We start from the raw sequence: 139,915 nt of genomic DNA, 5'->3' as shown, positions 1-139,915 counted from the left end.
GACGGACACATGATCACGTGATCACGGGGGGGACAACATGCAGTTTCGGGGGAGGGGGGGGCAGGACATACAACCACAGGGGGCGGACACGCAGTTTCAGGGGGGGCAGACACGCAGCCACTCACTTCTGCCTCTTGGCCATCTGTGCCCTGACATGGGCCTCCACCTTGGTGGGGTCTTGCACCGCCTCCGTGCCCAAAACCCGCATCAGATTGGAGATGCGCACTGCGGGAAGATGTGCCCAGTGTTACAACAGCCCGCTCAACCCACAAACCACCCTGCATTTTTTACGCTTTCCCTTTTTTGCAAAGTATTGCATACGTACGCACGCACAGACACATTTAACTATATCATACATCTGCATGGACTACTCATTCAAATATTCAATCTGTCACAAATAATTAAAGTTACAACCCATACTTTGTACCTTCTCATAGTTAAGATTTCAGTGCTTTGGAGTGGTTTATCCAAACTTGCATTAACGAGCAGGAACATGGGAGTAAACTCAGAAGACTGCAGGGCACGGTCCTGGCACCTGTAACGGCCCGCGAGGACAGGGTGAGGCCTACCTTTGGGCTCGGGGGGAGGCATGAGGCCCAGGCGCACTTTCTCCTGCAGCTCCTTCTGCCTCTCCCTGCGCGTCTGCCGCCGCAGTTTCTTCTGCTCCTTCTTGGTGAGGTACACGCCCAACGTCACCGGCTTGTCCGTGTCCACTGAGGGGGACAGCAGGCAGGTTCACGAACTGACTCGGCCGAGTATAGTCATCACACACTGATGCCATGACTCAGACTGCTAAAAGACGGAGCCTGAGCCTCAATGCACAGGACACGAGTGCAGAGAGACTCCCCATCCTTACTGGATGGAGTGTAGCAAGGGGTAAGGAACTGGGCTTGTAACCGAAAGGTCGCAGGTTCGATTCCCGGGTAAGGACCCTGCCGTTGTACCCTTGAGCAAGGTACTTAACCTGCATTGCTTCAGTATATATCCAGCTGTATAAATGGATACAATGTAAAATGCTATGTAAAAAGTTGTGTAAGTCGCTCCGGATAAGAGCGTCTGCTAAATGCCTGTAATGTAATGTACTGGTTCTCCTGCCCCTGTTCCAGCACCATGCGACGATGTCAACTCATTCTCTATAACTCAGCCGCCCTCTCACACACACACACAGACTGACACGTGCTTTAAAACCCTCTCCCTGGCGTACTAGGCCTCTTCAGATTCACTCCCCATTATTCCATCTCTCATTGTTCCCTCATCTTTGATCCACATCCCGAGGTCCTTAATCAGTGCTCATCCTAGCGAAGGCCTGCGTATTCGCAGCCAATCAGAACAGAGTCGCCAAGGTTACTTGCATCTAATTGAATACCAGCTGTAAACACTAATGGTGGTCACTGACATCCCAAATTGATTGACATGTTACTCAGCAGACAGTTACCTGGAGGGCTTATCTGGGCAGGGTGTTCCACCAGGTTTGTGACCCCGTGCAACTCAAACTGCTCAAATGTGGTTGCAGGAGTTCTGAGAGAGAAACAAAGATATTAGTTACAGGAACAGAGATATCAAAGTCAACCACATCCTGCGAGGACCCAATGACCTCACACATTCTGAGTGAGTACCTTTGAGTGGTCATAACTGCTTAATTCACAACGTAATGTTGGACTATCTCACGCTAACAGGAACAGTGCAGTGGAGCTTTCTTATGCTAACAGGAAGAGCGTAGAGGGGCTCTCGTACGCTAACAGGAAGAGTGCAGTGGGGCTCTCTTATGCTAACAGGAAGAGTGCAGTGGGGCTCTCTTATGCTAACAGGAAGAGTGCAGTGGGGCTCTCTTATGCTAACAGGAAGAGTGCAGTGGGGCTCTCTTATGCTAACAGGAAGAGCGTAGAGGGGCTCTCGTATGCTAACAGGAAGAGTGCAGTGGGGCTCTCTTACGCTAACAGGAACAGTGCAGTGGGGCTCTCTTATGCTAACAGGAAGAGCGTAGAGGGGCTCTCATATGCTAACAGGAAGAGCGTAGAGGGGCTCTCGTATGCTAACAGGAAGAGTGCAGTGGGGCTCTCGTATGCTAACAGAAGGAGTGTAGTGGGGCTCTCTTACACTTCGACGTTAGAGGGCAGGATGTAGGAGTCCCACCACTCGATGGAAGGCACATCTCTCTCGCCCAGTTCCTTTGTTGGGGCGATCAGGGCCAACTTTGTGGAGGCTTGGATACCAGTCTTCTTCGCCGCCTGGGCAATCTCCATCTGCAGCTTCTCCAGCTGAGCCTGGGGGGAGAGACCAAATCCAGAAAAGGGTGGGGGGTGGCCAGTTAATCATTTTATGCCTTAGAACCATAGTATCAACAGCTCCTCAAGGCTAATGCACCGGTGCGCTCGTTTGAGACGGGTTGTGTAACGTGTGTTTGCACAGACGAAGGCTTCTGAAGGCACGCGCAGCGGACCTTGGTGCGGATGCGCTGGGCGATCTTCTCGAAGCGGCCCTGCTCGTGGAACTTGAAGCCCTTGCGGGGCCGCTGGGCGGGCGCTATGTTGACGCGCTGGTCGAAGTAGGAGGTGGACTCCAGGTCCTCCCCCGGCCGCTCCTTCAGCTGCTGGCGGAACTGCTCGCGCTTCACCGCCCGGATGTTGGCTGAGATGGGAGGAGCCAAATGAGACAAGTCACAAAGGGGGCGGAGAGAAAGAATCCACAGTAAACATTCCACATTGAGGCAGGGTCTAGAAAAGGTCAAACATATTCAAATTATTCCAATAAAGGAGTGTGTGAAGGAGGAAGGTGGAGACAAGAAGCACTGAGAGGAAGTGTGTGAGAGGAACAGTGCAGCGGAACGCGCACCTTTCAGAGTGGGCATGCGGTGTGTGAGCTCCACCTCCTTGCCGCTGGCGTCTACAGTGCGCCCAAGTTCATCCAAGATCAGGGGGGTCGGCTTTGACACCTCCCGAGCTTCTGCTTTCCTGGGGGGGGGACAAGAACATGCACTCAGATTAAACGACTGCTCCTGAAGTGGTGAACAGAAGTCAGAAAGGCGGGTGATGACTCACAGGGGAGCGATGCCCATGGCGTGCAGGTTGGCGAGGGCGACCAGGTTGTGCGACCCCGCGCCCAGCGCTCCCAGGATCCCCGGCTTCAGGGCCAGCTCGGATTGGATGCGGACCTGCAGCTCGGCGGCCTTGCGGGCCTTCTCGATGGCGTCGTTCATGAAGGAGGCCGCCTGGTTGGGGGCGATGGACTGGGACCCGAGGGGCGGGACCGCCGCGGAGAGGGAGTCGGACAGAGAGGCGGAGAGGAGCCGAGAGGCGGGGGACTCCGGCTGGGGCTGGTGTGAGAGAGAGGGAGAGAGACAGAGAGAGAGAGAGAGAGACAGACAGAGACAGAGAGAGGGAGAGAGACAGAGAGAGAGAGAGAGAGAGACAGAGAGAGAGAGAGAGAGAGAGACAGAGAGAGAGAGAGAGAGAAGGAGAAGAGAGAGAGAGAGAGAGAGAAGAGAGAGACAGAGAGAGAGAGAGAGAGGACAGAGAGAAGAGAGAGAGAGAGGAGACAGAGAGGGAGACAGAGAGGAGACAGAGAGGGAGACAGAGAGGGAGACAGAGAGGGGAGACAGAGAGAGGAGCAGAGAGAGGAGACAGAGAGAAGGGAAACAGAGGAGACAGAGGAGACAGGGAGACAGAGGGAGACAGAGGGGACAGAGGAGACAGAGGGAGACAGAGGAGACAGAGGGAGACAGACAGAGAGAGAGAGACAGACAGACAGACAGACAGACAGAGAGGCCAGGCCAGAGGAGAGAGTTAATCAAGCAAATGGTGATTACAGCACGGGTGTCACACTCACACTGTGCTGTCAAAACAGGCGTAAAACCTTGTCAATCTGACAATGGGGCTGATTAAATTATGCTCGACAGGTAGCAGAGGACAGCAGACATCCAAGCCTTCGAAACACAGATACCCAAGTCACGTCTCATACAATCACATCATACACACACACGGCAGAAATCTGTGAAGAAAGAGGGCTCAGTTTGAGTGAGCGCACAGCAAAGACTGCACAATGCCTTAAGGTAGACAGTGAGGAGTGCTGATCTCACCGGAGGGGCTGGAGCCACAAAGCTCAGCTGCTTCTTCCTCTCTGCGATTTGTTTGGCCGCCGTCTCCATCATCTGTTTAATCTGAAGACAGAAAACACAGTGAGCTACTGTACAGGTTACAGCACAAAGAAATGTGTACACTTTCAAAACAATCAAAGTAAAATGAAATGCTCCTGACAGAAGATTTTTTGAAAAAGGTGAAAATACCCCCACCCATCAAAACCGGACATTCCTTAAAATAACTGCCCCAGCTGGTCGTTCACACTGCTCTGCAGTCATACCCCTGTGGAGGATGGATACTTATTACCACCCCAGAGAAAAAAATGACCCAGTACCCTCTGTGCCACATTCCCTCATGACTGAGGCTGTTTAAGGGACTGATTGGGCGTGCGCTGCTGTACAGGACACGATCAGCAGGACTTACCTGCATCTTAGTGAGCATGCCCGGGCTCTCTGCCGGGGGCCCCGGCAGCACCTCGGGCTCCTCCACCTCCTCGAAGCGGGGCACTCGCTTCCTCTTCACTTCCCCCCCCACGCCAGCAGGAGGCTCTCGACCGGCCTCGGTGTCATCTCCAAACACATCCTGATGGGGACCATTACACACAGGAGGGGGGTTTATATCTGAACTCAGCGGCAATGACTGACAACAGAGCAAAGAAGACAAATTCAAGCAGAGTGGTTTCGAGTGTCACCCAATTCATACATATTAAAACACAATAGCTAGAATAAGCACTTATACCAAAAGTACCAAGCCCAAACTCATACTGCATTTTGTCTTACTGTGCAGTGTCTATAACTACTGAGATATTGAACAGTAATTAATCTAGTGATGCAAAATAGCAACTTTCAACATCTCAACGAACGTCCAGTTGGAAAGAACAAATTTTAGATATTAATAATAAAAGGATCTTGGGGAATATCAACTAAGTTTGAAATGAGTTAGGTCACTATGATACTTATTGAATTCTGTCAACTCAAGCAGAAACAATTCTATAGCAGACCAAAAGCACTTGCTAAAAAAGCCAGTAACAGGCGTTTACAGCCGATGAGCAGATGTGAAAGTAAAAGCGTTTCATCGATTTTGGAAGACGAGCACCAAGTTTCTCTGAGCAAAAGTGATATTTCAAGGCCTACATCCCTACAGGGCCTGGGGCGGGGCTGATGTGGCTGCCGCTAGGAGGCAGAACTCACGTGAATGCATCATTAACCTGAGCTCAGGCAAATTTAGAGCTTTCCCCAGGCCAGAGGACAAAGGGCATAATCGTCAAATGCTGTGAATAACTTTTTAAACCAGTGTGGCTGCAAAATGCACCTTCGTGATTTCCCACAAAATGTTTAAAAGATCATTTATGATAGAGTTAGCATGGAATGACTCCATCTCGCAAACTTAGCAACATTCAACCTTATATAACTGAGTCTGAATCTGAACTACATAACTTCTGTGAGCTTGTTAGATAGTCTTCCATTGATCATATATAGCAAACAACATCATGCACAGTAAATAACCCTGCCCACAGGTCCTACCTTCAGGTCTCGCTTGCGCTGTCTCTCTCCCCCAGCCTTGCTTCCTCGAGAACTACGGCCCTCCTCCAGCGCCTCAAACAGCCTCTCCACAAAGCCCCCGGCTGAATCGTCCAGGAAAGGGCGGAGCTGGTCTGAGGTTCGAGTCACAAACACAACTGAGCCACTTTCACCGCAATGCCATTTTCCCACAAACCATTCATTTCCTGCCCACCATGAGGACACAATCCCCTCACAGCATGATGTAAGGCTGGCATTCTCTCTGCCGCTGCACCTGGATTAGACAGTCTTATCTAACCCAAGCACAGGCTGAGACGGTGTCTATCAGATTGAGAAAAATCAGGTGCGGCAGGCAGCCTATGCTCAGCATCATTCACTATTCTTTATCCAGACTGACACAATCATATGAATTAGTACCATGCGAAACCCATGCGATACACACCTGTGGTCTTCCTCTTGTCGAGGCCCTTGCCTACGCAGTGCAGAGCGGCCTTGACGACGGTGGGCTCCGGGAAGCCCAGCACCTTGTTGACCGCGCGCTCCACGCACGGCCGAAGCTCCTCCACCTCCCGCCTGGGCAGAGACATGCTGAGGGCTCTGCAGACATACACAGCGCGGAAAGGCTAAGCTCACATTCAGAATGCAAAGAACACATATTAACGATGCGTACTCACTGGGGGCGCCACGTCTGTGAGACGTAAATACACCGCGCTCACTTAATGAAGGCAGTGCATTAGCATACGTCCCCCCACTGCATAGGTATAAACACAAGCGCACTTGCAGGAAATGAGATGTAGGGCAGTGGTAACCAACCCTGTTCCTGAAGATCGACCATCCTGTAGGTTTTCATTTCAACCCCAATTTGGCACACTTGACTAATTAGCTAATTTAAAAGATCTCTAGCTGTTCAATGAGGTGTGCTTTGTTACGGTTGGAATAAAAACCTACAGGACAGTAGCTCCCCAGGAACAGTGTTGGTTACCACTGATTTAGAGGATTCTCGGGGAAATATTAAGCATTTTTTATGGCTGCCAAAGAGCGATTTAAGAACATTTGCATGGGAAGCTTCAGAAGAATAATGGCGTTTAGGAAAGACCACGATGGGAAATGAGAAAAAATTCAAAAATTTGGGGAGAAAAATTCAAGCGTCGGGCAACATTTCCCAAGTGATGGTTGATTTCTCAAAAGAAAGTATAGGGATGGCCACCATAAATAACAATACATGTAGCTACCTAAACATAATCGCGTAGCACAAGATCATCAACCAATTAGCCAACCCGGACATTTCCTGCGCAGTCGATACGTTTTTGTTCAAGTGAAATTACTTTAGCTGCACCCGACTAAAGATGGCCACATCAAATGTGAGTTTACCAGCACGAGTGATATCGAGCTGCTATTTAAAATGTTAGTTAACAAACTTTGTTATCGATACCTAGTAGGCTTTTCGATTGAAGTCAAAACATAGCAAGTAACTGCCAACGGCACTAGGTAGCTGGTTACCAACAAACTAGATGTGGCTGAAAGTGACATCATGTCCCCGACTAAAGAACGTTAGCCAAAATAAAAACAATTTCATTTACACGATGCATTGTGTTCTACGAATACAAACCGTAGCACAACCAGCTAACATTTCCAACTAGCAAGAGCTCCTCTTTCCACATTTACTTTAGCCGCCTTGTTTTCCCTTCTCTCAGTTAGCTAGCTAACGTGCATTCCTCATGTTCGCCTTACATTAGTTTGTTTGTAAAACTTACCAAAACCGACTAAACCTGAGCGGTCGCTTGGGAACGATGGTCGAACTTGAGAACTGTACTTTAAAAATAAAAGCAATCAAAATAGTAAATTTTTCCAACTAGGCAATTTGTTCGATGAGCCACGAACTTTCCGATCACCTCGCAACTGGAACGTTCAACCGGGTGCAACCGGAAGCGGAAACCGTCTCATGACGTCGCTCGACCAATCAGGGCTTTCTTAAAACGAACATTTTTCGACAACTTAAACTAAAAAATGAATGTGTTTTGACCTACTACTAATAGTACACCTATATTGTGCTGCTACGGATTTATGTCTAGTTACCACGTATTGCTATTACTAGGGGATGATTTTAATGTTTCACTATTTTATTTTATGAGTAGGGTCACCAGTTTGTCTCCACCATGTGACCTGCAGGGATTTAAACTTGTAATTCAATGGTTATCCTCCAGGGGTCCCCATAGGCACTCTAACTGTCCAGTCAAGCGACTAGTCGTACAATTGAGTTTCTAATTGAGACGTTTATAAAAAATTTAAATAAACTAAAAAAAACTATTAGTTCAGCTACTACGGGAAAGAATCAGGAAGGGACGTGAACACAGATGAGGGCAACATAGCTCAGGAGGTAAGAGCGCTTGTCTGGCAATCGGAGGGTTGCTGGTTCGATCCCCCGCCCTGGGCATGTCGAAGTGTCCCTGAGCAAGACACCTGACCCCTAATTGCTCTGGTGAATGCGAGGCATCAATTGTAAAGCGCTTTGGATAAAAGCGCTATATAAATGCAGTCCATTTACCATTTGGATGGAAAATTTAATTCTACGAAAAGCATGTCTTAGAGCCAGTGGTCCTCACTCCAGGTTCTGTAGAGCCACATGGCCTGCTGGGTTTTGGTATTCTGTGTTTGAGAAGCATAGCAATGGATCAGGTAAGCAGTTGATTACAGTTTACTCAGCGTCACCTGTTTTCTTGGGACTGAATCAGTCACTGGTCTTAAGGAGAAAATAAAAACCAGCAGACTATGTGACTCTCAAGGACCAGAGCTGAGTATTTCAGCAGTGAAAAGAAAAATGTGACCAAGCAGGGTTATCTAATCTCATCTGAAAAGGGCTGGTGTGGGTGCAGGTTTTTGTTTTAGCCCTGCGCTAAGACACCTGAACTTGAAGTATTGATTGAAGACCATGATTAGTTAATTAGTTAATTGATTGAATCATGAATGTGGGCATTTTCCACTGCTTCTAACAAAACCCATCATATCCCTGTACAACATTTAAAAATTAAAAAAAATACTGCAGCATGTCCACGGTAGTAAATTATCAAGCTGACTTTCTCACCTTCTGTCCATCATTACATTGTTTTTCATTATGTGGAATACAACATGTATTTGAGTCTTTGTTTGCACTATAAACCCCAATAGTCATACATGCCATAAAGTATCATTTTCTCTTCTGGCTCTTTTTGGTAGTATTCAGTCTGATTTGTTAGTATGCAAACAGCCCGATAGTTATTTTGTTAAATTGAATTTTGGAATGGGAAACCCTGAAGAGTTTTTAACCAATGTTCAGATTTAATTTATATAATTCTATATTTATAAAACAGGGTGTCTTTGATAGTTTACATTTTTACTATTTTATAACCAGATATTAACTATGGTCTATGGTTAATCAAGCTAGAAGCATTATGATTGACCTTTGCACCTAAAACCCCTAAGCCAGGGGTTCCCAAATTTTTTTCTGATGTGACTCCAAATGAATGTTCACAATTTTACATGAACCCACCCACACACGCGCCTCCTGCCTAGTAACACCATTCAGCCTTGACTATATTGGTGATATAACTCTCATGCCTCATTGCTTTATTATAGTTGTATTATAGCTGGGTTGTTGTGATATTTGACATGTAGTAGCTGACATCCACATATTTTAAAGTGACAAACAATTACAATATGTTATTTTAAAAAACAGTTTTCCCCAAAATTTTCAAGTGACCCCATCCTAAAATCAGGTGCCCCATAATCACCTCTCAAAATGTGCACTGAAATGAAAAATCAAGATTAAAACAAGGTTTTTTTTTCAATTTTTAGTGAGTGAAAAATGACATGTTGGTATTTTTATAGTGAATATGTCATAATGAGTATACTAGTCTATTTCTCATATCCAAGTAACAAACATTGTTTATAAAAGGCTATTACATTGAAATATTTTATATTGTTCAGAAAAAAAGACCTAATTTAAAATAATGGCAGGGTATCTACGAAATTACCATAGATACATCATCATGTGTTGGTAGTAGTTCCATGGTTTTGCCACTAGTCGGGAGCAAAGTGCCAAAAGGACATAAAAACGTGCTGTAACACGGTATGTTTTCCAATTTGTTTTGTAAATTTGGTTGGGTGGGGAGCTTCTGCATAGATATATCAAATACAAAAATATAGTGAGGAAAACTGGGGATTAGCCATTAATCTGAAGAATCCATGTGCTTTCCACTCTCCCATCCATGTCTCTCTCTTCCTCTCCCTCTCTCTCCCTTTCCTGGTGATGTGGGTCACCCGGGTGCAGTAATGGCAGTGTGAGCAGCACTCTGCCAGAGGCAACCCAATCTGCCTCCAACCGCCTCCCCCACCAACCCCCCACCAAACCCCTGCTCCCCCTCCAACCCCGCCTCCCCCCACCTCCCCCCCCCCCCCCCAAACCCCCTGCTCCCCCCTACCAACCGCCCCGCCTCCCCCACCAATCCCCCGCCCCCCCCCTCCCCAAACCCCCTGCTCCCCTCTACCAACCACCCCTCCCCCCCCACCCTGACTGCACGCTGTACCCTTCCCCACTGCGGCACGTTTTTTTTTTTAATAACACTACTCCTTTCCGCTGGGCAATACTGTACCCTCTCCACACTGCTACACCTAACGACATACGCTCTTCCCCAAAGCGGGCTGAATTAATTTGGTGTGCTGATTAATTCCACTCCATCCTTATCGGAGGTTAAGGGCTGTGAAATGCAGGCTGCTCAGACCTGGAGCCCATTCCCTGGCCCAAATACTATCTCGCATGCCACGCGGGACTTTGCCCTATCGCACATGCGTACACTCCTTCTTTATTATGTAACGGCGGCAGCCCACAATGTGACGGGACATCCAAAAACACCTCTGCCTCTCTGTGGATACCTGCAGCCTGCTCGCACCACAGCAGTCTGCACCACTTCTGGTTTTTATGACAAGTGTGGCATGTTTGCTAATTGGATAAAACAGTCTGTAGTTCTGAGACTGAACTGGGAGTTATTGACTTAATTGCTGACTAACTAACTGCTGTATTTGGCACGTTCAACCGACTGCAATTTAGCCTGATGCTATTTATCATCTTGCACAGTAATATATTTCTCAGTGCTGTGTTGCTCTGGGCTTTGCTGTTTTTCACTGTGCTGATAAACGGAAAACCAAACTGTGCCCCGGCGGTTCAGGCGTTCTGGCGCTGTGCTGCATTCCGCACAGGGTAGAGTTCTCCGGTGCTCTAATGCACCACGCTTTGCTCATTATGAGCTGCTGAAGTCCTTTGGGTAGAGAGAAGTTCCTGTTTTGCATTTCCCTATCTTTCTCTCTCTCTCTCGTACATGTTCACGGTCTTTTTTTCTCTCTGTGATTGAAGACCCGGCAGGGTGTGTGGGACGGTCAGCAGCCTCACTCTGTGCGGTGAAGTGAGCGGAAGAGTGTACAAGCGCGTGTGGATTTGAGTCTCAGCGTGAGAATTTGTGATGGTAAATTTAGGGCCAGTGGGCAATTTATTTTGCTGTGATTAGACTCAGAGCTCATTTTCCGGTCTGAAAATGCTGGTGGATACTATACATTTACAGTGTATATAAGATACAGGTGTATAACGTGTGTGCGTGTGTGTGTGTGTGTGTGTGCAAGACAGTGTACAGTGTATGTTTTACAGGTGTATAATGTATGTATTCATACAGGATTAAGGTATATATAATCTCAGCACAAATTCACAAGAGGTTTATACAGTGTGTATGCATACATCATATCATTGTATGCAGTGTTTGTCCACACATGATATAACTGTACGCTGCATGTGTCTACGTGTGTACAACAGGTGTAAACGGTATTTGTGAATATGACACAGTTGTGTACGGCTTGTGCACCTGCGGTGTGGGCATGAAAGTGTGTGTGCTCACACACCACGAGCTTGTAAGTGTGTGTGCGCCGTAGTGCAGCTCAGGGCAGCTGGCGTGAGCTCTAATGGAACACAGTGAATGAGCACGGCGGGGGGTGGGAGAGGGGGATGGGGGGTGGGAGAGGGAGAGGGGGATGGGGGGTGGGGGTCGAATGAGTGAGTAAGCAGGGCCTGCCCCTCCCCCACTCTCTTTGCCAGTCTGTCTCCTCTATATTCTCCTGCAATGTCTCTCCGTCCCACACAAACAGAAATGGCCCAGAAACATTCCATCACCCAGTTTTCTGAGCACTTATAAAAATGCATGCATGGGAAGCAAGCGTCATTACATGCCCCATGAGCAAATGAACACAAAACACATTGCCTCAAACACAGGTGCGTTCTGTAGTCAAATAAACACTGACAGATGAATTCACCCATAATTAATATTTACATACATATATATTTGTGTGTGGGTGTTTTGTACATAGACACAGGCTTAGTTTACTGTCCTTCAAGAGATTTGCCTAACCCTCAGCAAAAAATGTTTTTTGTCAACACGAGATGAAATTACCCCAAAAATGTAGTTCAGTCACCTCAGATCCCCCATTTCCCCTCCCTAAGTCCCCTCCCCCTCCTCCTCCTCCTCCTCCTCCTCCCTCTCCTTCCCTTTCATCCTGCCTCCAGTTACGCTGTGGCTGTCGAGGGGAGAAGGGGGAGGGCTCAGCCACTTTGAACCGAGAGCTTGGGCCTTCCGCTCCGAAAAACTGCATGGAGACAGGGGGAGAGGGGGAGGGGCTGCGGGGCGGCTGCCGGGGAGGCCGTCTTTGTTGAGTTCAACACTAATGCAGTCAGTGTGTCAGGAAACACCCGTCGGTCGGAGAATTTGTTTGTCAGCGTCACCACACACACACACACAATCGTCTGCTGGAAGACGTGTGTGTATGTGTATCCGATAAACACATTCATCATTTTTTTCCAAGATGACAAATCTATCGTTAAACGCACAGGCCAAATCCGCCTCGTGTCTTTTACTGCTTCTGTGGATTGGTTCCCCAGGCTCAGGTAAAAACATGAAACATGAAAACACACAAACGCGCACCACACACACTGTACACACACCCAGCCAACCGCTGACACAGAGAAGGGGGTGGCAGGCTAAATCCCGCACAATCCCAAACGGATTAAAGGGGTTGAGTCTCCAGATTACGTGTCCGTCCTTTCCCTCCCCAGCTCTGTCAGTCCCCTTTCCCCAAATTTCAAGTCACCCTAATTGCCCCCTCTCCCCCCCCCCCCCGCCATGACACCCCCTATGGAGTTGCAGCTGTTTACGCAGACATGCAGCCAGCCAACTGTCAACAATTTTTTTTTTCATGTGGGATCAAGGGAGAGGATAACAGACAAAATGCAGACAGAACAACAACACAAATAACAGGCAGCAACAAATTTCAAAATGCGTGTCATTTATTAAAACGTTTTTCTTTTGCACCATTGCTGAAAAAGTAGTCACACGAATAAAACTGCTGGAGAAAGGGAGTGTGCAGAAGAGAAACAGGAAAGGAGGGATTGCTATAGTCAGTAAAAGAGTTGAAGAGGGAGGGGTAGAAGTACAGAGGGAGATAGACAGGCAGCGAGAGAAGTCGAAAGAGGCAGAGAGAGAGGAAGAACTGTACAGTCATGTAAAAAAAAAAGGCAGTTGAAATAATACACATCATTTTCGACCGATTCGTTTGGCCTTTGTCTTATAAAACAAGCACGGAAAAGAAAAGTAAAACAAGTGCAAATGGATTCCACCCTCCCCCACAACCCCTCATACAAGATAAATCACAGACATTAGATAATACTGGCATTATTCTGCTTCATGTTGACGCTGTGGTGCTGTTGTCAGCGGCTGCGCTGTGCTTCGAGATGGTTAACACAGTGAGAGCATACGCGAGCTGAATCATTGCGAATCTCCATCACGCTAAACGGTCGACTGCAACCGACACCGGTGCCAATATTTCGCCTCTCTCCTTTTTTCCAATTCTACAAATCCAATCAGATCAAATCTTTCAAGTTTCCAGGTTTTCTCTGGAGCGAATCTATATTCAGACAGAGAGCATGTAATTAATCGGCAAGTGCAACTGAATCGAATTCATTTATCTGAACAAAATCGCAAAACAACTCATGAAAACCTGAAATCCAACCGCTTAAGATTCAGGGGTACAGTGTATGAGAGGGGGGGAAAGAAAAACAGATGACAAATAAATCCTACACAAGTTGGGTTGCTGTGTAAACATTTCTAGGAAAAAGCACAAAAAAACCAATCAAAAATGTAGTATAAAAATCACTGTTCACATCCCATTTGGTAAAGGCACAGTTGTCCAATCAACAATTTTCCTTTTTTTACGGTAGCAATAATACCTTATGTACACACAGCTACAGTGGCTCCAGCAGTTCTCAAAGCAATCAGAGGAACTGACTACACAAATCAGTCATAAAATAAATAAATTAACGAATAAATTAATGCAAATCTCAATAAACTCAATAAACACTGGAACTCAGGGTCGTCTTTTTAATAGAGTAAGGCCTCCTCCAGTCTTGACCCTTTAAGTCCACAATTCATTCTGTCAGGTGCAGCTTAGGGTTTTGTTGTTTTTTTTTGGTGTGGCCTATTCTTGTCCTGATGCTGCTGCTGCTGTTGTTTCCCTCGTCATGTATATACAGTGCCGCGGGCTACACTGGTGATGGGCTGCTTTCTATCTCGTCGGCATCCCTCCCGCTGTAACTGTAGCCCGCTTCCGGGCGGTGCTTCAGATTCACACAAAATCCACAAGTCTAGAATTGCTTTAATGCACTGGCCTAAAATGGATCCTTAGCCCTCTGCGCTCAGGGACTGTCTGTACTCAGTCGGTTAAGATTCGAGGAATTCTCTGCGATTTATTTTAAGCCATGGAAAACTAGACGTGGAAGAAGACCTTCTGCCTGATATTTGCGGTTTGATAATGCTACATTTGTGGATTCACTTCAAGCTGCTACCGGTGCTGCTTTTGCCTAACTAACTGTGCTGTTATTGGTTACTGTCAATTTCTCTCTCCTGATATAAAATAAATGTACAATCCTTGTGCACATAACACAAGCAAAGTGGTGAACTGCAATGCAATTGGCTGTTCATCAGCCGCTCTTTATGACAGCTGTGATTTAATTTAATTTTCATACAGCTGATCTTGCATTGCAGTCGTGTCTAATTCTGCACTGATGTTATGTTCCTTTAATTGTGGTCACTGCTGATGTTTAAGCCTCGAGTGGGGATTCCACTCACCAAAAACATACTGTTTAAAAAAGGGGGGGAGAAGTAGACCTGCTCTATTCAGGTTCTGATTTCATCAGAAATTAACCACTTACTGAAATTCACATGCAAAATGGCAGTTCATTTTTTTGCATATAAAAGTATTCATTAAACAGAAGCTCCAAAAGTTAAAAAATGGAAGAGTACGTAAAAAGACTTCTTCGCCTGGCCAAGAGGGACAGTCACCCTCAAACCCACCCCCACCTCCTCCTCAACCCCTCCCCCCCGCCCCCAATTTCATTTCTTTATTTCATATGCTGCTGTGAAATATTAGTCGTAATATTGCTTTTTGTTTTGATGATGTCGTGGTGACGAATCTAAATCATTTTTGTCACAGTTGATGTTCCTATTGTGGTCCTTTGAATTTCGAAACTGGAACATCCCACAGAAGACAAGCACACTCATAAAAATGAAAAATGAAAGGAAAAATGTGCACCAGAAATGCTTCATCATCACAACCCCCCCCTCACCCCACCCCATTCCCTATAAATGAGTGCATTTGTAATGATCCAACTCGCCACATGTAAACTCACAGCATCTAGGAACAATAACTCATAAGAACACTGTGTTTCGAACGTCAAGTCTGTGTGGGACTGTGCATTCTCACTCTCCCCCCGCCATTCAAAGGCTTCAGCAAGGGTGGGAGAGACTGGCTCCGCCCCTGCCGGGCCTCGGGGGCCCCGCCCTCACAGTCCTCTGTCTCTGTGGCAACAGGCTGGCTCCGGCAGGCGACTGGCTGGCACTGCGGGGGGAGGAGACGGTGCGGATCGGAGGAAGGCGTGGTGGAGGACACGGAGCTGTCTTGCGTGGCCGGGCTGCCGCTGGCAGAGGGAGGCGAGAGGGCCCGGGCGGGGAGGCCTCCCTTGGCGCCCCCCCCTCTGCTGTCGTGGGAAGAGCAGGACGTCGGGGGGCTGAGGATGGCGGTGACGTGGACCCAGGTGGTGCTCAGCTCGGACCAGCTGATGACTCCGTGCTCCCGCTCTCTCTCCCGCTCGCGCTCTCTCTTCTCTCCAGCGTCGCCCGGGCGCTCCGCCGCGCGTCTGGCGTGTCCGCCGGCCCCTCGCTCTCCCTCTGCCCCCGAGGCCGCCGGCGGGGCGGGGCCGCACCCCTCCGGCCCCCCCGCGCGTCCTCCCTCCTGCCCCCCTCGGTCAAAGCGTTTACAGCGGAGGGGCGGGGGGGCTGGGGAGTCTGTGTCTGACCAACTGAGCCTCCGTTTCTGCCAGACAGCAAAAAGGAGAAGTCTTAAAACAAAAAACAGTAAAGGTCAAAAAACAGACTAGGGGCCTGATTCACTAAGACCTTTTACCCCACGCAAAACCAATGACATGATCAATGATTGGTCATGGTTTTTTTTTTTGTCATTGGTTGTGTTATCAGTTTTGCGTACCCTAAAAGGTTTTGCACATGCTAAGGGGTTCAAGTAAATCAGGCCCAATGTTGTCTGTATGGCTCTTCTGCGATGTAGAAATAACTGCAACAGCACTACGCCAGTGGTCTGTAAGCTTGATTCTGTCTAGCCTGCGTTTCATGCAAATATCCGATTGCATAACTGCATAAAGTATTTCCCTCCCTTTGCCTGCTGATATGTTCACACACAGGAGCTTTAGGGGGACGGGGGGGGGGATCTGCTCTGGAGCTGCGGCTCACCTTGACGGGGATGTGCAGCTGGTCTCTGTGCTTGTGTGGGGGGGTGCCGTGGGGGGGCGCAGAGCGCTCGCTGGCGGAGGGGGCGCAGGGGGTAATCTGGGGGAACCACAGTTTGAGCATCATTTCCACTTGGAGCAGGGTGTGGAGGTACTTCCCACTGAGGGAGAAAGAGGTTATCAGTTATTACAACTTAATATTGCACAGGCCCTTGCCAATTTAAATACAAATATAACTGAATACTGAGAGCTATGCAAGTGTAATTAATTCATGATTAATTTCTCAACAAACTGTAAATAATGCACTGCGAGAACGCTGCGTCGCAGTGCCAGTGTTAGAGGTGCAGCCAGATAAGCGCCCTGATCCAGTGGGTCTTATAGCGGTAAGCTTACAATAAATACAAGCGCAGGGACTTGTAGCAGTTGGCTCTTACCCAATGGTAGGCTTCCGCAGCACTCCCACAATCCTTTGGATTCTGTCCATGGCAACACTCTGCTGGAAACTGCTCAGACCTGTCAATCAGAAATAAGCCCCGTCAGAAACTTGCCCGTGTCCTTTCTGCCCATTCCACCGGACTGGTTAGGGGGAGAAGAGAAGGACGTAACCTTTCTCACGCAGAGAAGCTGTACTGCGCTCGTGGTAAAGAGGACATTGTTTTAAACATGCGCACGCGCAGAAAGAACTCCAAGGGAAGGGGAGCGCATACCTCTGTCGAATCTCCCCTTCTTAAGGCCGCTGAGAAGCTCCAGCAGAGGCCTTATGAATCCCTGCAGCTCCACACACTGACAGGACACAAGATGGAGGAAAGCAAAAAACAGCAATGAAATTATGCAACGCGTTTGATTTCACACGCCACCACCGAGAGAGCAGCCACGCTGCTACAGACGACAGGCTGCAGAGGCCGCAGAACAGACCGGCTCACGGACGAGCGAGCGGAACGGCGGCAGGACTGACCTTCCGAGCGAAGAGGTGGTCCCCCTCCGTCTGAGCCCCGCCGGACGACGAGGACGAGGACGACACCAGGGCGGAGTAGGAGGAGGGGGCGTCGCCGGAGCGGCGCTCCGCCGGGCCGCTCCCGGGCGGGGAGCAGCGCTCGCGGTCGCTGAAGCCGTCGCAGGCCCACTGCGAGGCGGGGCTGCCGGCGCTGCCCCGCACCGCCGAGCACGCCGCTCCCCCGGGCCGCCGCGCCGCCAGGAACACGCCGCCGTCGTCCTCGCCGAACAGGAAGCTGTCGCTCGAGCTCAGCGAATCGCGGGACGCCTGGGAGGAAGTACTGCCTGATGACTGCATCACTGCGGAGACGGAAGGAGAAAAAAAGCACGTTAACATTACAGCAAACATACTGTATTTGTAGGGGATAGACAAAATGAGAAAAACAGGGGTAAGGAAGGAAAATCTGATATTTTATAATCGTCTACACTTTCCTATTTCTTTCTCTCTTTAATATATCCTTTCTGAACCTTTTTTCCGCAACAGTCTATCTGTCTACGTCACTAAGTGGATCTCAAACCAATCTCTAGGGTGGGGTTACATCAAAAGTCCGAGTTTGAGTATGTCCTCATTTGATTAGAAAAATGGGGTCCCCATAAATATGGCAGGTCCTGACAAAAACAGGGATGATGATGAGTTTCGCTCCACATTTCTGTGGATCATGAGAAAGCAGAGGAAATGGAGCAGGAGTGAATGTGGAGCCGGAGTCGTCATTAAGATTGCAGCAGAAACGTGAGTGCACAGGGCTGCTGGTGTAAGATGGGGGGGATGGTGCTGGTAATGGTGGCAGTAGCAGTCGTAGTAATACTACTGTCAGGGCCTGTCACTTGCTCTCACCCCTCCATCCAGCACTCGCTCTCTGCCTCCACCTCCCCCTCTTTCTCCCCCTCGATTCACACACCAACCCCCCCATCTCCCGTTCTCTCCACAATTCTCCCCTGCTACACATCTCACCACATAGATGGGTCTCTCTGCCCTCCACCACCACCCCCATTCCCACCACTCGCTCAATCCCCCTGGTTCTCTCGGTCTTTCGCTAATCTAGGAGTCCCCACTGGCCTAAAATTCGACAGACAGTACAATTAGACATAGGGGTCATGCAAGCTCACTGATTATACTGCACAGATATCCTGGAACAGTGCAAGCACAACCTTCATTAAAGAGAGCCTAAGAAGAACCCCTTCTAGGCATGAGCAACAAAAATCTCACTGCAGACAGTTAGGGACCAGTCACATCACTGCATAACCACACACCACCACGCATGGATGTTTGCTACGTACATTCAAATAACAGCACATTATTTGAGAAAAAAAACATACACAGTAACACAGACAAGTAGGCATGTGCATGCACACTCTCATACCCACATACAGGGTATGCCATCTCCCCTGACAATCCAACAAATGATAAGCTTACAAGAGTGAGCATACTGACACAAAAATACCTATGCTAGTCTACCTACCCCTGTCCCTGATCTCCTTTCCCTCAGCTCTCTCCCTCCCTCTCTCTGTCTGGGTTCACAGCTGACTTCCAGTCTGTCTGAGCGTGCCTGTCTCGCAATGTGACCATACCCCTGGACATGTCTCCTGTGCTGATAGCACTGCTATGTACAAGGTTTTGGTACGTTTTAATCAGGGCGTAGTAGGCATTTGAAACGTCGAAATAAAACACATCCTTGCATACAAACTTTCAAGAGCAAGAAGGACACAGCTAAATGCAAAACTGAAAATAAGTAGTACAAAATTCTGTCGGTATTTTAAATATGACTTGTTTGGTTTTACGAACTACCCTGCTTTGCATCAACACTAGAAAAACATTCCCGCACTCCGGAGCGCGCAACCACATTAATGACGTACAATTTGGCATGTTAAAATTTTATAGCCTCATTCTATAAGATTGGTGTATAATACAGCCTAACAATTTGTAAACAAAATTGCATATCAGAATCAATAAAAAAAATACGCTATCTGTGCTGTAACCGTTATATTAAAGCTAGCGAACGTTACAAAAATGAAGCAACACAACATAGCAACAAAACACGTCTGAGCGTAATAAAGTGACAGAAGTCCTAAATCCTGCAATTAAGCACAACAATAAATCAGCTAGAAGGTTGGACCATTTTATACACTGGTAAACTGTACAAACGTTAGCTATATGTCATTAGCTATCCTTCTAAGTTACAATTTGAAAGACATATTCTCACCTTGAACAGAAGACACCAAAACAACAAGGACCTGCCTCCAATGGCGGAAACGATACTTTTCAACGACAGGTAATCTTATACAATCAATCGCAAATACTTTCTTGAAAAAAAAAAACTCCTTCAATGAGTAGTGTCCCGGTGCCCGCTTCGCCAGTCAGGATTCACAACTCGCCTTCTTTCGCAGCCCCTTTCTTTCTCTCCCCTTCATCTGCCCATTGCAAGCGTCAACATGTGCAAGGCTACACGTGCCGAACTGTGTGCAGGCCACACACGACCAATCATTGGCTGGCTGCCTGACAGCCCCTGTTCCCATTGGTCAAATCTCTAGCCAGTGAGCGATTCACTGGTAAAGGATTGGACAGTGTCTGTTGTACTCGTGGCCCCGCCTACACATGTGGCATCCGTGTGTAGGGCTGGGTACTACAGATACACACGCGTCTACGCAGCGTGCGCACGACCGCCCGTGCACTCAGCACTGACAGTGCTTAATAAATCAATTTTAAGTGTGTTTTATGGGAAGTATTACCGAAGATAAGTATAGACAAAAGTTTTTCGCAAAAAAACCTGTTTGTTCAACGCATTATTATTTCAGTAACATGCACGCCCACCGGCACCCCCCTGCACACACACACAGCTCCTTACATACCATCAGACTGCAGACTTTGAAGCAGCACAGATACCCATTGGCTGTAGCAGCTCATGCTCTATGTTTTAGTAAATTCCGCACAATTGCAGTATTCCAGTCAAACGCAGTTACATCGACAATAATAAGACAGGGGCATCACTGACTAAACAGCATATCCTACTTAAACACTGGGAAAGAAAATTCAGTTGGATTAAACATTTATCTATCAAATATGACTACATAACTCATCCTTGCATGTATATAAATAAAATGGAATGACTAGTTTCTTGCTGTATAATATAATTTGTGCAATTATAACGCAACCAGTCTTCATGTGATTTACTTTTAAAAAGTGTGTTGTGTAACAAACCTCTCAACACAGCATTAAATTATATTCTGCAAAATATATAATGCAGGCATAGAATACATTATTTCTCACATTCATCTCATGACCAAATACTGAACCCTTTCATGACTTGAAGGGTTCATAATCACTGTTCTCATGGTTAGTTCTGCCAATAAGCAAATACACCCATGCCTGTTATACTAACCATTGTCAGCTGCGAGAAAATAAACTAGACTTTGGGATAAAGGACTGAGTTTAGTTCAGCTCTCTTTCCCTGCCGAATGTTTGGGAGGGCGATGCATCTTTCACAGGTGGGGCAGCGCCTTTGTAATCTTGAGCAAGGTACTTAACCTAAATTGCTCCAGTAAACATCCAGCTGTATAAATGGATTGCACGTAAGGACGGTAAGCTGTGTAAGTCTCTCTGGATAAGCCCGCCAGCCAAATTTTATGTAATATTTACTTGCCTTTATATATATCTAAACATATTTTCTACAATGTTGTCGATTAATAGAAATCATTATAATTCTGCCAGTATGCAAATGAGGTAGGATTACTAATTTCAATCAAGAAAAACTATGCTAGAAGCACACCACATTCCACATGAAGCCAGCTGTTTGTTGGCATTAGTTCTGAGAAGCCCTGAAAGTGCCTCATACTCCCTCTGGTGCCCCATGTCAGTACTGCCCTGTAAAAAAAGGATATCAATCAGAATAATTTTACTTCAAAGAACACTGTGCATGTCAGGCGGGCATTATTACAGGTTCATGCACAGAATGAAAAAGCTTCGCACCACCCTTTCTTCAACAGCACACATGCTCATTCTGGTTACGTAATGATAAGAGCCATCCAGCAAACGAGTAGTCGTTTGGATACTGCATAGCAGCACCATCCACTGAATTCCAGCTCATTGTGGAGAGGAGGAACCTGCTGCCTCAGCCTCTCTCCCTCACAGTGAGTCATTAACTTATTGCCTCGTGGAGAACTGAGGGGGAGGCAGCAGCATATGCTTCAACAAATGTGCCTCCCTTTCCTACAGTGATGAAGCAGGAGAAAATATGGATAATGAGACAGATAGCGAGTGACAGAGAGGGGGGAGGAGCATTCTCAGTGACACCTTAAAACAGGCAAAATCATAATGACAAATAAATGAGAGACTTTCTCTTGGTGTCAGCGATGACAATGCCATTTGTTTGTGTGAGTTGCCTCCATCAACAAAGCCTGTTTAAATAGGCCAGTATATTTGTCACAGATAGAGGACATAGTCCCAGTGGCACATAATAAAATCTTCAGTGTTAACTGAACTTAAATAGATTTACAGTGCTCGAATTTACTGGGATAGAATAGACTTATGATGCATAAGGTTGTGACACCCCGCCTTCTCTGTCTGCCTGCGCTGCTTGTTCCGGTGTGTTTCTTTGCAGGTGCCTGGTGAGCGGAGCAGAGGGTCACTGGCACAATTGGGAGCACCTGTGGCTACGGCTGCAGAGATGTTAAGAGGCACCTGTTTCTGATTTGAAGAGGGCTCTTTCCCCACAGATATCTTTTGGCTTCCGTTTTGGCATTGACTGCTTTTGTTAGCTGTTTTTGGGTTTAAGCCATGCAACATTGGTTCACCATAGTTTTCACACATCTACCCGCCTACACTCCTGATGGTACTGACTTATACACCCCACACTTGTCTGTCTTTTTTGTTTTTGTAAATTTAGGTTAGCTAAAATAAATTTGACCTTTCTTGTAAAGTAGGTCAGTGTATATCTCCTTTTTTGTCATAGTTGAGGGTTAGGCTTAGGGGGTGCCTACAGGGATTTTAGGCCCTGTGAAATGATCTCATATTGGGCCCCACCTCCTATGCTCTATAAGAGTAATATGTACTCTTGAACCCTGAATGTATAACTGTGTAACACTCAACAGCACCCAAGTGTAGATACACACCTATAGGTAACAATGTAGGATTTATGATGAAATATGCAAAATCATACTGCAGATATCAGTGAGAATGTGGCATGGAACTGAAATTACACTCCTCTGTTCATTCTGTCACCATCTCCTTATTTCGCTTGAGGCAAAGTCAAATCCCCGACCATCTCTCTACAGAAAACTGCATGACATGACATCCCCTCACGTGGTTTGGGGTAACTGAAGCACACTAACTTGTGTGTGTGTGTCTATATATATATATATATATATATTTAACAATCAATGACTAACATGTTTATCAATGACAACAGGGTATGGTTTCAGTTGCTGTTAATATACAATTGATGCGGGCTAAAGCGCGTTTTACTAATGCGCTTACAGTCTGACAAAGAAAAGGCTGACTCATTCAGTGCTATTAGCACAACACCGCGAGACATGCAGCAGGGCAGGCACATTCCATACAGCTCTGAATTATATTTTGTAGATCTGACGACGCGAGCCCTATATTAGTAATTAAGGTTGCAAGCCAGATGCCCAGCTCCTCACTTAAGGCTCTCACATTCGCGCTGACATGTGTCTCTCGCACAGAAAGGGAATGCGTTTGCCCCTTTAACCAGCGAGCACATGTTCACGAGTTGCGGCGGTGGAGATTTGTGAATGAAATCCAATAACTCCGCCTACCGACCACAACTGAACCAATACTTGTTGACAGAGACCGTTTCACCAACCCCCCAAATATTCCAATGACCAATGAAAATCGACAGTGTGTTAGGTCCGTTGCGTAATGAAATTCAACGAGAGAGACCGTTGCACGTTTGCACCACCAGAGTAAATCGTGCTAACAGAAAAAGAAGGGGAGCAAGACGAGGTTTAATGAGTAAATGAAAACATCATTCGACACCAAATAACTCAGCACATAAATATCAAACTGTAATAAAGGTTTAACACACATAGCAGTGTAATGTATTTAACCGACCTTCTACAGTGTCAAATGTAAATAAAAATACGACAGATCTTTTGTGACATTTCCTTTAACTTCATTCCTTTTGGTCAACTTATTTCACAGGGCTAAATGCGTTTGAATAAGGGTTTCATGAACAACTAATGAGTGTTCAGTTAAGCAATTTTAAGGTAAACTTTAAAAATGACACATGAAATTGCAACTTTTTCGGAGAATCCGAGAATTCCCTTCTGCTTTCCCCCCCTTTCTACTGAAAATGCTGTCGGCTCCTTAAACAAAACCATGCATTCTGCATAACACTTACAACTGACCAGTAATATCTGTTTCCCCATTCCATGGCTGAAGCGGCCTATTTCAGTATGGGGGAACCAGATTTGAATGTGTCCACACGTTCTAGCAGCCATCTCTTAATTTCACTATAGCCAACCAGCTGTGAACGGCTGTGAATTGTGTTTGGTGGCTTGCACTTCACAGGCAGATTGTGCAGGCAGCATTGAACTTCATATCATATAAGGGTGTGGAAGAAAATTATTGTAAAAACTGAAGAAAAAATACAACCCCAACATAAGATATTCTTTGTTCAAAAGTAAGCCAAAGCTTCAACAAGCCCATTAACAACAGTGCAAGCAGGATGTGTACTGGTAGGACAACAATATCTGTGTCAATATCTAAAGCCAGACTCCAGACATGAGAACATGCTTTTCTTGTAACAGAAAATCGTCTGTGCAAGACAGTTACAAATAGGACATTATAGCACCAGCCTTTGAAAATAGATGTAAAAGTTGGTACAATTTTTAACCGAAGGACTGGTCTTTGGTGCATATACATCTGGTGCATGTTACGCATAAAATGGCATAAAAAGGCTAAAGAAAATGGCTATCATCTTAACAAACGCAGATCAGGAACGTGCACGTACCACATGCACACGTTTAGTAAGATCTTGCCATACACAGACTCAATATCAATTTCTCGTGTGAAGTACAGGCTCCCCCTTGTGTACATTTTGTGAAACAACATAAAAAGTAAATTCTCGCTGTGCCAGTTTCGGAGGCGAATATTACAACATACAAATGTGCTGAAAACGTGTATGTTTAGGAATTATTTCGGTTTTAAAGCGCCTTTTTCGACAATTTAAAACATGCTGAGGTAAATATGCTAAGTTATTAAAATGAATAAGATAACTGGAATCAACACATTTAAAAACGTTTTTAAATCTATGATGGTTTACTCACTGTCTCACGTTATTTACACACCCTGGACAGTTCGCCAGTCCGTCACAGGGCACACACAACATTCACTCACACACTTATACCTATGGGCAATTTAGACTCTCCAATTAACCTAATTTGCATGCCTTTGGAGGAAAGGAAACCCACGCGGGCACGGGGAGAACATGCGAACTCCACACAGTAGGGCCGCAGATTTGAATCAAAGACCTTCTTGTTCTGAGGCGACGATGCTACCCACTGCAACATCGTGCCGCCCTTCTAGATATTTACCAGATATATCTACATGTACATTCATATTGTCGTGCAGCAAACGTCCAATAGCACAGCCAGCTTGAAATTAGCCAATAGTTCAGCCGATTCACCGGCTGTGCAAATATATATTCAAACGCTAGAGGACGCTTATACTATTTTAATTCAACTTGACTAAAAACCTGTCGTTAATGATTAAACTTTGTTTCCTTTTGGGGTGGAGTATCATTAGAAAGTTCAAATGAATCCCTATCCTATTCAACACACGCTACCTCCCTTTCTTTAGTTCTCTTCAATTCCACCCCCTCCCTCTTACTCAGAAACACAGCCCAGTTCATTATGGGGAGATTAGAGAGATCTCGCTGTCAGCTGAATGAATTGGCAACAGATAAATACAAAATTACACAGTGAGACACGAGCACACACACACACACACACACACACACACACGGCTCAATCCAGTCCTGCCATTATCCAATATACTGTACAAAAATGTACCTATTATTATAAATTTACATTCACAATTCTCGTCTACTCCTACCCCCCACTGTCACCCTGTCCCTCATTCCATATTCCTCTTCCACCCCTCACATTCTTACCTCTCCCCCCCGCACTCACACTCTCCCCCCTCCACTCATGCTTTCTATGCCCCCTACTCCCCCCACCTCCCTCTCTCCCAGTCACCCCTCAGTGTTGAATCAGACGGGTGTTTCAGTGAACGGGACTGGACTGTGATTCTCGCTGTTCATTTTGCCATTCTCTCTCTGTACCTCTCTCTCTCTGTCTCTGTACCTCTCTCTTTCTCTCTGTTCTATTTCTCTCCCTTGCTTTTTCTGTGGTTCCAAGTTAAACTTGCTGTCATTAATGCCAGGAACGTCATCGTCATCATCATCATCGTCACCAACATTCTTCTAACAATAAGTTCAGAAAACAAAGGTGCTTTGAGCGTGTAATCGGTTGAGTTTGTGCATCCATCTATCTGTCAGCCCACAGTCTGCTTCCACCGCTCTGTGCATGGGCAAAGACCACATTATGGACTCTTTTGGGATAGAGATAATTTTTCTGATACTTTTTGGCCAATGGACAAATTGTGCATGTGCTGGTAAGGGAATTATTATTATTATTATTATTATTATTATTATTATTATTATTAGTAGTAGTAGTAGTAGTAGTAGTAATAGCCATTGCTATTATGAAAATATAATTATAATTATAAAAAGACTGTTTTATATACAATGCTATATGTAAGTCCATTGAAAAACATAGCTTGGAGGCATTACTATGTCAGTGTTTTTGGAAGCTTGATTTAACTGATTTCTCTCTCTTAATTTCAGTTACACACTGGACATATACTGGTAAGACTTTAGAAAATGCAGAAACTCTGATGCTGTCAAAATTATTCTAGAACAGGTAGTTTGAGTTGATATCACGTCGATCTGAGTTTATTATTCAGAATGGAAAACTTTACCCAGTTTAACTCAAGGAGCTTTTAAAATAATAATTTACAGGTTATCTCCTTTAATTTAAATTAAAGCTATGCTGTTTTACGTGAATGTTCTCCCGTACATGTCTATGTTACCACTCTCTTATCTGACCATGGCAATCAGTATCTGGCTGAGTGGCTATCCATCACTGTTGCAATGTGTACCAAGGAAGACAATCCCCTCTCTACAGCACTCCAATTGTTTCACCATCGCCTCTCTCTCTCTCTCTCTCTCTCTCTCTCTTTCTCTCTCTCTCTCTATCTTGACAACAACCACCCAGTCTTCTCCTCAATGGTGCATCCATTTGACATTCACCATTCAATGTCCGTAGCCACCAAAACACTGTTCTGTATTCCTCATGCATATCATCTTTTACATGTATACACGCAGCCTCTCTTTTTCTGCCCTCCTCTCTTCTCCCCTCCTCTCCCCTCTTCTCCCCTCCTCTCTCTTCCTCTCCTCTCCGTGCTGGCGTTCTTTCCCTCTCTGTCTGTTGTCTGTTGCTTCCAGTTGGCCAGTCTGTTATCCTGGCATCAGAGAAACAGTCAAACAGAGAGAGGTGGGGAGGGCGGGGGGATGAAGTAATGATCAAGGATGGAGGAGAAAGGAGGACAGAGAGAGAAGGAGGGAGGGAGGGAGAGGTAGAGTAATGATCAAGGATGAGGGAGAGAGGAGGAGAGGGAGAAGGACAGCAGCTGATGCATGATGGGAGCACTAGGTAGAGAGTCTGATCTGTACCTGTATTGTAAAGCTGCACAGACCTTAACAGTGCGTGTACAGCAAAGTCACTCTGCACATTGTGATATATGAATATTGCAATATGTAATATTGGGTACTTATACTCCCCTTTGCATTGTTGCTGTATTGTATTGTATTGTACAAGTCGTTGTACAATTCACGCTGTTGAAATGAATTGCTTACCGATTTTAGCCACGCACATACTCTCTAACGCGAGTGCTGCTAGCGCGGCTTAGCACGCATCATAATTAGTGTGCGTGTGTATACTACTGCTTGCGTGTATTTGGGACAGCATGTGAAAGTGTGAAAGGTAGGGTGGCAGTGTGAGTATGTGTGACTCGCTGTTGTCATGGTGATTTCCATGACAACGGCACAGCTATGGGACAAAGTCCCCCCTTTTTGATGTGGGGGGGGGGGCAAAATTGGGGGAGGGCACCGCAGATCTTGCTGTGGATGGAGATTGAGTAGGCCCCTTTTAATCCCAACAGATTGGGAGTGAACAGAGACCTGCTTAGAGGGAACTTGGATCAACAAGTGGGAATGTGCTTTTCTTTCCTTCAAAATGCAAACCTTTTAAAACTGAACAGCAACCGGCACAGAACATTTTGTTCTGAGCGAAACGTTGGTGCTTGCTGAATTTAAATATTTGCACCAAGGATAACTAGCGTAAATAGAAAAAAAGAGAGATACTTTGTAGGACAGTGTAAGGCTATTGTCTATTCAGTATCGATAGTTTAAAATGAAATGATTTACAAATATTGTAGAACTTGTAAGAAGAGAGCTTCTGGGTTTAGTCTTGGGAGGACTCATAGCTGTAGCCCGCGAAGGCGGCTTATGAACTGGAGCTAGCGATGGATGTCCAAGACAGGTATAACGATGCAACTAAGCCGTGCCTTGTATGTGACCTGTACAGACCTGTCAATCAATCAACGAATGGACTCCAAATGTCTCATTCATACTTCCCTCTGTATCCCTGCTTTCTGTGTGCTCTCTCTCTCTCTCACTCTGTACCGTTTCTCTCTCAGACATTCCCACTTTCCCCCGTCCCTTTATTTTTCCCTAACCCCCGAACTTCTCTCTCTTTTTTGCCCTCTTTCCTCTCCAATTAGGCAGGGGAGTGTTTGTGTTCCTGTCACAACAGCAATGTGCAGCCGCATCATCCATGCGTGACTGGGCTCTGATGCCCTCAGTTATTCTTTACGGCGTATCCGTTTCTGATGGCAGCGGCATGCGCTGATCAGTCAGTCTCTTCTCCCCTTCAGTATGCGTTTGTACTCCTCTGTGTAGTCTTTACATTACATTAGATTACAGGCATTTAACAGGCGCTTTTATCCAGAGCAACTTACACAACTTTTTACATAGCATTTACGTTGCAACCATTTATACAGCTGGATATATACTGAACCAATGCAGTTAGGTACCTTGTTCAAGGGTTCAAAATATGTTCAAGTTCTAACATGTTTTTTGTTTTAAATAAATAATTACCTAAAGAATTTAAATATATTAACTTATCTTTTTTCTACTTAACAATTTTTTTAAACGACCATTCAATCAAGAGCTTTTTAAGGAATTTCTCTCTCTCTTTCACTCTCTCTCTACGTCTTTCCCTCTCTCTCTCTCTCTCTCTCTGTCAGGTTCTGTAGGCCAGTCCCAGTGGTCAGAATACTTCCCTGATTGTGGGGGGACCAGGCAATCTCCCATCGACGTGAAGACCAGCCACGCCCGGCACGACCCGTCCCTGCCCCCCGCGAGGCCCCTAGGCTACAGGCAGCTGGGGGAGGAGCCCTTCACCCTCACTAACAACGGGCACACAGGTGACACCCTCTGACTCCGCCCCTCTCTTTCTTCCGTTATCCTTTCGCACTCAGCTGAGCACCTGGCCCTAGCAGGGTATCCTCATGACGAACATCCTTACAGTCCATACAATACATTACCGAGGCTAAGAAGCCCTACTCTACTGTGCACCACGCAGACTGACCGGTCCTTTCCCTTTCTCTCGCAGTGGAGGTGTCATTGCCCGGGTGGATGGGGCTGGGGGGGCTGCCCTGGCAGTACACCGCAGTGCAGCTCCACCTTCACTGGGGCAGCCGCGGCGGTATAGGAGGGGGCAGCGAGCACACCATCGACGGACACAGCGCCGCAGCTGAGGTGAGAGAGGTGCACAGGATCTCACACAGGTATGATCACTCACAGAACCTCACCTGCACGGAGACACAGGTATGATCACTCACAGAACCTCACCTGCACGGAGACACAGGTATGATCACTCACAGAACCTCACCTGCACGGAGACACAGGTATGATCACTCACAGAACCTCACCTGCATGGAGACACAGGTATGATCACTCACAGAACCTCACCTGCACGGAGACACAGGTATGATCACTCACAGAACCTCACCTGCACGGAGACACAGGTATGATCACTCACAGAACCTCACCTGCATGGAGACACAGGTATGATCACTCACAGAACCTCACCTGCACAGAGACACAGGTATGATCACTCACAGAACCACACCTACATGGAGACACAGGTATGATCACACACAGAACCTAACCTGCACAGAGACACAAGTATGATCATACACAGAACCTCACCTGCATAGAGACACATGTATGATCACACACAGAAGCACATCTGCAGGGAAACATGGGTATAATTACACAAAAATACATTAACTTTCTAAACATTGTTACTTCTAACAGCACATTTTCTGCAAGTGAACAGAAAGACAGACGGGCACACATACGTGCATACAAATATGCACACATCCCTGACCACACAAACACATGCATGGAACCTGCAACACATGCACACACACTCACACCCTCACACACAAGCACCTACACACAGACAGACACACACACACCTACATATACACACACATGCAGACACACTCACACACACACACACACACATACACACACACACACACCCACACCTACATGTATACACACACACACACACACACACACACACACACAGACACCTACATATATATACACACACACACACACACACACAGACACCTACATATACACACACATGCACACATACACCTACATATGCACACACATGCACACACACACACACACACACACACACACACACACACGTGAACCAGGTGATAAAAGGCCTGTGCTCGTGCTGCATTGCAGGTTTAGATGTTCCAGCTCTTCTTGGTGCTTGCCCCCATCCTGGCTAAGCCACACTGGGTCTCTATGGGGGAGGCTGAGCCATTCCACTGAGCCCACTGCCCATCTGTGCCCCTACCCAGAATTAAAGAAGGACTTTGAAAAAAGAGGAGAGGAGGGAGAGGGTGAAAGGAGGAGAGGAATGGCTGTTTATGTCATTTTAAGGAGAAACATCGGTTACGGTGAGAGTAGGCATGATCTGGCCCTAGGGCTTTGGTGGCCTTAAACAAGAATGCCGTTGCGGCCCCAAAGTGCTCCTACATAAAAAATAAAAAAATCTTTTAAATCTTGAATTTTGTGGCCCAGGGGTGGTTGTGGCCCTAAGTGATCACACGCAGAGAGGCCGTTTATGCCCACGGCTGGTTCTGAGAGGAGGGCAAAGTGGGGGTAAAGGACGCTTTAGCAGAGAACGGGAGGATGAAAAGCGGCAGACGGAGGGGAAGAAAGCGCAGGGGAGAGATCGAGGAAAAGCTGAAAAGGCGCATCGTACGGCAGGCGTGCCATTAAGCGGCGCAGGACTGCGAGGCTGAGACGGGAGAACAGCAGGACAGCAGAAAAAGTTGCAAGGTTGGTTATAGAACAAAAAAAAAACTGGCCTCCCGCTCGAAATCCTGTCCATCTGTTCAGTAACGGGAATGCCAAATGACGCCTCACCTGGGACAGATAGAGGGATGGAAGTGCACTTAGTGACGGAGGGAGAAAGAGACAGAAGGGAAACATGAAGACAAAAAGGATATATTGAAGAGAAGAAAGGAGGGAGATATAAACGACCTCAACCAATGACTGCCTTTCTTTCCCTTTTTGCCGCCTCACTCTCTACTAGTTTATCTGACTCTCTTTTCCTCGCTCTCTCTCTCTCTCTCTCTCTCAGTGTGAGAATTTCATGAGTCAGCATATTTTTCAGCTCTCTCTCTCTCTCTCTCTCCCTTGTAAGTTGCCAATATAAACTGTATGAACTAGCAGATTTCATTCAAACTCAGTGAGAGGGATTTTCAGGAGATTAGATGCCGCACACACATGCGCACACACACACACACACTTAAATACATACAGACACAATAACATGCACATATCCACTCATACCCATTCTCACTTGCTCTGTGACACACATGCCCACACACACACACACCAATAACACACAAAAACATACTCATGCCCCTCCAAGTACACCTTCTCCACCTTCATTTTGCGTTCCCACACATTCTCTTCTGTCTCTGTCTCTCTCTTACTCTCTGTCTCCCTCACACACACAGAAAAAAACTACACATGGGCCAAAACTCTCACCCCACACGTACTTTAAGGACACAGACTAAGACACACTTTTTTTTTGCTTTCCAGCTCCATGTGGTCCACTATAACTCCGAGCTCTACAGCAACGTGTCCGCAGCCATGAGGCAGAGGGATGGACTGGCTGTACTAGGAGTGCTCATTGAGGTGCCTTCCTGTTATTTCAGACTTCATGCGCTTGAATCGCTATGCAGCGTAAACTTTGCAATTTCCTGACTTGGCTGTTGTCATCCAGACAGGTGAAGATACAAACCCTGCCTTCGAGAACATCATCAATTACCTGGAGAACATCAAGCATGCAGGTAAAGTGAGCTTGTCCCAGTCTCAGACTGAGCCATAACTCAACGAGTGTGTCAGTCAGTCAGTGTTTCTATCTGTAGGTTTATATGTACACTTAAGAGTAAATTATCATCCAGTCAACAGCATCATTGATTATCATTATTAGGGCCTTCCTGTAGCACGAAAACATGCAGACTTTCGCCGCAATTATGTTTCTTATGCGTTCTGAGGGCTTTCTTGCAGCTGTATTGTTGTTGAAAGTTCATTGCAAGTTCAGTTCAGCAGCAGAGACCACACTCAAAGAAACGGTCATCTGCAGCCCGTCACATCACAGCACAGCGCAGAACCGTCCTCATCTGCGGAATCCCCCCCCCCCCCCCCCGCAGGACAGAGAGCGTCCATCCCGGCCTTTGATGTCCAGTCGCTGCTCCCGCTCAATCTGGGACGTTACTTTCGGTACAACGGCTCCCTGACAACGCCGCCGTGCTACCAGAGCGTGCTGTGGACCGTCTTCGCCGACAGAGTCGCGGTGTCTCACGTGCAGGCGAGTGGCCGGGTTAAAAATTCAAACACGTTGATGAGTAAAACTTATTTCTTTAATAAACATTAATCACCATTTAAAATGCCCGAGGTCTCCCCAAAAGGACACTGCAGGTTGATATTCAACACCATCTATTGTCCCTTATCTCCAAATCTGAAGCCCTCCATGACCTCCCTGGGTACCAACCCTCTCGTTTTGTCTTCAGATGGCATTCTGAAAACATACTGGCAAAAATGCACATTGTTTGTTATAGGAACTAGGAGGCATAACTGTAACAGCTGTTACCTTTATACAGACGGGGACATCATGCTTCTTGTCACCTGGCATCCAATTCCCACTAGATTACACTTCGAAAACTATACTAACCTTTCAAGGACAGGAAACTTTTTTTGTATTTTGTATACCTGAAAATGACTTCAGTGACAGATTTTAACTTAGCTTGCTCAAAAACAGTTTTTTTGGAAATACTTCCCTCAAAGGTTATCATATTGCTCCATTCTTTTGGGGGGAGGTAGAGGACCGAAATATGAAATGGCTACGGTAGCCACACTGTACATTAAGTTACTGACCTTGTTACATTTATCAAGTGTTACATTTACAGGAACTCTTCCCCACACCCAATGTGGGGCTACAAAGGCAGGCTTGGTTTACTGGTGTCATTGAAATATCACTTGAATTGATATTCTGCCGTTGTGCAATGTAACGGCTCCCGTTCTTGGCCTTGGGGAGGGGGCCCTTTGCACGCTGCGCTCATTTAGTTTGACTGGACTGATCTTTGATTGATCTGAATATTTATCTGCATGTGACATAATCTGACAGTAATATGTTTTAAATCATTTGTGTGATAAATGGTGTCTTCTAATACTGTATGGGCAAACTGCTGTGTGATAAGAGGGCACTTGCCAGTTGCTGCAGAGGAAAGGATGGACTGGTCTGCGCTCTGGCCAATCAATAGAAGAGGTTACGGATGCTGATGTGTACACGATCAGGCATTCCAAAGCTGGAGAGAGAAAGGATAAGGAGCAAAAAATCAAAATAGAAAAACAGTTCAAAGTGAACATATTTTTTTAATTTCTTGACTTGACTGTTTTCACATATTGGTTGTTGTCATGACAATAAACATAAATCCATTGTTCAGTTCAGTTACTGTATTAGTTATTAACTACTTAAACAAGTGAGAAAACACTCAAATGTCAAATGTCATTGGGGCTGATATTGGTGAAGGCATGGAATCTACCCCCTGCGGATACACAGCCTTGACAAATATCCAACATCGCTACCCCAACATTCCTGTGCGTTAACCCTCCAGTACCCCCATGTCCCCTCATACCCCTCTCTCACAGATTTTTGAGGAATTTCTCTCTCCCTCTCCTTCTTTTGCTCTCTCTCTCTCTCTCTCTCTCTCTCTCTCTCTCTCTCTCTCTCTCTCTCTCTCTCTCTCTCTCTCTCTCTCTCTCTCTCTCTCTCCTCAGCTGAGGAAGCTGGAGACAGCACTGTTCTCTGGTCCCGCTGAAGAGTCAGATTCTCTCCCACTTCAGGACAACTACCGCCATCCACAGCCCCTGAACCGCAGGCTGGTCCTGGCCTCTTTCCCCCCAGGTCAGTGCCCAACATCCCCTTAGCAGCCCAATTTCCGGTCACCTCTACATCACCACCCTCCCAGATCACAGGTGCATTGGCCCACTTCACTGGTTACTAAGTCCACTCCCCTTTCCACTGCAGCAGTGCTGCTTCTTCATCATTGTTTATTAAATTAGCATTAAAAATGTTATGAAGCAGGTGCTGAAATGCACAGATTTGGAATGCCCTAGTGCTGGAGAGCTGTGTTTGAGCTTTGCGCTCCCTCCCAGACTGAAAGGTTGCGGTGTTATAATACTAATAACGGCGGCATTGTTGTACGGAGCGGAGAACTGTGCACACAGGGGTCTGCTGGGTCAGGAGGGAGGGGAATGGAGTGAAAAGACCAAGCAGGACAAGGGTTACAGAGAGAGAGAGGGACGGTGAGAGAGAGAGGAGAGAGGGAACAAGGGGGGGGAGGGGAGAGAGAGACCTATTTGTTTGCTAGTTCACTGATTAGTGTTTGCAAAATCCTTCCACAAACACTGTTCCCATTGTTGCCACACAAGCCTGAGAGAGAGAATGAGAGAATTAGCGCAAAAATATTTATTACTGAATGTTGTTGCAGGACTGCTTTAAGATAACTGGATTGTTGTATGAGAAAGCAAAGCCTTGAGAAAGCGTGTGATTGGACATGCCAAGCATTTATAATCCAGTCTTATGTGCCACTTTGGGGTTATACGTGCCTGTCACACCAAGCCGAACATTTGGGAACTCAGGCTGAATTTCAGTATGCCCAATTTGTTCAGGTTTCATGTTATAATTTACATTTCAGTCACATATATTTGTTTTATGCTGAACATATTCATGCTGGTGCATATTCAAAATCACAAATACTGCTGCATATGTGCACTTACTGAAAAAAATCCACAGAAGGTGTTAATACAGTCTTCAGCATTTCATTTCTCACCTCTACAGCATCAAGCATAATTATAGCTAATACACCAAAATATTAAATGTTGAGATAATGGACCTGTTGCTCACTAAATCATTTTTCTTTCTTAACAAATACAGATACAGTCACAACTTACTCTGTCGGTAAGTAGTTGATTAATTAAATGAATCGACGAATAGCGAGAATGTTTATTATCATTACATGTGCCTCTTGCTGTTTGTCTCTAGGTGAAACAATAATTTTGCTAATCATTGTCTTTCTCTCTTTCTGTGCTTTTGTGTGTGTGTGTGTGTATTTGTGCATGTGTGTTTATGTGTGTGTGTGTCACAGGAGAGGTGTGTGCCATTGTGATCGGAACACTGTGCGGATGCGTAGGTCTCGCAGCAATCATACACTTTGTTATAAAGACCATACGGTGAGTCACTGTTTTTGTTGATTATTACCATTATTTCTGTTATCTGTTGTAATAATCCTATTATTATGTGCATTTTTCCTGTTATAGTGGTCCTGAATAACTTTAGCTACACAGAATAATAACTGATGAAATATCCCTGGCTATTTAATGAGAATTATTCATCAAATAGAATTATTCATCAAAGTTTCAAATTTACATTTTTATTTTATGGATATAAGCCATGTTTGTCTATCTTCCAAATTGTTCCCTTTTCAATACTTTATTTATATCCCTCCTGCTTCTCATGCCCTGTTTTCCACAATTTCCTGCTCTCCTTATTTCTCCTTTCTTCCATTCTATTCGCTCTAAATTCAGATCAATTTATGCCGATGATAAGGAAACCTAATGTATAACTGAATCATACGGTCACCCAATCAGTGTCTCTGTGTTGTGTTATTTTGATCACATGATTTTGTCGGCGACTGGCTCCCGATCACATGACTCTGTGTCTTGATTGAACGACAGCTCCACCTCTAGTTGGGACGTCCTGCCCAGCGTGAGACCGCCATCTTTGCCCAGGTCACCCTCAAATTATTAACCCACATCCCTCTAACCCACCTCCTGGCTTAAATAATAGAGACCCCACGCAATTCCAGTTGAAATAGCAATATCACATGTGCTTCTACAGAATCTTAATCCAAAACTGTAATCTCATTATCCCGAATAATTGTTTAATCGTTTAATCTTTATTTCCTCACCAGTAGTTTACTATAAAGAGTTCCTTTAACAATCTCTTCAATTTTGCACACAGAATGCTTATTTTGTTACCCTGTTTCTTCCTTGTCCATATTCATTAGTTTATGTACAATTTCATTTATTTCATTCATGTAATTATTCATTTCATTCATTTAATTTATTTTCCGTCATCTATTCCAAAGTAGTTTATATGTTGTTCTTAACGGTAGTCTTAGGGTCTTCATGTAGTGATAAATTTCAGTCACAGTGTATTTTAGGTGTAGTTTATTTACAGTTTTTTAGAGTAGACCAAGCATAACCCACTTATTGCCAGTTCTGGCATCCATCTATATAATTGTGCAATAAAATTGAACCAGAAAATCTAACACTAGATTACATTAATTATTTGAATTAACAAATGGCCTTGCACAGTGTTAGTATCATTTGCTGTAGGGCCTTCAAGACAAACATACATCGTTTTTCTAAAGCTGTCTGTTAAGACACCCCCATAAATGGCATCATAATGTGTGTCACTATGCTACATTAAATAATAGTTAGCAATTATATTTAACAAAATTTCATTATTGCTCTTAATTATTGTGATATTTGTAACAAACTTCTTCAGATAAGATTTTGCATCATTTATTTGGATAGTATGCCAGAATAAAAAGGGACATCATATTTTAGGAAAATGACATGGATCTGAGTTATAATAGCTACTATAAATTACAGATCTAAAGAAACTGCAAAGGAGCCAAAACAGGATGTGGTTTTCAAAACGACCTCTGACCCCGAAAAGGAAGAGGCCGCCCCTCAGCCTGACCCCTGACCCCGCACTGATCCCCATGGGCCGCAGTATCTGCTGTCTGATTGCGTGCATGGACTCTCTGCATCTCTGCATGATCAGATCTCTATTCATTTATCTCTGTCATTGAATCACTGCTGTATTACCTTTTCAAAGTCGAACCCATTCTCCCGCTCCCCTTCGCCTGTTTACTCATTTGACTCTGTTTGCCCTGTCAGGCATGCACTGCTTGTAAGTACAAAGGGTAGGAGTAGTGTGCGTGTGTGTGTGTGCGCGCATGCGCGTGTGTGTGCATGTGTCTCTGTCTGAGCTCAATTGTATATATTATATATTTACATCACAATAAACAAGTTCTTTGACTTCAGTCTTTCTCTCAGTGATTTATTTTCACCAGGGCCATATCTCCTTTAGACCAGTATTAATGTGAAGTCTTTTGTGGTATCTGGCAGGTGAACACATCCCAGACTTTGGTTGGTTCGCTGCAGGAGTTTTCTGAAGGCTTGAGTAACACTGCCACCGTGTGGCTTGTTTTTGTCATTTCTGACACACAGAAACATCAAGAGTAATGTGAAAGGTTTTAAACACATGGTCCAGGACATTTGTCTGACATGAGTAATAATCAGAACTATTAATACAATCCCAAAACTACACATCAATCAGCACAAACCTCAAACATCCATGCCAAACTTAAATTATCTACTCAAAAGCATATACTCTTCCATTAAAAACTTTGCCTTCAAATGGCACACACAAGCCATCGAAAACACAGACAATGTAGATTACCCATAACACACCAGTGAGATAAATTCAAAGCACTACTGCAAAAACCTTTTATAGCAGTGTGTAAGGAGTTATTTTCTCCTGGTTATTCTACTTATTTTATGGTTTTCAGATTTTGATCTTTGCAATGTTACACTATTAACAAATGAGGGAGTGTGCAAATTTCCAAATATTTTATCTGTAGTACTGAAAAGTGATGCTGAGTGGAAAGTACTGTACAGTAACCACAACACAGTTGAAGGAACAAAAAAATGTAGTATTTTCAAAGGAGAGTAGCATTCATAAAAGGAACTCAGTATATACAGCACTATAAACAAAAACAGCAATAAAATCTAAAGAACATATAGTCTGTAAATACACTTCAACATTACATAGACAGCATATCCTCTCACAGTAGTACAGCAGATACAATATGTAACATTACAGTAAATTATAGTACCTGTTTTCTTGTCTGAAAGTATGGACAATGGATGCCACTGTGAAACGATTCAAGTTTGGCTGAACTCTCTGTCCAGCTTCCCTCATCATCATACCATGCACCAGCACATGGTCAATCAAGGTGGCACGTATTTCGTCTGGGACAAATTGCCTCCTGCCTCTTCGTCTCCTTTGTCTTCCTGATCTTTGGACAGCTTGTCCATTTTGTGTCATGGTTCTGTGTTTTCCTGTCTGTGTTTCCCTTGTTGGGCCGCCAGATGGACAGCGCTGGACCCAGCAGAGTTTTTTTTTTTTTTTTTTTTGTTTATCATGCCACCGGGGTGGTGGAGTGACCCGGAGGACTCGCCACCCAGCGACTGGGAGTCCCTCGCCCTTGAGCTTCCCAGCGCCTGGGGCGGACGGTCACGGAGGCGCCGTGGTCGGGCTGCCTCCCGGTCGGCCAGACCTCCAGCTGCCCAGCCAGTGGTTCCCGGCCCTGTGTCATTCGAAGGGTCTCGACTGCCGATCTTTCCAGGGCCCGGCCCGTGGGGGTCCCGCCGGTCCCGTCCGGCTGCCCAGCCGGGTTCCCTACGGCTGGGGTCCGCGTTCCTGTCTCCTGCCCAGCCGGGTTCCCTACAGCTGGGGTCTGTGTTCCTGTCCCCTGCCCAGCCCAGACGGCAGGGGCCTCGGCCTGCTCCGCCCCAAGTCCCGGAGGGGCCTTCACGGCCTGCTTCGCCCCGAGTCCCGGAGGGGCCTTCGTCGGAAAATCTGTTCTCCCGCCTGTCTGCCTGTCTGTCGGGGTGTCAGTCTGTGTGTTTCTTGTCATGTCTGCCCATTTGTCAGTCCGTGTGTCATAGTTCACCCCTCTCCTTCCCTCTCTGTCTGTCCCTTAGTGTGTCTATAGGTCTTGCCGTGTGTCTCCCTGCCTGCTTGTCCCTTTGTCTATCCTTATAGGTTCATCTACAACCTCCCCAAATTCTCCCACGTCACTCCTCTGCTGCGATCACTTCACTGGCTACCGGTCGCTGCCAGGATCCGATTCAAAGCCCTGACCCTTGCCTACACTGCCGCCAACAGGACAGCCCCCATCTACTTGCAGGACATGACTCAATTCTATGTGCCTGCTCGACCACTCTGCTCTGCAGCAGCAGGGCGTCTTGTAACCCCTCCCACCCGCCCAAAGGGATCACAGAGCTTCTCCACCCTAGCTCCCCAGTGGTGGAACGAACTCCCCGTCCCTCTCCGAACCTCCCCCTCACTATCCATCTTCCGCCGTGGCCTGAAGACTCATCTCTTCAGACTATACCTAGAATAACCACCACCATGCTGTGTATATATATATATTAAAAAAAAAAAAAAAAAAAAAAACCCTTTTTCCTTGTCACTTGTTACATGTTGCCCCATCCCTGCACTTCTTGGTAAATTGTATTTGTCCTAATACTCTAGCTTAATCTTCTGCCTAGTTTGGCTTTGCAGATGTTAGACCAGGATAGTGTTCATTGTTCTCAGCTAGAAATAGCTGTACAAAATAAGTAATTGTACCTTACTGAACCCGTGTTCAGCAGTTGTCTACGATCATGAAAATGCACTTCTTGTACGTCGCTTTGGATAAAAGCGTCTGCCAAATGAATGTAATGTAATGTAATGTTATAGGTCTCCCGGTGTTCCTGTCTGAGTCCTGTTCCCCCGTCCGAGTCCAGTCCCGAGTCCTGTTCCCCCGTCCAAGTCCAGTCCCGAGTCCTGTTCCCCCCGTCCGAGTCCAGTCCCGAGTCCTGTTCCCCCGTCCAAGTCCAGTCCCGAGTCCTGTTCCCCCGTCCGAGTCCAGTCCCGAGTCCTGAGTTCCCCCTCTGTCTCGTCCCAGTCCCGAGTCCTGTCTCCAGCTCCCACCCTCTGTTCACTCCCTCCCCGGGTCGGCTTCCTGGGACATCAGGAGCCGTCCCTTGGGGGGGGGGGTACTGTCATGGTTCTGTGTTTTCCTGTCTGTGTTTCCCTTGTTGGGCCGCCAGATGGCGGCACTTCTGTTTTGTGTCCTGCTCCCCCCTGTTAATTGTATGATTGTTTCCAATTGTCTCGTGATTCTATCATTGTTCCCACCTGTGTCTTGTTATCCCCTCCTTTTTTGGTTTGATTGTTTTTTGAGTTCACCTGTGTCTTGTTACCCCCTGTCTATTTAAGTTCTTTGTTCCCTTGACTCGGGTGCTGGTTCCTTGTGTTTGTTCCTACGTATGTTTGCTCAAACCGTATGTACCTACCTGCGTTTTTGACCTGTTTGTGTTTGTTTGCCCTTGTACTCTGCCTGCCTGTGTTCTGCCCTACCTGCGTTTTTGAGTTCCTGTTGTTTTCTGTTTTCTTAGATATTTTTTGAGTTTGTGTTTTTGCCCATCGTGGCCTTTTCTGTTCCCTGCTTGTTTGCCTGTCCTGTAAGTAAAGTCTTTTTCCCTCTGCGCCTGGGTCCTAGCCCCGTACCGTGACATATTGAGGATCCATTGTTCAAAAGCACACAGACGCAAACTGTGGCCCTATTTACTGATCCAGAGATTGTGACCGGTGTGTAAACAATTTTGCTGCCAAGTGTTTCCACCTTGAGAAAGGTGTGTTACCTGAGTTTAGGTTGTGATGACTTGAGTTAACTGTTTTGACTACCAGTGTTTGAGCAGTGTGTAACCAGTGATTCATGAGAGCATTTGTTTGTAGAGATTTGCAGAAAAAGTTTAACAATTTGCAGCACGTGTTAAAACAAGTGAAAAGTGTTTATAGTTTTGAGAGATGTGTTGGTCCTCTGAGAACTGAAGTAATAATTTGGGAGTTTTTGCTAAAAGAACCAGTTTTAGTGTGTTAGCAATCGAGAAAAACTGTAACAGAGATTGTATTTTGTGCACATTGTCTATTCAAACATTTGTATAGTTTCATGATAAATTATGAATTCATGGTAAATATGCCACAGAAGTTTTGCCTCAGTTGGGATTCAAACCTACCTGTCAATGGCTCTAGCCCATGCTGCCATGGAACTGTTTTCATACATTTAAACATACAAATTGCACAGAAGAGAACATAAATTGTCTGCTTATACAACAGGAAGTGAAACAATATTCTGTGGTTCCAGTGAAAAATTTGACTCAATCCTGCACTAAACTTTTTAAGCCCCTTTAATGATCTAAAACCCTCTCATAAAATCTTGTATTTGCGATCACCTACTTGTGGAACTTTACATTAGTCTATTTAAAAAATGTCAAATGTATACATGCCCAATTATGGATTGATTCTGTCAGTTATTTTGATGCATCCAATGGTTTGCCCAATGCTTTGTGTCCCCTGCAAATGTAACTATTTTGCAGCTAATGTCTATTGTGGGCAGGAAAAACGGGCCCCGGCCTGGGCCAGGAATGCCGAGGTCGCTCTCCTCCTCACTGTTGAATGCGTCTTCAAAAGATGCACACTTCTCAGAGTCTGATGCAACTGGGTTTATTGTAAGTGAATCAAAGATTACATACAATAACCCGGGCTGATCTGCGCAGTTCAGTACAATTAACAGTCACTCATAAGTAAAGACAATACATCCGATCACTCTCCAAGCATTCGCAAAACACACTCTCTCCTCCCCTGGGGCCAACTGCTTCTTTTATCCATTTTTCTAACTCCTCCTGTTGCGTAGCTTAAATCTAGTTCTTCCTACTTAATTTTTGTTAATTACGTAATGTTTTTGACACCATTATTATTATTTGACACCCAATTCTCGGACACCATTATTTATCAGCCCCTTCCTTCCTTAAAAACGACAGTGCTCGTCTCCCACTTGAATCTCCCTCCCCCTTCTATCATAAATCACATTCTGACAACACATTTTCTGGAAAAGGCAGAAGCTTCCGTTAGTTCCACAGATGTGCTTGTATACAGCTTAATTAGCAGGGCAGAAATTATGTGTGTTTTACGTGTTTGTTCTAATCGCACCTATTTTAGTATGAAGCGCTTCCCTGCTGCCGGTTGTTAATCTTATGGCTAAGGTCGACCTTGGTCCACCTGTATCCTTCCTCCTTTGCTAGCCGGATGATACGTCAGGGAGGAGACAGCTGGTGCTCATTAATACATTCCTTTCCCATATACACTGGGCCTGTGCTCTCTAACTACATATCTTTCCCAATACAATGGGCTTGTGTTTTTTGAGTACATCTATATTTATTTCCCACACTATATCAAGACCATTCATATAAATAACGAACAGAGGTCCCAATACTGTGCAATGTTCTGTTAGTGCATGAAAATAATTAATAGCAGATATTTTTTTAATTATATTTAAATCTTTCTACATTACATTTACATTACAATCAGTTTGCAGACGCTCTTATTCAGTGCAATGATCAGTACTGCATTTTGAAGGAAGAATTAAACATAATTTCTTTAATAGAATTATCCATAGAAACCCACGCACATGGTCAGCCACATGCAGACACACCCACATGCACACACACCCAGACCCACCCTGTACACACAGACCACACAACCCATGCACACACAAACACACATACGAGCACACACACAACGGGTAATCCTTGAACTGAAACTTACATTTCTGCTCATATAGCTGTGAGCATTGGCACCTCCCTGAACGGTATGCTTCTTTTTATATTTTCAAGGCTACTTTGTTGAATGGCTTCAATTTCAATCAAATAATAGCACCGTTTTTCAGTCCTATGGTTTTTTTTTTTTTTGTGGTAACGGTATCATTTGAAGCTTGGGTCCCTCATTTGATGACCTTTGACAGCTTTTAAATTATTTATTTAGAGTATACTGTATACTGTGTCATTGTGTTTTAACTAGCCGCTTATACTGGGCTCTAAAACATTAACGTTAGCCAGATAGCTGTAATTTTATCATGTGTTCGATAATTTAATATTTTCAATTGTTATCCACGGTTCTCCTCGGTGTGGGTGCAGTACTGGTGCGCTGTATTTCTCCCCGGCAGGTAGTCAGGATGAAGTTCGCCGTTTTCCCCGCGCTCTGCCTCCACCTCGCTCTGGTCAGCGCTATAGATCACAACCTGCAGCCCTGCATGCCTGCACCCTACCAGGAAGCCCATAACACCTTCATCAATCGGCACGTCAATGCAGGAGCCCCAGAGGGCGGCGATAAAAAAGACTGGGGAGCTTTTTTAAGAAACAACAGCTTCTGCAAAAGACCGGTCCAGTCATTCTTCCCTTATCGCGACATGCAGAGAATCAACGACGTCTGCTCGCCCGCAGGGGGAAAGATTTACCGGCAAAATCTGTGTATCAGCAAAGCGAACTTCTCTTTCATTACTCTGACAGTCAATAATGAGACTTGTCACGTGGAGCGTATTATACGTGAGTCGAAGCACATCATTCTCGCCTGTGAAGAAATCGAAAAGATGTGCCAACCTGTCCACTACCAGAAAAATCCCGAAGACGTGGTTCCCAAGGAAAACGATCCAGACTGCTCGGGTGCTCCCTCTGCCATACACCCAGGCATAAGGGCAACAAAGACTTCCGCGCTTTTCTTAATTTTTCTATGGTCTGCGTTGCTGTAGCTGTAAGCTCACATTCAGAATCCATTTTCGCAAAGATCGCTTCACAGCACTGAAAAATAAAGATATTTAATCCAATGCCTTTTTGTAATGCTACACCTATATTCACTGATGGACTTTGTGCGGAGTTTGGGACCAAAGAGCCAAACCCCACAGAGTGATTGATTTGATTCAGGCTTTTCAGCAAAAAAATAAAAAGGAAGGAGTGATGGCTAAGTCTCATGGATAGTGGGAATTTACTGATGTTATTGCTGAAGTTGTGTCTACATTCATACTATGATATATAAATACATGTGTACGTACTTGCTCACTCAATAGGTGAAGTTAGGTGTGTAGCCTATATTACTCTCTTCCTCTTTTTAAGCGCCTTGCTGACATCTGTGGACACAGAGGAAGTGTAAGCTGAGGTGCTAATTCGAGCACGTGACATTCTAATCAAATGGTTTCGAAAATCAAACACGCTTGGTGTGAGATTTCTGTTTCCAGCCGTTTCGCTGCAGGTTGTTCAGTTGTCAATGCCTGTTGTGTACAGCTACTGTGCGTAATCTAGTACATTTGCTTCCCGCCTCACTTTTACCGTTTCTTATGTGCGGTTTTGCTTGTGAACAGTACATGTTTTGAGTGTGGTTATAAATCAGTCTTTTTTTTATCAAGTAGTTATTTTCCTGTGACTGAGCTATGTTGTGTCACCACTCACCAGCCAACGATGGCACCCTGCCACAGTGCACATTAATAAAAGCAAAGTTCGGCTGAACACGTTCTGGGTTTTCTAAAAAACCTAAATTGTCACCTAAATTGAAACTGGTATTCAAAATACCACAATGAAATGTGGTAGATGCTGCACTTGGTCATGGGTTATTTTCATAAAGGGTCATGTATTAGAGGCAGAGACCCACGGAATATTCAAGTTCAGGCTCAATACAATGGTGAAAACTCTCTAGTCTGTTGGTAAATGGTGAGCATAAGTGGGCTGAATGGCCTTCTCATCATCATTTTCTGATCTTCTTATAACAGTCTGGTGACCAAGCAGATTCGGCGGACTGTCTCTGCTCAGATATGCCTACATTGCAATGATACCCATACAGCACAGGAGACATACTGTACAGCACAGGAGGCATACAGCACAGGGGACATACAGCACAGGAGACATACAGCACAGGGGACATACAGCACAGGAAACATACAGCACAGGAGATATGTAGTACAGGAGACATACAGCACAGGAAACATACAGCACAGGAGACATACAGCACAGGAGACATGCTGCACAGGAAACACTCAGCACAGGAGACATACAGCAGAGGAAACACTCAGCTCAGGAGACATACTGTACAGCACAGGAGGCATGCAGCACAGGAGACATACTGTACAGCACAGGAAACATGCAGCATAGGAGACATACTGTACAGCACAGAAGACATGCAGCACAGGAGATATACTGTACCACAGAACATAAGCAGCACTGGAGTACATACTGTATAGCAAGCCAGGACATGTCAGCCACAGGAGAATACTGTCAGCACAGGAGACATGTAGTACAGGTATATCATGCAGCACAGGAGACATACAGACCACGGGGAATACTGTACAGCAAGGAGACATGCAGCACAGGGACATGCTGTACAGCACAGAAGACATGCAGTACAGGATATATGCAGCACAGGAGACATACTGTACAGCACAGGAGACATGCAGCACAGGAGACATGCTGTACAGCACAGAAGACATGCAGTACAGGATATATGCAGCACAGGAGACATACTGTACAGCACAGGAGACATGCAGCACAGGAGACATGCTGTACAGCACAGAAGACATGCAGTACAGGAGACATACAGCACAGGGGACATGCAGCACAGGAGACACACAGCACAGGAGACACACAGCACAGACTCCTCCACAGCCACCTGGCTGGCTGTCGTGAAAGGTGTCTTTCCGGAGAGGAAGTTTGGTCAAAAAAGAGAGTGTGTGAGGAACTGAAGAGTACCAGTTTGGTCATTTCCTCTTTGTATCAAAACTGTGTATAAACCCCAGTAGAAGCTGCTGGTGCTCTACTGTATAGGGAATTGCAGACAGTAGCAAGAAGACAAGAGAAAATGTATAAAAATACATTTACATAATACATATACACATGCACATGTACATGCACACACACACACACACACAATTCACAAACGTATAGCAAAGAAACTTTAAAAAAAGGGTTAGCACGGATTGCACACGCCACATTCACACATCATTGTCACAGTTAATGAGAAGATGGTTTCCCCACTTTATTCAGACACTGCAAAGGCAGAGAGAGTTACAGATTGAGATGAAGAAAGTGTCACAGCAGGAAATTCCGCTTCTGTCCGCACGGGGAGAGGGGGCAGAGTTGTTCCATTCACATTAAGCAATGCCTATTATGTGAAAATTATTTGGCTTGTTGTGGTTCATCTGAATGAATAAATGTGGGGACATGTATCGAGATTTGTGTGCGAATGGCCATTGACAACGAGCCATATGTGAATAAAACCCATTACATACTTGTCATCTTCTAGCACAATCAAGCATCTTTACTACATTACTGCAAGTCTCCTCCTACCCAGTGATCTGTAATAGGGCTGAAGAAGTCAAAGAAGAAGAACAGGCAGTAGAAGAAGAATAAGAAGATGAAGAAGAAGCCGAAGAAAGAGAAGAAGAAAAAGACAAAGAATGATCCAGTAAGAAAGGGAGAAAAGAAGTTTAAAACAATGAGCTGTATTGATTAAAAATAACCTGAACGACTGGTTTCAGTCTGTTGAAACCAAACCCATTGAACATGCAGGGACACAGACTACTGCACCTGTCCCTCAAGGTGAGCAAGAACCACTGAATTAAATAATGATCCCAGCATGAAGCGCAAATCATTTAGTACCTCCTCATCACCACCAGGTGGTGCACATTAGCAACCTGTTGTCGCTACCTCCTAGCCGCTGGTCCAGAGAAACTCAAGTCCAAATAAGCTTGTCATTGTACAAAATTATTAGACAGTGGTGCCGACATGAACAAATTCATCTTTTTTTCTCCACCTGCACTCGTCTGGACCTTTCCACCCACTGTCACTCAAATTCTAATTCAAATTCAAAATGCTTTATTGGCATAAAAAAAGATATGCATTTGCATTGCCAAAGCATGGCACGGAACATGTGAAACACCAGAGGACAAACAGAATTTCACTCTCATTTGCACAGTCTTACTCTCCCGCCCCCTCCTCTTACTCCCTCTCCATGTGTGACCATTGTATTACAAGCTACAAGAATGTGTACCCCTTCTTTCTTAAAAATGTATTTTCATTTCAAAGCTTCTCTCATTCTCTTTCTCTGAGATTCAACTCATTTGTTTAAAAATTTCTTACTCACTTAAAATACATTTCTGAAATTAATATTCACAGAGCATACTGACACATAACAAAATTGAGCATACATTCAAACAGAATGGATCGGCAGCCTGACTAAGGGTGTATTCCTGCCTCTCGCCCAATGCATGCTGGGAACAACCCCCCTCCCCTGAAGCTGATCAGGAATAAGCGGCTTAGATAATAGACGGATGGATGGATCATTGGATCCCATTAAGTTAGCAGATACTCTTATCTTGAGTGACTTACTTAGGCTCATTCACCTGATTAAATATGAGCAGTGGTACCAGCCCTGGCTAACAACATTCCCAGACCAGAGAGTAAAGATGCAGCATCACTGAAGCACGAGTGCCAGTTAATGATGTTCACCAAGAAATCAAGAACTAATTCACAATACATAAAAACTAAAATTTATAACAAGCCCAAACGACAAACATAAAAACCATAAAATGTACAATAACATGAATTAGTACAGAAGTTGGGAGCAATACACGGTGGGGAGGGGAGGGAATACAAGGTGCAGTCTGAAGACGTGGGCCTTTAGTCTGCTTTGTAATGCAGCCAATGATTCTGCTGTTCTGACCATTTTGGGAAGTTCATTCCACCACTGTCGAGCTGGTATAGGCAGGGTTCGTGACTGGGAGAAGCAACCATGCAAGGAGGGGAGAGCCAGTCACCCCAAGGTTGTGGAACAGTGAGATCTGGCTGTGTGGTGTTGAAATTGATTAGAGGTTTGACTAGCCTACAGCATGCTGTCACATTCACTGTGCTGTAGGCTAGTAGATCAAAAGTTTCAAACTTGATATGAGCTGCAGCAGGCACTCGGTGAAGAGAGATGACTGTGAGACTGCGTGTTTATGGCCTGGCCACAGTGAAATGTCCAGTGTTAACTCAACTCTAACAGAGTATTGCATATTGAGTCAAAGTGGGATTTAACACAACATTTTACTGTGTTCCAGTCTTCCTTTGAATGCCATAGCTGCTGGAAAGAGTCCAGACTGCAAGTCAAAGGGCTTAACATACTAAGCATGCAAATCTATCAGTCTGTCAATCACTTCCTAGTCAAGCATGCCAGTCTTCCGTGCGCGCTAGGATCAGCCAGCTGAAGAGGCCGCCGCGCTGATCGCACTTTCTCTGGTCGTCTCGCGTGTCAGGGAGTAACCTTCCTTCATCCAGCTGTCAGAGGAGCCCGGGTTCGGAACAGACGGAGATGCAGCGGGTCGGGATGGCAGTCAGCGCGGACATCAGTCAACGCGTTTATGCCCAAGAAAGAATTGAATTTATCAGCAGCAAACACGCACGGCACGCAACAAAAAAACGCTACGAAGGCCAGAAATGAGAAAACAATCGTTTGTACGCAGGGAAAGGAGGGAAAAGGGAGCAGGCAGAATGAATGAGCGAAGAGTGAAAAGCAATGGAGGGGAGGAGAGGGACAAAGGGAGGGGGAGGGGGATAAAGAGCCGGGGCTACACTTTTATTGAACTCCTCTGGCAAAAATACAATGGAAACGAAAAAATAACATAGCATACATGAAACCAGGTGAAATCATGGGAACCAGGGCTTATTTTCCTTCTCACCCTCTCTCTCCACATCTCCAACCCTCTCCCTCTGAATTTCTCTCATCCTCTTTTTCCAGCCCAGCGATTTCTCTTCATAGATTTCTCTTTCACTCCATCTACATTTTTCCTTCTCTTCCTGTCTATTTTCCCCTCTGCATTCTTTTCTTTTTCTCTATCCTAAACTTTCTTTGTGGCCTTCCTCCAAACTCCTTAAGTGCACCTACCCCTTCCTTTTGTCTCTCCCTCTCTCCCACCCTCGCTCCTTCCCTCTTTCGCTCTCTCCCCAGCGCACCTCATTACGAAGGGGCACGATAATTGGAAACACGAAAAGGTCGAAGGGAAGAATAATGAAGGAATAAAAAGGAACAAAACGTGGTTTATAAAGTCTGGCCAACATTCCCTTAACATCTGCAGGCCAGAAACGAGCTGCGCACACCGACACAGCAACGTGCGCAGGTACAGACAAACATACAGCCATGACAGATAGATGCACACATATAATATGGCAATGACACAAATGTTACATACCTCTACTGCTAATAACAACAACAGAACCAATAGCAATCGTGACTATGATGTTTGTATCATTGCATTCTGTAGAGCCAGGCCCCAGGATGAAGAGTCATGGTAATTATGCGATGACTAATTCCTGTAAACCGAGATTCCATCCAGGAGGGAAACCAAACAAGAAACAAATGTGTTGGCAGTCTGAGATTTAAAACAACAGGAGTGGTTACAGAAAGAATAACAGGCTGCCCTCTGCTTAACCTTTTGTGCACTTCATTTTCAAAGTTCTAACATTTCTAACCTTCTCCTTCCATTTTTCAGTGATTCCTTATATCACACTGTATTGAGATTGACAATGTAAAAAACCAACATGAAGGTATACACATGCACACATATGGCCAACCCCATGCATACACACACACACACACACACACACACCTACACACACACAGAGACACACAAACCTGCACACACATACACACACCCACACACACACACACACATACAGACACACAAACCTGAACACGCACAATCACACACACACACACACACACACACACACGCACATACACAGGAATATGAGTGTGACTCCGTATGAAACTGTGATTATCAGTAGCGCATTCAAGCTGCCCTCTCCCAGTCGTCTGCCCCTGGTCCTTCTTGTTCTCCCGCCTTCATTCCCTTTCCCAAATGGCTGAATCCTGCCGTACTGGTCCCTAATCAAACCCACATGGACCAGGGGAGTGCCAAGAAAACAATCTACAGAGAAGTGGCTGTTTGCTTCATGTTTATGAGGGCGAATGTGTAATCTGGGCAATCCTGCCTATCAATAGATGGACGCATTGTCTGAGGACGCTGCTCTGTGTGCTTCACAAAAATGCAGACAGAAAATGGATCAGAGCATTTCTGAAGCATTTCCTCTGGGGTTAAGGAACGCCGGCAGGGTCAAGGTCACGGTTAGGTATAGGGTTACAGTGTCAGGTTTTCATAAGGGTTATTCGGGCGATAAACCTCATAGCACCAGGGCTGTGTGTTTTAGCCGTAGCACGTACGGTGATTCGCTTATTGGGGATCAGTAGAATCCCTTCATGCTCCTTCTGTGCTTATTACTCACTGTGCATGCAGGTCATTTTACGGAGCAGGAAGTAGGAAATGTAATGGAGATCAACGGGAAGTCACTGCAAAGATGGTGACACAATGTGCCCTTTGAGTGTTAAGTGGTGCATGAATACAAACTTGAGTTTGTGTTGGAGAAGCAGTGAACAGAACGCCGGTACTGTAGAGAGAATCAAGGGGAACAGTGGGAGTAGAAGAGGGAATAAAATGCTAATTGGGAGAAGAAAAAATCTGAGGTAAAACTGAGAACCAGGGACAGTTCATCACATAGAAACTTAAATCATGGGAGTTATTCTTTCTCTCCTCCACTTCTATTCTTTCACATTCTTTTTCTCACTTTTTTAGTTCCACTGAGCACAGGGGAAGAGAGGGACAGGGAGGTCAATCAAGGGAGATAGAGACTTCACCAAATTCAAATAGTTTTATTGGCAAAGTGAATTCAAATAAGAAAAAAGGCAATACCATCAGAAATTTTTTGCAATGTGGTGTGTGCGTGTGTGTGTGAGAAAAAGAGGGAGAGAGAGAGACAGTTTCCACTGTCAGGATTCAGTTACAATCTACCGAGCTGAGTTGGCTTTGGCAGGAGAGAGTGGTGGAGCGGGAGTGTGAAAAGAGGGAGAGAGAGATGGAGGGAGGGAGAAGAACGGAGCTTCTTGGCAGTGGGGCAGTAAATATTTCTGTACACTCAGAAAGAAAGATTATAGTCTCATTTTACATCTCCCTGGCACTCACTCCACCCCTCTCTCTCTCCCTGTCTATCTTTGTCATTCTCTTTTTTACCTTTGATCTCTGCCTCTCTTTGTTTCTGTCAGCCTCGCACTCCCTCACTTTGACCAAAAGAACAATGGTGTTTAAAAATGACCCAGACTGTGGTCACTGACTTATTCACTTTTCCCTTGTTCAGACCCTTCTTCCCCCCCCCTCTCTCTCTCCTATCTCTCTCTCTCTCTCTCTCCTATCTCTCTCTCTCTCAACAATGTTTTCAAAGAATGTGTCACACCAGCACAAAAGAACAAAAGAGATAGGGAGGGAGGGAGGGAGTGAGAGAGTGAGAGAGTGTTGCGGGGGGCGGGTGGGTGACAGATAGGTCCACTTGCATGTCTGGTTGTCACTCCCTCTGTGGATTAATGACACACTCTCTCATTTGCATATTTATCCAGCATGTTCCAAACCAAAGTCTTGCAACAACAAACAGCGGCACAATACAATCAACATCAGTTCATATCCAGAGTGAACAGCTGTTTTTAAATTGCCCTGTACTTTACTGTGAAGGGTACAATAGCAATTTTCCACAATTCATAATTTTTCAATGCACACTATTGTTGATCTGAACTACACTTTACACACTCTACAACAAGTATACAAATCTGCAGATGTTCTAAACGTGTAAAAAGTTGTGTAAGTCGCTCTGGATAAGGGTGTATGCTAAATGTCTATAATGTAATGTTCTGCTGTTTAGCTAAACCACTGCTAAGACACTTGGTCTTAAAGTACAATTGATCTAATAAGTCTCCTGGGTAAGGTGGCCTATGCTTTCATAAGTACTTAAATTGTGCAATCTGTCCAGCACAGAAGTTCATTATTAGAACAGTAAACAAAATAATGTAACACATTTTTTTCAATAATAGATATTGTTGTCTTTTAATTAAATAGTGATGTGATAACACCACTTCCATATGCAGGGAACATATTTTGTACAATTGCAAAAGGCCCTCCAGGCAAATATAATTAAGTTGCATTGCTTATATAATTTCTGCTAAATAAGCTTTAAGAAAAAACAAAACATGTGCAGGTACCTGCGCAAAAAAAACCAGCAAACTTGACTCTCAAACATGGCACACTTAACCTCCAGTGTTTATTCACCAGTAGTATTCACCCTATAGGCGCGCACAGTTCAACCTGATCGCAACTGAAATTAATATGTGAGGGATGTCAATGTTATGCAATAAGAGCCAACAGACGCGGGCCAAAATGCATGTGAGTGACGGCGGAGCAAAAAAAAGCGAGATCGTGGTGGTGATGTGGGAAGCTTATAATTGCGGTCTGTCGTTCCCTTAAAAGGAACCTGTGAAGACATGAATCTATTGTGCAAAGCGGGGTGAATAGAGTGCAGGGGGTATCTTTTAACCTCATCGGGATTCCACGTACTTGAAAACACAAGTTGCGTACTTTGATAACATCAAACGTATCCGTGAATTGGCGGAGCAGTCTTTAAATATATCATGTTAACACGTTGTGCTAATAATGTAACAATGATACATGCGTATCACTTCGCACCGTCCATTTGATACGCGGCATTGTTCTATGTTATTGTAACAGTGCGTTAAGTAGTGTGGGATTGCACTGAACGCATGCCACTGCCAACTACAGTAGTCCATTGTGTCCTGTCAAATAGCTACGAATGATGGGACATTATAGTATCCAGTGCCACTATGTATTTGTGCCTGTGTGGCCATGAAGGGTAGGTGTTTGCTCGTGGTTGTCTCGGTAACGGGCTAATAATCTGGAGGGGGTGTGCGTTGCGCGAAGAAGATCATCCATCAATAGTCAATGGTAAAGGCTCCCATTGTCCCTGCTGCCATCCATCATCTACGGTCTCCATGACCCTTTGCTATATTAGTGCCCTTCCCCACTCATGCCTGCTTCCTTGCCTTTCCAGCCTGTCGTTCGCAGCCAAATCTTGTCCTCTCTCTCTCTCCTTTCTTACGCCCGAACAGCAGGACGCCCCGGCTGCTCCCCCTCCAGCCACTGACATCCCATATTTATTTCCTGCTCCTATTCCCTTTCATTTGTCGCCTCAAGGCTTTTTCTTTCAATTGATCTTTATCGATCTGATTTTGCCAGGGTTCCGGTTTGACCCGTCGCGAGCGACTTTATTCCTACAACGCATTTAGACCGGGAGGGCACCGACACTAGCTTTTCATTGGTTTCGTTTTTTTAAATGTCTGTTTACATTGATCATAATAAACACGGACACTCCCGTCGCGATTTGTTGCGAGTCACTGTCCTGCATTTCACCTTTTCTTCCTTCTTGCATAAACAGCACCAGTGTTTTGCCTATCCTCGTAAGTGAAAATGATAATCCTGTAATAATACCTTACAAATCTACATCATTTGCCAGCGTGTACGGGCGCGGCCCTTTACTTTACTCTTTTGAAAGCGGCGAGATTAAAAACGAAGTTGTTGGGAGGTTTTTAGGCGCCTCTTGAACGCACATGTTCACCGGGGGGTGGGGCGCAGTATTAAATATTGGGTCTCTATTGGGACGTCTGCGCGAAAGGGGAGGAGTCATAATTATGTGAAGGCGTGGTTAGAATCAAAATGGGGTGTGTCTTAGGCAGTAAAATTAGCGGCTATTTTTCCATTCCATCCCATTCATACCGCTGCCATTTGAAACATGCAGTGACAGACCGCCGTGATAAGGATCTGTGTAGATAGAGAGGGTTAGAGAGGGAGAGGTCGTTAGAAAAGGTTGAATAGCCACGAAGAAAGAGAAGAATTTCTGAGAGACTAAAAGACAACACTCAGGACGGGGAAAGTAACGGAACTCGAGCAAATCGGAAATAAAAGTGCAAAGACAGGGTCAGACCTTTTCTAAATCAAGATAACAAATTACCTGAGCACCCCAGCATTAAATTGTACTTACAAATATTGCGGTTTTAATATTTTAATAATAATTCCCGTGCAAACTAGCCTGAAACATGGATCGCAAAATTCCTGATTTCGCTGGAACTTGGAAAATGAAAAGTTCTGAGAACTTCGATGAACTTCTGAAAGCATTGGGTAAGCGACGATGATGCTGCTACTGATGGCGGTGATTTGCTGATGGTAGTTATAGTATGGATGATAGTCTTTGCAAATTAACCTTGCAATTTATATTAAAGCGTGTACTTGAATCATTGTTCATTCATCTCACATGCGGGCGAACAGGCGCACACACACTCACAGCTGTGCAGTCTCAGCATCGGAGGGGTAGGGGGTCTTTGTCATTCAGTCAAACACGAAAATTCAGTAACTGCCCCCACTCCACTCCGAACACAATGGAACAAACGGTAGCACATCTGTCTGTGTCACTGTGCGAGGAGCGTTAGAATCGCCGCGTGTGTATGGATGTGTGATGTGAAGAGATTGATGCAGCATGCAGCATCAAGAGAAATTAGAACAGACAACATTTACAAAGCTCTTTGTATATAGATTTCAGAGCTTTTTTAAGCTTTACGCTTTGTAGCTTTTGTATAGCTGGAAGATATCTATTTTTATAACATCCTCAAGTATAGAAACGTGTGTCTCTACTATCTCCATTCTCCACTAAAACCTGTTTTGCATGAACATTTAGAGGAACAGACAATGCCCGTTCAGACAGTCATGCAGGGTGCGCGTGTATGCGTGGTGCATGGCTGTCAGTGTTTCCTTATGGATAAATGTGTGTTCTGTTTCTTGTCTTTTTCTGCATTTGCGCATTGACGCATTGGTATGTATGTGTTTGTTGCGGGACATTGTGTGTTTTGTGTGTGCGTGCATGTTATTCAATACTACTGCTGTGTGCCAGTGTGCGTGCCTTTCGGTCTATGTATTTTAAATACCTCTTAAATGCCACTATTGTTCAGCCAGAGTCAGCGTCTCATCATTGCATTTCAATTTCCTGGTTTGACTGACGCGCCAATTACCATAAATATGTCGCTCCACTCATCCCTCATTAAACTCATGTAGGGTAGTGGACACCATGCTGAGAGAGAGAGAGAGAGAGAGAGAGAGAGAGAGAGAGAGGTGGTTAGATAGGATAGATCAGGGCTGCCCAACCGTGTTCCTGAGAGCCATCCTGTAGGTTTTCATTTCAACCCTTATCTGGTACTCCTGATTCTACTGATTAGCAGCTCAAGGAGAGCTCTAGCTGTTGAATGCGGTGTGCTTTGTCAGCGTTGGAGTGAAAATCCACAGGACGGGAGACAAATCTCCAGGAGCAGGGTTTGGCAGCCCTGGGCTGGACTGAAGATGAAGCAGAATGAAACAGACTGATGGAGAGATGGAAAAGGTTGGTAAGGACTGAAATGGGAAGGGTGGAGCATCTAAGGGGCAGTGAGTGCATGCAGTGGAGGGTGGGAGGGAATGTGCGTGTGTGGCAGAGAGGCTGAGGGTGGGGGGGGGGGAGGGGGGGTGGGCGTGAGACTGAAGGGAGAAACGGCAGAGAGGGAAATTGAATTCACCCAGAAAGAGAAAGGAGAGGAGGAGTTGGAATGCGGGTTAGAGGACAAACGTGGTGGAGAAGACTAACCGGCCTGTATGTTTCGTTATGCTCCATCTTGTATGACTTGCGCTTGTGCCAGGTCGCAGGTAAACGCCATGTACCGCACTTGGTCTGTGTCCTCATGAACACGGACATAGACATTTTAACGCACGTGCTTATTCTCTCTGACGGAGCCAGGAGACCCACACGGACACACGCACATGCGTGCACGCACAAACACTTAACAAAACGCACACAGTCGCACAAACTGACTGACTGACAACTGTTTTAGCCCACACACAAGCAGGGGAGGCTGCCCCTCCTCGCTCTGATTCACATGCATGTGCTTTCACTGCTGTGACTGGCAGAGGCTAATGGCGCAGTTCCTCTGGGTTTCATTAAGAGGGCAGAGCACAGCTGGATGCAACCTGTCACCGCCCCCTCCCCCTCCACACCCCCCCCCCCCCCCCCCCCCCCCCGTCCCAAATGCTTCCTCTGACCTCTGTCCTTTGACCCTGACCCTGACCGTCTGTGTGTGTGCGAGTGTGTGTGTGTGTGGCCGTTTCTTTGCTATTGACATACAGGCCAAAATGGACGGACCTTGATTTGAAAAAGATGATAAATGGCAATCGTTGGCTCGCTGCTTGTGCATGTTTCTGTGCGTGTGGCCTATGTGAGTGTTTGTCAGTGTGTGAACTGGGGCATCTTGGTGTGTATATATTTACACACTGTGACAGGTGGGAATGTGAGAGAGGTGAGAAGTGTGAAACTCAATTCGACAAATGGACTCACACTGGGACACTCACAGTCTCTCTCTCTCTCTTTCTCTCTCTCTCTCTCTCTCTCTCTCTCTCTCTCTCTCTCTCTCTTTCTCTTTCTTTTTCTCACTCTCTCTCTCCCTAGCTAATTTTTTCCTACCCTTTGCCCACTCAATCCTTTCCATTCCCTCTCTTTTTCCCCATTTTCCCTGGCTTGCTCCATCTCTGCTTCCTGACAGGAAGGTGTAACAGATTACCAAGTCCCCTGGGGCAACTCCAATAACTTCCCCCTCTTTCTGCACTCGAACCTCACAGAACCACACACAGGCTCTGTCTCCTCCGTCTCTCTCTCACTCTTACACACGCACACACACGCACACACACACACACACACTCACACACACACACACACACACACACACACACGCACACCATGATCAAAGTCTCACTACAGCAGTCAGACAACTGTTGTACTGGTGGAAATAGGATGTAGTTCAACACTTACTTTTATGTGGAGCTGGGGTTTATTTGGTCAGTGTGTTGAATTTGATGTGGCACGATTGATTTCTGGTGATTAAATGGTGAAGTCATACTTCTTGCTAAATGGCTAGCGCCAGTGCAGCTGTTTTTCGGGAACACCTTGTTGGCGGCTGTGCTTGTCTCTGCAGAGGATCGTGTTTGCTGGATAGCCTGTCCATTTGATGTCATAGAGGAGATTCCATCCTGGTGAATTGGCTCCCTGAATCCCAAATGAGATCACTGCTTATACTTGTTTCCCAGCATCCTCTTCCTCTAGCTTGCCCTTCTTAATTTTAAATCCTGAACTTGCAGCTATCAGCAACCACGCTGTCTGTCAGCGGTGTATAAATAATACTGGTGCTGTTGCTTTTTTTCCATTGCAAAAAACAGTTCGAGAACCATCCATACCCCGGGACTATCAGGAACCTCGGTTCTTGGTGTCCACTGAACTTTGAGAACTGCGACAATGAGAATTTACAAGAAAGTGACAAAAAAGAAAATATTTGACATAATTTACATTTGTTTTCCCTTAATAAATGGTAGTTTGAGAAATTCTCTCGTGACCGTGAAGCACTTCATAAAATACACTGTGTGTAGGGTCATTTGGATGACAATACCAGATTCCATTAACACGGAGATGTGGTTACAGTGTTGACTCTACAGAGCTGCAGCTTTACTCTGCAATAACCTTCCAAAATAATAAAATAATGCCATATTTGGCAGGCAGATTTATATAAGACACAAACTTTAATAATTTCTCAATGGCATGTACAAAGTTTGTAATAATAACCCAGTGATGTGTGGTATAAAGTGATGAAAAGTGTAAAACTGAAAAAGAAAGCTCGCACATTCTTTTCTTCAATGCAGTATTTAATAGCCAACATTTCGGCAGAGAGCTTTGGCTCAAAGCCCTGACAAAGGCAAAAGCTTGCAGAAAAAGCGTTTATAGCTATTAAATACTGCATCAGAGGAGAGAGTGTGAGACCTTTCTTTTTCAGTTTTGCTTGCAAGTTCCTCGGTCCGCACCTTGCCAGACACGGCGTGCGTTGTCTTGTTCCACTGTGTATAAAGCGATGCTGACGTGCGGTACATGTGAATGCGTTTCCGCTCCTTAGGGGTGAACATGATGCTGAGGAAGATCGCGGTGGCCGCTGCGTCCAAACCCTCGGTGGAGATCACCCAGGACGGGGAGACCATGTCCATACGCACCTCCACCTCCATCCGCACCACCAACGTCTCCTTCACCGTGGGGGAGCCCTTCAGCGAGAGCACCGTGGACGGCCGCCCCTGCACGGTACCGGCCGCCGCCGTCGTCCGCCGCGCCCAGCCGCTCCTCCGTCTCCGCCCTTCTCTTCATCCCCTGCGCTCCCTCTCCATCTCTGCCCTGACCGTCCTTCCTCCACCTGCCCCTCTCCTCCTTGTCCAAGCCATCCCTTTCTCCGTGCTCGCTCTTGTTCATCGTTCTCATGTCTCAGTCTATCTTTCATTTGCTCGCCTTTCTCCCTCCATTTTTTTTTTCTTCCCTCGGCTCATTCTTCTCTCCACCCTTCCATTGCTCAGTTGTTCTCTCCTTCATTGGCCATGCCTGTTTTTTTTTTTTCCGGAAAGGGCCTGCATTCATTTTTGTAATCATATAATCACTCCCTCCCTTCATCTCCTGGGAAGGATCTTGTTTGGTCTCTCTCTTTTCTCACACACACGCAAGCACGCACACACAGATGGACTTCTGGCTCTACAGCAGAAATAGCCTCCAAAGCAAATACTCTGCTGCAGTGTTCACTTTAACAGTAACAATGGAGACAGTGTTAGCATGTCCGTGCAGTTTAAATGCGTCTGAACATCCCCCTGCAACAGTTCATCTTATGCCAGAATTTTCCTGTCCTCAATCATGGTCACTGTGAAGCTGCAGGTGATGGTATTAACATCTGCCCATGCTGTTTTTGCCAATGACTCTTCCAGTCGGTTTCCTCATTGTGACTGGGTCGGGGTGAATGTGCAGTGTCAGCGTTTCTAGCTGCATGTCTCTCCCTCTGTATTTTCCAGAGTTATCCCCGCTGGGAGACTGAAAACAAGATCAGCTGTGAGCAGGTCCTGCAGAAGGGGGAAGGCCCCAAGACTTCATGGACCCGCGAGATAACCAATGACGGCGAGCTCATCCTGGTAAATCGAAACTTCCTTTTGGCTTGTGATCATAGCAGTTATACCATACTGCCTTTTATGTTTTCAGACTGAATACTTTGTGTTAGGAGTCGAACCCACTGTTTCTCAGGCCAATATCTTGGTCTTAGGCCTACATTTGAGTGTATTGCACAGCATACATATGCGAACAAAACCATGACCAAACAAAGTTTACAAGCCAAGACAAAAAACTCAACCTCAAATTAGCATCCTTGAGTGAAACACTAAAAATAGGTTATTTCTGGTTATGTGTAGTATGTGTGGGGTTTAAAACACGTGTGTGAAAATCCATGTAATTATGTGCAGAATGTCCTTGGGTGTCTTTTGTCTGATGACTTCCTGTATCAGTTGTCGCTGTGAAATGTTTTGAGTACGCGTGTGTTTGTGTGTGCATTAAGCTCACGCGGATTTAGTGTTATTTTGTGGTTGCCCCTCCTCTCAGACTGTGCCTTAATGTGTTTCAGACAATGAGTGCCAACGAGGTGGTGTGCACCCGGGTCTACTTACGGGAGTGACGGACAGAATCCCCGCCCCTAGCGTCCTCCTTTCTCCTTCTCTTCGAGTCACTTCGCCTGTCGGGGGCTGAGTACAACTGCCTGCTATTGGCTATTCTTAGCTTTTAACTTGAGCGCGTCGTCCAGTCGGGGAGATGGTGTTTCAGAGTGTCAGTCAGTTTGTATTGTGTATCAGAGTGGTTAGTCTTTATGTGTAAGAGTTAGGCCTTCAGCATGTCAGTCAGTCAGTCAGTCAGTGTCAGGCATTGTGTAAGTGCTGCGATGCTGGTGTTGTTAGATCTGTTCTGTGCCCGTCAGCCAGTCAGTGTAAGAGCTCTTCCTCAGTGTGCCAGTCGGCTAGGCTTTTTGTGTCAGTGTCTCTGTGTTCTGCTCTTTTGAAAATTGTATATTTATACCATGCTAGAGTACGGTTTCTACTTTGCATTTCTTTTATATAAAATGTGGTCTTAGAATACAAGTTCCATGAGAAAACAATAAAGTGCGATGCAGATCCGATTGTGATGGAGTGTTTAATACTGACTTCGGCTTAATGACTTACTGCCACAGAATTTCTGCAGGAAGACTTATTGCATGATAGAAAAAACTGCATGCAAGTAAGTCTGTTTTCAAGTTTTGATATACAAAGATTGATATATAAATGTTACAACTGTATAAATTATAGATAGCAGATAATTCTCTTTTAAATCAGTTTCAAAAGGTATTCATTTAGCTGACCAGCCCTGATACAGTCAGTCTGTCAAATATACTGAACAATTACAGCTTTAGTTTCAGTACAAGTTGAGAAGTCTAGAAGAAGCCTGGGAGACTCTGTCATTTTGGCCTGTGACGCCATCGGTCTACAAAGGCTGTTTCACCCTACTCCATTTTAGCCATGATTTTGAACTTTGTGTGCACTCTCTTCGCAAAATCAGTCTGGTCAGAAAGGTTGCAGGTTCTCACAAGGTCACATCAGGTAAAATCCTCCATGGTGCTCTGATATTCACTTTTCAGATGCCAGCAACCACAGACAAAAAAAAAAAATCTCAATGGTCTTTTCCCGGACAAACAAAACTGCGTGCCACGAAACAAAGATTCTGTGACCACAGCGTTTGGGGAAAAATGTTTTCCGACAGCCAAGCAGCTCCCGGAAAGATGGACCGCGTTGACTGGGACGCCGTGCGCATCGACAGGCAGACCAGCCACCGAAATCACAAGGAATGTCACGCGCAATTTCAAGTTCGAATGGCGCGTGGCGTCCAAGGTTGCGGTGTGGTCTCATGAATGCGGGAGGCTGGCTGTTGCTGTCTAAATGCCTTCGCTCTCAGACAGAAAGACGCATCTCGTGGACAGAGCGAGGAGAGGGAACGAGAGGGGTGTTTATTTAAAATGATATTTGTGCTCATCCCGACGGTCTCTCATGCGCACAACGCCAGCCAAAGTTTTCTCAAAGCATACTGTAAGTGCATTTGCACATTGACACATATCTTATTTTAGGCTTTCTGTCAGCTGCCTGCATCTAGAATAGCTCATCTGTCTCCTGGCCATCTCACGTCTAGCTCCCTCTTTATAGTTCTCACTCCCAGCCTTCTTGTCCTTCTTGTTCTTGTCTCCTCCATCTACACCATGCTATAAATCCCTTTTTTTCCTCCAACTTTTTCCTCCCCCCTTTGCTGACTCTCTCTCTCACTTATTTGTCTTTCAAATTCATCTCTCCTTAGTCATTATTTTATTTCGCTCTCTCTCAATGACACTAGATTTCGTTAAAAAGTTCATATTTTGCTGTTTTATTTAAACCTGATTTACAGGCCCCACAGGAGGTATCTTGCTTTCAGTCCAGGTTCCTACCATGTGATTCCAGTGCAATTAAATTAAAATTAAATGCATATCTTTGTTTGGGAAAAGGAGTATTTCCTGCTGTTCTTTGTTAGGATCTTATGCGACAAGTCCCCTGCTTTACATCCCTACAAGATTAGTTTTGCAAACTGGAGAGACGTTCACATAAACATCTGACGGCATGGCAACAAAGGTAGAAATAATGAGGTTATTGGTTGAAATGTGGGTCTACTTGACAAACGCCTCCTTTGGCCAGTCTGGGAGCTAGGACCTGTACTTAGGGTGAGACCAAATTATGAAGTGACCAGTGAGGCTTTAGAATGGTGGGGCAGGTGGGCGGGTCCTCGAGGACAGGAAATGCCAATGGGATTACAGGGTGGCGATGATTGACAGCAGATGTGCTTAACAAGGTAACAAAGGGCAGGATGGTTTTGAACTAGAAAATGAGGAGGTCTAGACACTGCAAAGAAACTACAGCACACACTCAATATCAGAGGGGTGCATGCTCAAACGCTACCTCATCATAAAAAGCAAGTGCCACCCAAAAAAAGGTAGAGACATAGAGAAAGAACAATACATGTACAGAGAGGGAGAGGGGTAAAGGAGAAGAAAGGACAGGGCAAGAGAGGGACCATAAGGAAGGAATTTCAGAAAATTTTAACAGCTACATTCTCTCTGCTTTCAGCCCCGCAGCTGCACTTGGTTACAGTGTGACCCCAATAAAATAACCCCTCCTTTTCCTCCTGCCCCAATAAAAAAGGGTAAATAACTGCCCCTCCCTCCATGTTTATAGCCCCCCCGGGGCAGTTAAATGCAGCTGTCTCTCTCTTCTCAAAAACGGTTGCACAGTACCTGGGTACCATAAAGCGCGCACTCAAATACCATGCCAAACACACACATTCTACACAATCCTCACAAATACCTTCAAACACTAGCACTGTACGCAGAGATCATAAAACGGACATTCTCGATTCCTACTCGGGCTCCACGTGTACTTTCCAAAAATGCACTGGCACTCAGATTGAAAACACAAAGCACACTCACACACACACACACACACACACATTCCTCTCCATCCTCTTCCATTCTTGTTCCCCTTCCTATCGTAGCACTATAAAAGCATGCACACACACAATCACACACAGAAGACCGAGACAACACACATGTTTCATGTACACTTCTCACTTACACTGCATAATAATTAACATTTTCAAGCTAATATCAGAAATAGAATATAACTGAAATGTAATATTTGTCATTATCACCAAGTTATTAGGTTGCTTTAAAATTTGCTAGTCTTTCTCATCATCACCTGGGATGAGTCGGAACCTCAGCTCACTGAGGCAATCACTGTTAAAAACCAGACAGGCCGAGCCAGGCTGATTTCTTAAATGTGTGGTGCTGCTGACACTGGGGGGGGGGGGGGGGGGGGGCGGTCAACAGTGCACTTAATGTGAGACAGTAAACCTCCAGAGACAATGACTAAAATATGCCCCAGAAGCCAAACAGATCGAAGCATTGGATTGTGGGTAGCGACTGTGTGCTTAAAAAAGACACCCTGAAAATGTTCCTCTGTTGCTTGTTTGCTAATTTTTGAATTCACTCACACAATCCCTTTATTGTATTGGTGCAGAGTATCAGACACATAACGATGACACACACACACACCGTAGCCTACTCATACAAAGGCAGCCTGACAAAATAATAGCCATACAGACGGTGACTCAAATTGTCAAACTGATTCAAAGCGAAACGTACAGGCCAAACATAAAAGGAATTTTTTTGTATGAAGTGCTAATTCATCCAGACCGAGCAATAAATACCAGACTGAGTGGGTGGCGGTGAGAAGGTTATAGGATAATAATGCTCCTCAGGAATCAGTGTGTTTCCCAAACCAGATCCACTTGCTCAGTGATACTGCATTCAGTGTGGAATGTGAACTCACAGCTCCAAGTGCATATATTCAGACTTAACAACGTTTTTGGAGCGGTCAACGCTTTCAATCGCCTCCCAGCTCCGATTTCATTTTCCGCGCAACAATGATGTCAACTCATTCCAGAGGCGATGATGTCATGAGGCTACATGTCGCTTGATTGGCTATGGAATGCTGTGGTTTGAGGACTGGGAGGCATGCACCTCATATACTGGCAACCCACGGAACTGGCAGTGCTGATCCTTGAATCACACTTATGCACACACAGACACACACACACACACACACACATGCGCACATACACACGCATACACACGCACACACCCGTGAATCACTGAAATGAAAACACAGCGCAGAAACAACTGAAACACAAATAATATCTCCTTTGGGAGCACGCGTGTCAGTTTTATGCTTAATTTGTGGGCAGTTTCATATTAACTGTGACAATGTTGACTTTTTCGATGGAGAACCCCACCCTGGCGAAGCTCAGAAAGGGCAGAAAAACAAGCGGAGAGGTTAGCAAACACGGCGACTCAAATGTCTCTGTGTAAAATAAACCTTGAGGGTACTTCACTGTTTCCTTTTGGAAAAAAAGATAACTGAATCTGGCCACGGTCCCTTTAGGGACACTTCCATTTCCGAGTTATCATCGGGTTCACAGCTTGCTGTGTGACTGTAAGGAAACTCTCTCACACTCTCTGTGACTGAGAGTACACGCCAGCACCCTCATTAGTATTTGGGTGTTTGCTTCATAAGTATGTGACTCAGTGCTACTGGTTGAGTTAAAATGAAATCATGCATGCCCGCTGTCGTTTATTGTCATCACTGGGTGGCAGTGTAGTATAATGGGTAAGGAACTGGTCTTGTAACCACAGGTTTGATTTCCGCATAGGACTCTGCCGTTGTACCCTTGAGCAAGGTACTTAACATGCATTGCTTCAATAAATATCCAGCTGTATAAATGGATGCAATGTAAATGCTATGTAAAAGTTGTGTAAGTCACTCTGGATAAGAGCGCCTGATAAATGCCTGTAATGTAATGCAATGTAATTATGAATATATGTATATATGAATATATGTGTCCCTGTGTGTGAGTGTACATGGGTATGTGAGTGTGTATATTGCACATGGGTAGGTGTATGCTCATCTTTGTGTGTGTGTGTGCGTGTATGCCTGTGTGGGCAGCTGGCATATGGTACATTTGTTTGATTGTTTGTGCGTGCGTGTGTGTATTTGCGTATGTGAATGTGGTAGAGGTTCATGGTTATGCTCATGGTTATGCACACTCCCTCCCTGTCTGTGTGAGTTTAAGAGTGCAAAGTGCATATGTGAAATAAGCATTTTTACAGTGCTTTTTTCCCCACATGCATCAGTCTGTGTGTTTTGAGCATTATATGTCTACTCACTAGAGCGAGTTTATGTCTGCTCGGAGATTTTCCAAATCTGTCATCTGATTATACTATCACATGACTGCCCTCCTGTCACCCATGTGACCCCATATGACTGCCGGGGCAACAGGCCACACCGTGGGAGAGATATGAGAGAACATGAGGAAAAAGCAGGAAAATGTTTGGTGCTGGGGGCAGGGGCGAAATCAGAAATATAAAGTATAAAAGCAAAAAGGGAGAAAGGCAGATCAGCATTCTGACTTCAAATAACCTCACGTTCAGTGATTTATCTCTCTTAATTAAGGTGTCCTGCAGTATCATACTTACACATGAATTTTAATAATTGTTTGTTAACTGTAAAAATTAAAAATGGTGCACTGTGGATATCATCACTACTGTTTTAATCAATGAAAAGTACTTAAAACAGAAAAATCATGCGCACGTGATTCAGAAAATTGTTTTTTTTTCTTAACCAGTTCAAATATTTGATGAAAAAGAAAGACACAAAATACCCACAGCCAAATACAACGGCACACAAAGTAACAGCGTCACACTGTGGTTATGTGGAGAACATAATTTGAGTCCTATGAATTGAGATACACAAGGTAATAGCGACACCCTGTGGTAAAAAAAAAAAAACTCAACTTGAAATTCGGAAATAAAAGCGTTAAAAACAAATATAAACATTTCATTTACACGAGAAAAGTGCGAGTGTGCACGCCAAAACATGACATAAGTGTCATAGCAGGCAGGAGAGTGTGTCTGAAGGAACAGAGCTTTAAGTTGCAGAACGGTGCTTAATATGGAAAAGAATCTCCAGGCCAGAGGTATTTAACCCTGGGTGAATGTTCAGTTAAGGACAGGAAAAAGGCAGAATTTGCTGAGCCAAGATACAATTTGAACATGTGGGTTTTCAGTCTCTGACTCCGGTGGAGGAAACACAGTGTTTCGGCTGTCATGACATGTGGAGAGTTCATTCCACCACCAGGGGGCGATGAAAGACTAAAGAAGCGACAGCACTGTCATGAAGCGCCTGTATGTTGAAGGGTCGAAAGACAACCAGAGTGGCTTTGTCCTCTAACCTGCCGATTCATTTCTGTCCCCTGTAGGAGACATGCGTCTTTGGCCTTAATCTCAAGAACCACATATTCTACTATACTGAAACCTAAACTAGACATTCAGTAAAAATAATATTTTGGAAAATATTCTCTCTGCAACATGTTTTTGTAATCCAAGATACTTGTATTATGTCAAAAAATTGAAACACTTAAACTTTGTTTTCTTCCCAGTCTCAGGAGGATAGATGGAAAAGCATATGTGAAATGGGACATAACAGATGACAAATGATTTATGCTGTGTCAGAATTTATAATTGGACTACATTTTTAGCATTAAAAAAAATATATATGTGTGATTGTTTAACTGTGGCTGATAAATATATCTATAAAATACAATCCCAGCGATTATCCCTAATTTGCACCAAATGTTATTGTGTCATCTTTTGAACATACATAGTTCATACATTATTCATACATTGTCAATCACTACAAAACACAAGCTTGCTGCTTTGAAGAGACTGTGTGTAGTCTAAATGAAACATGACTTGAATTATGTAGAGATTTATACTAATGTGATTATCCATTTGTAGTGCGATCCAGGATTTCCCATGTAAACAGGGTCATACACTTTGAGGATTTTCCAGTGGGAATAAAGTGACAAAATGACAAGGTAAGCCTTACCACACTGAAATACATTTATAATGTTATGACTTTGGATGGCTAGATAATGAAGGGTTCTGGGCAAATAAATATAAATCATGAATTACCGGCAGGAAAAGGGCAAAACAGGCTGAGTCCGTTCCGATGTCTTATATTAAAATCATATAAACAGTGGAGGAAGTCTATTTTACGTACTAATCGATTCGGTTTTTTTTCAAGATTTCTCAATTGGGTGAGAGGAGGCAGGAATACTCCTTGGAGAGGTTGCCAATCCATCAGAGAGCACACAAACAATTCTCGCACACACTCATAATCCCAAATTAGCCATCCTGCGTGTTTTTCGACTGTGGGAGAAAACCGGACTGCCTGGAGGAAACCCAGGCAAAAACAAGAACGTGCCACGTCCACACAGAAAGGCACTTGTGTAATAATAATAATAATAATAATAATAATAATAATAATAATTGTAGTAGTAGCACAGCTGTAGCAGCAGCAGTAGTAGTAAATATATTGCCTCTGATGAAATATAATAATGATGGGAATTTCTTCTGGTGCACAGAATCTGTGCCACTTCTGTCTCATCAAAAATGAGTTCTTGGTGGCTGTTGGGTGGCTTGACTTGTAATGCAAGTTTTAAATATAAGCCACAACATTACTTCACAAAACAAATACAAATTATGTCATAAACACCATTATAATTATGTATTGTTATCCTATAATTATTTATAATAATGTTATAACCACTTATCTAGTTCACAGTGCAAAACGAAAACACTCTATTAACCTGTCAAGATCCATGTCATCATCTACTTCAGGCAGGCAGGGGAGAAATTGGAATCTGCACTGAAACACAGCACTGCTGCTCTTTAAACTGTTAGTACTGTGTCTGTTACGTGACACTGTATCTCTAAAAAGCGTTACAAAAAACTAAATTGAACAAATAAAAAATGAGTAGCCTTGGTGGTGTACCCAGTGCATGCAGTATTACCATTTACCATTTCAGTGGCTGTGATTGAGAATGCTAAACCAATGGTGTTGGCAGGTGTCATCAGTGTGTTTGCTTACCGCTTTTCACACCGGTAAACACCGTAATCATTTTTGTCTCATTCATTCCAATACTTTTTCTTAGCTCTTACTCTCCGTTTGATCTAGGGTAGTATTTCTGACTGTTTTTTTTTTTTTGGCAGGCCTGTGCTTAATTCCCCACAAGGTTGCACTCAGACCATTCATTGCTGTGCTCGTTCATCTTTGTGAGGTCTTGGGATAAAATAATCTTTAGGCCATTGGCCACGGTGCTGCAGAGGGATAGTTCATTTTCTCTGTTATTTGTTCAATTTCAGCATGTTTTCAGTTGGCCCATGCAGCTTTTATGTGCAGATTAAGTTTATTTAATGTATATAAAAGAATAAGAAAAGACATTACATGTTTTGTTTTTTTTGGGGGGTTTTTTTGTTTTTGTTTTGGAGAGTCGGGTAATGCACACACGTGCAACATCTGAAGGTGTATTGCCTTGCTTTAGACCACCGGTCCTGACAACCCTGGTTCTAGACTGCTTTGCTTGGGGAAGCAGTCACAGATTTTGGGGACAGTGTGTGCCATGCACTTTTTACGGGCTTTTGTCATCCTTTATGTGCTACAGTGTGTAACATATACAGGGTGGTCCGTAAGTATTTTGGCAGTAAGACAGTTTCAGTTGTTTTGGCTCTGTACTTCAGCACATATGGATTTGAAAAGGAAACGATGAACATATGGTTACAGTGCACACTGTTAGCTCTGATTTGAGCGTATTTGCAGTACATCCGTATTGGGTGACCTGTGTACAGTCTTTTTATACGTAGACCCCCCCACACCCCACCCAAACCCCCACACCATGTTAAGGGAGATTTGTAGTTGAACAAAAGAATAACATCTTAAATAAAGTCATATTTAGTACTTGGTTCAAAATGCATTGCATCCCATGACTACCTGAATTCTGTGAACCATAGACAGATGCTGGATATCTTCCCTGGAGACGCTCTGGCAGGTAAGTACTTCAGCCATCTTCAGTTCCTGTTTGTTTCAGGGGCTTTTAGCCTTCAGCAAGTGAAATGCATGTTCTGTTGGATTTAGTTTGGGTGATTGATTTGGCCAGCCAAGAACATTCCAGTTTTTGGCCCTGAAAAAGCCCAGGATCTTTTACCAGGACTACAGTTTTTTTTACACATCCATGCCTACATTCTGCAGAATGTTCTTGAACAGTTGAAAATGGGCTGGAAGAAGCAACCCAAATGAGCAGGACTCTCTATAAATCTAGTAAAGTAACAGCATTTCTGTCTTATTACAGATAAATAATAACAACAGTGTGTATTTCTAGGTATTTCTCCACATGTTCAAAGCCTCTAAAGCATGGCTGAATGTATGCAAGATGGTGGCACAGTGGAATGGCTGTTCATTAAAGGGAATGGACTACATCACTGTCAATCACTGAAAGCTACTACACTGAACTGCAGGACAGTTTTCAGCAATTAAGCAGCAAGCACTTTTTTGGAAGCTTTTCCTTGTTCCATGAAGTGGTTTATTTTCTAGGTTTTAAAAAATATATTTCAGTTTTATTGGATTTTTTTGATTGGCCCAGACAATTTTGTGAGGAAAGATATTTTCAGAAGTTTCAGACATCCTGCCAGTTTTACAAATGCAAGTATAGGGAATTGAAAGACCGGGGCAGGATCTGTTCAGGAGGCTTAGCCAATCATAAAAATGCTCTGTTCAAAATAATAAATAAAATAATTTAACTAGATACAAAAACAAACCAAAAAACACTTGCAATAATGCATATTCAATAACGTTCTCAAAATGTTGTTTGTGTTTCAGCATACCCAAGACATAATAAATGGAAAATAATAGCATATCTAATCAAAACGGAAAGTGATATCTATAAATACCCAAATCTATATAAACTCTGAAAAACACTGAATAAAGAATCAAAGTGGCTTACTTTTAATATTTAGTATATATATAATTCTATTGAATTGATCGGTACCTTTGAACTTTTCTGTAAAATTTCATTATGCCAATTTTTGAAACTATGTTCTATGTTCTGTCTCAATTTCTCAGCTAAGAACAGCGGTGGTCTCCACCCATGCGAGGTGGAGGGAAGAGGAGGAGTGTGTGTGGAGAAAAAATAAAGATGGAAAAGAAATGAGTATAAAAAACAGAAAACAGAGACACAGAGAGAGCGAATGTGGTTTGGGGTTTTTTAAATGCGAACCAGGCGCGCAGTGAGAGGAGAAGGAGAGCGAGTGAACATCGAGGGAGCGCTGTACAATAAAAGCACTCTTTCATTTCGCCTATGTGTATTTTGGAGTGAACTTTTGCAGTCCAAGGAGAAAACGCCAGAGAACTAAAATCTAAAGAGAGAATGGATAAACGAAAAGAGGAGCGCATTTAAATCTGAAGCTGAGTCCGGATCTTTTTAATTAGCATTAATATTCCACATTTATTTTCAGAAATTATTAGGTCAACATATACAAATATTTCGTGCCATGGTAATATCGGAGCATAGACACACAAAGAAAGGTGAGCAAACATTATGAAACAGTACGGGCACGCTTACGCAGCTAGGTTACCTTCGCCACTTTAACTGTTTAGTTTTGACTGAAATAGGCAAAAAAAAATTAACCTGCATGCAACAGCCTCTGGCTTTGATGTTTCGAGCAGCAATCGTGTAACGGGATTCTTGTACAGAGCTCGTGCGCTCGCACCGCAGTAAGCGAATCAGGCTTCAGTTTGGAGATGCAGGTGTAGGTTTTGCGCTAGAATGCAAGTGGAATGCACACCTGAAATGAAATAGAAAAGTTCGGATACAACTAGTGTAGTTTTGTATGAAACCAGGTAAAAGTTTATTATTATTATTAGTATGCCTATTTTTGTATTGTGATAATTGAACTTGTCAACGGCTGATAAGCATATTTAAAATGCGATCAATTGATTTTAACTAAATACATCGCAGTAAATGCGTGAACAAGATATTACCAGGGGAATTATTAAAATCGAAGGACCTACGCGAAGTTAAGTTAAACTTGATTTCTCCTTTTGTATCCATTACCAGCTACTGTTCAGATTCATTTTAAACCTCTTCAAGTAACTCAGCAAATTTACTGGCGAAAGTAGGGATAACACTTGGTAGCTTTTATTTGTTACAATCGCGTAGTCTGTAGCCTACATTAATTTATTAATGCAATGCCTTTTATGAGAATGTGATGCCAGTAATTGTATATCTGGAGTACGCGAGGGAAAGTTATGCCACTGGAACTGCATTTAAACGGAGCCCAAAGGAATTAGACAAGTAAAAAGCGCGCGTGAGCGGGCGGGTGTTATGCCGAATGTACTGCATTTAAACGGAACCCCTGGGAATTAAAGTGAAAAAAGAGCGAATCAGCAAGAGAGAGAAAACCACCTTGTATACATGGAGTTTCGCGGATTCCTGTTTCTCCTGAAGTCGATGGTACTTCTAAAAGGTAAGGATTTTTGCGAGTCTACTAGTCAAAGATTTTAACCAGTGTTGTTTTTACGTATGCATGCTTTAATTATTAGGCAGGTAATTATTTTAGAATTGATCACTTGCTGACATCATAGTACAGTTAATAAACCTACATTTATTGCAGTAAACAGACATACCAACAGAACATATCCCTGTGCATAGCATTAATCTTCTGAAAACCATCATCGATAGCAGTATAACTCAGGTATGTTAGGTCGTACCCTCTGGTTATACTTGGAATAGCTCCTACCATGTACAGCTGTTTCCTAAATTTCCTTGCAGTGGTATTTCATGTTATTTTCATTTCAGCATTCATTTTCTTAGGATGTCTTTCCTACATGTCTAGTCTGGGCTAAGTCTCCTGGTTTACCTTATCGTTTATAAAAATCAGCGTGTATTTTAATCTTATGTTTTCATTTCACAGTTCACCTTTGCGCACGGTTTATTTTGGTATTTCCTTCAGAGCGGCAGTTGGCTTTCAGTGGTGCAGACTCAAAATGCCGTTTTGGTCTGTTTGCCCTCAGTTTAGTGATGTTATTTCGACCAGAACTGGACTTTGAGGGGTGAGAAAAAGGGAGAAAGGGCTTTTTGTTTCAACAAAAAAGAGACATTGTGCTGTAGGCCTACTTTCATTATTACTAGGAGTCTTTTGGACCTCCATGTTATATGACGCATGACAGAATCAAGCCTGCTACATAGTAATGCAACTGCACAGAAAAGCTACTTGGGGGTTTGGAAATATGGCTTCCGTAACAGAAATTCAAGACATTGCAGGACTTAGCAACCATGGGCCAAAGTGCAGTCACCACAAGTTGTTTTTACTCACCAAGTCTCTGTGGGATAGCCATTTACGTAAGGTTTAGCATATTTATACACTAACAGACTTAGGGGATATGTATGTAGCTACCGGCGTGTTGTGTACGTGTGTCTGTTTGTATTTTCTGGCCCATACAGAAGGGTGTTGGTGTCAGTGTGTTCTTGGGGGGTGATAGCTTTCACAGACCTCTCAATGTTGTGACCAGCCTTCTGGCTTTAGACTCTGTGTTATGCTTTACTGAAATGTATAACACAGGTGTGTGTATGGGGAGGCTGGGGATTTCTCCCTGTCTCTCTGTCTATCTCTCTTTCTCTCTCCGTCCATCTCTCTGCCTCCCTCCATCCACCCCCGCCCCCCCAGGGAGGGAGAGAGAGAGAGAGAGAGAGAGAGAGAGAGACTAATAAACATCCAGGACATGATGAAGGGAAAGAAGGCGGAAAGTCTTGTAATTTCATTAAAAAACAGCAAAAAAGAAATTGGACAGACACATTAACCGGACACTGCATCGCGCTAGGCTGTGGGAGAGAGGGGACTTGTTATAACACAAGATGTCCATGTCAGATCATTACTGTGCTGTGCTGTTTATTTTGGATGCCTGTTGTAAGAAATGTGCTGGCTGAAAAAGTTTGGCCACAATGGAACAGAATTAGACTGAGACATCCGTAGTCCATGTATATTCAGAGTGTGGGAAAGTACTGAGAATGCATGAGAGTAAATGGATGGTATATAATAGATTTAAAATAAAAATTGAATTATTAAATGAAGTTTTGTCCTGACTGTCACTGGGCTGTTTGAATGGTAACAGTTGGCATAGCAGCCACCGGCAGCACTGAGTCTTTTAGGTGCAGCTAAATCCAGTGAGCATTAAACGAGAGGGATGTGGGACAAGCTGTAGAACAAAGGGAAAAACAAGCTCAAGGGGGCCAAGCAAGCTCTAAAAAATGAGAGAAAACACGTGAAAATGCCAATAGAGGGTCAAGGGAGGTAATGAGAGAGGGAGAGAGAGATCACATCCAGGTGAACATCCTACACATTTGGATTCTCCCTCTCTCATTCCAGCTCTGCTGAAGAACTCAGCACTGCACTGAATGGATTAACAGTTGCAAATGAAAAGTGAATTCTTTCATGAAATGTTACAGTTCTGACTCCAGGGGTTGACCTTGTGCAGGGACTGTTTAAAGCAGAGGTGGATAATAAGTCTTATCTATTTCTGGTTTTCACGCTGGTTTCTGGCCTTAAACTGCCTAATTAGCCCTAACATTTACACCATCTGACATTTTAGCTGCTGTTCTTGATAAGTGCACGGAGAACAGCTGAAGACGGCTGTCGCGTCCCAATGTGAGACATTTTACTGTTATCTAATGTACAAGAGGAACTGTGTTGGTGTTTTACAGCTAATTTAGTCAGGGTAATTGTTGGAAACAAAAACCTCCAGACACACCAGCCTGCCAGGACTGGAATTACCCACTGTCATACACGGTGACACACCCTTGGGTGTACAGAAAAATTAAAACAAAGGCGAAATAAATTAAGCACCAACAGCTTTTCAGCCAACCAACGATTCAGTCTCGCTCGCTCTCTCTGAAGGATCTGCAATCCCCTGTCTCAGACCCCTGCTGGGAAAAGAACGCACACTTTTAAACTCTGGACTGATTTGTAACTGATTTTATCCAAGTGTGCTTAACCAGTAGGCGTGGTCCTCCGATTGCCCTTATTCCCCCTCACAAACTGAGCCCTGCCACACCCACCTTGCGTCTAAAGAGGGTTTGAAGGACCTTGGTAATGAACGCTCACTGGGAAAACGAAGGCAAATGAGGCCCAACGTGATAACACAGGTGGCCCGACAGTGCCAACTGTCAGATTGCTCCCTTAAGTCTTTGACATAAGAATTGTTTGGATAATGAAATATGAACTGGCTGTGAGCATTTGGTACCAACCCTGTTTCCCCGTATTCTGCTCCCTTAAAATACTCTTTGACAATAAATGTAATTCTCCTGATTTTTATGGCATAAGAGGTATTATGTCTATATCATGGAGCCTGAAAGTGTAATTATATACCTATGTCCTTCCTCCATTTCCCCCTCGCTTGTTTTGCTCTTCCTTTCCTCTCCCCTTTCCTCTCTCTTTTACCTTTCTCCTTTCTCTCTTCTCTACTCTCATTCTCTCTCTCTCTCTCTCTCTCTCTCTCTCTCTCCCCTCTCTTTCCTCTCTCTCTCTCTCTGTATAAAGGGCAGGTTTGTATGTCCAGACAGGGAGGCCACTGTATTTAGAGTTTTTATAGCCCACGCCCTTCCCGCTCTCCTCTTTTCCCTCTCGCTTGTTTTGCTCTTACCTTTCCTGGCTCCCCTTTACCTCTCCTCTTACCTTTCCCTTTGTCCTTTCAACTGACTGCAGATACAAATTTACAGTGTATTTCAAAATGTTGACTTTAAACATGCTGGCAATGACAACGTGAGATGTGAGTGCATCTCCGTGTGTGTCTGTGTGTATTGCATGCAGGGTTATGTCCTGTGTTAAGCAGTGAAGTGGAGTAGTTATCACACTGTGTGCAAACACACGATTCTCTTTCCTTCGTTTCCCCTCTCTGCCTTTCAGGGTTGTGTCAGTGTTTCAATGTCGATGTGAAAAGGCCCCGGATCTTTACTGGACCAGAAGATGCGTTATTTGGCTTCTCGGTGCTGCAGCATGAGGTTGAAGGCGAGAAATTGTGAGTTACCAGGTTTGAAAGCATGGCTTCACTGTACTGCCAGAGGCTATTTTTGTATAATGCAATATGGCATTGAAATGGTTAATGAAATTGGGTTGTGAAATATTAATGCTTGTCCTGTCCCAATGCTGGCAGTACAACCATTAAAATGAACATTAAATGTTTGGTTTCAATAATGTTGATATCATTTACTATCACCCAGTTGTAAAAGAGAGAATCTCAATGAAAAGAGAACGGCTGATTTTAACTGATACAATTTGCCTCACCCATTTCATGAAATACATATGGCAGTAATGATGTATAGTGTTATTAATACATACCAAATATAGGTTAGTTCATTTTCACAACCTTTAAGTAGAATGAAATACAATTCCCATAAAGCCTTTCACCAGCATTTCTCATACAGTAATGGAAATGGAGTAAGGAAAATATGGAAATGGGAGAGCACTCTGTCTTTTGGAGATAAAGTTTAACAGAACCATGTATTGACACACCAACTAACTTGACTGAGGCAGACAAGCACCCACGTGCTGAGTAGGATTGATTTTGAAATCGCTTAGATGGTAGGACTGTCACTGCTTTCAGTGATGCCAATGTATTTTTCATATTAACCTGGGCTAGGCGTTCTTCCCAGATACATTATTTTTATCTTACAATGTAAGGCATTACATGTGCATTGTTTTATTGTCTATAGATTGTAAAAAATAATGTTTTTTTGGTTTGGAGGGAAATTATTCCTTAAATAAGGCAGGGTCTCTTGGGTTTCCTCTAAATTAAGTCCTCCCAGGGACATGACAGGCACTCATAGGCTGCCAGTGAGAAACAGTTTACGCCTCTGAGCAGTGCTTGTAGGGTTGGACTGCAAATTCTTCACTGTGACACCACTGTGTCCTGGTGTGCGGGTGTGGGTGGCGCAGTAGTGAATGGAGATTAGATTAAATGAGATTGAGACTTTATGAATTGGGGAGACAAATATATAAGGGGGGTGGGGGAATGCTGACACGGTATGCTAGCTTTGTTGATTATTTCCATGGAATAATTTTGCAAGTGTAAATTAGTGCAACACCACAAGCACACACTCACATACATCAGTAATTAAGATGAAATCTATGCTTCTTACAGTAGAAGTGGCGAAGTGGTAAGATCACAAGGTAGCACTTGCACTGTACTTTTTACTCTGACATGGAGTATATGTCCCTACCCCTGATTCGCTGTGCGTTTACAATGCAGGATGCTGGTTGGAGCGCCCTGGGACGGGCCAGCCAATAGCAGGAAGGGAGACATCTACAAGTGCACCGTGGCTGAGGAAAGGAGCTCCAACTGCACTAAAGTCAATCTGGGTGAGGGAGAGGCCTTAAAACCAAAAATCTTTCTCTTGAAGAGGAAGAAATGTGTTTTCAGCTATGATGAACAACTTCCAGACGGAGGTGGTTGTTATGAATGTCTTTTGTAGCAGTGCTTCTAATGTTTGGCTGGCAAAAATAGTCTGTGTGTCATTGCAGGGAAATCATCTCCAGTCATAGTGCTGAATAAAGCTAAACGCTTTCCCTGTACAGCAAATTCGGTGTTCAGTAGTTTCAACAGCTGAAAAAAATCCCATGTCTGCAGAAACCCCCATGTCTGTGGGCATGTTAAAATATTATCATTGCATCTGTTTCATTCTGTTGGCAATTATGGAAACTTGCTCGGCCCTTCTTTGGTGTGAGGGGAGTGGTTACGTATTTATAAACCAGTCATATCCAGCCAGTTATGATTGACAGTCCTATCTCGAATCACATTGAGTTTCATGAATTTCAGTTGCGGTGGAAATAGATGGGACTTTTCTATTGCTTACGCATCTTTTTTAAACACGTTATTTAAAGCTGTTAAAACACAATTCAAAACCATGAACTATATATAATAAGTCAAGTTATATGTGCAAAACAATTATGTCCAGTTTTATTGAAAGATTAAAATAAACACGCTTGCATCAAAACAAGTACCTTTAATTAAATGAAAAGATCCCAGTATTTTAATAACTGAAATAGAAATGTATTCATTGAAGTAATAAAAAGTACTTCAGTGAAAGACTTCAGTTTTTGCCAATGATATTAATTCTGTATGTTGCAAAATTGACTACATTTAATGTTGAAATCGGCTAACTTAAATAACAAAATTTCCACCTAAATGACATAATGGTGATAGCAGTATTCAGATAATAACACAATATGCCGTGCACTGTTGAGATATGCTTCTTTGTGCTCCATAGTCCACTAAAGTGATGCTAGCCATTGTGAAGGCACAGTAACAGTCCCATTTTTTAGTGTTTCACATATAATCCATTTCATGTTGTATTCAGTTCGAATGGCCTTGTGTTTGTTGACACTACTATCTACAATCAATAGTATCCGAGTCACACTCGTTTGGTGTTCTGAGCGATGTGCTCAGTCAGGCGCTGTATGGCGGCTGCTGTAAACTGTGTGAGCGATGCAGGCGCCCTGCGCGGTGTTCCCTCACATCTAATGGGCGACTGAGTGAAAAGAGGAGGCGAATGGCTGCACGCATCACGGAGGAGCGCTACGCTAATGTGCACTTTCGCAAATCGATGGATGACGTTACAGCGACGGAAGGGGTTTAAAAACAGTTCTCCCCACACTGTAATTCAGCGCTTTGGCTCTGGGCCTGTTTGACTTCTGGTGCTTGTGCCTTTCGGTGCTTCAGCTTGGTTTTGAGTTTTGATAGCGCGGCTCAGGGGCGCTGGGAACGTGACAGTACTGGAGAGGGTTACCGAGAGCGTGATGTCATTCTGTGGCTATGAGGAGCGGTCTTCAGTACAGCAAGAGCGCCCACAGCAGACACATATGTGCCAAGCTGTTCTATACAGTATTACTTTGATGCTCTTAGGTTTTATGACCGAAATAAAAATGAAATGTGAAACTGTTATTTTTGAACGTGAACAATGTCTTTGATAAACTGACGCAGCGGTCGTTTCCTGCGAATATTTTTCTGGTCTGGTTAGCGGTGGGGAACCTAAGGTGAGGCATGTGCTGTGTATTACAGTAATAATAGTGAAACTGATAGAGGATCATTACACCAGACCGTTTGAATCTGCTCTCCACCGTTAAATCAATCCTGTTCAAAGAACGAAGGACTAATAAAAGGGTAGATCTAGATTTAGAATGAATGAATTTATTAGACCATTTAAAAGCAAGATTTCATAAGACTGCATTGCAGATAGTAAGCCTTTAAAAATGGTTGAGTATAGAAAAACAAGAAAGCCAGCAGGCTAATTTCCATTTGGTCCACTAACTTTCAAACATAGGCATGAAAAAACACCCAATACAATACAGTTAATGCAATACAAACAGATATGACAGAACAATACATTCACCATAATTTAATTAAATGTGGCTTTTATGTAACTTGGAAATATTTCTTGCCTTCTTGAGAAGCCACACAAAAGTTCACAAACTTCTCAAAAATGTATTTTTTATGAATGAGTAGGTCATGTTTCTACTCTAGTCAACTTGAATAACTGCACCGCATTCATGGACTCACCCATATACCATATATCCACCACCCCCTCATGAGCGTCTAATGAGTATTTATGCTAATAAGTAATAATTGGCAAGTACACTTCACACGATGAAATGAGGCTCTTTCTGTCAGTGATCATTGAATGGCAGAAGGGTTAAAAATAGTACTGATCAAGTCAGGTGACACCTGTTGAACCCGCGGTCACTGAGTCGAACTGATTGGTTAAAAAATGCTGGTCATGTTTCTGTGAGGTGGGCGGGTTTAGCAGTATGCTGCCCTGCAGAGAGGTAAAGCCTGGCTTATGAAGCTAAGCACAACACACCTTCCTCCCTTGCACTGGTCAGTCTGCGCTGCTTCCATCTAAGTTAGAGCTGAAGAAGTGCCTCAGCGGTATGTGCCACTGAGGAAGCCGGGGTGTCACGGATGTGATGTCATGCCGGGGTGTCACGGATGTGATGTCATGGTGATGTCACGACGTTCCATCTTTACCTGGTTTTCCTTTCTTTTTTTCCGTGTAGGGGAGACGGCCTTCCAGAACGTGTCTCGGAATCTGAAGAACTCCCACCTGGGGATGACCCTGAGCCCGGACTCCCCGGATGGCTTCCTGGTGAGGCTGAGGCGGGAACAGAGCTGCACCAGGCGCCGTGCCTCCGGTGCAGCTCCACAGTGCCGCACACCGGCCGGGCTGGTCCACAAAGCAGCCGTACTGCAGGGTGGCTGTGTGCCACAACGGCCAGGAGACTGAGCTTGCAGCTCAGGGGGCGTGGGTTTGCTTCCCAGCTGGGAATGCTGTTGAAGGCTTGAGTATGGTGCTAAAAAAAAACTGATTATTTTCAGCGCACTTCCAGCAGTATAAAGGGGTTATATGTAAAAGAATGGTAGCTATATAAGCCACTGTGGATAAGATATATTGTAATGTAAAATTATTGACTCATATAGTGTCCTTTCATTGCAGTCCAACAGAGCCATACTGTTGCATCTACCACACCTCCACTGCAGGTCCACCACAGTGCCCTTCAAATTCATACAGCGTAACTTTACTGATCCTTGTGATTTTGGGTTACAGTGCTCAAGTTGCTGTTTTATTGGCGGGTGCTACAACACATGCTTTGCTCTAGCATAGTATCATCGACATCAAGAAATATGCCGTCAATATTAATTAACTGCACATTAGCAGTCACGATATCGGCGGTGAATAATGGTGATGAGTTGCTTTATGTTAGGCTGAAATCTTAAATCTTAACTGGGTAATGGGGGATGGATGGGATCGGCAGCGTTGACTGCGGTCTTACCGCCATTTGAGTGATTCACTTTTGTTTTTTTGCGGCCCTGTGGCCGTGTGGTGCAGAAATCCCCGTGCCACGGTCACCTTCCTCCACGCAGACGCCCTCCGGGGACTTCATCCTGTTTACTGCAGGCCTGGGGTTTGTGCGGTGGTGGGGAGGGGCGGGCGAAACGGGTGCGGGGAAGGGGAGCGGGGACGTGACGTGTAGAATAAAGATCAGCGAGAGGATGTGGGCACAAGTCAGAGCAGGTACACGCCAAAAAAAGAAAAGATGTCACGATAGAGGGAGGAGAGGGCATGTGAGGGAGCGGGTGAACGGGCGGTGACTCAGAGCCCAGGCCCGTCCACATCTTTAGACGGCGTCGTCTGTGGGCTGTGTCTCAGCCGTCGTAGGAAACGGCGATCGCTTTTATCATGCAGTTAAAATTCCGTCTGGCCTTCATCACAGAAGGAAGGGTGTCGCGCCTGTCCCATCTGTCCGAGTGTCCCGCTCTGTCAGGGGCCGAGGGAGTGGACCTGCCCCCCGCCCCCCTCCCCCAGAGAGGCGGAGGGCCCTCCCCGCCACATTGTCCCAGTTTTTGGGAAAGCGCGCCCGTTCCCGAGTTGGTTCGCCGGAGTTGCTCAGCGACCACGCCAGAGGGCCGGCGCTCGCCCGGGGGCGCGGTGTCATGGGCAGTTCAGCCGCGGCGGCGGGGCAGGGGGACGGGCCCGCGCGGTTTCTGGGTGTTGCCCCTCCGCGCGCGTGTCTGCGTGTGTGTGCGTGTGTGCGCGCGCGCTGCCGCCCTTGTGGTCAGAGCTATAAGCGGATCGGAATGCAGCCCATTGTAATGACAGGCCTCGCAAAAGCCAGGCACCTCTCTCCCTGCTCTCCTCCGGCCCTCTCTCCCTCCTCTCCTCCGGCCCTCTCTCCCTCCTCTCCTCCGGCCCTCTCTCCCTCCTCTCCTCTCCTCCGGCCCTTGCTCCGCTCCTCTCCGTCTGAGACTGCGTGTCGCAGCGGCGTTCCAGCCCTTTCTAATGACAGGCCGCGTAAAACCAGCGCCGTTTTAGTCTCTCTGTCTGTCCCCCCATCCCCCTCTCCCCTTTGTCTCCGGGCGTATGAATTTTTGTTTTTCTTTCATCTGCTGGTACGCTTAATTCTCTTTTTCTCTCTCTCTCCCCCCCTCCCCTCCCCCCCCCCCCCCCGCCTTCTGTTCTTCGCTTTGGTTAAGAAGTCAAATAAATACTGCGCTTTGAAGATGTAAATGTTTTTATGGTTTTTTTTCCTTCCCCTTGATTTCAGTGCTGTTCTATTTAAATGGCTTTTCTGGCATCAGTTGTTCCAACTCTGCAAAAGCATTTATGGCAGCTGCCAACATTTGTCAACAATTGTCAGCCCTCTGTCCTCCCACCCCCCGTTACGTCTCTTTCCACAACCCCCCCGCTCTGCTACCCCGACCCTTTCTTTCCCCCACTCTCCTACCTTCCGGGTTCATTTCACATCACTGACTTTTATTGGTATTCAGAGCTGAAGAGTAGCCAGGTTGCGGTGGCAGTAGACCCTGTTCTCTCTCTCTCTCCCCCGCAGGCATGCGCCCCCTTGTGGTCACAGGAGTGCGGCACCTCGGTGTTCAGCACGGGCATCTGCGTTTCCGTCAGTGACGACATGGAGCCCCGGAAGACCATTGCACCTACTGCACAAAGTAGGGCAGCTCTAGCTCCTGCACCAGTCACCATGACACAAAGCCCCGTCATGGCATTGTTGAATTAAATCTGGTTCTGTGTATCTGCCCTTGTGTGTGTGTGTGACTGTGTGTCTGTGTGACTGTGTGTGTCTGTGTGCATGCTTGTATGTGTGTCAGGATGCACCACCTTCATGGACATAGTGATTGTGCTGGACGGCTCCAACAGCATCTACCCCTGGTATGAAGTGCAGAACTTCCTCAGCAACATTCTCAGCAAGTTCCACATCAGCCCTGAACAAATGCAGGCAAGAACATTTTGTATGTGTGTGTGTGTGTGTGTTCGGGTGTATGTGTGTATGTGTGTGTGTCAGAGAGTGTGTGTCTCTGCGTGTGAGTGTGTGTCAGAGAGTGTGTGTCTGTGTGTGTGAGTGTGTGTGTGTGCATGTTTGTGTGTGTCTGCGTTTGTGCGTGTGTGTGAGAGAGAGAGAGTGTGTGCCTGTGCATGTGTGCATGTTTACTATACCATCTGTGTGTTCACATTTATGCTATTCACAGAATTCACTGAACCCCAAAATTAGTTCATCATTGCAGTCATGACTCATGTCTGCGCGTTTGAACTTCACTTCTGACTGGACAAACAACACAGTCACAGCCAGAAGTGGGCTGAGGAAGAGTGGAAGTACGGATGTAAGGTTAAAATGAATACCAGTATTAATAAACGTGGACGTGACTTAAGCTAGCGCATTCTTAGTGTGGTAAGAAAGGGGGGACGAGGGGAGTAAGGAGGGGGGTGGAGGAGGAGGGGAGGCAAGGCAAAGCGAGACGGAAATTCCTCTGGTTTTTGGACAGATTCTGAAACTCCCAAAATGATCCATTTGAGCGGGAGAGGAGGGCACGGGGCTATTAGTTAACCCCGCTGCTCAGCTCGAAACCACAGAGAGGCCAGGCTGCTATCCAGTTATACACGCTGAACTTAACTGTGCAATTATGTGCATGGTAGCAGTGCATAATATGCACTATGGAAGAGAGTGTATTTAGACAGAGTTGTGTCAGTCCTTAGTCTCTGTGTCAGTGTATATTTATTTGAATCAATATGTTATTATGGGTTATGTTACATTATGTAATTATGAAAATCAGTGTGTGGCTGGGCATGCCAATACGTGGTTGGGCACATTAGTGTGTCGTTGTGCGTTGGCCTGTTGCTGTGTGATTGTATGCGATGTATGTTGCTATGGAGTTGCATTTCGCTTCGGTTCTGTGCTTCTTAATAATGTGTATTGATGTGTTGTTGTTTATTTTGGTGTTTAGATGCGCAAAGCCCAGTGTAGTTTTCAAGATGACTGTGTACGAAATAAATTTGTGTAATTATGCAAATCAGCATACATCACAATGCATTTGTAAGTGTGTGCTATTTTCCTAAATCAACCTTACCGGTGTGTAGTTGTGTGTGGTGTATGTGTAGCTGTTGAAATCAGTGCTTAGCTGCGTGAGTCTGCATTGCTGGGTACGTATGCCCGAGTGTTTCTGCAGGCTGCTGTGCGTGTGCCTGTGCAGTCATGTGACGGTGTGTTTTTTCGGGCCGTGTAGGTGGGGGTGCTGCAGTACGGAGAGGTTTCGGTGCACGAGTGGTCTCTCAGGGACTATCAGACGACGCAGGAAGTGGTGGAAGCCGCCAAGAACATCAGCCGCCAGGAGGGGAGAGAGACCCGCACTGCGTACGCCGTCCACATGGGCTGGTCAGTGCGCCGGAGCTGCAGAGTGAGACGCCCCAGTGTTGAATCAACTCTAACAGAGAACATACAGTTCTACTCTGGACCGGAGTTGATTTAACACTGGACTGTGCGCTCTCTCTGAGCCTGCTGTTCCTCTCTCTCTCTCACTCTCTCCCTCTCTCTCTTTCTGTTCCTCTCTCTCTCACCCACCCTCTCTCTCTCTCTCTCTGTTCCCCTCTCTCTCTCTCTCTCTCTCTGTTCCTCTATCTCTCTCTCTGTCTCTCTCACTCGTTCTCTCTCTCTCTCTCGCCCTCTCTCTATCTCTCTCTCTCTCTCATTCTCTGCTTTCTCTTGTGTTTCCTCTCTTCCGCCCTTTTCCACATGTGCATTTTCTCTCCACACAAAGGTGATCGTAAGTGGGCCTGCACCGCGATGTGCGAGCTCAGCCTACCTAATAGGCTGCACTGCAGTCAGAGGTCCTGACGTGACATTCGATCCCTGACCTGTGTGACTAAATCGTCTCATTTATGTTTTTAAAGGTGCACAGGGTGGATACCTGATACTTAGAAGCTGAATTTTCACGAACGATTTTTCTTTTACTTAATTCCACTTTTATTAAATTCACACAAATGCCACATGTGCCAAAAATGCAGACATTTCTTCCTGTTCAAACACACCCTGAACATCATCTGAGAAATGGAGGTAATTGTATATGTCTTACTTTACAGAACAAAAAATAAAATAACGTATTAATAAAATAACCTCTGGAAATGGAAATGCCACTATAGAAATGCCAATATTTTAAACAAAAATAGAATTTTCTGGAAATTATTTTCCAGGTGACTTACGACCGCAAGTTTTAATAGCCGGTTTAACCTTTTCCAATCCATCACTCCTGTCTCCTTTGTGTGTTTCTAACCTCTCTCTTTCACTTTCCTGTTCCTTCCCCACCCTGTTCATTCCTCTGATTTCCCACGTCTCACCCTGCTGCCTCCGCTGACGAAGACGCGGGGAGAAAGAACAGCGGATGAAATGATAGCGGTCTGGGTTTGAGGACGGAAGGAGAAAGGGTTACGATAACATTGATATTAGGGGCGCTTTGATGCTGCAGATGGAGCTGCTTCAGCGGGGCTGCAGGTGTGGTCAGTGCTGTGCTGATGGGACCGGCGTCCACTCCTACAGCTGTACAAACACGCGCTGACAACATAATCACACACACACACATATACGCACGCATACGCACGCATACACACACTGACACACGCATACGCATGCATGCACACACACACACTCTCACACACCAACACACACGTAGACGCACGCATACACACGCTGACACACGCATACACACTCATGCACACACACGCACTGACACACGCATACGCACGCACACACACACACATATGCGCACGCATACGCACGCATACGCATGCATACACACACACACTGACACACACATACGCCCACATACACACTCTCACACATACACACACATATACGCACGCATACACACTCTCTACACATACACACACATACACACTCTCTCACACTGGCACACACACATACATACTCACATATGCTGGCATGTACTCACACACACTGACACACACATACGCCCACATACGCACTCTCACACATACACACTGACACACACATACGCCCACATACGCACTCTCACACATACACACTGACGCACACATACGCCCACATACGCACTCTCACACATACACACTGACGCACACATGCGCCCACATACGCACTCTCACACATATACACACATGCACACTGACACACACATACGCACACATACAAACTCTCACACATACACACACATATTAGCACATATACTCACTCTGTACACATACACACACATACACACTCTCTCACACTGGCACACACACATACATACTCACATATAGCTGGCATACACACGTACATATTCAAACACACTGGCACACACACTGGTATGTACACATGCATACTCACATACACTGGTACACTCACATGCGCCCTCACACACCCTGGCACATATACATACACACTGGCATATAATCACACGCAAGCATACAATGCACTCACAAACATACATGTACGAAAGTACACACTCTTGCTCCCTGAAACACATAATTAGTCGCACACAAGCAAGCGGTCACCCGAACATATAGAAACAGGCTTATAGATGCAAATTCATATGTATACACTAACTAGCTGGTGTTCACACCAAGAAACAGGCTGAAAGAAATACACACTGGCATGACACAAACAAACACACACACACATACAATCATCCTTAATTCAGAGATGGACATTGTCTTCTGTCCTTTCTGTGTGATGTGTTTGAATATATCAGTGAAGGAAGATGAACAGGCTCTCTTCTCATCTTCCTGGGGCCAGTATTGTGAGAGCGGTCCTGTGCAGTTGTGTCATTGCCACATCATCCTTCTACTGCAGCTCAATAAAACTGAGTATAAATACACCCAGGGCCCCACAATTAGGACTGCTTGTTTTTCTTTTATCTCCTTGTGTCCCTCTCCTATTCATTTTCTCAGCCCAAAAATCCTTCTCAAAAATACCGACCGTTTCCTCCTCCTCCTCCTCCTCCACTCACTATTTCAGCTACAGTAACCCCACGTTGCCTATTTTGGTTTCAGTCAGTCCCTCCTGTCTTTCTTTCTGTGCCCAATTGTTCTATATTTCTTTTCTGTGCACTCGCCCTACCCAGCCTCTGTTTATATTCCATCTTTTACATTTTTTAATCTTCTCTCCCTTCTTTTCTCCGTCTCTTTGACTCCCATTCGTCTCCCTCTCTCCTTTCTCTGTCCTCCCCCTTTCTCTCCCCCCTTAACCCCATCTCGTCTGACTGCGTGTATAATTAGCAGACTGGATTGGGAAGTGCTTGTTTTTACCTCAGGGTTTCTTGCGGTTAAACCGCCATGTTATATTTAGCCTGGTGCTGGAAAGTCGCCTGAAAATGGCTGGCTTGACTGATTTGATTCTGCTATTTAACTTTCTGAAAACAGGTCACAGTCCGACGACAGGGTGGAGCTGGTTATGTGTGTGTGTGTGTGTGTGTGTGTGACACACAAAGAGAGGAACTGTGCAGGTTCCATACACACGGGTGTGTCTCACAACAGCAGGTGCAACAACACATTTCCCAATTTGCTGAATTTCATGTGTGCGTATGTTTGTGTGCGTGTGCATGCATGTGGGTATGTGTTTGTGTGTGTGTGTGTGTATTTTAATGGTATCCACACTGCCTCATTTCCGTAAGTCTCAGACTTGTGTCTCAGCAAGGATGAAGGACAGCGTTGATTATTTGTCGGTATTCTGCATTTGTGTATGATCCAGTCTTTCTCTGCGTATGATCTGTCAGTCTTTATGCCAGTTTCTCTCCCGAATCTCTCATCCTGTTTCTATCCTGTGTCTACTTCTTCTCTTTGTTCTATGTTTTTTGTCTGTCTGCCCTCCCTTGGTCCCACCTTCCTCTCTCTCTCTCTCTCTCTCTCCCTGAGCTAAACTGCCCATTGCCCAACACTGTTTTTCTACATCATCTGATATGGCACCATCACGAGTTTCTGAAAAGAAGAGTTTTTCTCACATTCCTGTCTTTATTGTGTTTTTCTGTACTGCACAACTCGGGACGCAGGGCTGATAATATGGTAAACACGAGGTAATGTTGCAATATCTTGCAAAACCTTCCCCCAGTGTGCTGGGATCATTGCACAGAAACAAAGAGGTATGCAAAAATGCAACTGGAATTAAGCAGTTTCTGATCTGTAGACTGTTGCAGTTTTATGCTGATGGATTGGTTCTCTTACTACTTCGTTTTATCAAAGGTGTAAGAAATTTTCTTGTGTTTTTTCTTCGCTGCTAGCTGGGTAGACATGGCTAGGTACACACTATGCTTGCCTATGATTTCAGTTAAGCTGTAAATTCCTGAGGACGAGGAAGACGTTGTTCAGTGTACCTGTAGGAAGGTGGAAAAGCTCTTAAGTCAAATGGAAGCGAAGTGTTGGATATTCGGAATGTGTGTCTATGCCCCGCGCCCCCTCCTCTCTGACCACGCCCCCTTTCTGCCTGCCTGCAGCACGGAGGCGTTCAGTCCTGAGAGGGGTGCCAGGGAAGGAGCCACCAAGGTCATGATCGTGGTGACAGACGGGGAGTCACATGACGGGGAGGAGCTTCCTGAGGCCCTGGCAGAGTGTGAGAAGCGGAACATCACTCGATACGCCATCGCTGTGAGTGCCCACCGCCTCGACCTGACGGCACACTACTGTGCAGCGCAGACACACAGCACACCCCTCCTACACAACGCTGCACAACTCTGCCTTTATAACACACAACACCCCACCTACACAACACTATGCAGCTCTACCCGACTTACATACAACGCGCCTCCTACACAACACTATACAACTCTACCCGACTTACATACAACACGCCTCCTACACAACACTATACAACTCTACCCTTATAACGCACAACACCCCACCTACACAACACTATGCAGCTCTACCTCACTGACACACAACACCGCACCTACACAATACTGTGCAACTCTACCCCACCGACACACAACACACCCACCAAAAACAACACTATACAACTCTACCACCGTTACATACAACACACCCCACCTACACAACACAATAAAACTCTACCCCATTGACACACAGCACCCCACCCATATCTGGAACAGTAAATAACTGGTAAGTTCTCTTATACACGTTTTTGATTTTCTTCCTTTAATTTTCTCTATCTCACTTGCCAGGCTTGTATGCACATGAGTTCCTCTGTAAAGTGGGCTCTGTTTTATTTTATGGGAACACAGTTGGGTGGGCTGTTAATTCTCTAACTGACACTATGTGTCACTATGCCTAAGTGAGCTAAAATTACAGCCGTGCATTTTTGTATCAAAACCAACCTTCGCCATCTAGCACTGAATGTGACTGTCTGGGCTTTTTGAATCACCCCAGGACCTCATTAAAATGCCTCCTCTGTCCATAAACTGCTATTTAATTTAAGTACCACTATATGCTCTACATGTACACACACTACTTTAATCACTGTGTATTGTCAGAAGATGCAGATTTAGGGCCTTTTCGTTATCTATTAAAAATATACATATTTTATAGTATAATAAGCTTGCATTATAAGCCCATAGATTAACGATCAACTTGTTGTTTGGCTCTCTTGTGAACCCCTTGCTCTACACCTTAATTTGTGATGTGCCAAATAACCTCCCTCCCCTCCCTCTGACACTCTCTGAATGAACCCATCCAATCAACCTCCTCACACGAAACCTTGCGATCACCCCGTGGCAATAATTGGTCTCCCCATTGCACCTGTCACTTTTAATCCTCCAATGCTCCCTCCAATCCAATACCAAACACCTGTCCCGACCTATCACAACCCCCACTGCAAATATAACCCCCCTCCCCCCCCCGCTGTCCTCGAAACTGCCCTCCCACTCGTGCCCCGCTGTCCCGTTCGACCTCCTCCCCCGGCCCCCACCCACCGCTCCTCCAGTGGCCCCTGTCCCATCTGTGGGTGGACGGGGACCGGTCTCTGTATGACCTGTGGCCCTCCCTGAAAGACGGGGCGCGGGACCACGCTGAACCCCGAGAGGAGCGCCCGTCCCCGAGCCCCGGGCCCCACCGGAGCCGGAGCGGCGGAGGAGGAAAGGGGGAAGAGGAGGAGAGGAGAAGAGGTGGAGGGAGGATGGCTATGGTAGACTCACAGTCCTCAGAAGAAGGGGTCCCCTCTGTGGTATGGAGCTGGGTGGGCTGGAGGCGAGGCAGCGCCTCTTGAGAAGGAGAGGAGACCGGGGAGTTTGGAAAAGGCAGAACTGATCTACCCAACCAAATTTAATCAGTTGGAATATATACACTGTAAAGCAAAAAAATGAAGTTTATTTGAATGTTTTTTTCCTCTTTTTAATTGAGCTCTGACAGCTTATTCCATTTTGAAAGTTCAGAGTCAGACTACTCCGTTAATTTGGAAACAGTACATTTGGGTTTTGCAGTGTAGAACTCCACCCTGTTTGTTTAAAGCTTCCGTGCTACCAGAGCAACCTCGGCCTGAGGCTGAGGCGGGCGGGAGGGGCGCTGAAAGGTAATCTGACCTCCCTTGTGGAGGTTTTCTCCCGCTTTTGCGTTCGGGCGGAGTGCGTTTTCCTTAAGAAACAGGCAGAACAAAAATAGCGCCCCGGGGAGAGGGGCGAAGAAAGCGCCTCGCCAAGCATGAAAGCGGGAGCCGCGTGCCCCCGCGGGGCCGGCTCTGTGTTTTAGGCATCAGCGTGCGTTTTACGGCCGTCGAGGGGGGCGCTGTGCGGAGGGACGGGGGGGGAATACGGCCCGAACCTTCACAAAGAGGACGGTCAGCGCCGCGGTTTGTCTGCAGGGGTTTTAGGTGTTTCACGTTCCCCATGTGTGACTCCTCACAGCTCAGCAGCCTCTGGGGGGTTTGGAGGCAGAGGTGCAGCGTCCGAGGGGTCAGGCGATTGGATGATTAAAATGAACAAAAATATACAGGGGAGGGACTTTTACTTTCTGTGCCTGGATTTTCCCACCTCTGGTTGAATGACATCTCAGAGTTTTTAAAGATGTCTTCATGTAGATAATTGCATTTCAGCTGCTGTTTTCCTGTTGAGAACAAATTCGGCAGTTGTGGTCAAAGTGAAATAGGAGAGATTCTGGTTCCTGGCCGGTATATAGTTTTTGTTCTTGTCTCTCATCCCGTGCCTCACAGTGTGATTTATTTTCCCCTCTCGGACACCGTGGGGGTGCAGTTGGCCGGCTCTCTCCGTCCTTGTCAGTGTGGGGGCGTTGTTTTGGACTCTGACATCACGGTGTTGTTTTCCATCCCAAGTCCTCTGAAGGATGTGCAAGTGCTCTTCCTTTGTGACCAGTATACTATTCAGTAAACTTCTCAATACGAATCACAATATGTTGTTTATCTCACGTAACAGTTTCAGATTTCACAAATAAATCGGTCTTGATATCATTGGTATGTGTAGTTTATTTCTGACAATGTAACGAGAACAGATTTTGTCACAAAAAATCTTGATATTACCATATATGGAGATCAAATATTTTGGACAATATGTTGGATCTCCATATATGGAAATATATCTGTTGCATAAAGTTAATGCTATGCAGGTACTGTTGTTGTGAATGGCTTGTATAACAGCTACTGTTGTCTCACCTCACATCTTCTAACACTATGGAGGTGCTGTTGCTCTGCTTTGTCAAGGTCCTGGGACACTACATCCGAAGGCAGCAGGACCCAGAGACCTTTATCAACGAGATCAAGTACATCGCCAGCGACCCCGACGAGAAGTACTTCTTCAACGTGACGGACGAGGCGGCGCTCAACGACATCGTGGACGCGCTGGGGGACCGAATCTTCAGCCTGGAGGGTGAGGGAGGGAGGAAGGAAGGGGAGCCAGCCAACCCAAGTCTGAAGGGAAAGAGGGAGGGAGGAAAGGAGGGAGGAAATGAGGAAGGAGGAGGGGTAGAGTGAAGGAGCAGTGTCGTGAGATCGGATACATGCAGGAAATATGGATGCCCACCTCGTGCCTGGTGGTGACAGAAGGGGGTGCTGCACGATAACATCCGGTTTGAGCTGAATGGGGGGAGAAAGATGAAGAGAATGAGGGAGTGGACGGAGAGAGGAACAGAAGCTAAAAGTGATTGTGGTGTGGGGATGGCTGGTTTAAGCAGCCACACCTGCCCTGGGTCAAGCTAATTAGACCTGGCCAATTGGATAATTGGTTAAGAATGAGATAATTAGCCAGGCTAATTGGACCCAGGAACAGGAGTGGCTGCACCTGTGCGTAGTGAGGTAATCATTGCGCACAGGTTAAATCTGCCATCCCCACCCACACAAGGGAGCCTCTCTGTCATGACAGGGTTTTACATCTGCTCACTTGGCTGTAACATCTTGCCAAACCCTCGTAAATAAATGTGGACTATTTGAACATCATCTCCCTGTGTCTCTGTGCTGGAGGGCCCCTTGGAAAGCCACTTCGGTGGCCTGTGGCAGGCGTGTTTGCCACAGTGATGTTTCTGCATTGTTACAGGTACGCTGGGCTACAACGAGAGCTCTTTCAAGATGGAGATGTCACAGATCGGGTTCTCCACACACATCATGGATGTGAGTCTGCTCGTGTCACATTCCTTCTGTCATGTGATCTCTCGTGTCTGTGATTCTCTTCCTGGTTTGGTCTTGCTGCTCACATTAAGCCCGGCTTTGCTCCCCGGCCTTCTGTCTGTCTCTGGTTTTAGGATGGGATCCTGTTTGGGATGGTGGGGGCGTACGACTGGGACGGGGGGGTGCTGAAGGAGAGCAGCGAGGGGCGTATCATGCCCCCACGAGAGGCTTTCGAGAAGGAGTTTCCCCTGGAGCTGAAGAACCATGCTGCTTACCTGGGTATGACTGTGCACTTCTCTCCAAACACTGGGCTTTTACACACCCACCTGCACACTTTCTACACAGTCTGTGTGTGTGTGTGTATGTTTGTGTATATGTGTGCATGCGTGTGTGTGTATGTTTGTATGTGTGAGCGCTTGTGTGTGTGTGTGTGTTTGTATGTGTGAGTGCTTGTGTGTGTGAGTGCGTGTGTGTGTATGTGTATGTGTAATAGACAGCTTGTGCTTGTCTGTTGCAGGTTACACCGTTTCCTCAGTAGTGGTAAAGCAGGGGAGAAGGCTGTACATCGCTGGAGCTCCGCGCTTTAAGCACAAGGGCAAAGTGATCCTGTTTGACCTCAAGCCCAATGGAGACGTCATCATCACACAGGCCTTGAACGGAGAACAGGTCTGTCCTTCTTTTTTCAGTCTGTCTGTCTGTCAGCCAGTCTGTCTGTCTGTATGTCTGTCTGTCTGTCAGCCTGTCTCTCTGTCTGTCTGTCTGTCTGTCTGTCTCTATGGACTGGCCTTTCTTTATTGCCTGTAACTGTTCAGTCGAGTCGGACCCAGTACTCTTCCCCTCAGGTCATTTCGCTGACTCTGCATTTTGCTGTTAGGATCTGAGCCACTCGTGACGCTGTGCTGTTAATTCCGAATTCCCCTGCAGCCATTTTGAATGACGGTTTGAGTGCCCCGCTCTGTCGTAATGTGTCTACCATCCCTCTCCCCCCCGCAGATCGGCTCTTACTTCGGAAGCGAGGTGTGTGCGGTGGACGTGGACCAGGACGGGACGACGGACGTCCTTCTGGTGGCCGCACCCATGTTCCTGGGGGCCGGAAACAAGGAGGCCGGACGGGTGTACGTGTACACCCTGAATAAGGTGCGGAGAAAGTCCGAAAATGGAGGGAAGACGTTGTAGTTGGGCGTGTGTATCAGTGCACTTCCAAATTGGGAGGAGATCAGATCTGACAGTAGCCCTCTGCCCACCCAGTTTTCATTGCCGTGACATCGCTTCCTGCCGTTCCTCTCTTCCCTTCCATTGACCTCTGACCCACCCCTCTCTGTCTCAGGTGCTCTTCATTGCCAACGGGACCCTGCAATCGCAGCGCAAGGCCCAGGATGCCAGGTTTGGCTACTCCATGGCGACAGCCCCCGACCTCAACCACGACGGCTACACCGACCTTCTGGTGGGAGCGCCGCTGGAGGACGGCCACCGGGGGGCGCTCTACATCTATCATGGACTGGGGAACAATATTATCCCTCTGTACAAGCAGGTACCTCTACGCTTGCTTAAGTAACAATTTAGCTGTTTGTTCTGATGGAAAGATGGCAGCGTGCCAAAGTGCCACCGTACAGACAGAGGCAGGAGACTCAGGGAAACTGGTTGATTTTATGTGCATAAATGAGTAAAGCCAACACTCATCTGTTTTTACTGTTCTGTTTATTTTCTCTTTACTTTTCTTTATCTTTGTCCTCTCTTCCATCGCTCTCCCTCCCCCTCTCTCACTCCCACCTGCCTCTGTCTCCCTCTCTCTCTCTTTCCTTCCCCTTCCCTATCTCTCCCTTGCTCTCTCTCGCATCCACATACTCTCTCTCTGCCTCTCTCTCTCTTTTACCCTCCCCCTCTCTCTTTCAACCTCCCTCTCTCTCCCACCCACCCTCTCTCTCCCTCCCTTCTTCTCTCCCTCTCTCTCCCACCCTCTCCCTCTCTCCCTCTCTCTCTCACTCGCTCCCTCCCTCCCCCCTCCCTCTCCCCCCAGCGTATCTCAGGGCAGGCTCTGTCCCCGAGCCTGCAGTATTTCGGGCGGAGCGTGAGCGCCCGGTTGGACCTGGACGGGGACAGGCTGCTGGACCTGGCGGTGGGGGCGCAGGGGAGCGCCGTGCTGCTCAGGTAGCCGAGCGTGATTTAAAGCTCTCTTTCACTACCCAGCAGCCCCTCTGAGGAGCGTCTCAATGAGCCCATTTAAGGTGCTTATTAGGTGAATGAATCACACAGTAATTACTCAGCAGGGACCTGAAATCTTCTGACCTACAGTACAGCCCTGCAGAGACGGGACTGGGTGGCTCTGTCCGGAGCACCCCATTCATTAAATATGGCTTTTTCCATGATGATACACATGGTGTTTAAAGGCAGCATGCCTGTATGTATCTCTCTGCTTTCTGTCCTCTTTTTCAGCAGACATTTAACATTTGCTCCTGCACCTTGAAGAAAGGAGGGTGAACAGTTCGTGGCATTTCTCACGTGGTCTTTTTTTCCCTCTCTTTCTCCGTCCTCATCCCCCCTTTCCTGCGCCAGCTCTCGCGGTATCGTGCAGATCAACATGAGCCTGTCCTTCCAGCCGCACTCCATCAACGTGATCCAGAAGAACTGCCAGAGGGGGACGCGGGACTCGGCCTGCCTCAACGCCTCCGCCTGCTTCCTGGCCCTCTCCCGCTCCCCCGGCTCTCACGGGACCCAGTTCGGTAACAGGCCCCGCTGTGTGTCCCCCCCTCTGTGACTGCCCGCCTCTGTGCCCCTGACCCTCTGCGCTGTGTGCACTCCTCAATGGGCTCTTCATTACATTTGTCAGTGTCAGTCGGCTGTTCCTTACATCTGCCAGTGTAACAGTCTGCTCTTCTTTACAACTGCCGTGGTCACAGTCAGCTGTTCAGTGTGTCTGCCAGAGTCAGTTGGCTGTTCCTTACAACTGCCAGTGTCACAGTCAGCTCTTCCTTACTGTTTGTCTACCAGTGGCACAGTGCTGCTTTTCCTGGAAATTTTGCAGAGGTGGAAAGTTCAGGGGTCATAAAGTAAAAGTCCTGCCGTGTGTTTCTCCCACCCATGAACTTAGCCAGCTGATTTCTCTAATTAGTTCAACCTCCTGGCTAAAGAACTGCACTAATTAGCAAATCCAGGTGATGGAACAAAAGTCTGGGGAGGATTTTTACTTTCTGAAGCTGGATTTTCCTCTTCTGTTCTTTTGGAAACCATTGAGCGCATTGCAGATATCTTTATTAATATGGCTCTTTTGTTGGCCATGTTTTTTTGCCTACCCCGCATACAGTTTGCGTTCCCCACACATCACCTCTGCCTGTGTGTCCTTCTTTAACCGGTTTCCTCTTCCTGCCCCTCTCCCTCGCCCCTCCCTCTCAGAGCTGCAGGTGGGGGCCATGCTGGACGACAGGAAGCTGTCGGCGCGGGCGCTCTTCGACAACAACTCTCAGCGGCAGACGCTGGTCGGGGCGCGGGTGCGGGTTGGGGAGCTCGTCTGCCTCACGCTGCCCTTCCACGTGTTTGTGAGTCACGTGATCCACAGACACCACGCGCACATCACTTTACACCAGCGCTACTCAACTCCAGCTTGAGCACTACTGAACTGAGCCCTACTCAACTCCAGGGCCACTGTGTCTGCAGGTATTTGCTCCAACCATGTACTACACAAAACCTGATTTCACTGGCTATTTTAACCTCCTTGGTCCAGGAAGTAAGGTAATTACTGAAATCTGGTGGTGTAGTACATAGGTGGAGCAAATGCCTGCAGACACTGTGGCCCACAGTACCTGGAATTGAGTAGCCCTGCTTTGCACAACACTCATGGTGCACAGAAATAGCAAGAACTCATAATACATTATAACGCATTTTTCAAAACATGTTTCCTCTTTGGCCTGCATTTAGTTAATTAAAGAAACATACGTAATAAAGTAGGGTTCTGTGGATATGCTACTAGGTGTAAGGCACTCTTTCCCCGGTAGGACACAGCGGACTATATCAGGCCCATTGGCTTCTCCCTGCGCTTCAAGATCAACGACACAGAGAGCGGTCCGGTGCTGGACGAGGGCTGGCCCACCACACTCAAGAAATTTGTGAGTCGAACCTCCCGCCCATCCTCTTGAAAAAACCCCACGTCTCATTTTAAAACCAATAAAGCAGCTCTTTTCTCCTCTTGCTCTCCTTCTGTCTGCATCTCCAGATCCCTTTCTTTAAGGACTGCGGAGAGGATGACGTGTGTGTGACAGACCTTGTGCTTCAAGCAAGCATGGACATCTCTGGGACAAGGTGAACCGTCGAAACAGCACGGTTCCCACAACTGCCTTATCCGAGCTTTGAGAGCAAACATGGCTTCATGGAGGAAATCCCCTTAATCTCGTAATCACATGCCTTACAGGCCTCTTCAGTACCCCCCACACACACACATGTGGCTACCGATGGTCCAGCTGATCCCCCTTTTTTGGAGGGTTTATATAAGGCTTTTGTTAAACACCCCGAGTGAGCAGAGGGTGTAGAACCACAGCGTGTTCGCAGTAACGTTCTGGCTCCTCCCCCTGACAGACAGCAGCCCTACGTGATCCGCAGCTCCCGCCGGCGGCTGGCGGTGGAGGTGCAGCTGCACAACCGCCTGGAGAACGCTTACAACACCAGCCTGACCCTGCAGTACTCCCGCAACCTGCACTTCTCCAGCCTCAGCATCCGGGTACTGCCTGCGTTACTGGAAACACTGTTACAGCTCTCATTCCGTTACTGTAAACACTGTTACAGCTCTCATTCCGTTACTGTAAACACTGTTAGAGCTCTCATTCCGTTACTGTAAACACTGTTAGAGCTCTCATTCCGTTACTGTAAACACTGTTACAGCTCTCATTCCGTTACTGTAAACACTGTTACAGCTCTCATTCCGTTACTGTAAACACTGTTACAGCTCTCATTCCGTTACTGTAAACACTGTTACAGCTCTCACTTCTGTTACTGTAAACACTATTACTGTTCTCACTTCTGTTACTGTGAATACTGTTACTGTTCTCAATTCTATTACTGTAAACACTATTACTGTTCTCACTTTTGTTACTGTGAATATTGTTACTATTCTCATTCTTTTACTGCAAATACTGCTACTGCTCTTAATTCTGTTACTTTAAATGCTGTTACAGCTCTCATTCTGTTGCTGTAACAGCTGTTACTGCTGTCAGTTTTGTTACTATACTGTAACAGCTGCCAGTGATCTGACCTCTCTTTCTGTAACTGCTGCTACACCTGTAATAGCCTTTACTAGCTTCGCGCAATTTGCAGTCATAACCAGGACAAAACGTCTTCTGAATGATGTTCCGTCTTCCTCTCTTTGAACGGAATCTTGTCTCTCTCCGCAGGAAGACTCCCAGTTTAAGATCGAGTGCACCGCTGTCGGCGCGAACAGCCACTCGTGTAACGTCAGCTACCCCGTCTTCCGCTCCCAGTCCAAGGTCCGCCCCGCCGCGCCCTCCCTGTGTGACACCCCTGTCCTCCCCGACTGTGGTCACGCGACTCTGAGAAAGCCCGTGTTCTGTCCCTGCAGGTCAAATTCATGCTGGAGTTTGAGTATAGCTGCACCTCCCTGCACAACAAGGTTCAGATGAAGCTCATAGCTGCCAGGTAGCACAGCGTCCCCACACGCAGGGATATGATGTACACGCACACACTGTGAATGTGCGGTGGACTGACACAGCACAGATGCACGCAGATACAAAATAAACAGACATCAATCACTTAGTTAAATTGTGCACATAGACACCATTCACTTAAGCAACATAAACATAGGTACGATTCACATAGACCCAACAAAAACACAGGGGAGCAGCATGCTGATTTGTGACTCATTTAAACATATGCTACTTTTCTTTTTGCAACTTTATCAGCATTTTTACTGACTGCCAAAGCCAGAAATATCATATAATCTAAAAAGGTGGTAATGACACAGTTTTGTACAGTCTAAACGTAACTGCATGCTTCATGACAATCAGATTGGCTTTCAGCAATAGCTGAATAACATAAACAGACATGACTTCCCTGCTGATCAATGTGTGTGTGTATGTGTTATGTGCGTGTGTGTGTGTGTGTGTGTGTGTGTGTGTGTGTGTATCTGTGTTATGTGTGTGTGTGTCTGTATAATATGTGTGTGTGTGTATCTGTGGGTGTGTGTGTGTGTGTGTGTCTGTCTGTGTTGTGTGTGTGTCTTGCAGTGACAGTGTGGAGAGGGAGAACACATTACAGGACAACAGCGTTCACCTACAGAGTGTTGTACAGTATGAGCCTGACCTTTTCATTTCCAGGTGAGAGGCTGCTCTTTCTCACTCTCCCTCTTGTGCTCTTCAATTATAATGGGACATTTTACATCACTGTGGTAAATCCTTGCTTGCTTATTTGCATAATTTCTTTCCTTCACTCTCTGAAGCTCAGCTCTCTCTTTCTCTCCCCTTCTCATAGCGAATCCAATCTGAACCGGTACGAAGTCCACCCGACCCGTACCGTGTCTGAGGGAACTGGACCGGAGTTCTACACCAACTTCAGGGTACCGATGGTTCTGAAAACCAACCTCTCCGTGTCTTACACGCCGTTGTTTTTACCGGACGTGTCTGTACTCCCGTGCCGATGGCGAGGCTATGGGATGTGGTCCTGGCTGTGTTACTGACGTGCCTGTGTGTTCTTCAGCTGCAGAACCTGGGCTGTTACTCGGTCAGCAACCTGGAGCTCAGGGTCCTCCTGCCCGCCGTGGCGTCTGGAGACAGGGTCTTCATGTTAATCACCGACGCCAGCTCACACAACGTGAGTGCAGCTGCTGTGTTTCTGATGGGGAGTGAGTGTGTGTGTGCGTGAGGGTGCGTGTGTGTGTGTGTGAGGGTGTGTGTGTGTGTGTGTGTGTACAGTATGATTGTGTGTGTGTTTGTATGTGTGTGTGCCTCTGAGCTGTGCTATGAGCCGTGTGTTGTGTGAATGGTGAGATAGAGGCCAGCCGCAGGCAGATGGCAGATGTGAATCGCGTCGCGGTCCGTGTGTGGAATGGTGAGATAGAAGGCGCAGCCGCAGCGCAGATGGGCAGGATGTGAATCGGCGGGTCGCGGTCCCGTGTGCTGTGTGTTCGGCAGGCCTCAGGGGTGAACTGCAGCGTTCTGAGTGACCTTCCCCAGCTGAAGAGCGCGCAGAGAGACGTCCGTCCCCTTCACCCCGAAGACATGCAGCAGATGGACCAGCTGGTGAGACGAACGGGAGACGCATTCTCAGTGCACAGCCGACGTATTCGCTCACATTCATTAGCATTGTCACCGTCGCCTGTCTCTTTGGTTCAAAGCTGTACGCCTCCGGGAAAAAGCAGACAGTAGAATTTACACTTAGATGCCAGGAAACGTAAAAAGTGAAAATTAAAAAACAGATTACCCGTGCATATTTGTCGTCAGCCTTCATCCCGATGAGCCAGTCACAGTCAGATAATCTCCCGGAGCTGAAGACGTGAGATCGTTCATTTACAGCGTTCTATTCTGAGGGCTAGCCTTGCCCGGCGCTGGCCATCAGTAAATCACACAGGATGTGACCTCATGCGGGCTTGGCTCACCGCTCTGCGGTCTGCCTCGTCTCTGTGTGCGCAGAACTGCAGCAGGGCGTGGTGCGTGGAGGTGCTGTGCCAGGTCCGGCAGCTGCTCCGGGGCCAGGAGGCCCTCGTTCGCATCACCCGGAGGGTTCAGGACCACTTCTTCAGACAGGTGAGGAGAGGGGGAGGGGAGGGGGACCCAGGAGGAGACAAGCACAGACCTAGACTTGTGTACAGCCTGCCATAGACCAAAAACACTATTTCTGAATCAGACAGGGCAGGGCTGTAACTACGTTGGTGGGTACTTGGTTAGTGCATTAACAACATAGTGTGGTAAAACCCTTACAAAATAGTACATAAAACTTTTTAAAAGTATACTCACATACATCAAGTTTAATTTTAATGTAAAAATAAAAAAAACTTTATAAAAAAAAAAACAAATTTAATTATACTTAAGTATTTCCTGGAACTATTCTTTAAGTATACCATTTATGGACTACTGCACTTAAATTGGCATACTTTAAGTATACTTTAAACCATGATCTCAGTTTATTTTTGGAAAGTAAGGCGAAAGTGCACTTTAAGTATACTACCTGTATTCAGTTCAGAAAAAAGTGAACTTAAATCATAATTTTATAAACTTATTTTTTATAAGGGAATTCTGGTGCTGTCATTAGTTTGGGAGCTGCTCTGTCGGTCCAGTCCCTGGGAGAGAGCGAGCGAGGGCACGGTTTCTGGGGATGAGACGCTCGGTTGCACTCAGTCATTTTTCATAAACAAAACACAACTGAGATCGACACCACGCAAACATTCTGCATCAGAGCAAAACAACAGCCTCTGTAGTGTCGTGATCTGGACAACAACAACGCAGTGTCTGCCGTCCAGATGCTGCCTAATTAACACCACGGTCGTGTTGAGGGTTTGCGCTGTGAAACACTGTGTCCCTGTCAGGCCAAGTTCAAAGCAGTCAGGATCGTGAGCGCCTACAGCCTCGGTGTGCAGGAGTCCAACCTGGTCACGCTTGGCAACAGCGCCATCTGGGGGGAGGTGAGAACTGCCCCGACTACCATGAGTGTAAATGCAATGCGTGTATCTCGCAGGGAGAGTGTGACAGACATGCAGTGCCCAGTCTTTCTTCCCCGCTTTAAGTAGACAGAGCTGTGTTTTTGAGGATTGTTTAGACTGTTAATAACACGTGTGTACTCTGAGAGTCAGAGTGGCAGCATGCCCCTCACGGCGTCGCTCTGCCCCCCCCCCCCCGCCCCGCCCCGTGTGCAGACGACGCTGGAGGTGCTGAAAGGCCGCTCCATCCCCATCTCCCTCTGGATCCTCATCGGCAGCATCATCGGAGGCCTGCTGCTGCTCGCGCTCATCATATTCATTCTGTGGAAGGTACCCGCCGTCCCCACACACTGCCTGCACTACTGTTCCCACACTGCCTGCTCTACTGTCCCCACACTGCCTGCACTACTGCCCCACTGTCCAAACACACTCTGCTGTCCCCACACTGCCTGCACTACTGTCCAAATACACTCTGCTGTCCCCACACACTGCCTGCACTACTGTCCCCACACTGCCTGCACTACTGTCCCACACTGTCCAAATACACTCTGCTGTCCCCACACACTGCCTGCACTGCTGTCCCCACACTGTCCAAATACACTCTACTGTCCCCACATAGCCTGCACTACTGTCCCCACACTGTCCAAATACACTCTACTGTCCCCACACACTGCCTGCACTACTGTCCCCACACACTGCCTGCACTACTGTCCCCACACTGTCCAAATACACTCTACTGTCCCCACACACTGCCTGCACTACTGTCCCCACACTGTCCAAATACACTCTGCTGTCCCCACACACTGCCTGCACTACTGTCCAAACACACTCTGCTGTCCCCACACACGACCTGCACTACTGTCCAAACACACTCTGCTGTCCCCACACACGACCTGCACTAATGTCCGAACACACTGCATGTCCCACTGTCCAAATACTGTACACTGCGCACTGCGTGTAACAATGTGGGTATATGCTGTTACTTTTTTGTGTTTGAAAAAAAAAAACCATGCCATCGATAAAATTATGTTTCTCCTTCTCTACCAGTTGGGGTTCTTCACCAGAAAACAGAGGAAGGAGGAAGACCAGAATGATGAAGATTGAAAACCATCACTTCAAACATTCAAAACTGTATCCATGGTGACCAATGCCTTCCATCAGTCGCCAATACGGCCTGCTCACTACACCTCTCCAAATCCCCCCAAAAAGCACAAACTCTCCAGTACAGCTGACTCAAAGACTGTGTTTCGAATATCAACACAGCTACTGTGCAGGCTCACTAAAGTTACATAAGTGAGCAGTGGGAGGCTGCACTAATGAAAAGACTATCTGTATCATGGAAACTGGAGTACCAACTCTCTAAAAACCAATACATCTATTTAATATGCAGAAACGTTGAATAAAGTCTGAGAATTATTTTTTTGCATTTTTTATTTTTTGTCAATTTAACAATCTTTGTTGAGGTTTTGTTTTTTTTATTTTTCTCAAATCCAAATTAAAACATTTGGAAGATGAAATATAAACTTGTACATCTTGTTCTCATACTTGGAATGACTGTTATGCCGGCAACCACAATGGCGCATATATCAACCCACATCTTATGCACAAAACCAACCACAGTCACACACGCTCCTAATTTGTTGGCACAAAAAAACAAAACATTCAGAATCAAATTATTTTTATTTTCAAAGCACACAGCTGTGATCATTCTCAGAGCCACTTCACATCTGGACATCTGGAATCACTCTTACTGACTGTAAGACAAAAACTTTTCACCTCTCTCTAAAACACTGAAAACATGGGATACCTGCATTTCCATTAAACATGTAGTGTGAGGCGATATAGTCTCAATGTAAGTGAACGTCCATCGTGGGTGAAATGTGGTTCAGTTGTTTAGTGCACTTTCAGCAATGAAGCAGGGGGGGTAGCTGCACACATGGCTCCCCTTTGTCTGGGTCACTGTGAGTCAGCGTCTGATGCCCCCCTCCCTCAGCGGGACGTCTCCGTGGAGCTGATGTAGGACTCCAAAAGGAAGATGGTCTCATCCACCTGGTTCTCGCTGGAGTCCAACCTTAACGGGCAAAGATGAGAGGAGGGGATGGGGATGGGGGGGCAGGGAGCGAGGAAGTGTGTTCATGAGTAAGTGTTTGGCATCAAGAAACGTCTACTCGTATCACTAACCCAAACGGTGACACGATGATCCAAAACACCTTTGCATCTCTCATACAGTGTGTAATTATACAGTGTGACTAGTGACCCATACCATGTGACTGTGTTTGCTGATGTGGCAGAGCAGCCTGTACTGCTGTTTGTCACAGTACTTGACTGGGTAACTATGCTTGTTTACATTTCATATTGTATAGGGCCACTGCATTGTGTGACCACGGATTCTTTCTTGACATGGTGGAACTGCATTGAGACAGAGTTGTATCGCATGTCTGCACTGTAATGTGTGACTACTCTGTGACTGTCCTGTGTTGTATTGCAAGACTGTGCTCTTTCACATGACTTGGCTGTATTGCCTGACCGAACTGCACTCTGTGACTGTTCTGTGTACTTTGTGACTGCACTGTACTGTGACAGATATGCATTCTGTGTCTCAAATCGCATGACTGCACTATAATTATACAGCACAATCACACTTTACAAATACAGCAGTATTTGTGTAGCATGACTGTGCTCTATTTGCGTAGCATGTCTTCTGTATTTATATAGCGTGACTGTGTCGTATTTGTATAGTGTGACTGTGCTGTATATAGCACGACTGTGCCGTATTTGTATAGCGTGACTGTGCCATATCTGTATAGTATGACTGTGCTGTATATAGCGTGACTGCCGTATTTTATAGTGTGACTGTGCTGTATATAGCATGACTGTGTCGTATTTGTATAGCATGACTGTGCCGTATTTGTATAGCGAGACTGTGCCGTATTTGTATGGCGTGACTGTGCTGTATTTGTATAGCGTGACTGTGCTGTATCTGTATAGCATGACTGTGCTGTATATAGCGTGACTGCCGTATTTGTATGGCGTGACTGTGCCATATTTGCATGGCGTGACTGTGCCGTACTTGTTGACATGGTTGCGCAGTGCCTGCAGCTGCTGCCTCTCTGGCGCAGTGATCATCTCCTCCACTTCAGACAGCTGGCTGGGCTCCGCCCCGCTGGCCTGCAGCGACGCCAGGATCGCCTCGATGCGCTGGGACTTCTCCAGCAGGCGCCTGCCAATCAAAAAGCTCGGCTCATTCTCACGCCCTGGCGGCCGTTCAGCGGGTCCTAGCGTTAGCACGCACCGCTGAGCTTAACCTGGGGCAAGACGCTGGCACTGACAGGGGCCATTACACACGCAGACACTGAGCGCCTTCATTAGCATTTCTGCAAACGCAGTCAGTTTATCTCGCACTGCTCGCTCCCAAAGCTCAGGCTCAGTCAGGCTATAAACAATGGGCAGAACACACAACGGCACCACCAAACCGCTGCAGCGCCCTGGTCTATAGAATATAAGCAATGGGTCAGCAACAACCGTTAAATGGGCCTCGTCTTCCCGCAGGACCACAGTCATCACCACTAGCAGTGAGAAAAGCGGAGGGACCCACTTGCTTTCCTTTGTTTCATACAGACGCCTCTCGATCAGGTTACCCACGGCCTGAGAGAGAGAGGGAGAGAGAGAGAGAGAGAGAGAGAGAGGGGGAGAGAGAGAGAGAGAGAGAAAGATATCAGGCAATGGCCTTCTGAGCATACTGGGTGTACAGAGTCCGACTCAGCAGGGACAGTATATATCCATTACCTTGTAGCAGTGCTGGAGCAGCAGTCTGGCTGTCGGTAGGGGGTTGACAGTGTACAGGTAGAAAGTGCGGGATGGGGCGTGGTCAGGCGTCTTTGGGATTTCCTTGGAGCAGGCAGAAATTGAGACACAATCAATTACATGAGTCAACAAAATTTGTCTACATACCTGCTTATATGTATGTGTGCGCGTGAGAGAGAGAGGGAAAGCGTGTGTGTGCGCATGCATGGATAGTGGGTGCGTGTGTGTGTGTGTATGTGTTGTGTGTGTGCGTGCGCGTGCGTGCGTGTGTGTGTGTGTGTATGTACACACGTTTCACACCTGCAGTTGAACTAGGTTCTCAGAGAGCAGTGTGTACAGCATGTCTTTGGCCTCTTTCGCTGGGATCATGGCAAAGTCTTCCACCTGCTTCTGTTCCAGGTGTCGTTTCCGCAGCAACAGCCGGAAGATACGAGCCGACCGCGAACCAAACCTGAGAAGGATATGAGATCACAGAAGAGAGAGTTAATGGCACAATATTGAATTCAGTACGGAATACGGAATTCGACTGATATAAAAATTACTGCCATAAACAAAGCATTTTTTATTGATCCCTTGTTAATACAGGTTGCATCGTTAAGTTTAAAATCACTTTTACAAGGGAGACCTGTCCATAACAGTTCAGGTTTTAAGAGTACTTGTACAAGCTTAAGAGCACTTTATAAGAGTATGTGTAAAGATGGCCGACACAGATCCAGACACACAGGAGTTTTACACGCATGAAGAAGTGGACACTGAGACCGAGAGGCAGAAACCAGGCTCTCCTACCTCTCCTGCACCACCGACTCCAGAGTGGCCCTTGCCAGGCTGGCCAATGCCTTGTGCAGATCTGGCTCGTGGTTAAAGGGTCATTGGGGTCAGGGTGTATGCAGCCTTACAGTGCTGCTGAGGCTAAAGCCAGGATTCTCACACTACCCTCCCACGAAATTCAGTCACTTTCCAGTACGTTCAGAATCATACCGCTTCAGTTTCAAGGGCCCATTAAAGCTACAGCAGTACAGTAGCACCCGATTAAAGCACGACCTTTCTGAGTAGAATATCAATTGAGAAGTTTCTAGTGCTGTGATTTATATAAAACCTTGAAAACGCTTTCTAAGATGATAACCAAAATATTTTTAAAAATCACACACTTTAAAGAACCTCTATTATATTTCTGTGGGCATGGAAGCCTGTGCAACACTTCCGTGTACACTGACAGCACATCTGTAAAAGCGCAGTGGCCATATTGACCTCTGCACGGCAGCGCAGCTTCAGCAGTAACCCAGCATGCACAGTGGCATAGGACACTGTGTTATTCACTGTGCGAATAATTGCGCTTCAAGGCTTCCCGTGTGTAGAAAAGGCAGTGGACTGTGCAGCACAGGGCAGCGCAGGCTAGCGCTGGGCGCCATCCCGCCAGCGTTGAAGGATACTGACGACGTACATCCCCCCGCCGCTCTCGCCCGACTTCCCCACGAACTCCATCTGTGGCACGGACACAAGCGGTCAGAGGGGCGGGGAGATGAGGAAAAGAAGGGAGGGACAGACCAACCGCTACCTCAGAACAGGCAGGTCCGACTCCACTCTTACCGGGTCGTCCACCAGGAGGGACAGGTACTGCTCCAGGATGGGCCGGGTGATGCTGTAACTGGGCGGGAGGGCGCGGAATATCTGAAACCCAAAACCGCCACAGAAAGACGCTGCTTCACACGCAGTCACACAGCACATGTCTGAACACACCCATTATAATTAGCCTAGCTTTGGCAGCACTTTTCCCTTGTAAAGCACTGTCAGAAGAGCACAGAGCGAAAATATGCAGGGAGTTTAAGAGCTTGTGTGGCAGAAAGGTAGTGACGAGCCTGACCTCGTTAGCGGAGAGAGGCTGTGTGCAGGCGGCGGTGGGCGTGGTCGTCACTTCGCTCATCCTCAGCATCGTCCTGACGATCTCGCTGCTGGTCTGCGGTTGAACACGGCGCGTACGTTAACACACGCGTGGACAAAAAGGCAACACGACATCAACGCACACAGGTGAGGGGAACATCGCACCGACTCTAGGGTTCGTAAAATATGAGCAGGGTTTGAATCAAGCCTGCTTAAGCCATAGCACTGATCCATTCTTATGAATAGTGGCCCGGTCCATACGCCTGCGCTAAATTCTAAAGAAGCAGTCACTTTGACTACTGACACAAAGAAAAAACCACACCGACCTGCTCCAGTTTGCACACTATGGAGTACAGGTTCACACTAAAATACACTGACCTGACATGGTAGTTTTCTGAATGTGGATTGGTCCACATACACAAAACCACACTAGCCTGGTCCAGCCTGAAAAATCATTAAGTAATAGATAATAGTAATAGCTTCCATATTTGAACCCACAGTGACTAGGTCCAGCAGATGAATATAAACAGTGATGCACACTCATACACACTGACCTGGTCCAGCCTGAAAAATCATTAAGTAAATAGATGCTTCCAGATACTGAACCGCAGTGACTAGGTCCAGCCTACTGAATACTGAGCAGAGATGCACACTCATACACACTGACCTGGTCCATTTTGCTGGCGACCGCACTGACAATCGCCTGGTCTCGGAAGTGCTGGTGGAACCTGTCGAAGTTCACCTGCCAGTAGATCCCCATATCGTCCGAAGCCTGAGTCGGAGGGAGTTGAGTTAGACACGGCAAAAGGGTGATAAAATAGATATGAGAGCGGGGTGGGTTTCAGCAGCTTGTGCTACAAACAAAAAAAAAAAAAAAAGCTGTCGAGGCTCACCGCTGAGGCGTCCATTTTGGCTCTCTTGGCCCCCTTTGAGTCTACTTCACTGTCGTCACTGGGGTGACGACGCTTCCCCCGGCCTGCACGCACGCAGAAAGGTAGCACTGAATGGGTATCGTGTTTTCACTGACTTTCATCAAAATGTGTTTCAGTCACCGTACAATACAGCACACAGGCAACACACGACAGTTGGGATCCTCAACTATGGGCAAGTTGGCTTTCGTTTTCACCCTAAAATCCACCACCAATTTGGATGAAAGAACCAAGGTGTGCTGAATAACCATTTTATCAATTAAGTTCCAAGTAACAATGAGAACTAGCATACACAGGGTTAAGAATTGCTGCCCTACTGTAATTATACAACTCAACGGACCAGTCAGTATAATGTGCAGCAGCTCCTAATCACTGCATGTCCGGCATAGTGAGGACAGTGGTGGGAGAGTGTGGTGTTAGTTTACCCGTGAGATTTATATGGGGAAGTATGTAGCGATCAGGGTGGCTCTCTGCAAGGGTAGGGGCAGGGGCAGCCGGAGCGCCGGGCTCTGCTTCTGCAGGGAGTGCAGTTCCTACGTCTGCCACAGGAGGGCAGCGCTGGAGGAAATGGGTTTCCACCAGTTTGGAAAAAGCAGACACCACCTCACTGTACTCCATGCTGCGACCCTCTGTAACACAAACAGCAAGAAGCAACAGTAAAATAGGTAAACAGTAACAGTAAACAGGAGTTTGACTCCCCCAGGAAACAGAAACCTTCTAGAAGACAACAAGTGTGACACATTTATTCATCCTAACAGTACACCAGAATGCAGCCTCAGCATGGCACCTCACTGCCACTGTCAAAATCCATGTCTGTCTTCCATTGTCCCAACTTTCAACCCAAAACCTCCACCCACTATCCCAGCTTGGCCTCATCTCCCTCTGCCTCTCACTCACCCTCCATGTTGTGCGTCAGCCTGTCGGCGACAGTCCTGACAGAGTCGCTCATGGTCATGTGACCGCGCTGCAGCACCTCCTCCACGATGAGCTCCCCGGTGTCTCCATACAGGGTCTTAGCGGTGTAGATGTAGCGGGGGTAGCGCAGGATTCGCAGGACCCTCTCGTAGCTGGCGTGGTACTCCACCGCCCCCCCGGGACCCCTGCGCCCCCTCCTGAACTCACACATGCCGTGCTGCACCAACACACACAGGGACTTCTTCACCTGGGGGGACAGCGGGGTACCATCACACACTGACTACAAAGGATCAAACAACTAACATTCTCTGCATTCACGAGAGAATATCCATCAGCCCATTCACATAACAACAGATTGAAGTGTCCGACCTGTTTGCTTGCGTCTTTCGGAAACCCTATTATAGACCCAAAATCATGACCCATTGTATTTGTATAACTGCAAATAACTTTATTACCCCTTTGAAGAGCAGGTTTTTTGGAATGTTTTTTTCAAAATTCCAAGTCAGTGTTCTAGAACTCCATTGCCTTCAATTACCAGTGGTGACTGTTACATCAGGATTAGATAAGATAGATGTTCAGATAAGAGCATTCTAATCACATATCTGTGATCTCATATCTTAAAGGGTTTATAATGACATAAGCATTATTATCAATAATTAAGAACTGGAAAATATATTCAGCCGCAGGATAAAGCAACCCTCTCACTAGCCCACAGCCAGGCAGGCAAGTGTGGCTGTGGTACAGTGCGATGGAGCGGTTGTGAGTTGCGGCAGCAGCGCTCTGTGGGGCGTGGGTCGGTGTGCTGTGCGAGGAGCTCCAGCAGTCTCAGTACCAGGTCGAGTGGGGTGCTGGTCTCGTGGGCAATGGCACGCAGGATCTGCGCTCCCGACCCGAGCAGGTGAATGCCGACCTTCTCCACCACCTCCCCAAAGTGCTCCTGCAGCAGCAGCCCACACAGGCGCACCTCCTGCACCGTCATCTGTTCCGACAAAGCCACACAGTCAAACATACAGCCGCAGCGCTCACTTAAAATAGCCACTTCTGCACACCTGTTATAAAACCATGCAGGCCTACATGCACACCTAGCCACATGGCTACACAACATTACACTCTGCACCTACTGCCTGAGAGCTTGCTGGTTCAGGACCTCATCATTGTCCTGAGTAATAACAAGTTAGGCCCTCCCCGGCTATGAAGTAAATCAAGGTAACATGACATCACACTTGCCTTTTCCTAGAGCATTAAAACACTGTACAGTACAGTACCTGCCACCTGCTGATTCCACAGTCCAGGATAAAAAGGCCTAACCAGCTTGCCACCAGGTTAACCCAGTTACTACTTGAAGCTCTGCTCCTCTATGGCTCTACAATACTGTAGCTAAATCCCTCCTGACCTCCCTACCAATTCTCACAGAATCCTCCAAGTAATCTAGAATTTTGCTGCCTGACTGTTTCTCTTTCTCTCCATATACCCCTGAACTACTTTCCTCCACTAGCACCCAACTGCAACCCAGGTCTATTTCAGAAGTATCATGGAGTAGCATGGCTTGTACAGTTCTGTTCCTCCAAATTAACCAGTAGTACTAACCTCTCTTCTCCTATGTTATTTCACTAATAGACAACAAGTCTACTGACTGTCTCTTATATAAATGTTCCCTTCGTCCACTTTTGTTGTTTTTTTTCTTCTTCCTCAGAACCTATAGGGGTGGAGTCAGTGACTCCAGCTAATCAGAAAAACAGCAACGTTATCTAACACCTTCCAATACTGTTCAGGACTCACATTTGTAATCTTTAACTCTGAACTGAGCATCTTTGCGTAAACAGAAACACGAATTTTCTATATAGGAGCGTACGTCATTCTTAAACCTTGGCTATAATGATTTTAACAACTTTTAAATCTAAATATGTCAATAATTTTATTAATATTCACAACTTGGTGGGAATGTAAAGTAAAATAACGCGTAATTAATACTGCATGTATACGTATGCACAACAAGAAACAAACAGTTCCTAGAAAAACAGTATACAAAAACACTTCGTAGTGAATGTAGTGTAGAACCTACTACTGTAATACACTAAAGTCAGCAGACAACTTCACGATACAATCGCCACAAAACAAATTATGTAAAAGATGTCATTGTTATTGTTGCTATATAGCATTGGGGAGCCCACCATTCAGCAGGCTAGCTATATTAAAATGTAACGTTGCTTACATAAATGAGCTTTAGAGTCAGTGCAGAATCGCAGCTCCAACGCAACCTGAAGCCAACTAGCTTAGCTAGCATGCTAACTTAGCATCAACGCACTCTTTCCAAAATCGTTAAAGTAGTATACAATTGCTGTTACATTTTCTGTTCAAATTTTCACTAACCTTATTACTATTGCTGAGTTTTACGGTGTCGTTGGAAGAAACTGTTTATATCACGTACCGGTACCTGATTACTTTCCTCACAAACCACATGCGTCTATCCATCCGAAGTTATTCGGTAACATCCGCCCCTCACCGCCGCTGCATTCGTGCATACTCGGCATGCGTTCGGGTGTCTTCGAAAATAAATATGTGAAGGCTTGTCATCGCGCTGCATGTAGGGTTGACGGCGGACCGCCTCCTGTTTGAGCAGGAGGACCGACGTCAGTGTTTGTGCTATTCTGTGGAAGATGGCGGAGGCTGCGGCGGTTCCACAGCATCGGTTCTTCTGTCACTGTTGTAAAGGTGAAGTCAACCCCAAACTCCCGGTGAGTGTATCTGGCCACTCGGTCTCCTACCTCTCCACCAGACCACAACTGTTTCCTCTTTGCCCAACGTTGCCAAATCGAGCCCGATACAACGGCAGGCGCGTCTGTGTAGGGGCTAGCCAGAGGCCTTCGACTTGAACACTGAAGCTGTGTTTTGGTTTTTCTTTTATTCAGTTAAAAGACAACCTACGTTTATAGTTAATGTAAATCGGTTGTCTACATGCTAAGTGTTGAAGCTTTAAAATGACCTGATCTGTGTTCTCCTCGTCGAAATGGGAATTCGACTGCGGGGCTCCAGTATGTTGAAGTCTTATTTACTTATTTATGTGTTTCTGAACTTATCGGGATTGCTGTTGTAGCTGAGTATTTGACTCGCTGCGTATTTGACATTCATATGAGGACACCAGCTCGATTGGGCGAGTGTGGTAGATTAATGTTTTGTCAGAAACTGAAAGTGAAATGCAACTACCACCACTGAGTAGTCAGATTCTAGATTAAGCGCAGCTAAATACGTAGATGACGACCTTAAAATGGTTTAACTAAACCTCTGTTTTAGGCTGTTCAGTGGTCTAGTAGTCCAGGTTTGAATTCAAGTTATGGGCTTTGTAAAATCGTTTTGTTGTCACGTATTCCATTGCATACAGTGAAGCAATTGGTGTGATTAACTCAGTCCTTTTCGTAAGATAATGTGAAAGTTTGTAACCTTCTATTTATAGTATGTTCACATTTTGTATCGGCTCAAAATTGTATTCTGGTGAGTGTCAGTGTCAAAGTTTTGTGTCTCTCAGTCATCAAATGCCATTGTGTCTACAAATATCTGTGTGACTCAAACTCAAGACCCAAGTGTAGGAATATAGGCCTATTCTCCGTGTTTGAAAAGCAATGAGAACCGGCATCAGGTTTAAGTGGGTGTCTTATGGATTTTATATTATGGAATATACCTCCCTCATGCTTTGCACTTCCTTTCTTCTTTTCTACCTTTTCGGTTTGTTTGGAACGTGCAGGCTCCTAATATAGAACGGTAAGAAACACAAGGTGCATTTAGCCAAATGTTGCACGCACAGACAGGGCTTTCATTTAAAAGTATTTATCTCCTTTTTTTTTTGAGATGCCATGACTTGCATCTCGATGAAGCACCGATGCCGATACTCGCAGTGTGGTGTTTAGAGTGTGAGCTCAGAGCTGGCACACTTAGAGGAAGTGAGCAGTAAAGTGAGAATTTTAGGAAGCGTACAGGTCTGACGCTAATGATTTGGCTATTTGCCTGACAGGCTGTCAGGAACGTGGGATTTTGGAAGCATATAAAAATGTAATGCTAGTGTGTGGTTATCCACTGCCTTAATTTCATCTGTAAATTTAACTGTGACTGAAACGTTCATTTTCAGTGCAGTGTCAAGCTGTGGACTGAACTTGTTGTGTGGTCTGTGCTTCCAGGAGTATATATGTCCCAGATGTGACTCAGGGTTCATAGAGGAAGTGACAGAAGACTCCAGGTGAGATCAGAAGTGCTGCTTCTGTTTGTGATCCCTGCATGACTTTTAAGCTCTCTGCCCCTTGTTTACCTTTACTACAATCATCATCATAATGTTCATTGTGGCAAAATAAATTGATGCATTTCCTGTGAACGGTTTGTCTCAGTCTGCTGGAGGGTGGTGCTAATGGGATCAGCGATGACACGGCTACACAGTTTGCAGAGGTATGACCCCACCCCCATCTTGTCTTCCAGTCTGACCCCGCCAAACATTGCACCTGCTTCCATTGAAATTTCTCACAGATTTTCTGACATCACTTTGATGGGAATGATGGCTAAGTCCCGTTCTCAAAATCTTGCTAGGATTCAACTTCCCCCAGTTTTTAATGGTTTTGCAATGTTTTGGCAAGCAGCAAAGTGTTAAAGGAGCCTTGTTGATTGATACACAGTGGCCACATGTCACATCTGTATTGTTGCGTTTGGAGGAATGTGAAAAGACACCTACTGTGGACTGAATTATGTGGCGTTGGTTGCCAGCTTGTATGCACTTCCACTTTTGCACTGTCCCCTGTCTTCCTCTATTCTTCTCAACTGTTAAGACAGCCAGGAAATGGGGAGGAGCGGGGAGTTTTTCTTCAGCGCTGAGCCGTCTTCTCCTTCTGTCCCTCAGCTCTGGCACCTGCTGTTTGTGGAGCGGCCGTTCACGGTAGACTCCGACCCCTCCGGCCTGGATTCGCGCGGTCTGGGTGGCCTGGGCGGCCTGGGCGGCCTTGGAGGCCTTGGAGGCGGTCCCATCGGGGGCTTGGGCGGGCCCCTGGGGACGTCGCTGGGAGGCAGCGAGCACTGGGGGCCCGGACGCCCCCCTCGCCTGCACAGTCAGAGGAGGTACCGGTCCCGGGGCAGCAGTAGGCCCGACCGCTCACCGGCCGTGGAAGGGTGAGTCCTCCTCCTCCTCCTCCTCCTCGTCCTCCTCCTCTCTTCCTCTAGTGTCTTCTCTCTCTGGCCTCCACACGGCTGCTGGATTTCTCCTTGTGGTTTTTTCCGTTCTTCCCTATGGCAAGTACAGATTAGTCCAGGTCTTGAGCTGGAAAGGTTCTAGTCTAGTAGGTGGCTCAAATGCTTTCTTGTATATTCCTCGCTATGAGAGATGCCATAGTTATACGTTATATATACCCAAAAATTAGTCACAACTCAACTACTATACATTTTTGGAAATTAGAATTTGAAAATTCAGATTAAAAAATGAAATGTTTTGTTTATTTTTTTGGCAAGTTCACTGCATTTGGCTTATATGGTCATATTTCACTGAACAGAGCTTTTCTTTCACTGCCTCCCCCTGTCTGCTGTCTTTCCACTGACACTCCCACTCTTTCTGCAGGATAGTACAGCAGTTTTTGGCTGGTCTGTTTGCCAACTCTGGCGTTCCTGGCTCTCCTCCGCTATCATGGTAAATTCCTGAGATAAAAAGAAATACGGGATCCTTTTATGATTGATTGAACGACTGTCTTTATGGCTGTGAAAATGTATTCTAATTCCTACTGACACCCAGCATGTCTCTCTCTCTTTCTCTCTCTCTCTCCCCCCCCCTCCCTGTCTCTCTCAGGACGGGTATGCTACACTCAAACCCTGGGGACTACGCCTGGGGTCAGGGAGGACTAGACGCCGTCATCACACAGGTTAGTGACATCACAGAGCGCTGGTCTCGGCAGAACGGGGCTCCTCCAAGGAGACGTTAACCGCCTCTTGTCTCTCTTCCCTCGTTCATGGTGTGGCTTCTCCAGTTGTTGGGTCAGTTCGAGAACACGGGTCCCCCTCCGGCAGAGAAAGAGAAAATCTCCTCCCTCCCCACGGTCATCGTCTCTCAGGAACAAGCTGGTCAGTAACCCCCCCCCCCCCAATAGGCTTACTAGTACACATTGATTTATTATTATTATTTTTTTTACATTACTGCCCTCACATTAAGGTGGTGTGCAGTAATCCGTTCGCAAACTTGGACGTAATTTTCCACTCTTGGATTATGTGAAAGGGATTTGCTGTTCCCTGCAGTACAATACAAAGTGAAACTGATGACTTAAGCACTGGGATTTCCCTCGAATACTGTGCTCGGGTAGAGGGTTCAAGAGGAGTTCGTGATTTGTCTTTGGTGCTCTCTTTAGACTACTTCCTTCCAGAGCGAGTTACACAGCTTGCATGTTTTACATACTATGCATTTACACGGCTGTATATGTACTGAAGTGATTCAGGTTAAGCACCTTGCTTGAGCGTACGGCAGTGCCCAGCCTGCTGCCAGTGTACGTTAGGATTCAAACCCGGTCTGTCCTGGTCTAGCTTCGTCCTCACGGGCTCCTGTGACCCCCTTCTTTCCTCTTCTTGTCCCCCGCTGCTCTCTCAGACTCTAGTTTGGAGTGCCCGGTGTGCAAGGAAGACTACTCAGTGGGTGAGCCCGTCAGGCAGCTCCCCTGCAACCACTTCTTCCACAGCGACTGCATAGTGCCCTGGCTGGAACTGGTGAGAGAGGCGGGGGGAGAGGGCGTGCAGTTAGAGAGAGAGGAGGAGAGGAGGAAGGAGGAGGAGGAGGAGGAGGGAGGAGGACTGTCTATGAATAGTGCTGGATGATGAGGAGGGAGAAAGCAGGGCACAGGTGGAGGTTCAGAATTAGAAAAGCGCTTATGGCTGATAAGAGAGCAGGCAATGAAGGAGAGAGTGATAAGAATGGGTAAGGTGATTAGATTTTTTTTTTTTTTAAAGGAAGAGTGAATCTGTGTGTATATGCCATAGACTTAGAGACTGGTGGGGGGGGGGGGGCAGGGAGTTGCAGACGTGCGGCGGATGATGTCACCTTTCCCCTCCCCCTTCCTCAGCACGACACGTGTCCGGTGTGCAGAAAGAGCCTGAACGGGGAGGACAGCAGCACCCAGCAGTCCCCGGAGCCCCACTCCCTCAACACGGACCCCCGCACACAGGAGAGATGGTCCTTCTGAGAGTCGCTCTCTCACCCCGTCCCGCTCCCTCACCCTGAGCCGCAGGAGGCACGAGCGCACGAGACCGTCGCCTCATGCGTTCGTCTCCCCTCACCTCCCCTCACTCGTTCGTAAGAAAGATGAGCCCTCTGGGAGCTTTATCTCAGCCTCATCCCTCCATCTTTCTCTCTCCTTCTCCCCCCACATGCAGAGATTGGCCTTTTTTCCGAGATTAAGCTCTTACCTCAGTCTTACTCCCTTTCTGTATGTCTGACGGTCACTGCACATGAAAGACATTACATTACATTACATTTATTTAAGACCTGAATCCTTTCCTTTAATTCTCTATCCTTCTCTTCTCTCTCTTTTTGGTCATGTCCATAGGACTGCTGTGAGATTAATGTCCATCTCTGTCCATCCCTCTCTTCTCCACCTATCTGTTGTGGTTTTTTCACGTTCTCTCAGTCGCCCACCCCCCACCCCCTCCCCCCCTTGTCCTGCCGTGGAGTATTGGAGGAAGCCAGTACTTTGAAAGGCTCCTCCCACCTCAGCTGACTGCATCCGCTCCAGTAGGACGTTCTTAATGAATCCCCTCCCGTCGCCACGCCCACATCCAGTTACTGAATCGGTTACTGAACCCGTCTCACTGTCTGTCCTGTCTCCTTCCAGAACCCTGCAGTATGCTCCAATGCAGGGGTGCCTGACCTTACCCAAGAAGGGCCGGTGTGGCTGCGGGCTTGTGCTGTAGCCCATTGTCCAGCCAATGAAACCATTGTGCTCGTGATCAGTCGAATCGGGTGTTTTGGCGCTGGCTGCAAACACACAGCCTGCGTCCACACCAGCCCTTTTTTCGGGTGAGGCGACCCCTCGCTCTAACGTATATATACTCAGTGCAGCTGCCTGGCAATAACTCCCACTAACTTCACCTGTCTCCAGAACCATGTCTGGCTGAGCTCACCCTGAGTCCCTCACCTGTATCCAGTCTGAGCAGTATCCATCCGCCTGTGGTCCACCGCACTGTAGCCTCCTGACCCCACAGTGGCTCTCCCTGTCCCTTTGAGAATGCACTCACACCGTCTCCATCCCCCTTCAGCCGCACTCTCGCCGGTGTACATATTACAACCACAGATCTTCAGCCATTCATTTCTCCGATTGACAGATTTTTCTTTTGTTTCTCATTTCTATCGCTCTATTTTTTTAATGTAAATAATTTTAGTCCGACGAACTTCTGGTTTAAAAAAACAAAAACAAAAAAAAACTAAGCGAGCAAATGTATTGATGATGATAAATGGTGGATCCCTAAATATTACAGAAGTATATATATTATATATATGATAAAATGTGTATGACAATGTATTAATAAAAAAAATAAAAATCCGTAACACATTGATCACACTGTGAATGAATTCTTCAGGGAAACAAAATCTGAAAATAAAAAAAGTACATTCTTCATTACGTCTGATGTCTTCCTGCTGGATGTAGGTACAGTATTAGAGGTACCTAAAATAGAAAAGTAACTAAATATTAAAGTATGTTCCATGCATCATTGCTAAAGGAGCTTTTCAATTTGAATTCACGTTCGGTGGATAAAAATATAAGCGCTTATATTGATGTATAGTGAAAATATGCAGTTAAATTACATAAGGACAAAGGAGATGGCGGTCTGCCAGGGCCCTGTTTTCAGTACGGGACGTGTTAATAAATGATCAAAACGAGGCTGTCGTTACACCAGCCAAGTCTGAATCACACGCTGACAAACTGTGACCGTGTTGGATGCTCCATGGGAGAGGACACTGGTGACATTTACACTGCTGTCGTGGCACTACGGGACAGCCACACGCAGGCCAACCCTCAGCCCTACAGGAGCGGGCGAGGAGGAGTTCATACGGGCCCACTTTCAAATTCGATTGCCTTATTGACCAGATGGCCTGAGTTGTGTTTCCAGCTGACAGTAGTAACAAGGAAGCACAGATGTGCTCCTTAGGAATACTTGTGCTTAAGGGGGATAGTTCACTTTCAGGAGACTTTTTCCATTAATTCAGTTTTAGTTTGATTTCAATTGGCCAAGGCTGCTTTTGTGTGCAATGAAGGATATTATGGAAACTTACAGAAGTTTCTCACAACCTGCCGTCTTAAGTGCTGTCGTTGCATCAAAGGGTTTGTGGGTTAACATGCTCTTCAGGCGACTCCAAAGCAGCATGTACAGTGATGAACAGCCTTTTAAGAAGTGCACATGCTTTCTGTAGCCCATTTATACAGCTGGATATTTTCTTTTTAAGAGCTTTTCTCCCCCGCATGATCTCTCCCCAAATTTAGAGTCGCTGCCATAGCACCTGCACCCCTTTAAAGAGAGCTGCAGCTGAAGCTCATTATCAAGCCCTACCATCCACTCAGCCGCCTCCCACACTACAGGCCACACAAATCTGAAGGGCGGCTAGCGCCAGAGAGCTAGCGCCAGACAGCTGGGTTTTAGCTGGGGAAACCGAGCTAAGGCGCCACGCCTCAGCGCTCAGGAGTAGCATTCCCAGGACCGAGCCCACAGGCATCGGGTCCGTCCTAAAACGCTGAGACCTCCAGCGCGCACGCTGCGTGCGCCACGCCCCACAGAATGGGCCATTAAGCCCAGAATCCGGGCTGCAGTGCGCTCTTGTTATTCTGCTACTGCACCCCTGGGCAGAATGTTTCAGACTCGGTCTGGACCAAAACTGCCAATTAACTGATATTGATAAGGTTTTTATTCATTTTGTTTTCCATTTTTACTTGTGCTATGCAGACACAGCGCTGCCTCACCACCCACACAGGGAGCACTGCTTCAGAGGCACGTGTGCTCCTCCACTGCCCTCGCCGAGGAGCCAGCAGCCATGTTGTTAATCACAACACAAGCCTGGCAGCCCTGCGTTAATTTCACCAGCGCTGAGGCTAGATCACCGACCTGAATCTGCGGGCGACCAATCAGCAGCTCACCTGGGACAGCGCTGCAGAACGTGCACAAGCTGTACATCCGCGTGTACTGAGCGCAGCCAGGGTACTGAAATAGAGCTGGCAGGGCCTGGCTGAGCACCTGGAGCTCACGCAGCAGGAAGTCATGTGACTAACCCTAGCCATGTGGAATTCAGTCAGTTGTGTCCTGCTGTTCCTGGCTCCTGCTCATAGCAAGCTAGTCACAGCCCTCAACTGAACTAAGCCATAGGGTTCAGCCTACTCTTGTAATGACTGGTCCACTCACTGTAAGAGCATGCACATGACAGAATTACAAATAATGAATGGGCATTTTGCTAGTATTATATAATTTATTGAAATTTGCATGAGGTCAAATGCTTTTAGAAAATTATACATTATTTACATAACTTTATTACATCACATTAAATGAAATGTCACACAAGCCTGCTCATCAATATTTCAACAGTGAATCAAAGAGCATGCTGGGAGACTGAAATCGATTTCAGTGCAAGGCATCGGTGGCAAGGCCACTGGAATCAAGCCATTTTATTAATGCTGCAAGTATTGCTCATTAGAGGTTCAGCCATTGGGTGGTCATCTTTCAGTCAGTTCCAGGAGTGAATGATGGTTGACACGTGTGTGTGTGTGTGTGCGTGCACGTGTGTATGTGTGTGCATGTTCGTGTGTGCGTGTGTGTGTACGTGAGTGTGTATGCGAGTGTGTGTGTGATGGTAGAAACGTGTGCTAGGGCGCAGCCCAGATGAGTGTGAGAATGGAGTGTGCCGGAGAGACGGAGGGAATGTAGCCCACAGTCGAGTCCCACACCTCAAACTGCACGGCCTTACCAGACCTGCAACACATTTACACACAGCCGTTTACACTCACAACCCCTTAACACGTACACTTGAATTACGGAACATTAAAATATGGCCGTGGCAGTGCTGAAACCCACTTTCTCTCTCACCTGTTAAGGACAATCAGCACTCTGGATCCATCTGGCCTGGTGAAGGCAGTGGTCTCTAAATCAGAGTCCACGCTGTAGGACACGCCCACACGCTGGGACCCCTCCCTCAGAAATTTACTGAAGGAGAGTAGTAATGCGTTATTAGTAACGGGTCAGACCTCCAAGTCACGCAAACAACACCATAAGTGACTATGCAGAAAAGCAACATGACCACAGACTACAATTTGCCCTGGCAATTTAGGCATAACATTTGGTCGGCTGGTAAAAGTGCACGCAATAAAGTTACAGAGGGATTGGCCAGGTAATTCAAGGCGACCAATCACATGCGGCACAGCCGGACAGCCCCGCCCCAGACGGCCCCTCACCTGAAGTGGGCCATGCTGTAGAAGGTCGGCTGCTTGTAGAACACGTCCCGGGTCCCGTCCACGATGATCGGGCTGTCCACGAAGTTCTTCACCCAGTTCGGCCCCCCGCCCAGGTCCAGGGCCAGGTTCCAGTCGGTCCAGCCCGTCACGTAGTGGTTAAGGTCCTGGAGGCAAAGCAGAGGTTCTGTGGCGTGGAACCGGTTCTAGTGCGCACGCCAAACGTACCGGGGCCGTTCCGCCTCGCATAAGAATGTTCCACACTCCGGGAGTCTGGCACTGCCTTCGTTTTGGCAGGAATGCACAGGCGTGAGAACACACAGGTTATAGCTTGCATCTCCCTCAGGGCATAATACGGAGAGACAAATGACATGTTTGCTTTAGCCCATTTATAATTGCTTCATATTTTTTAGTAGAATAATGGACTCTTTGTGCATAATGAATGCAGGCCATTGTTTCTTGTAAGGTTCTGTGTAAGAGTTCTGTGTGAAACTATTGCCCATCGTTCGGATGAATATAAATCACCAGTTCCACAGGTCTTAAGGAGTCACCCCTGGTTCACAAGGTGAGTTGACAGCCCATCTGAAATGGGTGAAAATAGACAAGGTAGGGGCCTCTAGTGGCGCAGGCCGTAGAGCGCTATCCACATGCTCAACGTCGGCGGTTCGAACCCAACCGCCAAACTTTGTCGCACATCTCTCCCTCTCTCTCCTCCTAATTCTTCCTGTCTCTCTACACTGTTCTATCAAAATAAAGCTGAAAAAGCCCAAAAAATATACATATAAAAAATAGACAATGTAATCAAGCTTGAGCTTCCTGTAAGGACCCTCATTTTTCTGAGACCCTAGTTTCCTCCAGCTTGCACGGACTAACAAGGCTGATGTTGGCGTGGAGTGGCGCTGACCTCGATGATGTCATGGGCGTAATCCTCAGCCCTGTCCCAGCTGCCCAGCCGCACCCCCCTGTCGTAGGGCTTCCAGCCCGCACACGCCTCGGTGCCAAAGAGGTAGTATTCTGGGTAGAGGTGGTGTGTGGTGGACAGGGACAACTTGGCCGGGATGATGTGGTCCATGTACCAGTGAACCGCGATGCCGTGGATGTAGCGGGCAGCATGGACATCACTCAGCACCTAAGAGAGGAAAACCAGTCAGTCCACAGCCAGAAGAGGGAGTGCAGTTCTCTCTCTCCACTTCCATGCACTCTCTCTCTCTCTCTCTCAACATTTTTCAGGCCAGTTTATCGGTCTCTCACTCCCCACCTCTCTTCCTCCCTTCCTCCCACTCACCACTTTCGCCCAGTGCGGCAGCAGCAGCCTCTGGTCGTCAAGAATAAGCAGTTGAGTGCGCTTGTGCTGGGATTGGGTGAGGGCGGGTCCTAAATCCATGGACACCCAATCCCGTTGCGTCTCTGGGGTAAAGCCCAGCGCCTGGAAGCTGTAATTGGTTAACTGCCCAGCCGTCGGCTCGTTCCCTGTCGTCATAGCCCAGAAGGTCAGGTTGTACTTCCTGTACTCGTCCAAGAATCTAAGAGTGAGGGAATGGCATTGTATAATAAGGTAATATAGTCCACCCTGGTCTGGAATGCAGAGCTGTGTCCTGTGTTCTGAATAGGGTTTGAGTCAATATGAATAGAGCAGCACAGTAGAGTTGGGTTCTCACAGTTTACCTGACATAGTATTTAGCCCAGGTCTTGTACTCCTTGCCTCCTGGTTGACCCTTCAGGGTGCCCTTGCCAATGAGTGCACCGTTGGTCTTCATCCAGGCGGGGGCGCTCCAGGCACTGGCCAGCAGGGACAGGGGCCTTGGGGAGAGGGCCTGTGCGCGCTGGATCAGAGGGATCTGAGAGGGGGGTTATGGGTAGGGAGACCAGAAACAGAGAGAGAGACAGTGAGAAACGGCGAGGAGAAATCAAGAGGTAGGAATATGATAATATCACCGGAAAATCATAGCTATATGACGAGCACAGGGGCAGAGAGTGAGATCAGGCTGGCAATGGGCATGAGCAGCAAGAGGCCAAATGTGCCGTGTGTCATCACTGCTGGTTTAAGTGTAAGATTTTATAAAACTAAACTGTTGTAAGTTCTAGTAGAATGGGGAAAAGTTGTTTTTTTTGTGCTTGTACTGTGAAAACAAGCTGAGATCCTTTAACATGGCCAGCATGGCCTTTTCAGTCCTGAACCCACCTTCATGTGTATGTCTTCAGGGGCCAGGGTGAACTTGTCCAGCTGGTAATCTCCAGGCGTGTCAGCATAGGTGTACTGACGAGTGGAGAAGTCGCAGCTAGCCATGGGCACACGCACCACACTGTACTCTATACCTGCGTGAGAGAGAAAAGGCTGTTTGCCATTCAAAGGTCACATTTTTAAAGTTGTAAACCGTATGGCAGTATCTGATTAAGGTTAGCACTCCTCTTTAATGCTGAATTCACATAAAGAAAATTTCCTTCACAAGTCAGGTGTGAAACTATTTTTGGAGGAAAAATTGGATTGGTGTGCCAGATAACAAAATCATATTCAACAATAAAAAGACTTTTTGTCTAGCTTCCGCATCCGTGAGTTATTGCAGTTGAGGTTGTATCATACATGTTGTACAGACCTGTAATACTGCAGGTAACAGTGACACAATTTCTCTGGACTGTGAAATCCACTCAAGTCACTATGAGGTTTGACCCAAAAGTTGACCCTAATACACACAGACTCCCATCTCCCCCTCCCTCTCCCTGTCCCCCTCACCTTCCACAGAGAAGTACTGCCTCAGAAGCTTGTCCTGAGCTCCTGGGGATAGCGTCAGGATGTTCATGGCCGCTGAATCTGTCATGGCACCCCCGAAGCCCTTAATCCTCTGGTACTTCTGAACGAAAACTACACTGAGCCTAAGATCTAAGAGAACAGAAAAGAAAGAGAGATGTTCGGGACCAGACACACAATCTTGACTCAATGAACCATCCAGAAACATCTACATGAAGGGTAATAACTGCCTGGGACCGCTCCCCAACATTCATCCAGCATAAGTAGAATGGCAGGCTGCTGTGAATAATGAGAAGAAAAAAAAAACAACTAAATTATCATATTTTTTCCCTTATTGCCAGAACTGAAAGACAAAATTCTACACAGCATCCTTAATATAGGATGTCAATTTAATAATCAAGGTTATTTAATTTGGACAAATCATCCCTGTCATGTTGCGACTTCCTTGAGGAGGCTTTATTTAATTTGAAGTGTTCAATGTATACCACTAGATGTGTTTGTAATACAAAATATGTATAATATACTTGCACAGCTGTAATATCAGATTGACAGCCCTGCAAATATAATCACAAAATAAAAGCCCAGTTCAAGAGCAGTCCCGCTCACCAGCCCCAGTGCTGCTGTTCTGAACCTGGCCCTGGCTCCTCTCCATCCGCTTGCCCGTCTGGGTGGTGAGGAATGACAGATACTGTCCCGGTGGTGGCAGCTGGATGGAGCCGGGACTGTCACAGTGAGTGGCGTTACATTCGCACACCACGGAGTCACGGCCGAAGTTCCGAACCACGCATTCATTGTTGCCTGTACCACACACAACATGATGAGACAGCAAATAAATGCACAAGGACGAAGACTGGTATACTATTTGAGAGCGCATGGAAACAGTGATGTATGAGGCATCTCTTACATTAGTGAAACTGCGCACAGTAGACAGACGGAGAAGAACAAAAACCATAGCACTTGGTCACGCACACGAATATTGTCAAAGCAGTGCCCACGAACTGAAACGGACTGCTTTGACTGACAGACTGACCTCCGGAAGGTGTACTCGCTACCGCGAGCATAACGAAGAGGACTAAGCGTGGCTGCGTCATAATGTCTGCAGAGAGACAGAGAAAGGGTGCTGCTTTGAATAAGAATGTTGCTATGCACATAGACACTGACATTCATTCCGAATAGCAGCGCATTTTTATCAACGTAGGCACTGAGTAGCACATTTCTTCGGGGACTAATGTGAAAAAGGTTTGCACACGACGAATACCAAAACAATTTAGCTGATGCACTTTGTTATACATGTTGTAATTTCGACATACCTTGCGTTTCAGAAATATTTTCCTAGTTTTCATTTACGTTCGGAAAACAAGCTCTATTAAATGCATGTCCGCAACAAGCTAGTATCAAATGACATCGCTCCAATATCCGGGTTTTGCGGCGTGTTTGGGCTAAGTCAGCGATCATATGACACCTGCTATACTGGAGGGGGCGTGGTGATGTCATCCTCGTCATGTGATATTATGTTTTTTTCTTCAGGATGCAATTATATAAATCTTCCGCTGGATGTCGGCAGTGAAGCACATTCCCCGATGCCATTGCTCTTGATTAGTATATTTTGCGACTTCACAGTCGGAAACCGGTTTCAAAACGCAATTTGTGCTAAGAATTCACATCGAATATTGTTGTATGGTCAAACAAAATGCCTAAAAATACAAAATGATCCACATCACAACCTATTCTATCACTATCCTTAGTCAAGGGTACAATGACAGTGCCCCACTTGGGAACCTATGACTTTGGTTTTGTAAATAATCATTATGCAATATTGCCACCAATATACTTTCACCCAGAATGCGATTAAGTGAATATACAGTATATCCTAGTCTCATTATGGCAACCCAGTCATTTGTATCACATCATTTTACAATGTGCAATGCCAAGCCATACTGCACATAATTGACTTAAGCAGTGCTGATTGTTTAGTTAATCATTCTAGTCATTTGTTTGAATGACTGGATTCTCCCCCCCCCCCCCAACATTTCCAAATCAAACAAAATTCTGGAGAGAATATTCCTCCCATATCGGAACAAATGGTGCTACAGGGTGAAGACAGCACTTCAGTCAAGTCTTTAACAGAATTTTATTATTTTATTATCAAAAACATTCCATGGAGCACTTCATAGAACAAAGTGTAACACAATATGTATGTGGGTTAAGTAAAACAGCTTGGGAAGACGCGCGTGTAATTTTGCCTTCAGAGCGATGCACACAGTCTCTCCAGCACAGCAGGGTTCCTGTTGCTGAGGAAGATAATCTCCTTCTTTCCCTCTTCGGTGCGGCCTGCAGATGGCAATGCACAAAGAGGTAAGCAAGGCTCTTTTGTGAACCAGCAACGTGTAAAAATGCCGCGCTCACGTGCAAAGAAGCTCACTTTGCGGATGCTGCAACCAGTTGCGGTCAATGTAGTACTGATAGCAGCTCTCAAACTCCTTCTCACCGTACACCGGCACTGGAACGGGCAGAAAGGGTTCCAAGCTGACAAAGCCCTCCTGACAAAAGACGGGACACAGGAAATGAGTGACATCACAGCACTGTGGCTGGCAAAAAAAACAGAAAGAAGTTCACTCCATTCAGCTGAATTACTATTAGCGTTGAAATGTAATGCAGCAGCTTGCCTGATCCTCGCTGTAAATGCCACTGAGTACCTACGCGGCTAAATTTTAAATCTCCATCTACAAAGTGTGTGTCCTTGCGCTACATAAGAAGGAAATTCCATTCCAGACACACAGTGTTTAATTTATGTCCGATTCAATTTTCTCTCTCTTTGGCCTCACTTTCGAAAAGTATGAAAGGAGCAGGTGCAACTGCCAGAAACACGAGGCAAAATCTAGGCGAAAGCAAAATAATATTTGAAATCAATGTTAATTCTAAACGGTACTGCGAGTCAGTAGTTTTACGGGAATGAGCCTGACCTCTCCGAGCAGCTCCTGGGGCAGGTAGGCAGAGGTGGGTTTGAACAGAGAGCCTGTCTGGGACAGTGCGGTGATAATGGCACCCCCACACTGCAGGGAAGAACATCGGAGAAACGAGAAAAAGCATCCGTCATTTTTACACAACCTGCCCATATGCCAAGTACCACATACAATAATGTCAAATACCTCCAAATATTAAAAGAAGTTCCAAATTCCAAAATGCATAACTGCAAAAACTGATGGGGGGTCCGTGCAGAACAGGATTACTCTTTAAACGTATGGACTTTTGATGGTTTTTAAACATTTCTAACGCAAGGATAAGAGCTGACACTAAGTTCCTGATGTTTTGCAAGGAGTATTTAAATATTCAGCTGATTCCGTGGATTTAAAACACGCCCATTCTCACCCAGTCATTCTTCAGCATTTTCCTCAGGTTGTGAACCAGAGTCAGCTCCTCAGGAGCAATCTGTCAGGGAGCGAGAGGGAGAGCAGAAGGTAAAAAAAAGAGGAGTACTCCTACACACTGATGGATTATGAAACAAAGAGCGGGGGGGAATGAAAGGGGTCACCATAGTTTTGTCCTCCTTCTTCAGGGTAGTCCTCCCCCAGAGCGCGTTCGTCCCGTCCACGGCCACCGCCAGCCGAAAGCGCTTCTGCCCCTCCTCCTCCTCTGGCCCCCCCACCTCCGGCCCCCCCGCCTGCAGCCGTAGCTCCCTCAGCAGCGCCCCCACCACGTCACAGCTGCTCTTCACCCGGGACAAGCCCTGAGCAGGGGAGAACAGTTCTGAGTGCAACACGATCGCTGACAGGACGGCACAAGAATGGCCACCATTCATGCAGCACGCAACTGGACACTGGTGTGTTAACCCTTCGAGGTGTAAGATCACAAATATGTGATTAGGATGTTCTTAACTGAACATTCTAATGCTGATGTAACAATCACCACTGGTAACAGACTTCTAGAACACTGACAAAGCATTCCAAAGAACCCACTCTTCAAAGGGAATGAAGCACAGAGAAGTAGAGTACGTGGAATAAAAAGGAAGGGTAAGGGTGAAATCAAGGGTGCGCAAGGACTGCTGAACCGTTTTCAGGATTCCAAGCCAACTTCTCTTCTTATTCGGGTAGCCCAGTCATTTATTAGATGTGACATTTTTGATCAAATCATAAGCTACAGCTGCAGACTGCACACGTCCTTGGTGAAAACATTTTGCTGCAGTCTGACATTGGAGCGATCCAGAGCCGTTGCATGCAGCTGTTTAGAAAACCGAGCCAGACTATTTGGTTGAAATAAAAACCAGGGCATGCAACAGCCCTCCAAGAGCTTCAGTTGTGCACCTCTGGGTTAAATGCAATACATTTTCCTCATATTTGTAGATCATAAAAAAACAGTAAATAAGTGTCTGGGGGAAGGGGCTGAGAAGAGGCAGCATCCAAATCAGAGTAATACAGTGGAGTAAGTGAGACGGTAATGGAAGGAGGAGCAACAGAGAGGAGAGAGAAAGACTCACATGCTCTACTATCTCCTTCAGTGGCTGTCCCTCCTCAGTGCTCTCCCTCTTAGTCCACATGTAGCGCCTGGTCGTCTTTATCTGGGCAATTTCACAATGATTCATCAATCAACATGAAAGCCCGTCCATGCATGCATGCATCCATCCATCCATCAAGCTCTCCATCCATTTCCATCAGCCTGTCATCCATCCATCCATCCATCAAGCTCTCCATGCATTTCCATCAGCCTTTCATGCATCCAACCATCCATCCATCCATCCATGAAGCTCTCCATCCATTTCTATCAGTATATCATCCGTCCATCCATCCATCCATACATGAATACCTTGGACAGGAAATGCTCGTTTGTGACCCGGAAGTTCCTCAGCCATTGGACGGCCTGGATTGGCTGGTCATACCGGGAGGAGTGGAAGGCAGAAGGGTGGAGCTCACTGCAGTTCTTCACCCACAGGTGAGCTGAAAGAGAAGCAAGATGGAGGACAGACAGAAACGTCTTATTCCAATAGTGGTGACCGGAAGGATTTGGCACACACTGTTGGAGCCGTTTCTGAAAATGTATGTTTATGCAAAAACATTAATAAGAAAATACTGGCATTTATTTTATTTTAAATATTTTATTTAATATTGGGTGGTTAGGATGCACTATGTGGTCTACATATTATGAAATAGCTTGTTTGAGGGTCTTGCCAGTCCATTATTGACAAAAGGTATACCAGTAAAAGTCTTAAAGACAGTATTCACCATCAGGTATGTGCAGTATCATCCAGCCTTGATTGTAGCAGTAGTGCATTGCATGACACAGCGACATCGTCTTTCCAGAGCCTCTTTCTCCATCTACATAAGCAGTCAAGGTCAACATGGCTAAACAGCACAATATTTGATTAAAAAACAAACTAAAACAAAAAAAACTGAATGTATATAGAGATTACACATTAATGCACTAAAAGGACAACTACTTCAGCACAGAAAACTACTTTAGTAGCTACGTAAACAAATACTTGTATGTGAGCCTCGCATATCTACAGCTGCTTGTATAGGTTCCTTAGCAAGGTCCCTGCATTTAAGAATATGTGGAGGTGGAATCGGTGCACTGAGGACAGTGCTCTGTGTGTATGTGTGTGTGTGTGTGTTTGTGTGTGTGTGTGTGTGTGTGTGTGTGTTTGTGTGTGTGTGTGTTTGTGTTGTGTGTGTGTGTGTGTGTTTGTGTGTGTGTGTGTGTGTGTGTGTACAGATGTGCGCAGAGAGCAGAGGATACAGAGAAGGTAGCGGATGGCGGGCTTGCTGTAGTCCGCTCTCTTCAAGTGTGAGATGATCTCCACGGCCGGCTCGCGCACCATCACGCTGCACTCATTGAACGTCTTCACCTGGAACACAGACGCAGGAAGGGGAAGGTTTGACGGACACAAGCGCGTGCCGGTGAGACACGCCCACGTACAGCCTCTAACCCCTCCCCTTTCCCCCTGTCCCCCAACCCGCTTACCTGCAGCTGGAACCGAGGGGGCAGACCATGGGGGAACAGGGACCGCATGGTGGCTGGGGGAAGGGTGTAGTGCTGACCCAAATGGTGCTCAGAATGATGAGCCTGAACACAAAAAAAAGAGGAGAAATGATGACTGAAGGACAGAGAAGAGAGGGAGGAAAAAGAATGCGCCAGACAGAGACACAGAGAGCAGCCGAAAGGATGATGAGCATTCCAGTCACACGGATCCACGTGTTTATCCATTCTGGGTGGGGAGAACCATGAACTCAGAACTGACAACAAAGGTCATCGCTTCCTGGATGCAGTATCAACACAGACGCTGCAGACATTCCAGGGGGCGCATGAAGGAAGACCCATCCACAGAGCAGCAGATGAGATTAAATAACAGAGCAGTGACACAGTGAAGCAAACATAGGACATGTCATCCTTCTAGCACCACCCAAGATGGCAATGTGATTCTGTTACCACTCACTTTTAGATGATGACGTTGCCATTGTTCAATTATGGAAGTGGTCATGTTGTTACTATTCAATTATGAATGATGAACACCTTATGAAGGTTCACATATCACCCTCTTGAGTAAAATATACCGGTGGCACTGTTAAAAATATGTCAGTGACTGCTTTGAAGCATTGACAGTGTGTTCATGTTGTGTGTAGTAGCATTATAAACTTGATAGAATTGTACAGTAGTGAGCCAATCAAAATCGGTAGCAGTTCACCAAACACACTGACGTAGATGTTTCTGCAGCAAGCTGAAATTTATGTTGGACATAGACTGTGCAGATGCAGGCTATTCAGAAGTGACAAGAACGCAGCCTTAAATACTGTCAGTCTGGTTTCCACTGTTAATTGATGAGTCATTTTTCAAACGGTTTTATAAACAGAATGTTTAAAAATGTTGTTTTCAAATTAGAGTGACAGTTGATGAGTTTTAAATTCCTTGGAACTCACTGGATCCCCCTCAGCGGTTCTGAAGAATGCAGGTTCACTTTTGACCGGAGGTTCTGGTTCCACTGCCGCTGACCCCAGCTGCTGGCCCCACCCACTGCCATGAAGGGAACGCGTCTGAGTCACCTGTTGGTTTCATATTAATTGGGGTGAGACAGATACAGGAATTCAAATTTCAGGTATATCAGCCACAGCTCTATGCCAAAACATAACTTAAATCAATCTTCCCAAATTAAAAACAATGGCAAGGCAGAGTAAACATCTGCAGATAAATAGAGCGAGGATTGTAATAACAGGAATATCAAGTAAAAAAGACTAGAGATACAGCAAGAGGTTTTCCTGTAATTGCTTTAGAAATGAAAATGTGTCACTGGGTCAAGAGGGCCCACATTCTCTCTTGAAAATGACAATGGACAGAGATTTTGGATTCATATAGCTATGTCCAACCTGATCGCTAACCTTTCAACTATATAAGCGAGTCAAACCTGCAACACAACTAGTAAAGGAGAGGCAACCCTAATCATTACAAAACGCGTTCGACTTATGGGGACATTAATCCTGGTGTCCCGGTCATTTGTCAAACAAGCCACGTAGCTCCTCTCTTATTTTAACGATCCATGTAAGGCACATAAAACAGTAACAGTGAAAACGGTAACAGTGAAACGCGAGAAGTTGCTTTGAACTTACAGTCTGTCGGAGTCGTAAAGACAGCCGGTGCAGAGCCATGATCTGGAACACAGTGAACATGACAGTAAACATTAATGGCGAGCTAGTTAGTCAGTGGAATTATTAGTACAACATCAGTTTTCAATAACGAGCTATGCTGAACACTGCGTTACAGTGGACCGAATGATTCCATGACTTAACTTACACGTTACCAGCTATAGCAATGTTTACCGCGATAATAACGTTAGCTATCCTAGCTAGTGAGTCTAACTTGACCAAGAAGCAGATAATGTAGCTAGATAATAGTCACACACTTCCTTAGACAGGGATGTACAGCAAGACAGGTAGCTAGTTAGCTACAACAAGTCTTATTCAGCAAATCATATTGCCTTTCTGTCCTTATTGATCAATTATGACATTCTACGACACGTGAGAATAACGAGCTAGCTCCAAGACATACTAACCAAAAACTGTTCCGTTAATTAAGACGATGTGAAGGAAATGCGCAGACGGTAGTCTTCAACTTAAATCTTGTCCAAACGTGTGGTCTGAGTGAATACGGCAAACAGAAAACGTAAACAGTCAGTAGATTACATGTCAAATGATATAACCTAGTTTCTTCGTTCAGTCTGTCACAGCATTTGTAGTAAGGACGTCGCCATTTTTGTTTGGGGCAACGTGAGGTAGGACGTTGAAGTCAGACAGCTGCGTTAGCAACATGCAGTTAGCACAACCCACCGCACAGTGCTGCTGGTAAATCCCACTGGGAGAATGTGACCAATGTGAGCCCTGGATATGATCTGTATTTGTTTGACTGGTTTAGGAACTGCGCAAGGACGTGCCTTTTTATTGGTCCTCACATTTGTAGCTTTACTGTTTCCTCAAATCCCGCATCTTGACTTGTCTTATCGAAACACTACAGAATCGGAAACAATGTATCTTCATTTCGGAATTCCAAACCATGATAATAAAAAAAAATCATATTATCAAATAATATTGTGTCCCTTCCTTGTTGATTATGCTATTTCATCATAGGAATTTATGGGGGGTCCTTGCCACCTGTTGAGGGAACGTCATTTATTCCCTGGACTTTTTGGAAGCCCAGACCCTCCCCATCCACCACGAAATCATCCTCACAATCTCCTGCTAAATTTGGCTGAGCACAGACCAGCATAGGTGTCCTTTGCTGAATCTGCTTCTTTTGCCTGTGTGGTCCATCATGCTGAAGTGTGCCATCGCCACAGGGGTCTGCAACCCTGGTCCCGGAGAGCCACAAGCGCTGCCGGTTTTTGTTTTCATCTTAAAATCAGCACCCAACTCAGACACAAGTAAGCAGTGAGTTAACTGCAATCAACAGTTCTGATGGATTAATTAAGTGCAGAGTAACAACAAAAACCAGCAGAGTCTGTGGCTCTCCAGGACCTGGGTAGCAGATCCCTGGTGTAGACTCACTCTCCTGCTGGTGCATGAAGCTGCAGGTGCGGAGTGACGCCTGTTCTTGCAATGACATGGGTATACTCTGCTAACTAAAAACCATCCTCCCCAGATGCCACTATTGCCAAATGTCTTGTGCTGCAGGCAGCACTGGGATGGCCAGGATTAGATTCTGGATACTGTGTTTTAGCTGGATACAATTCTCCAGGAGACTCAAAACATAATTTCTGTATGACACTTTTTACATATAGTATTGCTTTATAATCTATGGCATGTTTTTTATACTTGGCAACTTGGTCAATTTTTAACAATTGTCCCATATTATCCAGTATCCAGTCCTCAAACTGCATAATATATTCTCAAACCACAGGATAATAATACTAAAATGATTCGCTGTTGTGGAAAACATAATATCTGTATCAGAGGAATTAAGCTCTTGCCAAGGCATACTAATATAAGTATGCTCATTGCAAGGTATTCAATTAAATTTGACTTGTACAGTGTTTTTTACAGGGACATTGTCACAAAGACATTTTGCAGAGAAAATGGAATGGGCAATTGGGCAAAAAACCAAGCCTGCATCCCCCAAAAGTGAGCAATTGAGGTAAAAGGAAAAGGAAAAACTCCACAGTGGGAAGAAAAAATACTTTTAAATTGCAATAAAAAACTCCCCAGTAGGAAGAAATCTTAGGAGGAATCCAGGAGTAGAGGAGGAGGCCAACCTTGCTCACTCCCCACAAAGAACACCTGTGCTGATACCATGAGGGGTTGTTTTGCACTATCCATCATTACAAAACCTTTCTTATTATTCCTGACATTGAAAAATGGCAGTTGACATAGATCTCAATTTATCCGACAATCCTACAATAGCCTATATAATTGATAACAATAGTTTACACTTTTCCTTCATTTTCCTTACTTTTCTTTAAGTACTTATGCATAACTAAATATTATACACTGGCTTAATAGGAGAGGTCCATGGATAAAAACAAAATACAGCAGTTACATGGATTACAGCTAAATCATGAATAATATTGATCTGGCCATAGAATCATCCCCTAAACTGCCAAATGTGTCACATCCAGGTTATCTCAATATCTGTGTATCACAATAATAAAACCCAGTCACGATTTAACATTATATTCACTTATATCTTATATTCATGTACACATGGCAGATTGACATCACTTTGGATGGGAATGTTCATGGGAAATATATAATGACAATAAATATTCATGCTTTATACTATCAAACAGGTCTTGAGCTTCTCTGCTCTGTGGAAATCGTAGACCACACAACTGTGCCAATATAATCTCCTGCATTGAACATTATGCTCTTCCTTCATAGCAGACACCCGCGTTGAATGACCCACGCTGCTTGTGATACATTGCCTATCAGTTCTCATTCACTCTAACTGATCGTAACATAATCAACTGAAAATGTATTAAATTAAGTGTTGTTATGGATTAGATTTTTGCGCCTCAAATGGGAACACATGCGCTGAGCATTCCATACTGTACGAATTTCCCGGCACTACTACACTGTACACCAATGAAAACGTAGATCCCACCGTATAACAACCAATGAAAACACAAATATTACGCGGTTTCTTGGTAGGCTATATTTTAAGGACCCAAATCACAGCTCCCAACGTACTACATTTTTACAGAAACATGACCCTAAATAGATCCGTAGTTGCGTAGTGTGCAATTGATGGGATGCCAATTAGCTAAATGAATTTATCACAGATTAGGCGAGTTCAATTAACTTCTCTCTTTGTCAGTTGAGATGCAGACATAGCTCATTCCTTAATAACAGAATGTGTACTCTGCACGTGATTCAATAGGAGAACATGAATAATAAATATAAAAAATAGTAAGTAAATGTAAAACGGAAGGAACGAACGAGAAAAGACCCATACTGTATCTCCCCTTCTCCCTCCCTCCCTCGCCTCTCCTCCTCCCCCTCTCTCCCTCCCTCCGTGTTTCTGTGAGAATGCCCGTGTTTTACTGACAGAATTGATACGGGCTCAACTGACATGGAGGCCCGGTTTTGTGAATGAGGCCCAGTCCGACCCGACTCAGCTCGGCTCGGCTCCGATAAAGAAAGCAAGAGAGGGTGTTTTGCGAAGGGGGAGATACAAGGACACCGACCGCTGCGAGAGAAAAAAAGGCAGAAGGAGACAGAGAAAGCAAGGAGAGATCCATTTCGGAACTCAGTTGATTCAACGACGTCGCCGCCATTTTGTTGTCACTTCGTGTTTTTAATATTGTTATATTTTTATTATTATTATTATCGTCATTATTATTATTACTATTTTAAACCATCAAGAAAACCGAAACCGTTTCCAGCTATTATAAAATTAACAGTATATTTTGTGTGACCGAATTGTTTGTGAGCTGCACACACATTAGCTATTCCACACATAAATATATTGTAGCTAGCAAGCTAGCTAGCAGTTGCAGCGAGCTATAAAATAACAAAATGCAATCGCACGGTACCACTTGCTAACCACCTAGCTAGCTAATATACGAATCGGTATAGACCGACACACATAGACTCACATAGTAAACTTACGTAGCAAGCCAACTACGCTAGCAAGATAAATTGATACAGTGTACTCTGCGAGCTTGCTGCGAACGATACAAAATAAACATCAACGATATAGCTAGGTTGCTATTCTGGCAAATCACTCAATGAATTGCAGCTAGCTATCAAGTGAGCGCACAGGAGCGCACACCGTGTTATATTGTATCTGCGCCTTAAGACAATTATAACGACTTGATTTTTTGTTTTAATAATTGTTTTTTTGTGACGATAAAACCATATTTAACATATTTCACGTTGTCTACGGACCTGCTTTTTTAAGGGAATGCCTATCTGTATTTTTCTGTTTCGACGACGTTTTTTGGAATGTGTGCGTGGCCGAACCCTTCACTACCCCGAGGTCTAACGGTGGTCGTATTCTATGTCAAGGTTGTGGGGGTAGCCAGCTAGTTGTCTTTATGAATATGATAGGTTACCTTTTTATTTAAATGGTATAAAATAGCTCGTTTGCTGTCATAATCCATACGCATTAATAGCTCTATTCTTTTTTCCATATCCGGAAACATCGGAGTTTATTGCTTTTTCAGATTGAGACTGTTTTGATCATTTTGACGTTTTGAATCTGCGAAAATTGACGGGACATAAAAGACAGTCTTCACTATGTTAATTCGCAAGGAGGGTGGATTTCAATCCAAATGATGTGAACACCGTCTTTGGACTCGCACCTTGGTGAGTGGCCAGCTACATCCCAATTTCATAACCTATCATTTCCTAATGATTTTATCTTATCGTATTATCTAGTTCTACTGTCAAATCGTTTTATTCTTTGTTGCAGAGTTGGCTATTTCAGTTGTTGCAGGCATATCCATATACATGGATATAGTCAGTTGTGTAAGATACTAGGACCTGTGTTCCCTCCAAAACAAATACACATTACGACATGTGGCAGGGATGAGAAGAAACGGAGACCATGTTTTAATGTTTACGTTTTGTTTTATCCAGGGTTCTCTTGGACTTATCTGTTCGAGAATGGGCTAGTTACATTTGACTTTATATGGTAGTGCATTTATATTGTTGTTTCAGAAATTAATTCACAAATAAATATTGGTAAGGGATGAAACGTCATAATAATTGCACTAAAACGGTAGAGTACGGTATGAAAGTAGCAATGTCAGATATCTCGTCGTCTTCCATGATTTTTTGCCACATCATAATGTTCTCTTCAAATCACGATGAACTAAATCAATCTGTTTGTCGCAACCGCCCATTTATAGCAATTAAGCAAGTAAGTTGAGAAGCAAGTCTGACGTTGTCAATATTCTGTGGTAGCCTACAACTGCGGTCGTAAACCAAAACCGGACTATGGGTGGTGCATTGTGTATACAGTTATTATACGACCACGCTTTTGACCTAACAGCAGTACCAGAGGCAAGAGGGTTTGGCGTAGCTTACTTTATTATTATTTTTTTGTGTGTTTCCTTACGGATCAGATTTTTTTGCGCCTCAGAAATTATTTGCATATGGTTTTAGTGTTTTATACGGACACGTGCTAAAACATGTAGATAACACCACAAAACAAGATGCACCTTAAATAACCTTACTTCTGCATGATTCACTACGCGTACAGTTTACATGACAACGTAAAGGAATGAGTAACTAAGAGTAAGGTATGTATTTTACTTAAATTGCACAAATGATGTAATAGTGGTAAAGACCTTTATTTGGCATGTACTGTCAGGTAGTAAAGCGGTAGTAATAGTAGTAAAGGTTTATAACGCTTGTATAAGGAATTGGGCGGTGACACTAGTAACTAGTAGTGATAAAATCTTTAATGATAATTTACACTGAGGACAACAGCCGTCTTACTCTGAGGTGCTAGCATCAACTGCGTGGTTGGTATGAAGATTATAGTAGTAGTATTTGTGCCTAAAAAGTGTTTGAAATTCAGTTTTAAAAACAGTGGTAACAGCAACAGCATGGACATAAATTTGAATGATGATACAAGCAAGACGTTCCAACATCTGTTCGTGGCTGTGCTGTACGGTAACTGCCGGCGATTAATGCGAGCTCGGCTCTGCTCAGTTCGGAGCACTTGTGAGGGGTTTAGTGGCGTAGGTGAATTTATCAGTATGTGTGCAGGGGAGGAGGCAGCGGGAGAGGAGGGGGTGCTACGCTGCTTGTTTACTATTTCCTCACTGCGCCGGATTCTTTCTCTCTCTAGCATCTGTGCACTCCTCTCTCTCTCGCTCCCTCTCTCTCTTTCTCTTTCTCTCTCTCTCTCCCTCCCTCCTGTCTCTCTTTCTCTTTCTCTCTCTGTTTGTGTTGCTTGGCCACTGACTAAGTCAGCCTGCTCATGGGATTTTGGGCTCTGTCAGCTTTCCTGATGGTCCTGTTAATTATAGCTCTTTGTACTGCGGTTTTGGACAGTTTCTGTTGCTGATTGTTCCTTCCTGTCCCCGCTGCTTTTTTTTTTTGGATTGCATGCACCTGTGTTTATTTATGTCCTTCTCCTCCTCGCTGCTTGTAAGTCGCGTGCCTGTGGCTGTCCCTGGTCCTGGGCTGTGTTCCCGTTTCTCGCTCCTGGTATTGGGGGCAGAGTCGGCAGAGTGTGGCCAGAGAGCTGCTTGTCTGTGAAGTATCAGTCTGTCTGTTAGGAGAGCACATCAGCCATCAGGGCTGTCAGTGCATCGATCAGCCAGGTCTTCCTCTCTGTCCCTCGTCAGCGCCACAGGTGTTCGCTCGGGTAATCTCGTCTCGCGGTCCGTCGACCCATTGATGGTCTGTCACCGTGTCTTTTTACCTGTCAATCAGCACGTCTATCGACAGGTGTGCTAGTCAGCCGAGCCGCCACAGTGCACGCCCTGGCAGAGGCCCCAGCACAGAGTGCAGCATGAAGAGCATTTTTTTTTTGTAGCGGGGGAAACAGACACACAAATGATTTAGCAGTTTACGAATCCCTAAAAAGCAGGGCCTCCTCCTTGGCCGGTCAGTGTAAGCGTGTTATCCGCGCGTCGCTCTTCTCAGCCGCTGCCCGTGCGTTTGCGCCGCGGCCGCGCTGAGCTCACGGGAACGTCCGTCTGTCTGTCCGCACGGCCCTGACAGACAGAGCGGGAGCCGTCGGAGGAGCAACCCCCCGGGAGGACGGGCACTAAACCAGAGAGGGCTGTCGAAAAAAAAAGAGTCAACTTCAGGATACACAGGCCCTGGGAGCGAGAGAGCGAGAACGCGTGGAGAGACGGATGAACGAAAAGAGAAGGAGAAGCGTGTCTCAGGAGAGGGGGAAAGAATGAGGGACGGAGAGGGCGTGCTTTGTGAGAAAGGGAGAGCGACTGCGAGAGAGGAGAGGGTGTTTATTTTGGCAGTGTCGTGGTCAGCCGAGAGAGTAGTGTGAGCGAGAGGAGAGAGAGAGACGGAGAGAGAGGGAGGGAGAGTTATGCGAAGCATTACCGTTGTGAGCGAATGTTATTGTCGGTTCGTGTTACCGTCGTAATGTCACGCTAATGCCAGTTCGCTCCTGGGCCGGCGAGAAGCTCGTTTGACTTTTCAGGAATTCTGAGGTTCTCTGCCTCGCCTTCCTGGAGGCTGGAGCCCTTCACTCGGGATTTGGGTTGCTAATGCGCCTCTGCGGACGGGACAGAGAGGAAGGGATCAAATACGGGGCTGGAGCGAGGAGGAGAGGGGGAAGGAAAATGTGGTTTACATAAGCAGGGCCACAGAGGCTTCAGTTTGACTCTTCAGGGTGGCTTCCAATGAGAGAGAGAGAGAGAGAGAGGGGGAGAGGGAGAGAGAGAGAGAGAGAGGGAGAGAGAGAGAGAGAGAGAGGGAGAGAGAGACAGAGAGAGGGGGGCAACAGGGAGCCAAAGAAAGGGAGATCAGCATAAACAGTTCTGAAGGGAAGGAGAGAGAGAGAGTGTATGTGGTGGGGGGGGAAGAGATGGATGGAGTGAAAGAGAGGGAGAGAGTAGTGGGATCGGCGCATGGTATTTGTGAGGGAGGGGTGGCAGAGGGAGAGAGAGAGAGGGAGTGAGTGAGTGATCGTAGCGAGCAGAGAAAAGTGGGCGTGGGACACGCGGAGAGAGATCCCAGAGTTCCGTTGGGCCCCCGCGCCGGCCGCCGTTACTCAGACGAAGCCGCGCCGCGCCGCTAACGGCCTTCTGCTCCTAAAGGGCCCCCCCCCCCCACCCCCTCCACGCCCCCGAGGACCCCGCGCGCTGAGGCCGCCCTGCCGAATCGTCTCCGAACGGCTTCGCCGCGTCGAAAAGCGCCCGGCGGGACGGCCCGCTCCGAACGGCCCAGCGGTCTTTAGGAGCGCGCGATGCGTCTCACTGGCCGTCTCTCAGGACCCGGAGTAAGGCTCTGGCGCACTGTGCGCCCGCCGCTCACCGCGCTGTCGGGTTTATAGCGCCCCTCTGTCTCTGCGCCGCTGTGCTGCAGAGGCTTCAGTGCTCAGCACAGCAGCTCTGTGAGTGCGGAGCGCGTCTCTGTGCCGCTGATGGCATTTGTAGAACGGCTGTTGTGTCCGTCGTTGTTTTTCAGGTTGGATAAAGCACTGCATTTTCATGGTCCTGTTTATACTGAGGCACTACACAGTAAAATGACCAGTGTTGATTTGACTCTGAGTACATGCTGTATAAGTCTAGCTGGTACAATATGTACTCTGTAAGAGTTGATTTAACACTGAACATTTTACTGTTTAGTAGCTAGCTGTAGTTCACGCTAGTTTTGTGCTGTTTTTATTGAGTGAAAAAAGAACTCCCAGTGCTTTAACAGCTGCTGAAGTCATGTTATTGTATCGGGCTTGCGTTTTTGCGCAGTCATACAGTTTTATTTTAAAAATGAGGGAGGCTGGTCTAACATTCTGCTTCCCTTTGTGTTCCCTCCGTCTTCTCTCCTCCTCCCATCGCTCACCGCTGAAGCTGGAGAGACGGAGACAGAAGACTGGTCAGCTGAGGCAGGACAGACGGACAGCCACTCCAGCGGGATCACCTTCCTGACTGCCCCCCAGTCCCCCTCCCCCTTTCCCTGGTCCCCTTCTCCCCAGCCCTTCAGCTTACCCTAAAAACTGCGCCCCCCGCCCCGCACCCCACCCCCCCCACATCTCTGATGGATCAGAGAACGCAGGGGGGGCCGCCCACACCACCCCCCCTCCCCCCCGCCGCTCCTCCCGGGGAGGCGGAGAAGGAGGGCGCGGGTGGGAAGAACGAGGAGGAGAAACGGGAGAAGGAGAGAGAAGGAGGCGCGGCGGAGGCCCCCGGCGGAGGGGGCGGCGCCGGGGGGGAGCAGCAGCAGCAGTTCTCGGTCACCGAGACGACCTTCTCGGAGGGCAGCGTCAAGCTGAAGATCGGCCTGCAGGCCAAGCGCATGAAGAAGCCGCCCAAGATCCTGGAGAACTACGTGTGCCGGCCGGCCATCCGCACCTCCGTCAGGCAGGGGCGGGGCGGCGGGCGGGGCAGCCGTGGGGGCGGGGCCGCCGCCGGCGGGGGGGCGGGGGGTAACCACGCCCACAGCCCCTCGCACGACAAGGACAGAGACAGGGAGAGGAGCCCAGCTCTGACCCCCGGCCCAAACCCGCCCCCGCCAACCTCCTCATCCCTGCCAGCTGCTCCGCCTGCTCCTCTTCCTCCTCCTCCTCCACCTCCACCTCCGCCTCCGCCTCCAGCTCCTCCTGCTCCTCCCGCCCCGGCCACGCCTGTCGCTGGGAGCGTGCCAGGGAAAAGGGTAAGCAGAGCCTCCTCCGCTGCTCCGTGGGTGTCTGAGCTCATGAGAGCCTGATCCGTCTCGGGCCTGCAGAGCCTGCCGCTCGCTGCGGCCCTGTCGCAGATTGTGCTGGAGGTGCAGAATGGCCGTCCAGCTCACAATGGAGGGCCAAGCAGGAGGCGTCTCGCCTCTGGGTCTCTCTCTCTCGCTAGCAATTTATAGCCACCAATGGCAGCGCTCCTCTCTCTCCCTGCCTTTCTATTTTTACCCCTCTCTGCCTTTCTGCCCATTTCTCCTCTGTATTTATTGCTCTTTTCACCTTTGTTTTTTTTCCCTCTCTGCATGTCATCGTCCGTGTCATCACCAGCACGTGCTGTTCGCACTCTCTCTCTTCCTTTCTCTCTTCCTCTCTCTCTCTCTCTCCCCGCCTCGCCCCTGCCTCCCTCGCCCCTTCTCCCCTCCCTCTCTCTCTCTCTCTCTCCGTCTCTCCTCTGTTTCTGTGTCACTGTGTCCTCTCCTCCTCTCTCTCTCTGTCGCCCCACCCCCTCCCCCATTTCCCTTCCGCTGTCCTCTCTCTGACCCTGATAATGCCATTGAGTGGCGGTGTGGAGAAGTCGCCTGGTCTGTCTGTGGGCCTCTCATTTGCTAATCTGTCATTGACGAATGGGGCTACATTATCACATATCCTAATAAATAGCTGCCAGACAGCAAGGGAACGCAACAGCGAATGCAAGATCGTGCATAAAGGGGAAGCAGTTGACCCCCGCTTTCCTGATATAGTCTAATCTTTCATCTATTTATATCGTGTCCCTCTATTTACTTCGCTTTTATTAGTTGTTTGTAACTGATAGCCGAACGCAAGAAAAAACTTGAAGTAGACCGAAAGGGAGGGTGCTGAGGAGCGCAGCTTGCTCCCTGCTTTATGAAATTTTAAGTCAGCAATTACGGTGAATCGAAGGGGTAATATAAGTAATGGAAAGGCATTATTTTTTATGTCACAAATTAAACTCCTTACTCAAGCCTCAATCAGAGAGAACTTGTATCTGTGTTAATTGCTGTGAGCTACGGAGGTAGCAAATGCTAAGCGTCGAACGCTTTTCTCGACAGGGTCCCCCAAAACTGGCTCGCAAGTCGGAGGTGAAGTCGGACGCCTCGTCGGAGAGACCGGCGACCCTCCACCGCCCCGATGCGGACGTCAAGCCGCCCCGTCCCGGAAAGAAAAGCCCCTCCCCCCCGACCAATCGGCCCCCTCCCTCTTCCCCCACGCCCCCACCCCCGGCCCCTCCGTCACAGGACGCCAGCGCGGAAGCAGCGTCCAGGACGTCCCAGTCCCCGCAGGGGGACGGCCAGAGGGAGAAGGACAGGGGCGTCCTCAACGGGGGTGCGCCCACCGTCACGGAGAAGCTGGCCCAGCTCATCGCCACCTGCCCCCCCTCGAAATCCACCAAGGGCAAGATCCGCAAGCCCCCGCCTGCCGGCGTCCCCGCCAGCGCGACCGCGCCCGTTTCCCCGAGCCCGGCGCGGGCCGAGCCTCTGGCGCCGAACAGAGCGGCCGCTTCCTCTCCGCCGTCCGGCTCCCAGCCGCCATCCCGCCCCCCCGCCCCCGTCTCCCGCCCCCCCGGCCGGCCCCCGGGCCCTCGGCACAGGGACAGCGCTCCGGAGAAG

The 139,915-nt window shown here is 46.2% G+C and overlaps 10 protein-coding genes and 2 long non-coding RNA genes across 22 annotated transcripts in view; 7 read left to right on the top strand and 5 right to left on the bottom strand.

Moving 5' to 3' along the window:
• The window catches only part of LOC135233242 (U4/U6 small nuclear ribonucleoprotein Prp3-like), a 12,021-nt gene extending 3,773 nt beyond the window's left edge, over positions 1-8,248 (bottom strand). The window contains exons 1-12 of one of the 2 annotated variants that reach the window (XM_064296596.1): positions 8,142-8,248; positions 6,039-6,193; positions 5,600-5,730; positions 4,500-4,658; positions 4,076-4,156; positions 3,039-3,313; positions 2,833-2,951; positions 2,441-2,628; positions 2,098-2,264; positions 1,436-1,518; positions 570-713; positions 126-225 (exon numbers count right to left, since the gene is read on the bottom strand). In XM_064296596.1, the coding sequence (XP_064152666.1) occupies positions 126-225; positions 570-713; positions 1,436-1,518; positions 2,098-2,264; positions 2,441-2,628; positions 2,833-2,951; positions 3,039-3,313; positions 4,076-4,156; positions 4,500-4,658; positions 5,600-5,730; positions 6,039-6,183 (1,592 nt within the window). In that variant the 5' untranslated portion in view covers positions 6,184-6,193; positions 8,142-8,248. Of the gene's footprint in view, positions 1-125; positions 226-569; positions 714-1,435; positions 1,519-2,097; positions 2,265-2,440; positions 2,629-2,832; positions 2,952-3,038; positions 3,314-4,075; positions 4,157-4,499; positions 4,659-5,599; positions 5,731-6,038; positions 6,194-7,350; positions 7,540-8,141 lie in introns of those variants that run through there. The other variant, XM_064296591.1, reaches the window with a different exon arrangement.
• A 4,683-nt stretch (positions 8,249-12,931) lies between these two features.
• On the bottom strand, positions 12,932-20,928 carry LOC135233214 (circadian-associated transcriptional repressor-like). Of its 3 annotated transcripts, none has more exons than XM_064296549.1 (6): positions 20,831-20,928; positions 17,416-17,753; positions 17,168-17,243; positions 16,895-16,973; positions 16,465-16,621; positions 12,932-16,033 (listed from the first exon to the last, which is right to left on the bottom strand). In XM_064296549.1, exons 2-6 carry the CDS (start codon positions 17,749-17,751, stop codon positions 15,395-15,397), a joined length of 1,287 nt encoding a protein of 428 aa, XP_064152619.1. In that variant the 5' UTR covers positions 17,752-17,753; positions 20,831-20,928; the 3' UTR covers positions 12,932-15,394. The 3 variants fall into 3 exon arrangements, with proteins under 3 accessions (XP_064152619.1, XP_064152599.1, XP_064152611.1); XM_064296529.1 differs by lacking the exon at positions 20,831-20,928 and adding an exon at positions 20,301-20,512; XM_064296541.1 differs by lacking the exon at positions 20,831-20,928 and adding an exon at positions 19,655-20,175.
• A 233-nt stretch (positions 20,929-21,161) lies between these two features.
• LOC135233229 (uncharacterized) lies at positions 21,162-22,369 on the top strand. Its single transcript, XR_010323791.1, has 2 exons — positions 21,162-21,821; positions 22,049-22,369. It is a non-coding gene; the product is annotated as an uncharacterized LOC135233229 (long non-coding RNA).
• A 3,285-nt stretch (positions 22,370-25,654) lies between these two features.
• ca14 (carbonic anhydrase XIV) lies at positions 25,655-37,320 on the top strand. 2 transcript variants are annotated; one of them, XM_064296512.1, is made up of 12 exons: positions 25,655-26,085; positions 26,318-26,338; positions 28,840-29,019; positions 29,208-29,353; positions 31,742-31,837; positions 31,926-31,992; positions 32,356-32,513; positions 33,983-34,109; positions 35,142-35,165; positions 35,353-35,437; positions 35,942-35,995; positions 36,884-37,320. In XM_064296512.1, the coding sequence occupies exons 1-12, from the start codon at positions 25,998-26,000 to the stop codon at positions 36,978-36,980; spliced, it is 1,143 nt and encodes a 380-aa protein (XP_064152582.1). In that variant the 5' UTR covers positions 25,655-25,997; the 3' UTR covers positions 36,981-37,320. The 2 variants fall into 2 exon arrangements, with proteins under 2 accessions (XP_064152582.1, XP_064152590.1); XM_064296520.1 differs by lacking the exon at positions 35,942-35,995.
• Positions 37,321-41,975: 4,655 nt separating this feature from the next.
• Positions 41,976-44,446, top strand: LOC135233195 (uncharacterized). The gene is made up of 2 exons (XR_010323781.1): positions 41,976-42,759; positions 43,114-44,446. It is a non-coding gene; the product is annotated as an uncharacterized LOC135233195 (long non-coding RNA).
• Positions 44,447-53,608: 9,162 nt separating this feature from the next.
• On the top strand, positions 53,609-59,934 carry crabp2a (cellular retinoic acid binding protein 2, a). Its single transcript, XM_064296492.1, has 4 exons — positions 53,609-54,033; positions 57,867-58,045; positions 58,795-58,911; positions 59,394-59,934. Exons 1-4 carry the CDS (start codon positions 53,952-53,954, stop codon positions 59,442-59,444), a joined length of 429 nt encoding a protein of 142 aa, XP_064152562.1. The 5' UTR covers positions 53,609-53,951; the 3' UTR covers positions 59,445-59,934.
• Positions 59,935-69,504: 9,570 nt separating this feature from the next.
• Positions 69,505-100,713, top strand: itga10 (integrin, alpha 10). Its single transcript, XM_064296410.1, has 30 exons — positions 69,505-70,790; positions 74,226-74,337; positions 75,568-75,677; positions 78,372-78,460; positions 80,703-80,817; positions 80,977-81,104; positions 82,387-82,535; positions 86,599-86,749; positions 89,766-89,931; positions 90,595-90,668; positions 90,800-90,944; positions 91,183-91,331; positions 91,659-91,802; positions 91,993-92,196; positions 92,683-92,813; positions 93,219-93,385; positions 94,056-94,198; positions 94,655-94,765; positions 94,873-94,958; positions 95,232-95,373; positions 96,044-96,136; positions 96,229-96,305; positions 96,893-96,982; positions 97,137-97,221; positions 97,362-97,475; positions 97,796-97,903; positions 98,294-98,407; positions 99,187-99,282; positions 99,514-99,627; positions 100,345-100,713. The coding sequence occupies exons 1-30, from the start codon at positions 70,739-70,741 to the stop codon at positions 100,399-100,401; spliced, it is 3,516 nt and encodes a 1,171-aa protein (XP_064152480.1). The 5' UTR covers positions 69,505-70,738; the 3' UTR covers positions 100,402-100,713.
• Positions 100,714-100,958: 245 nt separating this feature from the next.
• Positions 100,959-109,392, bottom strand: polr3c (polymerase (RNA) III (DNA directed) polypeptide C). Of its 6 annotated transcripts, none has more exons than XM_064296439.1 (15): positions 109,252-109,392; positions 107,656-107,802; positions 106,806-107,070; positions 106,334-106,537; positions 105,873-105,955; positions 105,647-105,751; positions 104,963-105,055; positions 104,689-104,769; positions 104,532-104,583; positions 103,888-103,948; positions 103,402-103,552; positions 103,084-103,185; positions 102,893-102,942; positions 102,368-102,517; positions 100,959-101,368 (listed from the first exon to the last, which is right to left on the bottom strand). In XM_064296439.1, exons 2-15 carry the CDS (start codon positions 107,800-107,802, stop codon positions 101,287-101,289), a joined length of 1,626 nt encoding a protein of 541 aa, XP_064152509.1. In that variant the 5' UTR covers positions 109,252-109,392; the 3' UTR covers positions 100,959-101,286. The 6 variants fall into 6 exon arrangements, with proteins under 6 accessions (XP_064152509.1, XP_064152500.1, XP_064152519.1 ...); XM_064296430.1 differs by having other exon boundaries at positions 109,194-109,354; XM_064296449.1 differs by having other exon boundaries at positions 109,258-109,353.
• A 6-nt stretch (positions 109,393-109,398) lies between these two features.
• On the top strand, positions 109,399-115,441 carry rnf115a (ring finger protein 115a). The gene is made up of 9 exons (XM_064296481.1): positions 109,399-109,558; positions 110,993-111,051; positions 111,197-111,254; positions 111,700-111,965; positions 112,408-112,476; positions 112,633-112,705; positions 112,811-112,904; positions 113,422-113,537; positions 113,891-115,441. The coding sequence occupies exons 1-9, from the start codon at positions 109,481-109,483 to the stop codon at positions 114,008-114,010; spliced, it is 933 nt and encodes a 310-aa protein (XP_064152551.1). The 5' UTR covers positions 109,399-109,480; the 3' UTR covers positions 114,011-115,441.
• Positions 115,442-117,259: 1,818 nt separating this feature from the next.
• Positions 117,260-122,469, bottom strand: gba1 (glucosylceramidase beta 1). 2 transcript variants are annotated; one of them, XM_064296375.1, is made up of 11 exons: positions 122,312-122,469; positions 122,032-122,097; positions 121,608-121,799; positions 120,987-121,133; positions 120,438-120,571; positions 119,921-120,093; positions 119,541-119,778; positions 119,160-119,384; positions 118,259-118,422; positions 117,894-118,010; positions 117,260-117,779 (listed from the first exon to the last, which is right to left on the bottom strand). In XM_064296375.1, exons 2-11 carry the CDS (start codon positions 122,090-122,092, stop codon positions 117,674-117,676), a joined length of 1,557 nt encoding a protein of 518 aa, XP_064152445.1. In that variant the 5' UTR covers positions 122,093-122,097; positions 122,312-122,469; the 3' UTR covers positions 117,260-117,673. The 2 variants fall into 2 exon arrangements, with proteins under 2 accessions (XP_064152445.1, XP_064152454.1); XM_064296384.1 differs by having other exon boundaries at positions 122,032-122,121; positions 122,312-122,457.
• Positions 122,470-123,108: 639 nt separating this feature from the next.
• dap3 (death associated protein 3) lies at positions 123,109-129,304 on the bottom strand. Its single transcript, XM_064296398.1, has 13 exons — positions 129,037-129,304; positions 128,594-128,635; positions 127,910-128,032; positions 126,957-127,058; positions 126,732-126,840; positions 126,218-126,310; positions 125,802-125,932; positions 125,476-125,556; positions 124,534-124,728; positions 124,371-124,430; positions 123,965-124,054; positions 123,424-123,541; positions 123,109-123,332 (listed from the first exon to the last, which is right to left on the bottom strand). Exons 2-13 carry the CDS (start codon positions 128,630-128,632, stop codon positions 123,247-123,249), a joined length of 1,227 nt encoding a protein of 408 aa, XP_064152468.1. The 5' UTR covers positions 128,633-128,635; positions 129,037-129,304; the 3' UTR covers positions 123,109-123,246.
• An 8,254-nt stretch (positions 129,305-137,558) lies between these two features.
• LOC135233135 (histone-lysine N-methyltransferase ASH1L-like) overlaps positions 137,559-139,915 on the top strand; it is a 36,685-nt gene continuing 34,328 nt past the window's right edge. Inside the window, 2 exon segments of the mRNA XM_064296362.1 lie at positions 137,559-138,271; positions 139,358-139,915. The exon segment at positions 139,358-139,915 is cut by the window's right edge and continues 3,826 nt beyond it. Coding sequence (XP_064152432.1) covers positions 137,657-138,271; positions 139,358-139,915 — 1,173 coding nt within the window. The 5' untranslated portion in view covers positions 137,559-137,656.

This window comes from Anguilla rostrata, chromosome 1 (assembly GCF_018555375.3).
Source record: "Anguilla rostrata isolate EN2019 chromosome 1, ASM1855537v3, whole genome shotgun sequence".
Lineage (NCBI taxonomy): Eukaryota > Metazoa > Chordata > Actinopteri > Anguilliformes > Anguillidae > Anguilla > Anguilla rostrata.
The sequence above is the reverse complement of the archived record's forward strand: the minus strand, read 5'-3'. Positions and strand labels throughout refer to the sequence as shown.

Coding starts and splice junctions, on each gene's coding strand:
- LOC135233214 (XM_064296529.1), bottom strand. CDS start 20,355: ATGAGCTGCTACAGCCAATGGGTATCTGTGCTGCTTCAAAGTCTGCAG. Junction 17,754..20,300: donor TCAAAGTCTGCAGTCTGATG/GTATGTAAGGAG, acceptor CCGTCTCCGCAG/TGATGCAGTCATCAGGCAGT. Junction 16,034..16,464: donor AGCTGCACATCCCCGTCAAG/GTGAGCCGCAGC, acceptor GCTGTCTGGCAG/AAACGGAGGCTCAGTTGGTC.
- ca14 (XM_064296512.1), top strand. CDS start 25,998: ATGGGCAAAGACCACATTATGGACTCTTTTGGGATAGAGATAATTTTT. Junction 29,020..29,207: donor CACTAACAACGGGCACACAG/GTGACACCCTCT, acceptor TTTCTCTCGCAG/TGGAGGTGTCATTGCCCGGG. Junction 35,438..35,941: donor TTTGTTATAAAGACCATACG/GTGAGTCACTGT, acceptor ATTGAACGACAG/CTCCACCTCTAGTTGGGACG.
- crabp2a (XM_064296492.1), top strand. CDS start 53,952: ATGGATCGCAAAATTCCTGATTTCGCTGGAACTTGGAAAATGAAAAGT. Junction 58,046..58,794: donor TGGACGGCCGCCCCTGCACG/GTACCGGCCGCC, acceptor TGTATTTTCCAG/AGTTATCCCCGCTGGGAGAC. Junction 58,912..59,393: donor ATGACGGCGAGCTCATCCTG/GTAAATCGAAAC, acceptor AATGTGTTTCAG/ACAATGAGTGCCAACGAGGT.
- itga10 (XM_064296410.1), top strand. CDS start 70,739: ATGGAGTTTCGCGGATTCCTGTTTCTCCTGAAGTCGATGGTACTTCTA. Junction 92,197..92,682: donor TTATCCCTCTGTACAAGCAG/GTACCTCTACGC, acceptor CTCTCCCCCCAG/CGTATCTCAGGGCAGGCTCT. Junction 95,374..96,043: donor TCTCCAGCCTCAGCATCCGG/GTACTGCCTGCG, acceptor CTCTCTCCGCAG/GAAGACTCCCAGTTTAAGAT.
- polr3c (XM_064296421.1), bottom strand. CDS start 109,107: ATGCTAGCTAAGCTAGTTGGCTTCAGGTTGCGTTGGAGCTGCGATTCT. Junction 106,538..106,805: donor GCTGACGCACAACATGGAGG/GTGAGTGAGAGG, acceptor TTTGTGTTACAG/AGGGTCGCAGCATGGAGTAC. Junction 103,553..103,887: donor GAGTCGGTGGTGCAGGAGAG/GTAGGAGAGCCT, acceptor TATCCTTCTCAG/GTTTGGTTCGCGGTCGGCTC.
- rnf115a (XM_064296481.1), top strand. CDS start 109,481: ATGGCGGAGGCTGCGGCGGTTCCACAGCATCGGTTCTTCTGTCACTGT. Junction 111,966..112,407: donor CGCTCACCGGCCGTGGAAGG/GTGAGTCCTCCT, acceptor CTCTTTCTGCAG/GATAGTACAGCAGTTTTTGG. Junction 113,538..113,890: donor TAGTGCCCTGGCTGGAACTG/GTGAGAGAGGCG, acceptor CCCCTTCCTCAG/CACGACACGTGTCCGGTGTG.
- gba1 (XM_064296375.1), bottom strand. CDS start 122,092: ATGACGCAGCCACGCTTAGTCCTCTTCGTTATGCTCGCGGTAGCGAGT. Junction 119,779..119,920: donor TGGGCTAAATACTATGTCAG/GTAAACTGTGAG, acceptor CCTCACTCTTAG/ATTCTTGGACGAGTACAGGA. Junction 119,385..119,540: donor TGCCGCACTGGGCGAAAGTG/GTGAGTGGGAGG, acceptor TTCCTCTCTTAG/GTGCTGAGTGATGTCCATGC.
- dap3 (XM_064296398.1), bottom strand. CDS start 128,632: ATGGCTCTGCACCGGCTGTCTTTACGACTCCGACAGACT. Junction 128,033..128,593: donor CTTTACGACTCCGACAGACT/GTAAGTTCAAAG, acceptor TGAAACCAACAG/GTGACTCAGACGCGTTCCCT. Junction 126,841..126,956: donor CCCCTCGGTTCCAGCTGCAG/GTAAGCGGGTTG, acceptor TCTGTGTTCCAG/GTGAAGACGTTCAATGAGTG.